The sequence below is a fragment of the Gopherus flavomarginatus genome, chromosome 1, assembly GCF_025201925.1.
Source record: "Gopherus flavomarginatus isolate rGopFla2 chromosome 1, rGopFla2.mat.asm, whole genome shotgun sequence".
NCBI lineage: Eukaryota > Metazoa > Chordata > Testudines > Testudinidae > Gopherus > Gopherus flavomarginatus.
The window spans coordinates 100,333,113-100,475,963 of NC_066617.1; the positions used below are offsets into that span (position 1 = coordinate 100,333,113).

Below are 142,851 nucleotides of genomic sequence, written 5' to 3' on the forward strand. Positions count from 1 at the left end.
CTTCAAAAGGGCCTGTGGTAAGCCTGCTCCGGTGCTGTACTAGAAAGAAAAGGGCTCCTCAAAGCATACAAAGGGATCCAAGAACATTTTTTTAAGCACAAAAAAAGCCAGCTTCAGGGGACACTGGCAACTTGAAATGTGATCAGTGTTAAAGAACTATCCCTGTCCCTGAGTTAGGGTTTTACAATCCCGTTTTATTGGGAACAATCTAATGGGAAAGTTTTTGTGGAATTTTTTCACTGTTCTCTGTGGCAACATTTTGAGACGAGCTTTTCTGACCAGCTCTATTAGATGTTTGTCTCTCACCTGCTGCTGTGAGAAACTCACCCAAAGAGGTGAAACTGACTAAGGCCCCAGGCCTGCAATTGACTTAGCAGAACCCCATTGACTGGAGTGGGGGCTCCTTGTTGCACAATTCACATGATCAGGGCCTAACTGACTATCCACAAAGGGTGAAATCCTGGTTCTACTGACAGCAATGGGAGTTTTGCCTCTGAATTCACAGGTGCCAAGATTTCGAAATGGTGAAACTAACTATGCACAGAGCACCATTGAATACACAAAGGAAACAAGATGGAAAAACTAGTGACAACTGTTTATTCCCCCACTTTATTCTTTCAGGTACTATCATCCGGGGTGTCACTTGTGACAATAGCAGGTAAAATAAACTCAGAGGGGCCTGTGGTGACTAAGCTGATGGGGCCCCTTAACTGCTGTACCTTGAATTTTCTGCCTGGTGCAATTTGATGTAGCTTGAAATCCAAGAAAGCTAAAAACTCATTTCTTCCACTGTTTAAAATGTGTATGATTAATATGGACCCCAAGATGGGGTGATTTGCCTATGTCTGATGTTAAATTGCTTCCCAGGATTTACTGAGCCCAAGTTAGTTATTCAGACATCTTGTCTGAATGCACCTCATTACAGCACCCATTGCTTTCCATTTCTGGAGCCAGAATTTATCAGTGAGCTTTGAGAAAAATTAAATAGGATGCTTTGTGCTTGGATTCTCTGAACCTGGCCTGTCTCCTGCTGGAAATGTTAGCAACCTGCTGCAAACGGGACTGATCAGGGGCCTGTGGGGCGGGGAGAGACTGCTGTGACCCCCATGTAATCACAACCAGAGCTGGCAGAGAGAAGAGGATCTGCTGCTAAAGGCCCCTGGGGCAGAGTGTCCTTTGGGATTATGAAAAGAGGTAAGGGAGAGATTGAGAAAGGGTCTGGGAGTGAAAGCCAGAGTGGGGAAATTGGATAGTGCTGGGAAGGGCAGCAGGAGCAACCTTCTTCTCCTTCCCCTACCCAACGTTGGCTTCATTTGTGGGGCAGGCCGGTAAGATGGGGTGATAAAGAAACAGGGGCAAGGGGCTGCTGGCATAGGAGTGTAAGGGAGGGGAAGAGGAGACAGCCAGAATGAGGGACCAAGATAAGGCCAGATCCTCTGCTTGTGAAAATCAGTGTTGCCTCATTGACTTTAGTAGCTGCTGATTGATGCCAGCTGAGGATCTGTCCCACTGGGAAGGAACGAGGACACATGAGTGAGTGTGGGGCGGGAGATGCAGCCTGTGAAGGAAAAGGGTGAGAGGCTGGTCTCCCCCCGACAGTCAGGCCAATCCTGCAATTAAGAACAGTCTCCATCCCTCACCCAGGTCGGGCGATGCTTGAGTGATGAGGTGCTTCTCCTGCTCTGGGGAGCCATTCCCTCTGCCAGCGTTGTCATTATTTACACTCATTCTCTGCAGTGGCTGTGTGACTGGGGCGGGACAGCTGTGCTCTGCAAAGCACACATGCCTCTCGCTTTGTTGGCACCCGGCAGTGCAGGCTGGAGAGTCACAACAATCTTGCTCCGGGATAGATCACCACAGCTCCGATGCCAGCCCAGCCCTGCTGCAGCTAGGAGGGTAACACTGAAACCCAGGAGCTGCCTCTCCTTCCCCTTGCCACTGGTTGGAGGGTGGGGGGAGACTTTTGCTATTGGAGATCTGCTTCTCCAGTGGGAGACATATTAGAGTTATTAGAGCTGGTGTCAAGTGTTGAAAGGCTCCTTGGCCCATAGTTCTCAATCCCCTTAGGCCCAGATCTACAAAGGTATTTAGGCACCTAACTCCAATTGATTGTAATGGTGGTTAGGTGCCTAAATCCCTTTGAGGATCCGGGCCAATGTAATTAGCTGAGTTGGAATTTGATGGGGAGAATGAGACGAACATTCTTACAAAAAGTGCCTGGGCTCTTTAATGGCCAACAGAGGGGTTAGGATCTTATGTCTCAGCCAAAAGCCAAGACTTCCCCCATCCCAGGGGTCATAATTCCACGCTGGACTGTACGGGGCTCACCAAGGAGACCACCTGCACAAAGTTTGTGCAGTACCTGCCTGGTCCTTGGAGGTGAAGCAGTGACCTGGCTCAACCGTAATTAGCTCAGAAGAGCTGACGAGCTCCCAGCGCTAGGCGGGCTGGCTGTTCAGTTTGCAGTTGGATTGTATGCTAGGGTTGATGTGTGTTTACTGATTGTACGGCACTTGTGCCTATAGTCCCCATTGTGCTAGTACTTTGCAAGCACGCGGGCCAGCCCTGCACAAGGAGTGCTTTGATGGTCTGCTACAGTAGCAAAGGGCTCCCAGGGTGGGCAAAACTGCACTTTTGGTGATACAACTTATTAGCATCATTGAGTTTAAAGCTAGAAGACATCACCTGATTATCCAGTCTGACCTCCTGTGTATCACACGCCCCCAGCACCCACACACGAAACCTAACAGCCAGACTTCGACCAAAGTGTTACAGCCCACGGGAGACTTGATATGTGCTGCAGGCAGAGCAGCAGAGGAACTGAGGTGCACCAATTCCTGAGGTCCCTGCAGTGATGAAATGGATCAGAGAGAACCAGATCAGACACCTACACCCACCCACTGTAGAGGAAGGTGAAAGACCTGCAAGGGACCTGGGGCGGGGGAAGAGTCCTTCTCGACCACATGTGTGGGTAGAGCCTGAGCACGTGAGCAAGAAGCAGCCAGTCGAGCACCTGAGAGAGAGAAGACATTCGGTGCCCCCTCAGGGCCCTGGCCTGGCCTCGTTATTCCAGGCCTCCTCTCCCAGTGGCAAAATAAGCTAGGGCTGCAAAAATGGAGCTTTGCTGGTGAAATGGTGTCTACGCTAGGGGCTTGTGCTGTCACAGCTGCATTGGTCAGAGATTACCCCGACCAGCATAGCTATACCAGCAACGGTATGCAGTATAGCCTTGTCCCAAGCCAGAGACCATCCCTACCAACCAAGAGCTTACAGGTAAATAGACTAGATGGGAAGGTAGGGGGGAACAATGGCACGGATTGCTGAAACGCTGTGCCAAGGTCACACAGCTGAGCCCGGGATTGAATGCTGGGGTCCTGCCCACCTGTCGCTGTGTGAAACACAGCTCAGTTTCTTTTTGGAAGGAGCGAGCACAGTCCCCAGGAACACTCATGTCCGGGGAGAGGGCCTTAAAGTCAGTCTCCTATCACTGGAATCCCTGCAGCAGAGGCTGGCCAAACTCATTTCATTTATGACTGTGCTCTGCTGCCGCCGCTTGGGAAACTGCAATAGACTTATTTTACCAGGGGCTTGGTGTGGGCCAGAGGTGCGAGAGGGAAGATGCCCCTGTGCAACTGATGAGGGGAGAGTCGAGCCCCTCTCCCAATCCCTGCAGTGCTCGGTTCAGCGTTATACAGGGTCTGTTTTTAGAAACAGTGGCAGATTCGCGAGCCGAGCTGAGTTTCCGAAGGGACCTATAAAACAAACAGCCTGCCATCTGCTCTATTGTCCTGGAATAGCAGCTGGGTCTGGGGGAGAGGGAGCCCGAGCCACGGGAATGGAGGGAATGAGAAAAATGGAGGAGATAATGAAAGCAAACCGGGGGTGGGGGGAGCAGAGGAAAAATGGGATAAGCGAGAGAGAAAGAGGGAGGGTGAAAACATGAGCTAGAGAGGAGGAGAGGAAAGAAAGGATGAAAGAAAGAGTCTGAGGGGAGAGCACAGGAACAAGAGGGAAGAGTGAATGAGAGTCAGTGAAGGAAGCTGGGAAGAGCAGAGCGAGCGAGGCGGGAAGGCTGGAAGGGGATGTGGGTAATTGAGAGAGGAGCAAAGTGGGAACATGCAGAGTATGATCCAGGAACAGCCCCTGCTGCCCTCCACTCAGGCAGCCAGGGCAGCTAGTTTCTGTCCCTTCTGCAGGCCAGCCCCCAGCCCTGCAAGGTCTCTCGCTCTCTCACCCAGCGTGCCCTACTGAGACGAGCAGCTCTGGAATATCTGGCCCCAGGACCAAGCTGGCATGAAATCCTGATTGCAAAAGAAACAAACGAGACAGCGTGGCCTGTGTCGCCACTCCTACGCAAGGCTCCCGCCCTGCCTTGGCTTTTAGTGAGTGCCGCAGGGCAGAGATGGAACGCCAGGCTTGGCAGCAGAGTAAATAGCAGCAACATTGATCTCTCCAGCCCAGGAGGGAGGAGGGCTGGTTTTAATCAAAGGTAAATAACAGCCAGTATTCTCTGACCCTTAATCCCACTGGAGGGGAACAGCAGCGACTGTGATGGAGCTTGGCTTTGGCCAGCAGCAGCTGCTCTGCACAGATCGAACCAGAGGGAGCAGTGATGGGAAAGACCTGGTGGGGTAGTTAGTCTGTCCTGCCCGGCTAGTACAGGGTTGTTCTGGACAGTGTGTTCTCTGAGGCTTTCCCAGGTCTAGTGTTAATTGTCCCATGCAGTGGGACAGCCACCACATCCATATGGAGAGCATGCTGTAGGCAAACAGACCTCACTGCCTACTACCCAGCCTGCATTCCCCTGCTGGGCTCCATTCCATCCATTGTGGAGATGGGGCCAAGCTGAAGCCTTGCACCCAAACCTCTCTGAATGTTGAGCTGGTTCTGAGTCAGAGCAGCGGTCAAGACTAGCCTCTGGATCTGAAATGGGCTGCTCCAAGCACCCAGGCCCCAAACCCCACTAAACCCTGGGGCAGTTAGCATCTGGGTGTAAATTCAATTGCAGGGAAAGACTGAGCCAATCCTCACTACGGTGTGTGCCTGATACCTACCCAATGGCAGAGGCACCCATATGGGCTATATCAGTCATGACCTCCATCAGGTCTTTATGGGTCTCTTCCTTGCTCCCCACCCCACCCTCCCTTTCTTGTTGCAAGGCACTTTTCAGGCTTTCGTAGTGATATGGTGAGCACAGAACCTGTGGCTGCCAGAGCATCACTAGCCCTCCCTTATCACGGCTAGAAAACATACTGTTATGGTTAGAGTTGCCAGGTGGCCCAATTACACACAATCTTCCAAGCTGTTTTTCCTCTTAGTGCGTAAGCAAGTTTTTAGTCTTGGCAGAAATGCAGGTGTGTTGTGTTGTTGTTGGGGTTACACAAGGTTCTGGGTAGAGGGAGCTGTGAGATTGGCAGGCGAGTCAGATCTCTGCCATGCTCTTTGATCAGAGTTCATTCTTGAGGCTGAGTTACTCCCTGGGAACTAGACATTGGTGTTGGATAGATCCTTGAAAGAAGGGATTGTCCTGCCTCTATTCCAGGACTGGTGTATGTGTGTAAATATACCAAGTTACACTTTGAGTATACCACATGCCACATGGGAAAGCTGATCTGCAAGACCCCGATATCTGCAGCTGCTCAGTAGAGGAATGATGGGGATACTGAGATCGAAAGAAGGGGCAACAATACCATATGTGCCCAGATGCAGATGGACACTGCTGTCTTTGAGACTCAATCCTGCAAGATTCAGAGCTACTCCTGGAGGTGCTGAGGGCCCTCGTCTCCTAATGACTTCAGTGTTCAGCAGCTCTGGCAATTTGTCAGCCCCTGGCAGGATGCTGCTTCTCATGAGAACCCCAGCTGGCACTCTAAGGAACAATCATGCACTGGCTGGTGAGGTGCGAATGTGAGAGAAAAGGTCACTTAGGAGGTCTTTTTCCAGATCTATTGCTGAGATTCTATGCTCGTCCCATCCGGAGAGCCCTAGCCCCACCGTGTGCCTGCACAATGCACAAACACACATCTCCCTAGTGCAACACTGATTACCCAGTGCAAGAGGCGAGCTAAGGCCAAGAATCTCTAGCATATTAAAGCACCTAACTACCATTGATTTCAATGGAAGTTAGGAACCTAAATATGTTTGAGGATCTGGGCCATGTGTTCAAATTCATTCCATCATGAAAGTCCCTTCTCCACATGTATGTGTGAGCACACACATACACACCTCTCCCCCAGTGGGAGATCGTAGACACGCTGTTCACCAGTTGGGACCTCCAACTGTGTCTCTAGATAGATCCTGCTCCAGTGTTAAAAAGGGAAAGGAATTCATTCTTCATGTCCTTCCATTCCTGGGTGTCTTCTCCCCCAGTCCTCCCCTACCCCTTGAATCCTATGTTGTTTCTCCGTGCTGTGAAATGGAATCCTTCCAGGTATAAATCAGGATGTCAGGACCCTGGCTACAAGGGTGTGGGTAGAGGCTGCGGCCTGGGTTGGAGAGGACTTAAGAACATGGCCTGAATTCAGTCAAGAGGGTCAAGGCCAGAAGCAGCTATCCATGCCATGCCATCAGGAGTGGCGCCAGGGTTTCTGATGCCCTAGGCAGACGGCCATTTCGCCGCCCCCCGTGGGTCCGGTGGACCTACCGCAGTCATGCCGGCAGATGGTTCGCTGCTGGAAAGGCTCCGGTGGAGCTGCTGCAGTGATGCCGGCGGGCGGTCCGCTTGTCTAAAGGCTCCGGTAGACCTGCCGCAGGCATGACTGCGGTAGGTCCACCGGACCCGCGTTCCGCCCCCCTGGCAAAATAGCGCCCCCTAAAAATTCTGGCGCCCTAGGCCATTGCCTAGGTAGCCTAAATGGTAGCGCTGGCCCTGCATGCCATAACATCAGGTCAGAGTCAAGGTCAATGAACCACACCAGCCTGGAGCCAAGTGAATCAGTCAAAGTAGGGTTAGCGGAACAAAGGTAGGGTGAGGTGTAAGGAGCTGAGCTGAGGACTAGGAACTGAGGCAGAGTGAAGCATGAGCAAGGAGCAGGGAACTAGGACTAGGTATAAGGTCAGGTATCAAGAACAAGGTTGGGGCCAGGAATCAGGAGCAAGGCAATGCATCAGGAATCCGTAGCAGGGTCTGTTTGCAACAGAAAGCCAGGGATTCACCTAGTTGCACAGACAGCCTCCAGATGTTTATTGAATAGCATGCTTGGGCCAATCAGAGATCATGGTAGTCTCTAACAGAGCAGCAAAGAGTCCTGTGGCACCTTATAGACTAACAGATGTTTTGGAGCATGAGCTTTCATGGGTGAATACCCACTTTGTATTGACATGCATCTGACGAAGTGCGTATTCACCCACGAAAGCTCAAGCTCCAAAACATCTGTTAGTCTATAAGGTGCCACAGGACACTTTGCTGCTTTTACAGATCCAGACTAACATGGCTACCCCTCTGATACTCTGCCAGTTAGGACCTCTCTGGGCAGGACATCCAGTGGTGCTTGACCCCACAGGGCTCTCAGAGTGCTGTTCCCCACTACACCAGAGCTGTTGGGGGTGATGTGGACATGGCAGCCACCCAGGAGCCAGCAGACCTGGGTTCCAGACCCCTGGATCCTCACACAGAAGCTGTTAGAAGCATCACAGGACTCACTCTTGCTTCCCAGGCAATCTTTGCCTCTGTCCAAGATGATACATGTGTGGTGGGTTTGGTCATAGAGACCCCCCTGGGAACTGTCACCTGATGTGCTGAAGTTACCTCTGAGCCCATTTTCTCTGCCAGCTTGGGACTCCAGAACCCTGCCTTGTTAATCCAGATATGCTAGCCTGCTGCAACCCAGACCCAGGTCTGGTCCATGCCCCCAAAGCTGCAGACTTTAACCAAAAACAGCTCAGCAGGTCACCTCTCCAGCAACCAGACTCCCAGCTCCCAATGGGCTCCAAACCCCAAATAAATCCATTTTACTCTGTATAAAGCTTATACAGGATAAACTCATAAATTGTCCACCCTCTAAACCCTGATAGAGATGCACAGTTGTTTGCTCCCCCAGGTATTAATCACTTTCTCTGGGTTCATTAATAAACAAAAATGATTTTATTAAGTATAAAAAGTAGGATTTAAGTGGTTTCAAGTAATAACAGCCAGAACAAAGTAAGTCACCACACAAAATAAAGCAAAAACATGCAAGTCTGAGCCTAATTAATTAAGAAACTGAATACAGGTAAATATCACCCTCACAGATGTTCCAATAAGCTTCTTTCACAGACTAGACTCCTTCTTAGTCTGGGCCCAATCCTTTCCCCTGGTACAGTCCTTGTTAGTTCCAGCAGACATCTTAGGTGGAAAGCAGGGGTGTTCTCATGACTGGCAGCCCACTTTTATAGCTTTGGCACAAGGCAGGAATCCTTTGTCTCTCTGGTTCCCCACCTCTCCTACTAAATGATTTAGATGGATTCCAGTATCCAGTGACATGTTCACATGTCCTGTGAGACCCCAGCCTCCATTCTTCCAGGGCTGACCCACACATACCCAGCAAGGTTTGCAAGGAAACAGAGCCATTTACATATCATTGATTCTGAAGCACCCTTAATGGTTTCCACTTAATGGGCTTAAATCAGTAATACAAGTTTATATCTTATTTTCCTAACTTCAAACATAGAAATAATACGTGTAAACAAATAGGATTATCACACTCAGTAGATCATAAGCTTTGTAATGATACCTGACAAGAGACCTTTTGCATGAAGCATATTCCAGTTACATTATATTCACACTCATAAGCATGTTTCCATAAAACATTATGGAGTGCAACGTCACAGATGTGTGAGCCTCTTCTCAGTGCATTGCACCCTCTAACTGGTGCCTCTTACTCTGAGTGAAGAGTGGGGGGATGTGAGTGGAGGGGTGTACAGGGGGAGGGAGTGTGGTCAGTTACATTCTTGGCCAGTCCAGACTGAGGAGCCAACCCCCTTCAGCACCATGGACAGCACAGCCAAGTCCTGCTAACCCCACTCACCTGGCCGATCCCCTCCCAGCCTGTGTCATTATTAGATCATTCTGGAGGTTCATTCAGCCTAACTGGGGCTCATAGACTTTAAGGTCAGAAGGGATCATCATACTGATCCCTGCTTGCTCTGTTTTGCTTCCTAAACAGCAACGATTTTCATTGTGCAGCCCTTTGGCTCCTCTTTATGAACCGATATGAAGAGTCGATGGCGCTAAATATGCAGCTGCTCTGAAGCTGCGGCTTAGATTTGGGTTATTTTTTGCAGACAAATCCTCTTTTCTATCAGATTTGACATCAGACAATCCCTCCAATGCCCTCTCTTTCTCGCTCCCTGTGTCTTTCACTATCTCATTCTCTCTGTCAGCCTCTGCATTTTTCTTTCCCTCACCCCATCTTCTCTTCTCTGCATCTCTTTCCTTCTCCCCTCATTTTTGATTCCTGTCTATTTTCCTATCACCATCTCTCCACATACACAGTTTTCTCTTCTCTCCTTAACCCTTGCAGTGCCTCTCTTCTTTCCTTTTTCCATATTTATCTCCTTCTGATCTGTTCCCCTTCCCTCTTTCCTCCTTTCCCCACCCTCCCTTCTGAGCTGCTCATTTCCAAGGAGCTATGAATTTATCAAAGAGCCGCCTCTTTGCTCTGGAGTCCTGAAGACAGAGATCATCAGGCACAAACACCCAGTGGTGGCCGATCTGGCATGGCCCTCCTACAGCGGATGAAGCCTGGAATACTTAGCAGAAGCATTAACCATTTTGCAGGCCAAGCCCTTGCATCCCAGTCAGTCTGGTGTCACACCTTGTGGGTAATACAGGCCAATAGCAGCACAAAGAAGGAATCGAGGGAGTAGACACAGGCACCCTGAGACTTTGGTGGTAGGCGCTATAGAAAATCCATAGATAGGCAGATTAGATTAGATCAACTGCATTCGTCTAGAACAGTGGTTCTCAAGCTGTGGTCCATGGACCACTAGTGGTCTGCGAGCTCCATTCAGGTGGTCCGTGGATAGTTCCCTCTAAAGTGCGCACCTGGGTGGCCACACATGAGAGAACGAAGGACCACTCACCTAATTAGTGGAGCCCCGCAGGTGTGACTCCATTAATTAGGTGCCTGGACCCTGGAGAAGACGCACATGTAAAGTGAGGTGGTGGCCTTGGGGGAAATAGGGGATAGGTGGGAGGGGCCAGGGGGTGAGAAGAGGGGGTAAGGAGAATTTGCGATGTGCAGGGCTGCAGCGGCCAGAGAAAGAGGCCACTTTTCCCAGCCCCATGTCAGGGGCTGCCAGGGAGAGACCCCCCCTCCTTCCCAGCCCCAGCTTGGGGGCAGCTGCGGCAGGGGAGAGACGGAGAGACCCCCCTCCTTCCCAGCCCCAGCTCAGGGACTGCTGTGGCGGGGGGAGAGAGGGCATATCCATCACGTTAGAAAGGTAAGACTACTGATATATATTTTTAAATACGAGTTGTGTACTTTTATTTGTAGAACAAAAAAAATTTTTTTTTATATAGCGTTTTTATCTAAAGCACTTTACAATAGTTAGCTAATGGTATAAACAACATTTGGAAAGCTCATTAAGTGGTCTGCCGAGACCCTCAGCAATTTTCAAGTGGGCTGCGAAAAAAAAAGTTTGAGAACCACTGGCCTTGGGTTCCAACACCAGCTCTATTCCTCGCTGGACAGCATTATAGTACATGCCTGCACACAAGTAGCATGGGAATGGGGTAGGAAACCGCACAGACACTTACAGGAGTGGAGGGGGTGAAAAAGCACCCAAGGGACTTGTACCCAATGTCCATTCCAGCCAAGGAGCCACAGAAATCCCCTCCTGAGTCCCCTCTCACCAGGGTTCTGCACCCAGAGGCCATTCCAGAGGGACACAGGGATCCAGTTCAGATTCTTATCCAGTTCCTCCTCTCACAGTCCATTCCAGGCTGTTCAGGAATACAGTTCAGGCATTCCCTCCAAGGCTATACAAATCCAGATTCACCCCAGAGTGGGTCCAGATCACTCCCTGGGAGGATACCTGTAACTCTTATTGACTTCAGTGGTAGTTACTGGTATCCTGTAGGGGAAGAATTGGGTCTGAGGCTTTATGTGGACTCCTGGAGAAAATTGTAATTGGGGCTAACAAATCACTTTGCCTGTGTTTCTGGACATTTGCCAGCATACCAGGGGTATTTACAAAAGCCCCTACAACCCCTATCCTCTGTCAGTCACCCTTTCCCTGGTGTTCAGCAGACTGTAGCACATGAATGCTGAGCTCAGCATGGGATCCAGACTATGCGTCCCTTTTCCTAACAAATCCAGAAGGGGGGCTCTTCTCTGGCTTTCCTTCCTCCTGGAATGGTTTCGGGGCCTGATATTCTGCTTTCTTTAAAGATGGGCCTGTCCGTGTTGTGATGCAGATGACAAGTCCCTCCTTAGGGTGACCAGACAGCAAGTGTGAAAAATCGGGATGGGGTGGGGGGGGGGGGTAACAGGAGCCTATATAAGAAAAAGAGCCCAAAATCAGGACTCTCCCTATAAAATCGGGATATCTGGTCACCCTATCCCTCCTCAGCCCTCTGGCGCTGCAGGGTAGTCAGCATTAGGATGCTGCAGCAGGACCGAGGAGGAGGGGTGAGTGGCTGGGTCTGGCAAGACAGCACAGCCAGGCTATTCAACACCAGTATCTCAGCAAGACAGACTGCTTCCTCAGGAGCAGCCCAGAAGTCACTTGTGAAAGTGATGGGCTTTCCCCAGGGGAAGCTGCTTTTTAAGGGAGCACTGTAAAGGTGGCATTGCCATATTTTTACCAAGCAGATTTCCGAACCTGTGGTACTCCTAACACCTTCGGTTACTAAAACAAGAGGTGAGCTCAGCTTGGGGATCGCTCCACAGTTTCTCATTGTCAGGTGTGTCTATACAAGAGGTTTTGGTTAGGGCCTATCCCTAGTTAAAAATGAATAAAAAATCCCATTTACTTTCCACCCTTGCTGCTGTTCGTTTATTTTTTGCATTTCTTTTAGCTGGGAGGATGAAGCCAGAGCAGTCAGTTTCACTTCTGATTCTAGGTGCCTGCCTGCCTCCTGCAAGGCAATTAAGCACATGGGGAATTCTAAACAGGTGAGTAGTCCCACTCCAGTGAACTAAACTACTGTTTGTGAGCCATCTTAAGTACTTTGCTGGATTGGAGGCCTGGTCAGTGTCACTCTCCAGTTCTCCTAGGATCCTCTACTGTTTGGCTTGCAGACACAGCAGGAAAACAGTATCCTTTGGAAAGCAAACTGTGTTCATTGAACCTGGGTTTGTTTATTGACAAAAGAAAATCCCTGAAAACATTTCCACTGATGTTTAGGGAATCACCAAACCTAAACTGTAGACTGAATTGACCTGATTACATCCTTTCAAATGCCAGCTGATAATGCTGCTTCAGGGGCTGATCCTAGCTGATACTTAGCTCCTTCAGTTGGCATTGGAATTAAGAGGAGCCAAGGTTGCTCAGCATCTGGCAGGAACCATCTCTGAGTCTCTCTAAGCCCCACACTTTCCTCTGAGGCCAAGGAATCCCCAGTGTGAGGAGCCAGGAGGCAGGCAGATTCTCTGTCTCTGCTTTCTATTTACCCACCGTAGCACCTTTGTTCATAATAATTAATGCTGTTATTTCGGATGATGGACTCATTTGCATAACTGATCCAGCAGTGACTGTAATGGTAGCAATGGATGGGGGTGGGGGTGGGGGTGGGGAGGCAAATTGAGGCCAGACTATCTGCAGGGAGTCACCAACCGTGTGTGTGTGTGTGTGTGTGTGTAGGAGAGTGTGTAGGAGAGTGTGCAGGGTTTGGAGGACTGTGAAGGAGCTGGCAGTCCAGAGAGAGTGCCAGCAGGGGGCAGTCCAACACCACCAACACACACACACACACACACACACACACACACACACACACACACACACACACACACACACACACACACACACACACACACACTGAGCTCTTGGTTGTGAGAGCAGGCAGATTCCCGAAGCTGACTACCTCTTCCCTGTTCCTTAGCTTGTTTGTGTGGTTTGGATCTCCGGTGTGGGGTGTGTCTTCTTGGGTGAGGGGGTGGTGAACAGGGATCTTCCCAGTCAAGGCAGGGGGACTGCAAACCCACTTGACTTTCTGCACGATGAAGTAATAGACAACACGAGTGGTATGAAAGAAATGTCTAGGAGACAGGCTGTCGCTCAGGCACACCCGCACGCAGTCTCGGTTCACATAAATATTCAATCACACTTCCCTGGCATGGCAAATCAAGGCACTGCGTTCAAAACCACACACACATGCACAGACACACACGCTCTGAGGATGGGTATGGTAAATATGGAATCTTAGGGACAGCCTTTCACCTTAGGGTTACCCACTCTAGTCTGGGAAACGGAACAGCCTGAGGGCATTGTGGAATGGGTTGCTGAGCCTTTCACTCCTAGGTTGGGATGCAAAGCACTTCATCTCTGGTATTAGTTCTGGGGCACCACAGAGGTGGATACATGCAAATATTGTGGGCTGGATTCTGCTCCCCTTACTCACACTGCATAGGCCCTTACTTCACATATGGGTCCATTGGTTTCAGTGGAGCTCTTCATGGAGTAAGATGCTACTCAGTGAGAAAGGGGGGCAGAATCTGGCACCAATGATTCAAGCCTCACAACATCCCCATGAGGTAGTTCATGGATAGAGAGAACTCCCTTTACTTATCACTGGGGGGAAAACAGCACCAGCTTAATAGTACATTGAAATACTGCGCAGCCAGATAGGCCAGGAAGTGAAAAATACTGTAGCTGCCTGAAAGTGGAGAGGGAATTTAATAATTCTCTGGCACCTTTATACCTAGCATCTGAAAGCACTGGACAATTAAAGAAGTACTGCCTCGCAGCACCGATCTTATTGCTAGACTCGTCTTACACAACTGAGTTACAACCTAGCTTGACCAGCTTGAATGTGCTAATGCACCACCTTAGTCGTGACTAGACCAGTAAAGGTACTAGTTAGATTGAGTTAGCTACCATGATCCACCAGCTCACCTGGTCTAGACAAACAACAATACCTAGCTCTTTTGAAATGCTTTTCAGTGGTAGATCTCAAAGTGCTTCACCACCTTTAACACACTTCTCCTCCCAACACCCCCGGGCGGTAGGGCAGGGCTATTTTACAGATGGCAATCTGAGGCTAAGTGACTTATAGAAATTGACACAGGCAGTCTGTGGCAGAGCAGGGAACTGAACCAGAGTCTCCCAAGTCCTAATCACTGGACCACAGCCGTGATGATTTCTCAAGGTCCAGGCCAGCCCTACACTGCCATGATTCCTTCTCTCTCTTAAAACCCAAATGACTGCAAGTGATCAGGACGTCAGTTTTAGATACCCTCCAAGAGCAGGGCGAGAGGGGATCACCAGTGCCACCGCTGGCACAATGTCGGTGTTCCTTAGAAGTCTGGACGAGTCCAGCCCTTCTTAGTTTGTGACAGCTCCATGTTGCAACACAGGATGGACATTTAACAGCATGTGCAAAATGAAAAAAGGATAGTCTTGTAGGTGAAGGCACTAGGCTCAGGCTCAGGCAAGATGAGTTGAATTTCCAGCTGTGTCATAGACTTCCTTGGGCAAGTCACTTCATCTCTTAGCGCCTCAGCTCCCCATCGGTAAAATGAGGATGATAATATATCTTTGTCTGTCTTGCCTATTTGGAGGATCAAAACTTCAGGGCAGAGATTGTCTTTTCCTAGGTGTTTGCACAGGGCCTAGCACAATGAAGCCCCAATCTCAGTAGGGTGCCATAGATCCCAAGGCCAGAATGGACCATTGTCATCATCTAGCCTGACTTCCTACATAACCCAGGCCAGAGAAAGTCCCCAGACTAATTTCTAGAGCAGATCTTTTAGACAAACAGCCAATCCAGATTGAAAACTTGCCAGTGATGGAGAATCCACCACAGCCCTTGGTAAGTTGTTCCAATGGTTAATTACTCTCACTGTTAATTATGCTTGCAGTCTTTCCAGTCTGAATTTGTCTAGCTTCTGCTTCCAGCCATTGGATCATATTACACCTTTCTCTTCTAGAGTGAAGAGCCCATTGTTAACTGTTTGTTCCTCATGTAGATACTAATAGGCTGTCATCAAGACACTCCTTAGCCTTCTCTTTGTTAAGTGAAATAGATTGAGCTCTCTGAGTCTGTCACTACAAGGCATGTTATTGAATCCTTTAATCATTCTCGTGGCTCTTCTCCGACCCCTCTCCAATTATTACCACCTTCGAATTGTGGTCTCCAGAACTGGACACAGTATTCCAGCAGCAGTCACACCGCTGCTAAATGCAGAGGTAAAATAACCTCTCTACTCCTACTGAGGGTGCTACTATAATACAAATAAAAACTTGATTTGTGAGGAGGCAGGGGCTCTTTTTAGTAGACAGGTGTTCCCTATTGCGTATGATGTTAATTGACTCTTCTCTTGGCTGCCTCAGCAGAAGCCAAGTATAGAATGGCCATAGAGACTGAACGATTCTCTTCTTCATTGCCCGCAAGATGCAGCTGGAATCCATTCCTGGTGGGCCCTGACATCCATTTCAGGTTCTCCTAGTCTTAGAGGCTGCATCCAGAAAGCATTCTATTTCCCCTCCTCTTCTGGGGGGCTGCATCCTGTTCAGTAATGCGTTCATGGTGCCAGATTCTGATCATGGTTTCACTGGTGTAAAAGTGGCTGGAGCTGCTCTAGGTTTGTAACAGTGCAATATAGAGCAGAATCTGGCCCAAAGTATTTTGGAAACCTCTAGTGATGGTTCTAATTGTAACACTTAGTACAGGAAATTGCCTCTTGGACTACACTACCCAGAATCCTTAACAGGAAGCTGCTGGGCGTATCCTTTTGGGGTGTATTGGAGGAAATAAAAGATAGTGTAGTTGCAAGCATCTAGAGCCCTGTCTTTTCTTACCAAACCCTAGCTCTGTCTGATATTGATAAACTGTTGGAATTCTTCTGCAGTAAACTGTGGCCTGTTAGCGGACACAACTTCCTCAGCTAATCAGTAAAATGCTAACAAATTCAGTGAGCACTGAAATGCAGTTTTGGTTCGCCCCCCTCTCCCACAGGCTGCCTCCAGAACCCAGTAAAGATGAGTCCTAGAAATCCAGTTCAGGAAAGATTGAAAGGAGGAAACAACAGGCGCAATGCACAGTATTTAAAATGATAAAAAAAAACAGATATATTTTTTGTCTTTGGAGTTTGGCTAATTTATAATCTGTAAAAGTCTCTGCATAATTGTGTCTTGATTAAAATGATATAATTAGGCGCTCTGGATCTCTCTCTCCTCTCCCTAAGATTATTTCTGTCTAATTGCTTTAATCTGTGTTTTCATGCACCCACTAGAAAATCAAAGCATGCTCCCGTGAGGACAAGAGTGAGAGGGAATAAAGCCTGCGACTCATTAAGCACGGTGGAGAGAGGAAACTGCATCTAAATCACAAATGTGTTAACAAGGTGAAATAAATGTAAAAAAAAAAAAGAAGATTTAAAATTAAAACTCAACACCTGCCTTAGATTTGAATATTAATTAAGGACCTACTGAATAGCAAATTGTTCCTCATTAAAGCCATCTTCCTGCCTTATCGATGGGGCGGAGATGGGGTTGGTTGGGAGATTAGAGTCTCTTTATCCATTGGCATTCTGGAAGTGAAGGCAAAAGTGTGGTCCTCAGGGAGTAAAGGGTAGGGGACTCTGCTGGCTGGAGATTGCAAGGCAGGTGGACGGACTGGAGAGGGGAATTATGTGAAAAGGACTAGGAGGCCCAATCCAATTCCCATTAAAGGCAATGGCAAGGCTCCCTTTGACTTCAGTGGGAGTTGGATGAGACACCAGGTGAGAGCACTGCATAGTACCAGTGACAGGCGCCTGATGGATGGATGGATGGATAGATAGATAGTAATAGGCATCAGACTGATATATAAATAGTAACAGGCATGAGATGGATAGGATGTAAGGAACCATTGTAACAAACAACAGAAGATGAGCTTTGGACTAAGAAGTAAGAGCAACCTTTAATAAGTTCCTGGCCATATTTCCAGCTTGACTCCTTCTGTTAAATTCTGGAATCTTGAAAGCAGCGGTGAGCAACTAATTGTTAAGAATAATTCATTCAACCAATTGAACCTCTTTTTTCCGCTTGCAGATCACAATTTATATGTTATTTCAATTTTTTTGCATTTGTTAGGTTGACTGCCACTATCCCACATTCAAAACACATTGATGAGTTGTGATTGGTCAGACAAGTCACACGCTTTTTTTCCTGCTATCTGATTGAGTGAAGATGCAAGAAGCAGACTTGTGTGTGAACAGATATTTCGGTCTCCATGGTATTCAAAACTTGTTGCAACTTTGAAATTCATATTCTGCCAACATTTTTGTGAGCAAAACGTTATTGCTCAAACTCTTATGGAAAGTGAATATGAAAGGGGCATGGATATGGCCAAGGGGTCCACAGAAAGCACTGACTGAATAGCTGCCTAAAGGTGTTTGCATTATTCACCCAGCACCAGGGGAAACCCCCTTTAGACTGCATTCACTTGGCATGAGGGGTTGAGCCAGACACTGAGGGCTCCATCCTCAAAGAACTGAGCATTCTGGTCCCAACCCAACAGTGCTCACAAACAGTCCTATTGACTTCAGTGGAACTGTTTCTGTGCAGGCTTGAGTGCTTTGCTGGAGCACAGTCCCTGTCAATGCCAAAACTCCCATCTGCATCAGCGGGGCTGGGATCTCACCCCAAGTGCTCAGCACCATTCAGGATCAAGCACCAAGAGGGAAGCAGCTGTCACCTCAGTGCAGCAGCTGAAGGGCTAATTTGTTAACTGAGAGAAAGGGAGGAACTACCCATGGTGGATGACCCTGCTTTAATTAAGTGGAGCCTGTCGTCAAGTTACTATTTTATAATGTATCAATTTTAGTTTCTTTAGAATATTTATGATCCATGGGTCAGAAAGTGATATTCTATAGGCTAGGACTGTATATAAGGGAGATAGATACGTAAAATATACATAATGTCATTTGTTTTGATAATTTATGACAGTGAAATCTGTAGCCGTGGATATTTTTGTATAAATCTAATAATAATAATAAATGCATTATTACGCGCTGAGCACTTTCCATGCGTATAGGAAGATTCTCTCTGTCTCTCTCTGGTTTTTTTGACTGCATCTATTACTGTGCTATAGAAGTCTGTACAATTTTCCCTCTGGGATCTATATTTTTGTTAAACAAATGTCTCATTTAATATCTTAGCTTTCTCTCACTAAACACAGGTCAATCAATAGCCTAGAAAGGGCACTGAAGAAATAAACGAGAGTCCAATCCTACTGCCTTTGAAACGGATGGGAGTTTTGCTGTTGATTTCAATGGGAGCAGGACTGGATCCTTTGCCATTAGCTATGGGAGAAGGTAGGGAGTGGCCATGACTTTTTCATATCATAATCTCTATCTCCCAGCCCTGCCCTGGGAATTGATGATGCCCCCACTCTCCTCCCCTCCATGGGCCACCCTGGCTGGGATTATTTCCCTGTGATTCACTGGGCCCATTTGTTATTCTCTCCCTTAGCTCATGAGACGGTTGAAATCCTACAAAGAACATCTACTGCTCACACATCTACTGCTTCTCACCTCCCACAGCCCTTCAAAAAGTTGGGGAAACTGAGGCACAGAGTGGTGTGGGGACTTACCCAACACCACACAGTGAGTCAATGATATTGCCATGATCTCAGGTGTCCTGGCTGCCAGTAAGGAGCTCGATCCAGCAAACCACACTGCCTCGAGTCAAGTTTCTGCTTGACAGTGGAGAAAGGGAGGGAAGGAGAGAGAAGGCCTGGAAAGGACACACTGTCTGTCTTTCTGGCCCCTCCTTCACCCATTCCAGCAATGGGGTTTTCTTTTTTAATATTTATTTTATCTCATTCCTGACGTGAAAGATTAAAACAGAAGAGATTAAAAGATTACCAAAGTGGATGAGATGGAATGTGCTGTCTGTCTCTTCTTCTCACTGGGGTAGAAAACTAGGAAACCTCACTCTCTCTCTTTGTCTCCCCCTGCCACCTCTTTCCCCACCCTCCTCTGTCTCATCTCCCATTGATCTTTGAAGATCAAAAGGACTTTTGATTTTGAATATGCAAGTCTATCCGTCTGTCCTGAAGGCCACTTTCTCATCCCTGTCCCGCTGTCCCCTAAGGAGGTGATTGAAACATAGAGTGCAGGTCAACAGGCAGTTGCAGAGGGGGGAAGATATGGGGGTGGGGGTGGGAAGGGGGAAGAGGGGAATGGGATTGATGTGGAAAGCTGCCTGCCTGGGATTGGTGGAGCCACCATAATGATATCATAGCTCCCTTTGCATAGCTGCCCCCTGTGACACCAGCTCCACCTCTTTTCCTCTCTTCCGCAGGACGCCCTCATTCCTCCCTGTAAGTCCAGGAACCTATCCCCTCCATGGAGGCTCTGGGGCATGGAGGGGGGGGGGGCAGAAGGAGCCTGTGTCTCACCCAGGGCTCCATCCCCATTCAGAGAGAGCCGGATATGAAGGAGAAGACTGGGATAGACTGAACATTGGGGCCAAGCTCCTCTTTCACCCCGGCAGGAGGAATGGCTGGGTCCGACTGGGGGAGCCATGAGTGGGAAGAAGGCTGGAATGGAATGCACAAACGGCACCTGCCTCCCATTAGGCATACGTCACCCACAGCCCCTCGTCCTGCACAAATTTATGGCTCCGGGCAGGGTCCTGATCACTCCCTCCCAATGCTGGAGGTACACAGTGCTCCTGGGTACACTTCTGAAAACCTGCCCCCATCCTGCCCCTTCAGACTGGGTGTAATAACCTTAGTCCCAGATTTGGACCTTAGCGTCCAAAATATGGGGGTTAGCATGAAAACCTCCAAGCTTAGTTACCAGCTTGGACCTGGTACCTGCTGCCACCACCCAAAAAATTAGAGTGTTTTGGGGCACTCTGGTCCCTCTGAAAAACCTTCCCTGGGGACCCCAAGACCCAAGTCCCTTGAGTCTCACAACAAAGGGAAATAATCCTTTTTCCCTTCCCCCCTCCAGATGCTTCTGGAGAGATACACAGACACAAGCTCTGTGAAACTACACAGAGTGACTCCCCCTCTCTGCTTCCAGTCCTGGAAACAAAAGTACTTTCCTCTTCACCCAGAGGGAATGCAAAATCAGGCTAGCCACTTCAACACACACAGATCTCCCCTGATTTCTTCCTCCCACCAATTCCCTGGTGAGTACAGACTCAATTTCCCTGCAGTAAAGAAAAACTCCAACAGGTCTTAAAAGAAAGCTTTATATAAAAAAGAAAGAAAAAATACAAATAGTCTCTCTGTATTAAGATGACACAATACAGGGCAATTTCTTAAAAGAATATTGAATAAACAGCCTTATTCCAAAAGAATACAAATCAAAGCACTCCAGCACTTATATTCATGCAAATACCAAAGAAAAGAAACCATAGAACTTACTATCTGATCTCTTGGTCCTTACACTTAGAAACAGAAGATTAGAAAACAGAACTACTTCTCCAAAGCTCAGAGAAAGCAGGCAGACAACAAAGACCTTAGACACTCAATTCCCTCCACCCAAAGTTGAAAAAATCCGGTTTCCTGATTGGTCCTCTGGTCAGGTGCTTCAGGTGAAAGAGACATTAACCCTTAGCTATCTGTTTATGACACGCCCCCCAAATTGCAGACAGTGGGGAAGCTGACTGGCGGCGATTTCCTTCTAGAACTTGAAAATAAACAGATTAATACAACACATGCACCGTTACATATACCCCTAAGTATGGGCCCTTCCCATGATGCTTCCATCTTATGGGCCTGTTGCGCCTTCAAGACCATAACCTGGTCTCCTACCTTGAAGGACCGATGTCTGGCATGTCTGTCATACCAGGCCTTTTGCTCTTCCTGAGCATCCTTTAGATTCTCTTTAGCAAGGGCTAAAGATTGTCGGAGGGTGCTTTGTAGGTTGCTTACAAAGTCCAGAATGTTTGTTCCTGGAGAAGGCGTAAACCCCTCCCATTGCTGCTTCACCAACTGTAATGGCCCCTTAACCTCGTGACCATACACAAGTTCAAATGGTGAAAACCCTAAACTGGGATGTGGTACAGCCCTGTAGGCAAACAGCAACTGCTGCAACACTAGGTCCCAATTATTGGAGAATTCGTTGATGAATTTACGTATCATGGCCCCCAAAGTTCCATTGAACCTTTCCACCAGGCCATTGGTTTGATGGTGGTACGGGGTGGCAACCAAGTGATTCACCCCATGAGTTTCCCACAGTTTTTCCATGGTCCCTGCCAGGAAATTAGACCCTGAATCTGTAAGGATGTCAGAGGGCCAACCTACCCTGGCAAAGATGTCTGTTAGGGCCAGGCACATAGTGTTAGCCCTGGTGTTGCCTAGAGCGACTGCTTCTGGCCATCGGGTAGCAAAGTCCACTAAAGTCAGTACGTACTGCTTTCCTCTGGTCGTCTTTTTTGGGAAAGGGCCCAGAATATCCACAGCTACTTGCTGAAATGGGACCTCAATTATGGGGAGTGGCTGGAGAGGGGCCTTGACCTGGTCTTGAGGCTTTCCCACTCTTTGGCATACCTCACAAGACCGGACATACTTGGCAACATCCTTGCCCATCCCCTCCCAGTGGAAGGACTTCCCCAACCGGTCTTTGGTTCTGTTCACCCCAGCATGGCCACTGGGATGATCATGGGCTAAGCTTAAGAGCTTCCCTCGGTACTTAGTTGGAACCACCAACTGTTTTTTGCGGCTGCCATTCTTCCCGGTGTCCACCAGAAAGAATTTCCTTGTATAAAAGTCCTTGGGCTATAACAAACCGGGATCGATTAGAAGAGCTGAGAGGCGGTGGGGTGCTCCGTGCCGCCGCCCAAGCTTTCTGAAGGCTGTCATCCGCTTCCTGCTCAGTCTGGAACTGTTCCCTTGAGGCTGGGGTCACCAGTTCTTCCTCAGACTGTGGACTTGGGCTTGGTCCCTCTGGAAGCGATGTAGGTGATGGGGTTGTTTCCGTTGCTGGTGAACCGCTCTCCGCTGGTGCACCTGAGGGTATTTCAGGCTCTGGCTGAGCCTTTTGGGTATGGCTGTCTGTGGCTTCTGCCAGTTTTGGCTCGCTGGCGCCCTCTGGCGTTGAGTTTGAAGATGTAGTTGCACTTGTTGGTGCTGGTTGCTGTTCCAGTTCCGGGCCTGGGACTGGAGATGCTGTGGCTGTTTCAGTGGTAGGCATGGAATCCGGGTCCACTACCTCTGTCTGGGTCTCTGGTAACACAGACGGGGCCTCTGTGGACGGTTCAGGAACAGGAATGGGTCTGGAAGCTTGCCTGGTTTGGCTACGTGTAACCATTCCCACTCTCTTGGCCCGCCTCACCTGGTTGGCCAAGTCTTCCCCCAGTAGCATGGGGATAGGATAATTGTCATAGACTGCAAAAGTCCACATTCCTGACCAGCCTTTGTACTGGACAGGCAGTTGAGCTGTAGGCAAGTCTACAGCTTGTGACATGAAGGGGTAAATTGTAACTTTGGCCTTTGGGTTGATGAATTTGGGGTCAACGAAGGATTGGTGGATAGCTGACACTTGTGCCCCCGTGTCTCTCCACGCAGTAACCTTCTTTCCGCCCACTCTCAAATTTTCCCTTCGCTCCAAGGGTATTTGAGAGGCATCCGGGCCTGGGGATCTTTGGTGTGATGGTGGTGTAATGAATTGCACTCGCATGGTGTTCTTGGGACACTTGGCCTTGATATGTCCCAGTTCATTACACTTAAAGCATCTTCCATCTGATGGGTCACTGGGCCGAGGTGAGTTACTGGAGACTGGTGAGGTTGAAGGGTAGGGTATCTGTGGCTTTACTTGGGTGGTATGTGGGTCTTTGGCTGTCCTCGGTTGTAGGGTTTATGGTCTGTGTGCCCCCTGGGGTAATCGTTCCCCTTGACAGTAGCTTTCTTGCTTTCTGCCAGTTCCATCCATTTGGCTCCAATCTCCCCCGCCTCAGCGATATTCTTGGGGTTTTCATCTTGTATGTACCGTGTGATGTCTTCAGGAACACCATCCAAGAACTGCTCCATTTGTATGAGGAGGTTCAGTTCTTCCAAGGTTTGAATGTTGTTTCCTGTTAGCCAGGCCTCATAGTTTTTTGCAATGTAGTAGGCGTGTTGGGAAATGACTCCTCTGGTTTCCACTTTTGGTTTCTGAAACGCCGACGGGCATGATCTGGGGTTATCCCCATCCTGTATCTGGCCTTGGTTAGAAAAAGTTTATAGTCATTCATTTGGTGCTTAGGCATTTCAGCTGCCACCTCTGCTAAAGGTCCACTGAGCTGTGACCTCAATTCTACCATGTACTGGTCTTCGGGGATCTTGTACCCAAGACAGGCTCTTTCAAAATTTTCCAAGAAGGCCTCGGTGTCATCACCTGCCTTGTAGGTGGGAAATTTCCTGTGCTGTGGAGCAATATTTGGCGCCGGGTTGTTAGGGTTGGCTGGCACATGCAGCCCAGCTTTTGCCAACTCCAGTTCATGTTTTCTCTGTTTTTCCTTCTCTTCATGTTGTTTTTCCATTTCTTTTTGTTGTTTTTCCATTTCTTTTTGGTGTTTTTTCCATGTCTCGGCGGTGGGCCGCCTCCTCTTCTTCTTGCTTCCTTCTGTGGGCCAACTCATCTTCTGCTTGTTTCCTTCGGTAGGCCATCTCTTCTTCTTCTAGTTTTCTTTTGTGTGCTGCCTCTTTGATCTGTTCTTCTCTTTCTTTCATCTCCATCTGTCGCCTGTGTTCAGCTTCTTTGATTTGTTCTTCGGCCGCAATTTTTGCCTTAGAAGTCATGATTCCTGTTTTCTTGTGTTGGGGTGCCCTCCGGTGTTTATCTTCTGAACTGCAGGTTCTCTGTTGCCTCCTGAAGTCTGCCTAGCAACAGTGCTTTTTTCCTTTTCTCTCTCTAGCTAATCTTCAATGTCAAGTAAACCTGAAAAACCACTTTATTTGCATTCATATAGTGCTGGTATGACTCTCAATGGGAGTGCTATTGTGTGACAAAAGACTGTTAATAGTCCTTAACGACTTCTGCTTAACATGCAAGCCACAAACTGCCAGAGAGAGCAGAAAAAAAAAATTCTCTCTGGTTCCCTTTTAAAACCAACTGTTTCTCTCTGCTAAAAAGCCCTTAGCAGAGAAAAGAAAAATACAATATTTCTACTAGCTTCTGGATTCTGTCTATCTCCCACCGCTGCCACTCATGTAATAACCTTAGTCCCAGATTTGGACCTTAGCGTCCAAAATATGGGGGTTAGCATGAAAACCTCCAAGCTTAGTTACCAGCTTGGACCTGGTACCTGCTGCCACCACCCAAAAAATTAGAGTGTTTTGGGGCACTCTGGTCCCTCTGAAAAACCTTCCCTGGGGACCCCAAGACCCAAGTCCCTTGAGTCTCACAACAAAGGGAAATAATCCTTTTTCCCTTCCCCCCTCCAGATGCTTCTGGAGAGATACACAGACACAAGCTCTGTGAAACTACACAGAGTGACTCCCCCTCTCTGCTTCCAGTCCTGGAAACAAAAGTACTTTCCTCTTCACCCAGAGGGAATGCAAAATCAGGCTAGCCACTTCAACACACACAGATCTCCCCTGATTTCTTCCTCCCACCAATTCCCTGGTGAGTACAGACTCAATTTCCCTGCAGTAAAGAAAAACTCCAACAGGTCTTAAAAGAAAGCTTTATATAAAAAAGAAAGAAAAAAATACAAATAGTCTCTCTGTATTAAGATGACACAATACAGGGCAATTTCTTAAAAGAATATTGAATAAACAGCCTTATTCCAAAAGAATACAAATCAAAGCACTCCAGCACTTATATTCATGCAAATACCAAAGAAAAGAAACCATAGAACTTACTATCTGATCTCTTGGTCCTTACACTTAGAAACAGAAGATTAGAAAACAGAACTACTTCTCCAAAGCTCAGAGAAAGCAGGCAGACAACAAAGACCTTAGACACTCAATTCCCTCCACCCAAAGTTGAAAAAATCCGGTTTCCTGATTGGTCCTCTGGTCAGGTGCTTCAGGTGAAAGAGACATTAACCCTTAGCTATCTGTTTATGACACTGGGTAGTGGGATTTATTACTCTCCTCCTGAGTGGGGTTTGCAATGGACTGAGTGGTGAGTCCGGCTGGCTCAGATTGCTGAGGGTAGTTTGCCCAATGCCAGTAGTGCCATGCCCACCCCTGGGAGCTGATTGCTAAGGCAGAGAACTCTCCAACTCAACTCCTCTGTGAGCGCCTGCTAGTCAGCAATCCTGCACACATGCCAAGGGGACGACATTCAGCCTGCCAGCGCCGGCAACATGTCATTGGAACTGGCCTCTATGTACAACGCTGTTAGGGCAGCAATTGATGCTGGCACTATGTCAAATCTCCATGTTGCAGACCCAGTACTGGTATCATTAAAATAGACCCAGGCTCCATTCAGTGCAGAATAAGGCTCTGGTACAATCATCATCATCATGAATACTACTTAGCCCTATGTAGTGCTTTCCATCTCCCAAACAGTGTACACGGAGCAACTACTGTAGTTAACCATGTAAAATGGACGTGGCTTCTCTGAACAGGGCAGCTGGTGCAGAACAAGGTACCAGTGTAATGGACAACAGGCCCTTCCTTTCCCCCTCCCTCTTCTTTCCCACCTTCTGGAGTCCCTGCCCCAAGCTGTGAGGGTGGGAACGGGACAAAAAAAAAACCTTCTGCCAACTTTGTGTTTCTCCCTCTCTCTTTCTCTCCAGCTGCCTGCGAGGGAGGTTCAGCGAAAATAATGAACTAAAAGCCAAGGCCCAGAGAAAGCTGATTCATCCCCCGCCCAGGGCCAGCGGCCGGCTCCAAGCAGAGCTGTAAAATCAATCTGTCACTGCTCACCGCATTATAGATCAGCGGAGAGATTCTGACTGCAGCGAGAGGCTGAGCCTGGCCTCCTCATGGGTCCCTCCTTCTTTCCCAGGCAGAGCAGGAACTGCGAATGCAGCCCCGACCGAGGGACAGAGACAGATGGACAGACAAAGGGAGGGAGGGAGGGAGAGAAAGATGAGAAAGCTCAGCTGGAATGGTGATCAGAATCCCTTCCAATGTGACTCCTTCCCCTGCCACCATTCACCAGGCTCCAAAGGCAGATTAATTACCCTGTGCATACAGCCACTTTCCTACCCTCCAAGGCTCTTCCCACTCATGGGGTCACACCTGGATCAAGAAGTGTGTGTGCGTGTGTGTGTGTGTGAGGGGAGGGAGATAGGGTGAATGATTTCCTCCCCTCATGCTCCTTTGGGAATGGCTGCCCCCTTCCTCCCCAAACATCCTGAGGGGGCTCTATGTACTTCAATCCCCCTTCTCCAGAGTGTCATACAGATGCCTTAATGAGGCCCAGACCCTACCCCCTTGTCTGCTTACTGATCTTGGTGGAGGGCATGTTTACAAAACTGAGTGCTGAGGGCTGTCTGGAGGGCTAGGCTACTAATGGTGACAGTGGATACGGAAGAGGAGAAGGCCTTGCTTATTGGGTGATGAACTGGGAGAGGGACTGTCTCTACAACTGACTTGGGCAGAAAGTGTGGAAAACATTCGTAACTTGTGTAGTCTATTCAGCCATGGGATAATCCCCTAGAGACATTTACAAATGGAGCGGACAAAGCCGTGAAGAACATATTGCATGGAAGAATTCTGCATTGGACCAGGGGTGGCTTAATATATCTTGTCCATTCATAGTCCCTTGGATTCTCAAGTCTGTGTGTGTGCACAGCTGGTAGTTTTCCTACAGTTGCTGTGGATGGGCAAGATAAAGTAGTTTTCCTGAAGCTGGAGAGAGAGAGAGACAATCATTCCTTGAGGCTATTGCCAATACAATATGTGTGTGGAGCGCAGGTAGTTGGTTTCCCTAGTGCTGGTGCACTTGTGTGTTTTGTGTATAGGAGAAAGAATAGCTTTTCTGCAGCTGTTGCATATGTGTGGGTGAGGGCTGGGGCTACTTTTCCTGCAGCTTTGAATCTGAGAGTAAAGGAAGGAGCTATTTTCTCTACACTTGTTGCCTGTGTTTGTGTATGTCTGAGAAGGAGCGGCTGGGTCAAATTTCAGTAGTGTTGCAACCACGCAGCAGTGGCTCTGATTTAGTATTGGACCACTTCTTAAAAGTGGTTGGGCCCTGGCCCCCCCTGGCTCTACCGCCTGTGGAACGCTGAGCAAATGTAAAAACCTTGCCCCCCAGCCCTCCGTAATTAGTGCCACTGGGAGGGATGTGGGTAGTTATGTTCAGAAGTGCTGTGCCGAGTCTTCATTTATTCACTCTAATTTAAGGTTTTGCATGCCAGTCATACCGTTTAATGTTTTTAGGTCTCTTTCTATAAGTCTATAATACATAGCTAAACTATTGTTGTATGTAAAGTAAATAAGGTTTTTAAAATGTTTAAAAAGCTTCATTTAAAATTAAATTAAAATGCAGAGCCCCTCGGACCGGTGGCCAGGACCCGGACAGTGTGCGTGCCACTGAAAATCAGCTTGTGTGCCGCCTTCGGCACCCATGCCATAAGTTGCCTACCCCTGAGTTATACTGTCTTATTGTTCTGTTTGGATAGGCCTAGCACAATGGGCTCCTAGTCCATGACGGGGGTTCCTAGGTAATATTACAATACAAATAATAATAATTAAACATAACATTGCTTGTGTGGATATGTTTGATCAACAGGGTAGTTTCTCTACAGTTGCTGCATTTTTGTGTGCGATGTCAGTTGTTTCCCATCAGCTTCTGTGTGTGTGTGTGAGAGAGAGACAGAGAGATGAGTAGGCTGCCAGAAGCTGTTGTACGTGTGTTTATATTTGTGCATAGCTGCTGGTTTCACTCCAGCTGTTGTTTGTGTGCATGTGTGTGATGGGAGAAGATGTGAACAGTTTCTCTGCAGCTGCGTTTAAGGGACTTGGACCATTTCCCTTCCATTGTTGCATGTGTGTGTTTGGGTGAAGGACATGAGGAGTTTTTTTGCAGCTGTTGTGTCTGTCTGTGTGTGTTTGTGTCTCAGAGAGTGGACAGTTTTTCTACACTGTGGTGTTTGTGAATGCGAGAAACAGAACTATCTTCCTTTCTTCTGTTGCATATATCTAGGTGTGGAAGGGCAGGGGGTTGGAGGCAGGCATTATTTCTCTACACCACTTGTGTGTCTGTTTCTGTGACAGAGATATGATGATTTCCCTGCAGCTGTTGGCTTGTGTGTATGGGGAATGATAGTGTCTCAGCAGCTATGTATGTGCATGTGTGTGATTGTGTGAGGGGAGGGATGTGAGGGGAGCTGTTGCACGTGTGCAAGGGGAGGGGATAGTTTCCTAGCAGCTGTTGCATGTGTGTGATTGTCTGAGGGGAGGGGTGTAGCTCCCCAGCAACTGTTGCATGTTGTGATGCTATGTATATGTGGGTAGCTCCCTAGCAGCTGTTGCATGTGTGCGATCGTGTGAGGGGAGAGGTGTAGCTCCCCAGCGGCTGTTGCATGTGTGTGTTTTAACATCGCTAAGGGAGGCCCACCCCCTTACCTGTGTGCACCGGAGCCGTGGCTGGGAAGGCGGTGGAGCCTGGGCGCTAGCTCCATGGGAGACAGAGCTTCACTTGTCACAGCCTCCCCAGCTGGGAGCAGCAGCATCGCCTCTCGCCCCAGAGCCCGGGCCGAATTAATCACTGGCGGTTTAAATGCCACTACAGCCCCTTCTGCCTGGTGCTCCCGGTGATGCAGCTGCAGCGGCGGCGAATCCTCCGCCTGTCTCTGCCCGCCCCGGCTTCAGCCTCCGTCTCCGCCCGGCCGGGGGGCCGTGAGCCCGGCCGCTGGGCCTCGGGGCAATGAAGCAGCTGGGGGAGAGGGGAACCCACCGTGCAACGGGGTGAGGCCGGGGGAGGGGGCCCCCGCGCGCATACACACACACACACACACACACACACGAGACGCGCGCGCGCGGCGGGAGCGCCAGCCCTTGCACTAGCGATCATCGGAGCCAAGAGGGGGCTGAGAGTCTCCCCGCGGGATCGGCAGGTATGTGTCTCGCTCGGCGGCGGCTGTGCATGCCCCGTGGGGCTGGCTCCCGCCCCGGCTCTTCTTGTCGCCCCTTGTCTTCCAGCCAGGTTAGAGAGAGAAGGATCAAACCCGCCTCTGCATCTCTCCCTCCCCCCTCCAATCTCCCCGGTCTCTCTCCAGGGCTGTAGCTGCTTTGGGGCCAGGTGGAAGCAGGGCAGAGGCTCCGAGGGGCTGGCCGGCCGGATGAAGCACATGTGACGAGGGGAGGGAGCGTTGCCTTGCATGCCAGTGGTCTCTCTGTGCCGGGGGGTCGTGAATAGCTGCGGAGCCGGCGGCGTGCAGTTGGGGTCGGCTGGATTGCTCCGTTGCAACCCCTGCAGGAGCAGGAGGGGTAGGTTTATTTTTTTGCTGGCAACTATAGTGGCAAAAGGGAGATTGTGTGTCGTCCCCCCTTCCTCCAGCCTCTGTGGCTTTGCAAACTTTGGCGGGGGTTCTTTGCAGAGGCAGGAGTGCGTGGGTAGCGGGGGTATGTTTTGCGTGGGTGGGTGGGTGGGCAAAGTCAGACTCCTGCTCTCCCTGCCTCCCCCGTGCTCTGCTGGCAGGCTCCCCGGGAATGTGTGGTGTGTGCCTGCAGCTGGCCAGCGCTACAAGGGGCCAGTCCAGAGAGCCGGGTGCCTGCGTGTGCGCTGGGAACAGATTTATCGCACCCGAGAAAGTGTGCCCACATTTGTATGCGTCAGCAGCCCCCTGCTTTGGAGCACAGGGTGCAGGGAGGAGAATCTGAACAAGGGGGACCAGACGCATCCCATTGTCATCCCAGGACAGACAGTGGAGCGGCTGGAGAGCAGCAGAGATCTGCTGGTGCTGCAGCAGCCGACATGCTTGAGAGGTGCTGTCTGTGCGTCTGCTTCTGTGTGCGCGTGTGGCCGCCGTGCACATGCGTGTCAGCATGCATGCAGGCATGCGCGCCCCGGGATGTGTATGCGTTCTCCTGTGTGTGCACGTGTGTGTGTGTGAGTGCACATGGGTGCCTGCTGCAGGTCGGAGAGCGTGCACATGCATGCACGTGCGGGTGGGACTTGGAAGCGCTGAATGGTTCATTCAGTATTCACTCCTTCCCCCGCGAGGCCAGGGTGCTGAGCGGGGCTCTGGGGCGGTCGGACCCATACCCGGGGGGCTCGCCTGCGCCGCGCTGTGTCACGCCCGGGGCGGGGGTGGGATCGCAGGGGAGCGGAGCCCCCACCGCCTGGGCGTGCTGCTGCCACCGAGGCGCTCTGTGCTGAGCAGCCCCCGCCCTTATGGGTCCGGGGGAGGTGCAGCCTCCCAGCAGTGCTAATGCAACAGCCCGGGAAAGCTTTATTTGCATGAAACATGCGTTGTTAATCTATTTAAATACCGCCGCCCCCAACCTCCCTCCGCCGCCCCCTCCCTGTTTGCACAGCAGGAAGGCACAGGCAGGAGACGGCGAAGGCAGCGATGCGGGAGGGGTGAGCCCCGCATCAAACAGATTGCCCGCTATGTGCCTCCGCATGCAAGGCAGCAGCTCTACAAGGGTGCAAACCTGGGGACTGGGGGCCCTGCCCAACAGCTAAGGCTCCATAGGCAGGGCTGTGTTTGTGGCCCTCACCCCATGGTGGCAGGAGGGGGTGGGTGAGAAGACCTCTTCAGGCACTCTGGGCATGGGATCCACCTGCCAAAGAGCAAGGCTGATTCTGGGTTGGTTATTGGAATCCAGTTTGTGTCATGCAGCGTGGATTGTGGGATGGGATTAAAACAAGAAGACTTAATTTCACATACATAAACTGATCAAATGAGGATAGAAATTAGAGGGGCGAAAAGTGGCTTAAATTCCTCTCTCCCGCTTGCTGTTTGCTCCATTAATGGATGCAGCCTGGAGCATGCCATGGAAGATCTTAGAGGCCATGCCAAAGCCCGTTCAAGCAGGCGAGATCTTAGCAGTCTCATCAAAACTAGTTTAGGCTCAAAAGACCTTAATGGCCATATCAGAGCCTTTTCAGCCATGAAAAATCATAGCAGCTGCACAGAGGCCTGTTTAGATCCTCGAAAGCTCCAGTAGATCCTAGCAGCTGGGTCAGAGCCAGGTTAACTCAGGGAAGCACATCACACCATCATCTGACAAAAGACATACCACAGCAGTGCCTCATTTTAGACAAGAACCTGGCCCATTGTAGACCACGTGGCTGTGTGGGGTTGGGGTGCTACAGCAATCGCATATGGAAAGGTGTTGGTGCCATTTGCCCAGGGAGCAGTCCCCATTGCATTCAGTGTGAGTGGTTTTGTTTCCTTTTTCAAAAGAACAAAAGCACTCGCCAGGATGACAGGATGTCCTCAGTGCTGGCAGAAAACCAGGGGAGTGCTATCCCTCAGACATATCCTTCAGTTTCTACAGCTGAGATAAAATCTCCCTGGCCAGCCCCAGCCAGGGTCTCCGCTGTTTTGAAATTCTCTGGATGGTCATGGTTTTCTTGGGTTTGGCCTGCAGTCTTACAGCCAATCAGGGAATCTCAGTTTCACATGAGGCTTTGCAACTAAGTGACATAGCCTCAATTGGTGATGATGTTGAGTCAGGTCAGAAAGACAGGAATTCTAGCACCACGTTGACTGATGGGGTGTCAAGGAACAAAATATTCTGGGCAGCACATTTCTAGAAAGAAGGTGTTTATAGAATGGCTTGTGTTGGGCTGAAAGGCAAGAGTTCAAAGGTGGGGGACCAGGTTGAAGGTCAGTGACCCTCCTCCTTCCAGAGGTGATCTGGTGGGAGAGCTTTCCTACTTTCATGAAACAGGATTAATGCTGTACATACTGACAAAGAAGAGCCAGGTGTGCTACTTTGGCAGCATTGGTGTCACAGGAATGACATCAACGGTAGGATAGTGAGTTGGGAGCTTCAGGAGAAGGATGGTCTTGTGGTTATGGGCATTGCACTAGGCTTCAGAAGACCTGAGCTTAATTCTCACTTCTACCACATACTCCTTGGGTGATGGTAGGCATGTCATTTACAGTAGAGCCTCAGAGTTACGAACACTCAGGGAAGGAAGGTTGTTTATAACTCCGAATTGTTCATAACACAGAACAAAATGTTATGATTGTTCTTTCAAAAGTTTACAATTGAACATTGACTTAATACAGCTTGGAAACTTTACTATGCAGAAGAAAAATTCTGCTTTTAACCATCTTAAAATGAAACAAGCATAGAAATAGTTTCCCTACCTTGTCAAATCCTTTTTTTAAATTTTTCCTTTTTTTTTTTTGGGTAGCTTATATTTAACACACTATTGTCCTTTTGTTTTCATTGTTTGTTTGTTTTTTTGGTCTCTGCTGCCTGATTGCCTACTTCCAGTTCCAAATGAGGAGTGTGGTTGACTTCTCAGTTCATAACTCTGGTGTTTGTAACTCTGAGGTTCTACTGTAGTTTATCTGTGCCTCGGTTCCTTGTTTGTAAGATGAAAATTAGCATTCTTGCCTACCTCATGAGTCACGGGGTTTAGGAGTTGCCCACATCCTAGAGTGAGGAGAACTATAAAAATACACGGGACATGGAATCCATAAAATAATTTTCTAATACTGAGGAGATTGGCTTTATGTGCTCCACACATACCAGTCAACAGAAACTCAAAGACAATGAGATCTCTACCTGGCTGATGTATGGAGGAGGGATGGCTACTTTGGGGTGCCTTGGGCCCAAGGTATTTTAGGGGGAAACAAGTTGATCAACCATTAGGCTGAGGTTAATGACCTTAGGGTTTACACTGGGGTCATCAGTACTCACACAGGTAACTAATACTCACAGGTGGCCCTGGGTTGGGAAGGTATTGTTGCTAAATAGCACTCTCTATATAGAATGGTATCCGATACCGTGGTGGTGAATACGGTGTGAAAACCCAGATTTATCTATTTAGCCACACCTTGCATAATCTAATATGTTGATAAACTGAGTCCAAAGACCCCTCCATCCCAGTCTCCAGCTAGTGATGGGGAATGTATCTCCTACTGTTGGGCTCTGCCTCAGGCCCAGTGAGTCTTGTCCGGCCATGCTGAAATCTGAAGGATCTCAGGTATTCTGAGAACTTAGGTCAAGAAGAATCTTTGTTGAACCTATAGAAAAGCACAAGCTTCCCAGGGTTGAGAAGAATAGTTGTTTTGAGGTCAGGGTTCTGATAGGAGAGATTTTGTCCAGAGGGGAGTGGATGGGTTCATCTTAGGAAAGCACTTGGTGAGCTTTGAGTTAATGCGTCTATATAAATGCAAGTTACCGTTATCGGCATTATTATGTCTCTGCTGTTGGGTACCAATGCAGAAGCGGAGCAGTGACCATTCACTGCACATACATATATTGTCTCGTTCTCTGGCACGTCTGTGGGCATTTGCTTTTGGTGGGTGGCTCGTCCTGTGGGTGAGATTTGAGGGCTGGGAGTAAGAATACCTGGGTCCTATTCCTGGCTTTACCCCTGCTGTCCTTTGTGAGCTTTGGCAAGTCACATCATCGCTCCGTGCCTCAGTTTCCATAGCTGTAATATAGGCCTAACGTTCACATATTGTACTTCATTAACCACTATTGGTACAAGCTAATGTTTATGAAGTGCTTTGAGATCATTGGATGGAAGATGCTCTAGACATACAAACTCTTACCCTGATTGTGTCCGCTTGGCTAACTGGGATATGTCAGGGCTCACCTCAGCTCTTTCTATGGCTTGTGTGCTGGGACTCTGTTAGTCTTTGGGGTATCTGAGGTCCTCTCTCCTGGATGAACTAAGTGAGCTACTCTTTGTGCTGGGACATGTGTGTGAACCACTGCTCCCTCCTAGACTTGATCGGCCTTGCCCAGGTATATATCAACTCCCTTTCCTGTCAGAGCTCCTGTTCTGCTTCTTTAACTCCCTGGGCAGAGTGTTTGTGCTTCAAAAGATAAAGCTCTTGAATTCTATTCCCTAGTGCCAGCTGTATGTAATGAGCTAGCTCTCATGGTGTCTGTATATGACAACATCCACAGACGACATGCCCTGGAGCAAGCGGCTAATAGTTCCTCTCTGCACTGCTCTAGTGAGACCTGCCTAGAAAACAGCGCTCAGTCCTGGGTGCTTAGCTAGCAGAAGGATGTTGACAAATTGGAGTGAATTCAGAGAAGATCCAGAAAAATGATGAAGGGGCTGGAGGGACTAATTTATGAGTAAAGATTAAATATGTAGAGCTTGGCTAACCGATGGCACAATAACAGGCTGCACACAGTGAAGAGGTGGAAACACCAAGGAGGGAGAGGAATTGTTTAAGGTGGCACAAGACGGTATAAATTGGAATAATGAGATGAAACTGAGCAAAGGGAAAAATTTCAGCTGGCTGTCAGGAAACACTTCCTGCCGTGAGGCTCGATTAGGCTATGGAAGGGTCGTCTCCTAAGGGGAGTGTTGGAGACGTGATCGCTTAGGGCAATTAAAGATAGGCAGGTGAAAAATACTGCGAGGAACAATCCTGCCTTGGCTGGGAGTCAGGAGGATGTGACTTAAGAGGCCTTTTCTGTCTCTAATTTCTGCATAATCTTGTGCTTTAGCTGACTGCGTTTTTCATTTTATTGCGTTTCTGTCTCACTGCTGGGGAAAACTGCAGACATGGTTGAAAAAGCCAAGGGAGCCCAGAGGAGAGGGGACCTGTCCCATTTTAGACTGAGCCTGCAAGGGGGGGTAAGGTCCCCACTCCCAGGTGTTCTAGAAACATGGTATGGGAAGTGGCCTCATAGGGAGGGGAGGGATGGTCTGTGGTCAGATGGGAACTCTGTCATAAAAAACTTGCTAGAATAATCTAGGTTTGAAGGACAATTTCAGGGGGACCAGCCCCCCTCCCTGTCACAGACAGTCCATCACCAGGACAGCGGGGTCAAGGAGATCAGCTCCCCAGTTACAGAGCAGGACAATGGGGTCAGATATCAAAAGGATTAGCTGTGAGATGCTAATAGTGTAGCAGTGGGTTAGAAGTCCAGGAAGGTTGAAGGGACTTCAGAGGGATTAGCTCTGTCACAGACAATCTAGCAAGGGGACAACATGTTCAGTGAGTGGGAATGAGGATTTGAGGGGGATTAGGTTTTAGTCACAGACAGACAGGCACCAGGACAGCGCCCTTGGGGATGGGAGGTAAGGTGTCGGGGAAATTAACTCCATCCCACAGACACTCTCCCTAAGAGGGTTCTGGGGCAGGGAAGGTGTGACGTGGACATCCATTTGTGGTTCAGTACAGTGTGTCAGCAACTCTTGTCAGGCCTGACATACTCATTACACCTCATACACTGGAGTCATACTACTTATTTAAAAGGTGACTTGTAATATATTGTGTAAAATATAATAACACACTGGTCATTAATGTCACTGTGCAATGTTTGTAACACCTCAGTAGGTGTAATTATGGATACTCGCTGCTATTCTGTCCTGGAGACTGCAAACAGACAAAGGTGATAACACAGATTTCTTCTATATAAAAGGCAAAGGAAATATGGTGGCAGATGCCCTCTCTAGGAAAGACCTTCTGCATGTGGTCAACCAGTGGCTAACCCTCCTGCAGCTTTGTATGGGGGGAGGTGTGACCTTAAGAGCATCCCAATGCCATAGGGCAAGGGGCTCACTGGTATCAAGTGATAGGTTTCAGATGGCCTGACCATTTCAGTGTACTCCAACTCACTGTGGTTATAATCTGTATCTAAAGGATGTCAGGCAAGATATCACTGGAAAACTAACAACTCACTGATCGTTAATATTCTTGCATGATGTATACACGAGGTGTGTACAAAAAGTTATGAATAGGCCCTAGATTTATATTCTTAAAAGATGTTTGGCAAGCAGTGAGTAAGCACATTAAACAAAGTGATGTGCAGTTGGTTCTCTGACCAGCCGGAACTTCAGGCAAAGACAGTGAAGGTCTATTTTTTACATATTAGGTAAACAAAGCTATCAAGTCAACAAGTCAGGGAGGAGACGGCATGGCATCTGTGTCCCAGTAGGAGAGAGAAACTTGGCCTGAGTTTTGCTTTTCAGAGACTACGTTACAAAGGTTTACTGATCAGTAAAAACAGGGGGGTTACATCTCAAGTGATGCTGATTGTATACAATATTACTGTATTATAAAAGTGTATAGAGTGAGGTCTTTTTTGAAAGCTAATATCACACTGGTGATTAATATAATTTTGAAATGTGTATGTTAACGCTATCTGAGGAAATATGGATACTTAATGATATTATGCTTTAAAGTCAGTGACCCAAAGGGAGAAATAGATCTCTCAGAGACAGGAGGGATTGAATGTCACAGCTATCTACTCGTCTTCAAAGAAATTAAGCAAGGTGTGGCCAAAAACAATGGAAGAGAATTTAGCAGGGGGATGGGAAGACTGCTTCAGGATGACCTCATACTGTTCTTCCCTTCCTGCGAAGTCAATGAACTTTGAGAGAGATGCTTTCAAAGGTTTACTGGACTATAAAGGGAGGGGTAGAGAACCCCTAGGTTATCCATCACTAGGCAGACACAAGGGAAGAGAGCTCTTCTTACAAGCTGAGAAAGATGGGTCCTTCAGCCAATGGGAGGTTGAAGTTTCTGTAAACTGAATATAGATGAGAAACATGCTTAGGCGAAGCTCTTTCACCTGAGAAGACAAGGGAAACCAGCCTCTTGTTCTTCTGTGGAAGATCCCAACAGAGGGAAAGTCAGCCATGGCTGGGAAAAACAGTGACTGGTGAGAGAAACCATCTTGAACAAAGCCTGTATCTAGCTAGATTAAGTTTTAGACTTTTAGAAGCATGTTTTGTTTTGTTTTACTTGTAACACTTTCTGTCATTCCTTGTGCATGAACTCAGTTAATCCTCTGCCTTTTTTGTTAATATTTTTTTTTATTTTTCTTATAAACCAACTCCCTTGCTGTGTTTAAAGGGAAGGGTGTATTTACCCCAGTTAATAAGCTGTGATGTGCTTTTGTGTCTTCAGAAGAACAAAAGAACCATATTATTTCTCTGAACTGTGCAGGACAGGGCTGGACATTGTAGAGCACATGGTTTTGGGAAGATTCAGGACTGGTAAGGTGTTGGGATTACCTTGCAGGTGGGTAGAGACCAGGGAGCATGAGTGGTTTGTTGCTGGCAGGCTGCTGGATCAGGGCTGCAGCTAGACAGAGACACTCAGGGTGTGACATGCATGTGAATTGCTGACTGTGAACATCCCAGGCAGGGAGTTACAGGGTAAGGGGTGACACAACACCTCACTGGTCTGGACTGCATCCTGAACTCCGTGACAGAAGGTCATCTTTGATAGCAGTTAGTCCTGAGTCACAGTCCAGCTCCAAGATTGCAGGAAGGGATGCCCCTACGGACGCCCCCCATGTGAATTGCTTGTCTTGCCACACCTTGCTGTTCTGGCTGGACCTTTTGTGACATTTATTGTACACAATCAGTTGATCTGACTTCTTATGCTTTTGGGTTCAACCCTCCTGCTCTCCCCTTGGGGAATCTGGAGCCTGAGTTTCACATCTGTCTCTGTCCTGTCCCTGTCATGGGGTCATGTGGAAGATCTCAGACAATTTTGCTTTCTTTGCCCCTTCTGGAATTTGATTCCATTCCTGTGTTAATCTGGTTGTAAAAACCAACTTGTTTCTGCAGTTTCAACTGTTCCTTTCTTGCTCTATTCTGAGTCTGTGATTTCTGCTCTTCTCATTGCTCACTACAAAAGCACGGCATTGTACACTGTCTTTTATTCATGCCAGACCCCAATATGCCAGAGCAGAATTAAATAATAAATAATGGCAGAGAGACATAGGCCTGGGAGAGAAGGAGTGTTTCCAGCTGAGATTTGTTATGATATGGCAGTGAGAAATGGTGAACAGGAGATGCAGAGAAGGCTGTCACGCCAACAGTGCTGGGATTGTGTGAAAGGACAAAGAGGAGGCTGGTATGAGATGAGTGGAAGAAGCAGGGACGGGGCTTTGTGGTCAGTGGAGAGAGTCAAGGTCCATGAGGTGGGATAGAGCAAGACCACAGAGGGCTTTCCAAACAAGGAAGGTGCTTGTGAACTTCATTCTGCGATATACGGGGACCCGAGGGAGTCTCAGACTGTTGTTTCTGCTCCTTTACATGGGTGAGAAGTCCAGCAGTGTGATTCTGCACGTGCAGGAGCCTCGAGAGCGGGACCTGGGGAAGCTAGAGAGAAGAGAGGTCAAAGCCAAGGCCAGAGGCGATGAGGACCTGGATGGCGATTTTAAGGTAGCAACGGACTCACAGGCAAGGCTGTGGAAGTGATGCTAGGCAAATCTGCAGACACGGGAAACAGGAACTTCAGAAGGACACTAATGATTGGAGACAGGAATCAAGGAGGGAGCTAGAGGAGCTGGAGTTGTGTCTGAGAAGGCTCTGAGAGGAGCATGTCTGTCTGTGAGGCACTGAGCATATGGCCCATCTGTGTTTGCTATTAGCAAGTATCTCCAACGACTGGAGATGGGACACTAGATGGGGAGGACACAGAATTACTTCAGAGAATTCTCTCCCAGGTGTCTGGCTGGTGGGTGTTGCTCACATGTTCAGAGTCTAACTGATCGCCATATTTGGGTTAGGAAGGAATTTCCCCCCAGACTTCCGCAGAGACGGGCCTGTAGGCAGAGAGGAGTGCCCTTTGGGAGAGAGCAGATTGCTAAGGAGGGGCAGAACCTGGACGGGAGGAAACCAGGGCTCCAGAGGGGGTCTGGGGGGAATGGAGTGGTCCATGGTGATGGAGGTGAAGGGGTGGGAAGAAGGAGCCAGCAACAGCCTACAGAAGGAAGTCAGCTCTAAGAAGTGAAAGTGGTGTCCAAGCCGTCCAGATTAAGGGCTGAGGATGCTGCTGCATGAGGTGGCTAGAGAGAGAACTACTCTCCCTGGCACTTTGCTGAGAAAGGGAGAATTAGAGATGGGTTACAGAGTGTGTCAGGGTCTAGGGAGAGCTGTGTGGAGAGTCGGGGAAGGGACCAGTTGCAAGCGGGATGCAGAAGGTGGTTGTAATGTAGAGAGCAAGAGAGGGGAGAGGGGACTTAATAATGAGAGAGGGAAGGAGCGGCCCAGGGTGAGGGAGGAGGGGAAGGAGGAAGTAGCAGAGGTGAGCAGCATGGAGAGGTCTGGGGCACAGAAGAGAGCTGCTCTGTCTGTAGCACCTAGTTATATCACAAGACTTTGGAATCACCGCCTTGTGGGGCCTCTGGTTTTTCATTCCCATAATCTCCCCCCTTGTCCTCAGCCCTTGCTCCTCTGGCTGCTCCCCTGGCCCTCTGCCCAGTTTTTGGAGGCCCCATCTGGAGTGCAGCGCCCACCAAGATGGCATGCAGCTGTAGTCTACCCACAACCAACTAGGAGAGTCTCCTGGGTTGTATCCCATCACCTCTCCCAGCAGCCTCCCACTGAGTCAGGGTCACGCTAAGGGCAAACTGGGGGCTGCTCTGCATCATCTCCAGTCTCAGAGACCTCCTGGCTGGGCAGTCTGGTGGGTGGGGGTTTTCCCTTTCCCAGATCCTCTTTGTAGCTGTGTCACGGAGTGTGGGGGAGTCCGGCCCTGCACCCCTCTTCCTGGGACCCACAGTGACTCTCGGCCAGCCAGTACAACAGAAGGTTTATTGGACAACAGGAACACAGGTTACAGCAGAGCTTGCAGGCACAGTCAGGACCCCTCCACCGAGTCCTTCTGGGCTTTCAGGGTGCTTGGATCCTAGCTAGGATACCCTGAATTCCGCCCACACAGCCCCAAGCCCCAAACTCCAACTGCTTCCCTCCTGCCACTCCCTTCCTTTTTCCCCTTCCCGGGCAAAGGTGTTGACCTTTCCCCTCCCTTACCTAGCTCAGGTTACAGGCTCTGGCATCGTCCATCTCCTAAAGTCCTCCCCTGCTCTCCCACTCCCCACACAGACAGTCCCTACTGCATCACATCTCTCCCCCCTTCGAGACTGAACTGAGCGGGGTCACTCTGCCCAGTGACCTGGGGAAGTTCAGGGTCCCCTCTCCGGGACAACGCATCCGCTGTCAGGTTGGCACTTCCCTTCACATGGACCACGTCCATGTCATAGTCCTGCAGGAGCAGGCTCCACCTCAGGAGCTTGGCGTTGGCTCCTTTCATCTGGTGCAGCCAGGTCAGGGGAGAGTGGTCGGTGTACACGGTGAAGTGTCGCCCAAAGAGATATGGCTCTAGCTTCTTAAGGGCCCACACCATGGCCAGGCATTCCTTCTCGATGGCCGCGTAGCTTTGTTCCCGGGGTAGCAGCTTCTTACTCAGGTACACGATAGGGTGTCTCTCCCCCTTTTCATCCTCCTGCATTAACACCGCCCCCAGTCCCGTGTCTGAGGCATCGGTGAACACCATAAAGGGTTTGTCAAAATCTGGGTTTGCCAGAACTGGGTCGCTAACCAGAGCCTCCTTCAGCGCCCGGAAAGCCTCCTGGCACTGCTCAGTCCAGATCACCTTGTCTGGCTTCCCCTTTTTGCACAGTTCAGTGATGGGGCCGGCTATGGCACTGAAGTGGGGCACGAACCTTCGATAGTACCCCGCCATCCCAATAAAGGCCTGGACCTGTTTTTTGGTTTGGGGAGCAGGCCAGTCTCTGATCACCTCCACCTTGGCTGGTTCCGGCTTCAGGCAGCCGCTCCCCACCCGATGGCCCAGGTAAGATACTTCAGCCATCCCCACCTTGCACTTCTCAGCCTTTACTGTTAACCCAGCCTTCCGGAGTCGGTCCAGGACTTGTTTAACCTGGGACACGTGGTCCTCCCAGGTCTGGCTGAAGACGCAGATGTCGTCAATATACGCCACGGCAAAACTCTCCATCCCCCTCAGTAGCTGATCCACCAGGCGCTGGAAGGTGGCCGGCGCTCCCTTGAGGCCGAAGGGCAGGGTCAAAAACTCATAGAGCCCCAGAGGGGTGATAAAGGCCGATTTCAGCCTGGCATCTGCGTCCAGCGGCACTTGCCAGTAGCCTTTGGTAAGATCCATAGTGGTGAGGTACCGTGCACCTCCCAGCTTGTCTAGGAGCTCGTCAGGCCTGGGCATAGGGTAGGCATCAGATACGGTGATGGCATTGAGCTTTCGATAGTCCACACAGAACCGGATTGACCCATCCTTCTTGGGAACCAGCACTACTGGCGAGGCCCAAGGGCTGGAAGACGGCTGGATCACCCCCAAAGCCAGCATGTCCCTGACCTCTCTTTCAAGATCCTGGGCAGTTTTACCAGTGACCCGAAAAGGGGAGCATCTTATAGGGGGGTGTGACCCCGTCTCCACCCGGTGGACAGTCAAATTAGTGCGTCCAGGCTGGTTGGAAAACAGCTGTCGGTATAGATGCAGCACCCCTCTGATCTCAGCGTGCTGGCCCGGGGTCAGTTGCTCAGAGAGGGGAATCGCCTCCAGGGGGGAACCAGCTTTTGTCCCAGGGAATAGATCCACTAAGGGGTCATCTCCCTGCCCCTCCCAATGTCCACACACGGCCAACACCACATTCCCCCTGTCATAGTATGGTTTCATCATGTTCACATGGTACACCCGACGGTGATGTGCCCGGTTTGACAGCTCCACCACATAGTTTACCTCATTCAGTTGCTTGATAACCTTGAAGGGCCCTTCCCAGGCGGCCTGGAGTTTGTTTCTCCTCACGGGGATAAGAACCATCACCTGATCCCCGGTGGCGAAGGCACGGGCTCGTGCTGTGCGGTCATACCAGACCTTCTGCCTCCTCTGGGCTCGGGCCAGATTCTCCCTGGCCAGGCCCATGAGCTCAGCCAGTCTTTCCCGGAAGGTCAGGACATACTCCACCACTGACTCTCCCTCGGGAGAGGCCTTCCCCTCCCATTCGTCCCTCATCAGGTCTAGGGGCCCCCTCACCCGCCTTCCATACAACAGTTCGAAAGGTGAAAACCCGGTAGATTCCTGGGGTACCTCCTGTACGCAAACAGCAGGTGAGGTAAGTACTTGTCCCAATCTTGCGGATGCTGGTTCATAAATGTTTTTAGCATCATCTTCAGCGTCCCGTTGAACCTTTCTACCAGCCCGTTGGACTGGGGGTGATACGCTGAGGCCCAGTTGTGCTGGACCCCACATTTCTGCCATAAGGACCGGAGCAGGGCCGACATGAAGTTGGACCCCTGGTCCGTTAAGACCTCCTTGGGGAACCCCACCCGGCTGAAAATTGTCAGCAGCGCATCTGCCACTGTGTCTGCTTCGATAGAGGACAAGGCCACCGCCTCGGGGTAGCGAGTGGCAAAATCCACCACCACCAGGATGTATTTCTTCCCTGACCGGGTCATCTTGCTGAGAGGTCCCACTATGTCCATGGCCACCTTCTGGAAAGGTTCTTCTATGATGGGTAAAGGCCTCAAAGCCGCTTTCCCCTTGTCCCGGGCCTTCCCCACCCTCTGGCAGGGGTCACAGGATTGGCAGTACTGTCGGACATGGGTAAAGACCCCAGGCCAGTAAAAGTTCTGTAGCAGCCTCTGCCTGGTGCGCCGGATTCCCTGGTGCCCTGCGAGAGGGATGTCATGGGCCAGGTACAACAGCTTGTGACGGAACTTCTGGGGAACCACCAGCTGCCTCCTGATCCCCCATGACTCTACTTCCCCTGGGGGAGCCCATTCTCGGTACAGGAACCCCTTCTCCCACAGGAACCTCTCCTTGCAACCTCTCCTCATGGTCTGTACCGCACTAAGGTCAGCCCGGTCCCTGTGCTTCCGCAAGGAGGGATCTTTCTGCAACTCGGCCTGGAACTCAGCAGCTGGGACAGGAATGGGGACCGGCTCTCTCTTGCTGGCTGGGTCTGAGGCCGCAGCCTCTCTGCACCGTGCCCCTGGGCGTTCCCCGCTCCCTGAGTTAGGGTCCTGCACCTCAGGTCGAGTACCTTCCCCGTTTTCGGGGTGCAGTGCCATTTGCCGACTCTGACTACGAGTCACGACCAGGGCACTCTGGGTGTTACTAGGCCAGTCCTCAAGGTCCCCTCCCATTAACACGTCAGTGGGCAAATATTGGTGTACCCCCACATCTTTGGGGCCCTCCTTGGCCCCCCATTTCAGGTGTACCCTTGCCACGGGTACCTTGAATGGGGTCCCGCCCACACCCATCAGGGTCAGGTAGGTGTCGGGCACCATCCGATCTGAGGCCACCACCTCGGGCCGGGCCAGCGTCACCTCTGCGCCCGTGTCCCAGTACCCAGTGACCTTCCTCCCATCCACTTCCAGGGAAACAATGCACTCTTTCCGGAGGGGCAGCCCCGCGCCCACCCGGTAAACCAAAAACCCGGAACCGGGAGCATCCATAGGTGGTATGTTGCCAACCCCCCTTTCCTGGGAATGTAGCCCCTCCTCCGATTGGGTTTTTACCCAGTCCACCCTCTGCGGGTTGGGTCTGCTTGGTCTGTCCCTGAGCTTGGGGCACTGGGCCCGTATGTGACCTCGTTGGCCACAGCGATAGCAGCCCATATCTCGTGGGTCCCCTTGAGTGGGTCGGAGGGACCTGCCGCTGGATGTTCCCCTTTTGGGGGGGTTCTCCATAGGCCCCCTTTGGGAGGTCCCATGTTGACTCTCTCTCTGCGTTGAGGCAGGCCTGCTCCTTCGAGACTCCTCCCTGCCATCCCCTGCCCGACTGTCCACAAATTGGTCAGCCAGCTGGCCTGCATGCTGCGGGTTCTCCGGCTTCTGGTCCATCAACCACAGCCTCAGGTCGGACGGGCACTGCTCGTACAGGTGCTCCAGTATGAATAGGTCAAGCAGGTCCTCTTTAGTTTGGGCCCCAGCTGTCCACTTGCGGGCATACCCCTGCGCCCGGTTGACCAGTTGTAGGTATGTGACCTCACGGGTTTTACGCTGGCTCCGGAACTTTTTCCGGTACATCTCAGGAGTCAGCCCAAACTCGCGGAGCAGGGCCTGTTTGAACAGTTCATAGTCCCCTGCCTCCGCCCCTTTCAGTCGGCTGTACACCTCCACGGCTGTGGAGTCCAGTAAGGGGGTGAGAACTGCAATCCTGTCTGCAGGGTCAACCCTGTGCAGCTCGCAGGCATTCTCAAAGGCCGTCAGGAAGGTATCTATGTCCTCCCCCTCCTTACGCCGGGGCAGCAAGTGCTTATCAAAGCTCTTTGTAGGCTTGGGTCCCCCCTCACTCACCGCAGCCGGGGCCTCACTGCTCCTCAGCCGGGCCAGGTCCAGCTCATGTTTACGCTGTTTCTCCTTCTCCTCCCACTCACGCTGGCGCTGGTTCTCCTCATGTTTACGCTGGTTCTCCTCATGTTTACGCTGGTTCTCCTCATGTTCACGCTGTTTCGCCTTCTCCTCCAGCTCTCGCCTCTTTAACTCGAGCTCCTCCCGTCTCAGCTCCCTTTCATATTCCAGCCGCATCCGCTCCACGGATGCCGAGCGTTGCCGGGAGGATCCCCTGCTGGGGGTGGGCTTCGCCGGGCAGATCCCCTGCTGGCCGGGGGTGTCACGGTGCCCTCGGTATACACTGGGCTCCTCCCCGCCCTTCCTCTACGCCTAGGAAGGGGGGGTCTCGGGAAGCCCTCGTCCGCCGGCTGACCACTCCCAGCGGGGACAGACACTGGTGCCTGCGCTGCATCTGCTCGGCTGCTTCCCTCAGAGACAGGGCTCCGTTCATTCATGCGGTCTCCCTGCTCCAGCTGTGCAATCAGCTGGTCCTTGCTGAGCCTCCCTGGGTGCAGCCCCCTCTGCTTGCATAGCTCCACCAGGTCACACTTGCGCCGCTTGGCATACATCTTCCTGCTGACCACTCACAGGCCGGGGTGCTCGCCGCTCCCCACGGTTTCCAGGGGGACCCCTAGTGCACCAGCCCTTCTTGAGGTCACCACCTCTCTGCCAGGGTCGAGCTGCAGACTCCTCCGCCCCTGGGACCGCTCGCTGCAATCCCCCGGGGGACCCTGTTACTGCAAAGTCCTTCTCACTGGGCACACACTCCCAGGGGTTAACCACCCCTTCGTTTTACTGCTCCCCAGTCACTTACTGCAGGAAGCGCCGTCCACGGGGTGCAGTATCTCCCGCCGCTGCCACCAGTTGTCACGGAGTGTGGGGGAGTCCGGCCCTGCACCCCTCTTCCTGGGACCCACAGTGACTCTCGGCCAGCCAGTACAACAGAAGGTTTATTGGACAACAGGAACACAGGTTACAGCAGAGCTTGCAGGCACAGTCAGGACCCCTCCACCGAGTCCTTCTGGGCTTTCAGGGTGCTTGGATCCTAGCTAGGATACCCTGAATTCCGCCCACACAGCCCCAAGCCCCAAACTCCAACTGCTTCCCTCCTGCCACTCCCTTCCTTTTTCCCCTTCCCGGGCAAAGGTGTTGACCTTTCCCCTCCCTTACCTAGCTCAGGTTACAGGCTCTGGCATCGTCCATCTCCTAAAGTCCTCCCCTGCTCTCCCACTCCCCACACAGACAGTCCCTACTGCATCACAAGCTGTCAGGATAAAAGGCAACTTTTCAGGTAGACTCAAGCAAGGAGGAGGGTGGTGAGGACAGTCACCTGCAGCATGTGCTTGTCGTGTAGGTGAGGGGCACGAGGGAAGGAGAGGGAGTTTGGTGTGAAAAACTAGGTCCCTGAAATTTTCCACAGCCCTACCATTGGTACTATTATGTCTGCTGGAGATACCTAGGGTGGGAGAGGCTGGACAGGAGATAATCCCCGCAGTACACTCCGTGTATCTCAGTCCCTCCTTCCCCGCTTCTGTCTCTTTTTCTCCTACGCCTCACTCGCTCTCCACTCTCCTTTTCCCTCTCTCTTCTGTGCTCTCTCCCCTCCCTCTGTCTTCTCCACCCCCACTCTCTCACCTAAAGCCAGCGGAGCCATGTGTCTCTGTTTGTTTTCCTTAATCCCTATTATGGACTATTGACAGATCCCACTGTAATGTTTGAAATCAAAGCCTTTATCTTGAGTTGCACCAGGTCAGGAAAACATCTTAGGGCAGGAGTGGCTTTTCCATCTCCACCTCAAAGGAACTTAAAAATGGCTCAACAGGATTAGAGAAGAAAGATTGCAAGAAATGGCTTTGGCTGGCTGGCCTGAGGGGTGAGTGCTCTGCACTGCCTTGTGGGAGAGCTAGGTCCATGTCGTGGCTTCGTCAGCCCCGGGACCATCCGGGGCCTGGGAATGCTGCAGGGAGCAGACCTGTGCTAAATATCACTGCCGTATGTGAGAGGGACTATAACTAGCTTCCACCACGGCAAGGCACGTAGTGCAGACTGTTGCTTCAGGGCCTGATCCAAAGCCCATTGGGAACCTTTCTATTCAAGTGAGCGTTGGATTAGGCTCCAAGTCTCTGTCTCTGCATTTATGGGTGCTAGCGGTCAGGGAAAGAAGAATGGGGGTGACTTCAGCCCATTGGGACATGCCCTCCTCCAGAGCATGGTGATGTTAGTTGTGTGATGTCCTAGGGATCCAACGGTGTGCACCCGTGAGCATGCCAGGCTGCCCCCTCATGTGCCTTGGCACCTCCACAAAGTCTCCCCGTCTGTTTCTGGGAGCAGCGGCGCTCAGCAGACGCTGAGGGAGGGGCAAGGCCGCGCTGTGGGGGTGCCAGCGACATGCTCCCAGCAGCGCTCTCTGTGCAGACATCTCCCCCCTTTGCTGGCTCCTTAGTTTTTTTCTCTGCCCATTTTGAGAGTGATTTTTCCTGCCCATAAAAATAAAAGACTGAAATCACTGTCTAGAGGCAGCATAGCGCAGGCAGGCGCTGCGTGAACTTCCCACCCCCAGCTCTGCTGAGGCATTCCAGTCCAGACCCGCTTCACTGCCTGCTGCGCCAGTCTTCAGCTCCCACCTCCAGCTCTGCCAATGCACCTTACCCTGGCTTTCAGCACCCACCACTAGTCCAGCTCCCACCCACAGCTCTGGCTGTGCAGGCCTGTCCTGACCTGCAGCTTCCCCTCTGCTATTCCACTGCAGCAGATCTCTTGGCCGGAGCCAGTCAGTCCTGGCTGGAAGTAACAGAGCAGCTCGGTTCTGGCTTGTGGGTTTGAGGCGTGCACAAACAGCAGACGAGGCTCAGACCCACTGAACTCATTTAACTTGTGATCTTAAGCCATGGGTAGAGCCCCAGCCTCAAGCAACCACCCACTGCCCTGCCAAGCCTGCCCCCGTTACACTGTCTCTCTGTACACTAACGTAGCACCCCAGTCCATTCTGTACCTGGTCAAGAAATGCACGTGTGAATTGCATCCCTCTAGATCAGTGGTTCTCAAACTATTGTTCTGGTGACCCCCTTTCACATAGCAAGTCTCTGAGCATGACCCCCCTGATAAATTAAAAACACTTGTTTTTATATTTAACACCATTATAAATGCTGGAGGCAAAGTGGAGTTTGGAGTGGAGGCTGACAGCTCATAACCCCCTGTGGAATAATCTCATGACCCCTTGTTTGAGAACCCCTGCTCTAGATCTCCCCAGAGATCACTTGTCTGCCTCCTTTCAGCTCCTTTCCCTGTCAGCCCCACATGCCTCTGAGCAGTCTCCACTGGTGTCGCCATGGCATTTTGAGATCTTTTCTTGCTGGCCCTCCTCTCTTACTGAGGGTGAGTTGGAAGGCTGGAGGGATTAGTGTGGGCTGAGCAATCTGGGTGCCCTGAAGCACCTGTTGTACTGGAGGTAGAATCTGGTCAGGATCAGCTGTGGTTCTGCTTCCAAGGCCAGTGATCTGGGACTCACCCCTGGGGCTGGGGCTGGGGCTGGGGCTGGATGTTGGCAGAGAGGAATGACACTCCCTGGTGCATTGATTTGCCCGTGTGTCCCGTCACTCGTTCTAGCCCAGAGCACCCCTTCCATCAGCATGGGTTATCATTAGGGGAATCTCACATCACCTCAATCCCAAAGGAGATTTGCATGTGCAGCAGGGGGAAGGGCAGACTGTTTATTTTTAACGTTATGCATTATCTCCATTAGTAATGCCACCTCTGCCTCACATGCTAATTAAAACTCAATAATATTAATTTAATCAAGAATTCAGGCAGAGACCACACAAGATTGGCTGGATTAAGTTAACTTTATGGGCTATTAATGTATCTTCTGGAGGAAAAGTCTTCGTAATCAGAATCTCGCCAGAATGGCAATCAGGGACTTGGTCTCTCTTTCTGCCTAAGGGGGCCCTAGAAATGGAGCAGCAGGTTATGCTACAGGGCAGGATGATTGAACTGCATTGGCAGGGCTGTGGGGTGTGTGTGCGTGTGTGTGTGTGTGTGTCCAGGGCTGGAATAGTTGGGAGGAGAGGGCAGGCTGCAGGTGAGGGTTGAAACACCTTGGCAGAGTTGTGTGTGGAGCTTAAGATTGTCATGGGGGAAGGGGTGCCACAGATCAGGAGTGAGGTACATCAGCAGACCCCAAGAGTGGAATACCAGGTGGTGCTGGGGGCCAGGCTCAGAGGGATACTTGCTGAGCTGTGTGTTTAAATATTAACAGGGAGGTTTTCCTGGTTGGAGCGTCACCAGTGAAATGTTCACTAAATTTCCACTGTTGTCAGACTGGGAGAGGGGCTCCTTTTAGCCTCTTCTGCCATGTGGGGACAAAACTGGGAAGAGCTTCCTGAGCCCCATGGGATGGGCTCTGGATGCAGCCCCCCAGGAGCAGCAGAAGAACCCAACCAGGATTTTCCCATAAGGCTTTGTTGTACGAGGTGGGAGACACTGGTGTGAGGGAGGGTTCCAAGGTTGAACTCTCCCACCTGCAAAAGATTAATTGATCTTCAATTTACGGGGCTGTGTGAAGATTCAGGATTTTCTCCATGAGGTTTGGGATTTTTTCCATAAGATTTGGGATTGGATCTGGATGAATGGGGGAAGATTCTGGGCTTGAAGTTCAATTTGAAGGACGTGGGGCGAAGGTTTGGGGTCAAGGCTTGAACTATAGGCTTGGGTGAGAGTTTGGGACTTGCCTCCAGGTGGGTGGGTGTTCGGGACTCTGTTCAGGGCATTTAAGGGAAGGTTCCCATTGGGGGCTTGGTTCAGGTGCTAGAATTTTGTTTCAGTGGCTCAGTTCAGAGGGTTTGGGTGAAGATCCAGGGTTCAGAGCAAAGACAAAGACTGAGGTGTTGGACAAACATTTGGGGCTCAGGATTTTGGTTCAGAGCACTGAGGTGGTTTGAGTCAGGTAAGGGGCTCAGGTCACAACATTTGGAAGAAGGCTCCTGGGCTGCTTGATTCTGAAGTTTGGCCAAGTGATTGTGGGGAAAGGTTCAGGGTTTGATATTTGGGTAAAGGCTCAGTATCCCTGCTGTTCCTGCCCTCCTTCAGATCAGAGGGGTTAGGCAAAGGCTCGGGCTTTAGTGCACAGGGGTTAGGTGAAGGTTCAGGGTTGTGGTTGGGTTCAGGAGAGTTGGCTGAAGACTCATGGTCATGATTGGGTTCAGGGATTTGGGTGAAAGTTCAGGGTCATGGTTGAGTTCATGAGGGTTGGGTGAAGGTTTATGGCCATGGTTGGATTCAGGGATTTAGATGAAAGTTCAGGGTCGTGGTTGGGTTTTAGGAGGTTGAATGTTGATGCAATCAAGTGGCTGAAGGTTCAACTCATGTTGGGATGAAGATTCTGGTCAGATCTTCTTTCTTCTGGTCTGGTTTGTGGCTCCTGCTTCATCAATGGGAGTCGTGCGTTCTGGGAGTGGATAGTGCTGGGTAGCCCATGGAGGTCTCTTTCTTGCATCCTCCAGGTGACCAGTATTGTTCTCTAACACCTGCCCCTGTCCTCCAAGCCTGCCTCCGCCCATTCCAGCCTCCTCAGTCTAAGTATAAAGAGCGGGGACTAGCTTCTGTGTTCCTGTTGACTCTGTCAGCAGGGTCTGTGTTGTGCTCCCAGGCCAGGGGGAGAGTAGGGTTCCAGGCATGTACTGGGGATTGTGGGGATGGGAACTCCCTGGTCTACCTAGCTCTGAGGAATGATTTTTAGGGCTGAGCACACTGCTGTCGCTGAACTAGCGAGTGAGGGAGGGTGAGGAAGGAGAAGCAGAGACTGGGAGGAGAGCCAGACTGTCTGCTTCACTTTAGAAAGGAACACCCTATGAATGACCACACGTGCCTGCATGCAGTAAAGACACACGTGACCTACATTGTACACAGATACCCTAACAGTGGCAGCCATGCAGATGCTATGCACACAGAACACATGCACAAAACACACACAACACAAACAAGTTATTCACAGATCTCACAGTTGCCAGGCATACAAGTGCTATACACACAGAATGCATTTGCACACACCACACGAACACAAAAGTTACACGCAAATCACCTCACTTATACAGGTGTTATGCAAACTGAACATACTCACATGCGCACAGAACAACCCCCCCCAACATACACACAAGTTACACCCACATCACCATACTCACACTGGCGCTATGCATACAGAACATATTCATGTGCACACAGAACACACCTCACAAATTACACACACATCACCACACTCGCACAGGTTCTATGCGTACAGAACGTATTCACATGTCATGGACATGCAGAGGCTACACACATGCAGAAAACATTCACAAATGCACACGCCACACACCAGTTATCCACAGTGATCCTACACAGATACTCATGCATAACGTTGGTACGTATACATGTGTGTGCATGTGCATGTCAGACACCACACAGAAGTGCATACACACAAGACAGCATACCTCACTTGCAGCCCCACAAACATACCATTCAGACACACATGAGCCTTCTCTCTCTCTCTCTCATTCTTTGTTTAACAAGCTAAGGTGATTTTGCCATGTCATACAGCCCAACAGCAGATGGCAAGAAAGGCAGGGTTACGGTGACAGCTCCCAGCTCCACTGGTGACTCTTGTCAGTGCTTAGCTCAGCTGAAGATCCACCTTGCTGCCTGTATGAGAAAGGCCTTCCTCCTGCTACTGCAAGAAACATGGACTACAGAGCCCTTTTAAAGTGCCCTTCCCTCAGTGCTTTCACTGGAATAGCTGTCAGCTCTGTGTGGCTATAATGGGGGTCAGCAACAGCCACCAGTGTGAGTAGCATGTGTCGGCTTTGTTCTGGTATCATGGTGTGCTATCCTCTGTCCAGGGTACTGTCTCTCCTCTCCCCTTGCAGCCTGCATTATTTATCACCTATAATGCAAAAGAAATGTTAGCGGAGAACGTGAGGAGGGGAAGGCACGCAGGTGCAATCGGGGAGGAAAGGATACCCATCGCAAGACAGATCCTCAGTACTATGGGTCCCCTGCAGGTCAGAGGGCAAGTAGAGGATTCCTCCAGAGAGCTGGCATCACACGAGGAGGAGTAGTTCATTTTGGTACTTCTAGGGAGGCGGGGAAATGTGGGGGTCCCCCAGCCCTCTCTCTGTTACCTTTTGTGGGGCTGCGTGAGCAGGATCAGAACCTGTGTGTGTGTTTGGTATGTGTGTAGGAGGAGGAAGGAGGAGTGTTTGCGCTAAGGAACGTTGTGTTTGTGTGTGTGTGTGTGTTTAGGAGTGTGAGGAGGTGTGGGAGTGTGGTTCAGGGGTGTTTGTGTTGTCTAGGCAGTTTTGTGAGGGAGAGTGTTTGTGTGTCTCAGTAACTGTCTTGATGATTGTGTGTGTGTCGGTTGCATCTGTTTGTACTTACCAGAGCAGACACACAGAGACACACGGACAGACAGACAGGACCGTATCTTGATGTCCTTCCTCCATTTTCCCTGAGACTTCGCTCAGGGAGATCACTCACTGATGTCACTGGGAAGTCCCCCTTGGTAGGGAGTCGTTGAAACTAGGGCTGGCTTGTGTCCAGCTCTGCAAAGGCCTGCGCTCTCCTAGTCCAGGGACGACTCCTCCGGTCTACGGAGCTGGAGTTGGGGGAGTGCAGGATCCGCTCCTCCCTTGCACCAGCAGACAGGGTCAGGTGTAGGCCACACTTCACCTTTCCAACGGGTGGTGCAGCGTGTGCTGTAGGGTGAGCTCCTGGGGCCATTCTTGTGCCTGAGCCAGCATGAGCCCTCCCCGAACTGCTGCGGTGGGGGGAAGCTGCACCTCTAGCCTCCCCCTCATTGACTGCCAGGAGTTGGCCCATTGCCTTCAATGAGAGCTTTGCGTGTGCAAAGGCTTCAGGATTTGTCTGCTCTGCCCATGCCTCCTCCCACAAAATCCCAGGTGCACACAGGGCGGGATTCCAGATTGGGGCAGGCAGGCGTGATAACACTGACCTCATCTCCTGCTTACACCAGGGCTGTGCTGGGCTCCTGGGCTATCTGCGCATACCTACACATGCTGCGCATTGCGTTTTTGCTAACGCAGACGCATACTCACCAGGACACACACATCTCCCAGACCGACACAAACCCATTCACACCCATACAGACACAAACTCAAGTAGCGTATGTGCGCACGCACAGCCGGCCACATACCCAAACCCATACACTGTACATGCTCCTTCATCCTCCCCCCGTGAACCAATCTATGCACAGCCCCATCCACACCCAACCTGACACCCCCGTACCTCATCCGTGCACATTCACATACGTGCACGCAGACAGGTACTCTCCTCTCTAACAAGGCACTAACACACTCACTTGACCTTACACGGGGCCCTGCTCACGCGCAGTCATGAACTCTGAACCTCACGCATTTTCATTACCATGCCTGTTAGCAAGCCTTACAGAACTCTATTCTCCATGTTCCTGGTGTCCGGCCTGCCTGCATCTCTCTGCCACCCATTCCCTCCCACCCATTCCCTTGTCTCCTTGTCCCTATTTGGACCTAGAAGAAACTGTCACTTTCCCCTCCAGCCCCTCACCTTCCATTAGGGATCACGCATTACTTCACTGTGTTTAGACTTTGCAGTCACATCCCTGATGCTGCTATTAGCCAGTTTCACAGCACTCTGGGCTGGTGGGACCTCGCACTCTTCTATGCATGCAAATTATATCCATCCAATGCCAATGGAAAAGAGGAAGGAGGGAGGAGTGTGAATGTATGTAGGATGCTTTTTCTCTAGATGCTCAGTCACTGAACTGTAGTGTGTATGGGTGGACAGAGAGATGGACAGTGCTGGGAGACTGGAGAAATGGACAGAGCCAGAATAAAAGGATAAAAGAGAGGGGCAGAGTCAAAGCTGACTAGGTGCAATTGTGTGTGTGTGTGTGTGTGAGTGAGCAATACACTGATTTCCAAATGAAGTTCCTGTTTACCAGCTATTTGGAGAACGTCACTTTTTTGCATGCAGTGGGATGTGTTGAGGTTGTGTGTGTAGTCTTTGTTTGTCTCCTGGTGTATGTTTGTGTGGTGGTGTGTTTGTGTGTAGTATGTTTGATGAAAAATATTTGTCCACGTGTGTTAATGTATCAGAGGGGTAGTCGTGTTAGTCTGGATCTGTAAAAGCAGCAAAGAATCCTGTGGCACCTTATAGACTAACAGACGTTTTGGAGCATGAGCTTTCGTGGGTAAATACCCACTTCCTCAGATGTGTTAATTTGTATTTGTGCTTGTGTGGTGTATATTTGTGCCTGTGTGGTGGTGTACGTTTGTGTAATGGTGTTTGGTGTATATTTCTGGTGTAAGTTTGTGTGTTATGTGTGGTTTGTATTTATAGTATATTTGTGTGATAAGCATGTCTGAATGATGGTGCTTGTACATGTATCCATATATCTGTGTGTGGGTGTTTGTGTTTGTTTAACGGGGTGTTTTTGTGTGGTGTATGCGTTCAAGTGGTTGGTGTATGTTGTGTAATGGTGAATGTTTATGTTGTGATGTGTTTGTGTTTGGCATGTGTTTGTGTAATGGTGTATGTTGTGTATTGATTGCATGAGCATTTGTGTGATGAGTATCTGAAAGACAGCATATGTTTGGCTGTGTGTGTTTTGTGGTGGGGTGGGCATGTTGTGTGTGATTGAGAGAAATGGTGAGACTCTCATTCGGTGGGTGGAGGTTTGGGTTTGTATGTGTGTGTATGAACAGGTTGGTGTGTGAGGCTGTGGGGTGGGGCTGCATATGTCTAGAGGTGGAGTATATGTATGAGAAAATTGGTGTATGGGATGTGTGTAGGGTGATGTGTGTAGAAGTAGGTTGGTGTGTGTAAATATGGGTGTCAGAGTAAATTGGTGTGTGAGGCTGTGGGGTGTATGTGTATGGGTCTGGTGTGTGTGTATTGGTAAATTGGTGACACTGCGGGGGGTTGTATGTGTATGGGGTTGAGGTGTGCGTGTGTATAAGCAAGTTGGTGTGAGGCTGCATGTATGGAGTGTGTGTAGGATGGTGTGTGTGTGTGCACAGTAAATTGGTGTGTGGGATTACAAGCGTGCCTGTGTGTATGGGGGTATAGTTATACTTTGTCCCTCTGAGGATCAGTCAGACAACAGGCCCTCCCTGTTCTCACCATGCCAGGTGCTGGCTCACTCCTATCTCTGGTGGGACTGCTCAGGCCTTAGGATAGAGGCAACGTTCCCTTCCATGCTTCAAGGCTCTTTCCCTCAGACCGTCTGTCTGCCCCTCTGTCTATGTCCGCTTGTCTCTTCCCATGAGGGCTGACATGCCCCTGCAATGTTACACCCTGCACTGCCTGTGGACTCGGCAGCTGTGCACCTCACTCCTCTCCCTCTGTCTTATGCGCGCGCGCGCACACTCTCTCTCTGGATATTCATCTGTGGTATATTCGGTTGCCATTGGAAACCTAAGAAAGAAGTGTATATCCCCTCCAAGTCTTAGACTGTTTTTCCTCCTCCCCATTCCTTGAAGAAGGCGAAGACTTTTGCAATGAAACTGTGGCAGCTTTGGTCCATCAAAGAGCTGGAGCGATGAACCACCGCCTGCTCTTTTGTGTGATTGAAAGAGTCCGTTATATAGCTCTGAGGGGAGGGGCGGGTGCGGATGTACCTGCCCCTATTTCCACGCACCCTGGCATTCAAAGCACAGCATCCCGAGGTAAGAAAACCTAATTGTGTGTCTCTCTCTCTGTGTCACTCAATCCCCCGAGGTGAGGGTGGGAAGGCTGAGTTTCTGCAACATTGTTGATTGAGTCTATGCTTAAACTGATACCCATGTTTAGGGGCTGATGCCATCCCCGATCGCAACGCTGCATGCATGGCACGGCACGGGAGGGCCCTTTTGCATATCTTTAGGAGGAAGCTGTGCAGGTTTATTGCATGTAATCTGGAGCTTTCTCTCTCTCCCCTCCTCCCCATATATACCTCTCTCTCTCTTCCTCTGTCTCCCCCCAGCTCCCCTCTCCCTTCATTTCTCGGTGGAAGGGACAGAGATTTTTACATTGCTCAGCAAAGAGGTAGGGTGCAGTCTATGGTGCAGCCACCTTCTGTCCCTGTGCACCCTCGCGTGATGTTAGAGATGCACCTGGTTACTGGAGAAGCATCTCACAGCAGTGTACTGAGGGGTGTTGTACTGCAGGAGGCGCTGTCCCAGCATGCCATTGGGCACTGGGAGAGAGCGGGCTTTGGAGATCACTGTCCATCTAAACTCCAATGTTCTGTTGCTCTCTGTATCCCAGCATGGCATTAGGGCTCACTTATGAATGGAGGCGCTGTCGTCCATCATGTCTGGGCGCTCCATCTCTTAGAACACCACATGGGTCCTGGGAGGCCTCCTGAAGCTGAGGGTAGAGCCCAGGAGTTCTGACTCTGAGCCCCGCCTGCTTTAACTCATTAGACCTCACTCCCCTCTCAGTGCTAGGGATGGGACCTAGGAGTCCTGGGCTCTCAGCCTCTCACCCCACTTTAACTCAGCTTGGGCACATTCCATCTCTGAGCAGCCCAGCATAGCTTTTGCAGGTGGTGTAGTGCGGACAGTGCTGTCTGTTACTACCTAGACCGCTCTCCTTCTCCCTGCACCCCAGCACAGGGATGAGGGATCTTGTGCTGTGCTTCATATCTGAACCTGCTCCAGTGCCTCAGCACAGAATGGGGAGTAGCACTGTCTTCCTGCAGGGGTTGACCTTCATCACCAGACCCTGACCTATTCCCCATGGAACTATGGTGTGCTACGCTCCTGGGAGTCATGCCCTCATTAGCTCTATGGGCTCCCATCTCCCAGGGCAGATGCCAGGGGCTGCTGTGTTGCTGGGAGATCTGTCCTTCGTATCCCATCCCACGGCCCATCCTGCTTGGAGTTGTGGGACCCAGAGATACTAGTGGCACTGTTTCCAGTGTGGCAATGGGTTGTGCTATGCTGAGGGAGCGGTTGTCCCTAGTGTGGCACTGTGGTCGGAAGGGGGTTTTGAGTTGTTATCTTTCATGGCTTCCGACTCCCAGCAGGCTCTTGCAGAATGAGGGGGAACTGTGTGTCTAGACCCACAGCCCTTAGAATAGGAGCAGGGAGCGGTGTGATGCTGAAAGTGCTGTTCCTACTCTGGTGGTAGGAAGTGCTCTCCCGTAGCGCTAGGGGGTACCCTGTGGCTGTAGAGACTGTCCCTGTGGTGCTAGGGGGTGCCCTGTGGCTGAAAGGACTGTCCCCGTGGCGCTAGGGGGCGCCCTGCGGCTGTAGGGACTGTCCCCGTGGCGCTGGGGGGCTCCCTGGGGCTGACGGGATTGTCCCCGTGGCGCTAGGGGGCTCCCTGCGGCTGATGGGACTGTCCCCGTGGCACTGGAGGGCACCCTGTGGCTGTAGGGACTGTCCTCGTGGTGCTGGGGGGCTCCCTGTGGCTGACGGGACTGTCGCCGTGGCGCTAGGGGGATCCCTGTGGCTGACGGGACTGTCCCCGTGGTGCTAGGGGGCTCCCTGCGGCTGTTGGGACTGTCCCTGTGGCGCTAGGGGGCTCCTTGCGGCTGTTGGGACTGTCCCCGTGATGCATGGAGGTGCCCTGTGGCTGAATGAAGGGACTGTCCCCGTGGTGCTATGGTCCCAGCTGGATCAGAGCAATGTGCTGCTGGAGGTGATATCCCGAGCATGGCTCTTGGGGGCGTCATGCTGCAGGAGGGCTGTCCCTATGTGACACCAGGGGCTGCTATGCTGTTGGAGGTAATATCCCCAGCATGGCACTAGTGGGCACTGTGCTGCATGAGGGGCTGTCCATATCTTAAACCCATTTCATCTCCCAGCTGCTGATGGATGAGCCTTTCGTTATGGGTCACTATATTTCCTCTGTGTATGTGTGTGTGGGTTTATGTGCTACATGAGTCCAGTCCCTCTCTATACTCCTCTTATCATAGACAGCCTCTCAGCACCCCCCATCCCCATCCAAACCCAGCCTCACCCTAGCTACACAGTGCTCAGCCTTCAATGTGTATTCAAAGGGTATGTTCTCCTTTCATAGATCATGAGCACCTTCCACTCTGGCTTTTATCTTCAGTAGATCCCATCCCCATCAGCATTCACCTTCCCCGCTTCAAGCCCCCTTGGTTCATGTGGAATGGGAGGGGCTTTCATTAATGCGTGGGATGTCTGTGAATTTTCTCACAGGCTGACAATATTTCCAGGCGATCTTTCCCCCAGATCCTTCTGGTTCACACTTTTCTAGAGGGTGATGACTCTGTTGCTGATATGTTGTTGTTCTCTGTCTGAGGCGTGAGCAGGCCTTTGGGGTGTGATGTAGGAGTGAGCAGAGAGCTCTCTGCTATGGATATTATTTCTTTTGGTCACAAAAAGCCAGCTCCCTGTGAGGTGGAAAATCAGAAGCCATTCAGTGCTGGTCAAATGACACAGCCTCCTGGGGCACTGTTTTGGCAGTGATTCAGCGAGAAGAGCGCCTCATCCTGAGTCATGCAGACCTGCCTGTAGCACCACCCACCCCAGGGCTATGTGGGCTGTCAGAACGGCTGTGTCCTGCTGGACTGTGGACACCACCTTTGGTAGCTCTACATCCTCTAGTACTCAGCTGGGGTATTGGGGTCAGCGCTGAGCAGGGGGGCAGTTTCCCCTGCCTTTCTACAGCTTGGCTTAGCTGTGTTGGAAACGGAGCAAAACATGTGCAGTGAAGGGTTAAATGCCGAGCAGCTGTATTTAAGCTAGCAGGTTATGTCTGGTGCGTGGGAGGCAAGTGGGAAGTTGGGAGGTAGAAGGGCTGGAACACACAGGTCCTGGGAATTGTAGGATAGCATTGGTGGACTGTCCAGACTTGAGTCTGGCATCACATGCTTTAGCTATGTCCCAAAAGTGGGCAGGCTGAGACATTCACTGCAGCAGACCATGGGCTTGCACTGTGCCCCCAGCTGAGTCAGCAAGCCTGTGTTCTGAGGGTCCATGTCCCAAGGCTTTATGTGTGGATGGTAGGAGCATCTTGACTTAAACATGTGTTAGAGCACACGTCAGGCCTTCACCTTAGAGAGGAGAGCATCTCCTGCTGGATTACAGAAATACTTCCCCTTGGGCTTTCCCCGAAGGACCGGTTGGCGAGAGAGAGTTGTGCTGCCCCAATGAGAGACCCCAAATCCTGCTGACAGGTGGGGGTCAGGGATGTCTCTTCCAGTTCAGCTGAGGGGAGTCCCCTTGGCAATTGCTACTGAGAAGGGAAAGCAATGCAAGTGTTGACTGTAGGGGTACGTCATCAATCTTCCTTTATTTCCCAAGGCCAGAAGGTTGGAGATAGTGTTTCCAGTGTGCGTCCACCACGTAGGTAGGGGCCTGGAATCAGTTCCCTCAGTGAAGTCAGGAGACAGCATGAAGTACTGGAAGGAATGAGGGTCTGGGAGCCAGACACTTCTGAGTTCTGTTCTCTGCTCTGGGAAGTCCCTTACCTGGGGGGAGGGGAAAAAACCCCCCAAACCTCTCTATGCCTCAGTTTCCCCATCTGTGACATAGGGATGGCAATGACTGGCTTACATGTGACGCTTTGGTAATGTCTGCAAAGTATGAGTGCTGTGGGAGAGGGGATGATGAACAGGAGAAGTGGCTGCTTCCCCCTCCAGGAAACTGAATTGGGTAGCACCATCCTGGGTAAGGGGATGCAGCCGGGGTGTGGAGGAGAATCCCTAATGGAAAGACTGCTGTGTGTCAGGGCTGTAGCAGCGAGACTCTCAAGCCACTCTTTGTTTGCAGAGAGAAAGGGAGTTTGTGGCCTTGCACTTTGGAAACAGAATGAGAATTCACCGGCAATGGACAGACGCCTTAACTGGGTTTCACGGAGCGGGCATGTGGTGTGTGCACCTGGGGAGCACGGTGAAGGGCACGACTGGAGCTGTGCCCTCCCTGTCCCACATGTGCTGCTGGGAATGCAGAACATGGGACCGCGATACACCCGGGGACAGAGTCTCACGTAACAGAGAGAGAAAGTACCACCCAGGGAGAAGGACACGGTGGGAAAGAAAGATACAGGGAGAGGAATGTGGGGAAAGGGGGAGAGAAAGGAGAAAGGCCTAGTGATGGGGGAAAAAGAGAGACAGAAAAATACACAGCAGAGAGAGGGGGAGTGAAACAGAGAAGGAAGCAGAGAGCTACGCGGCAGAGGGAAGGGGAGTGAAAAGAAGAGGCAGATATCTAGTGAAGAGGCAGCAGTATAACAGAGGGAGGGAAGGACCGAGAGTAAGGGAGAAAGAACAAGAGAAAAGGAAGGAAGAGAGAGAAAGAGAGAACCATGTTGCCTCAGGGAGTTGAGGCCTTGGACCGCCTTGGTGAGAGGTCCAGTGTGGAGATCAGTTATCCATTTCTCCCCGCATTGCACAGAGATTACAGTTGGGAGGCAGACACGGAAGAGATGGCGGCCCAGTAGTTTTACCCAACAGCCTTTGTACTGGAGACACCAGCTTATGTGATCAGGAAAGTGCCCTATAGTTCAAGAATGCAACTAGTAGTGAGCAGGATGAGACTCTGAATCTGCAACATTGGCCTCTCCGTGGCATCCCCAGCTCGGAGAGTTAATGGGAATCTCCTGAGACTCTAGGCAGCTGGTTCTAATTCTGCTTCTTCTATTCACCTCCTTGTCCTGTGCTCTGAGTATGGAGGTCGGAGGCATTGCTGGCAGACCCCTCCCTAATGTCCTCTGCCAGCTGGTTGTCTCAAAAGAAATGGCAGCAAATATTCAACAAGCAGAGTAAACTAGTTAATGATACTCAGAGGAGAAACACACTCCCCCCCCCCCGCATTTGATATTGCAATGAAGTAGCTAGGGTGTGTGTTCAAGCTGCCCCTTACTGGATGGAATCAGAACTGTCCAATTGTGTGTCAAAGACCATAACAGCTAGTGGAGATTCTCCTTTAGCGCATGTGGCAAGGGCCTGGGATTTTGGAGCAAGACCAAGTCCTGTCTCTCCCGGTGCCTTGAAATCCTGCCTTACTGTGATGTGTAGCATAGTGACAACTGTGAAGTGAGTGGCTCCGGCTTGGTGTCCACAGACTTGCCTCAATATGTGTGAACAGCTGCTTCTGTGCTTCCAGACAGCTTCCAGATAATAGATAGGGCCACAGTCCCAGGCTGGCTGGCCCTTTGAGGCAAGCTGGGCTCAGCCGTCAGCCTCACTGGTAAGCTATGGGCTAATTAGTGACCCCAGCAGGGGGTAATGGGGTTTAATGAGACAGACTGACCCTCACTATGGCGATGAAGCAGGGAGAACACAGTGCAGGAAGGAAGAACAAGGCGAGTTCCCCTGAGGAAGTCAAGCTGAGGCACCCACAGGGAGCAGGATAGGCTCCTGGCAGGGTGAGGGGGTGCCCTGAATTAAGCCCTGGAGACACCCACAGAAGCAGGGTAGGTGTCTGTGGGGGAGCCATGAGATAGGGCCTACAAAGAACAGGGAGATTCTCAGGCGTAATCTGCTGGAGTCCCCAGCCACGGGAAGCAGTGGGGGAATCCTGGGGAAGAAGTGGTTCAAGGGAACCTGTGCCAGTGCCAGGAAGCAGAGGATTTCAGCCGAACCTGAGAGGGGCAGAACTGTAAATGCGGACATTGTGAACTTTAAGTTGGACCTCTCAGTTACCCCTGAAGGAGAGCAAACTGCTCTGTGACTAGGCCTGAGGGCTGAGCCACAGAAGGAGTTGGGAGAAGACCCTGGCTGAGACTTGCCATTGTGAGGCCAAGGGGGTCAGACAAAAGTCCCCTGCAATACCACATTCAGGGACAAGGGGTCGTCGTGAGGTGCAGACTCATGTGTACAGCCACATTAACACACATCAGGGTCTACAGCGGATGGTTGATCGTGCAAGCACATGGTCACAAATACTCACAGCTATGTGTGTGTGTGTGGTTCGCTCCCTGCAGGAGCAGGTGGTAATCAGACATGCAGACCCAGGTGTTCTGGTGGCTTGCACCCTGGGGATTATCTTACACATGTGTGCTTTAGCATGTGTGTGTCAGCTTGATCTGATCCCCAGGACCCTTTGAAGTTAGTCTGAGCAATGAGAAGGCAGTGAGCAGTGCTGGCATTGAGAGAGGGATACTTGGATAATGGGGCTTCTTATTTGAGTTCCCAGCATTTCCCATCCTATTTTCTGTCTCTTGGCTGATTCAGAGCTGAAAGGCAATCAGTGGAGCTAACAGCTCTGCATTGTTCATCTCCCTCTCTGATTTACTCCTTTTCATCCTCTCTGGGTTTCATCTCCTCCCAGGTTCACACAGCCCTCAGCATTCAGGTCAGTTTCTTTTCACTGAGCCCTGAGCTGTAGATAGCTCTACAGCCCTGAAACCTCCAGCGAGGGGGCCAGGGTCAGGCTGGAGCTCACTAGGAGGCAACAGACCCAAGCAGGTAAAGAGAACGAGGCAAGTTTGGGATGGAGGTTGTGCAGGGAAATCCATACTGGTCACCCTCAAATGCTTTGTGCATTTAAAGTGACTCAGTGTCCCAGTCCCAAGGATGTCGCTGAGAAGCTAAAGGATTCCTCGTGTCACTCTTCATAGCTGGGAATATTTGGGAGATTTCTACCGCAGACCTGTTCTTGCCCGGTAACAAAGCTGAGGAACTTTCAGATACGGAGGTGTGAGGAGAAGATGTGCTGGAACAAACTGATCACTTAAAAATCAGTGTCGCCAGGCCCAGATGGTGCATCCAAGAGTTCAGAAGGAGCTTAGATATGAAGCTGCTGAGCTGCTAACAAAAACATGCAGTCTCTCATTAATGACAGCCATGGTAGCAGAGGGTAGCCAATATTGTACCTATATTTAAAGAAGGCTTTAGTGGTGATCCGGGGAATTATAGACCAGTGAGCTTTAGAGCTGTACCTGGCAAATTGGTCGAAACAACAATAAAAAGCTCTGTTGATGATATCTGGAAGATGTTGATCTGATAGGGTCTAACCAGAACAATTTCTGCAAAGCAAAACTGAGTCTCCCTAATCTCTTAGAATTCAAGTGTGTCAATAAAGTAGAGGATAAAGGAGAACAGGTTGACAATTTATTTAGATTTTCAAAAGGCCTTTGACACACAAGCCTACTAAAGAAGCATGGGATGAGAGGCCAAATATTGGCCTGGTCATTAACTGGCTGGGGGACTAAATCAAGGAATAGGATTAAATGATCAGTTTTCATCATGGCAGAAGGTTAAGAGTGGGGGAACCTCATGGTTCCATCCTACATCCTGCATTGTTTTAATATGTTAATGATCTGGGAAGAGGTAGTGAGGTAGAAAACATTTGCAGGTGGCACAAAGTTATTTAGGTTAGTCTGGACCAGAGAGGGCTGTGAGGAACTTCAGAGAGACCTAACCAAGCTAGGTGAATGGGCAACGCAGTGGCAAATGAAATTCAGTGTTGATGAATGCAAAGTAATCCACAATGGAGTGGAAGATCTAAACTACTCATGCACCTCATAAGGTTCTAAATTAATTGTGTCAACCCACAAAAGGGACCATGGCTTCATTGTAGACAGTTAAAGGAAAACCTCCACTCAATATGCAGATATGTTCAAAAAATCAAACAGGAAGTTAGGCAGCATACGGAATGAAATAGAGAATAATACAGAAAACATTATGCTTTATATAAGTCAGTGGTGCAGCCTCCTCTGGAATACATATGCAATGTTGGTCACCCCGTCTCACAAAGGACCATATAGAATTAGAGGGGGTTCAGAGGATGATCCAGGGTCTGGAAGCTCTTTCATAGGAAGAAAGATTGAGATTGTTCCCCTATAAAAGGGAGATTAATAAAGGGGGATATGATTAAACTCTATAAAGCAGTGGCTGGTCTAGAGATGGTAGCTTGGGAGCTTCTGTTCTCCCTGTCCCATCCCACAAGAGCAAGGGGCCATGCAATGAAACTGAAGGGTGGCAAATTCAAAACCGATAAAGGAAATACTTTTTCACACATTGCACCATTAGACTGTTGCTCTTCTTGGGGCATGCAAGGCTGTGAGCCACCTTGTTGCCAGCAGCCTCCAGCTTAAGGGCGTCTTGCCTGTGCCAGCTGGGTGTTAGCTCCTAACACAGTCAGTCTGGCAGCCACTCAGGCGCTCTCCTCTGGGCTGTATGGGCCCTGCCTTTGACCTGCAGGTTGACTATAAATGCTCCCCAGCCTCTAGCCTTCAAAGTGTTCTCCTGTGGTGTCCAGCCCCTTATCACTGGATACCCCCAGAAATCCCAGGCTCTCCATTCCCAAGGGAAGAGTGTACCCTAGTTTAACAGTTTTACCTTAACTCACTGCTCCCGTAGGTGACTGGGTAGCAAACTGGCAGATGAAATTCAGTGTGATAAATGCAAAGTAATGCACACTGGAAAACATTAATCCCAACTACACACATAAAATGATGACGTCTAAATTGGCTATTACCACTCAAGGAAGAGCTCTTGAAGTCATTGTGGATAGTTCTCTGAAAACATCCACTCAGTGTGCAGCGGCAGTCAAAATAGCTAACAGAATGTTGGGCATCATTAAGAAAGGGATAGATAATAAGACAGAAAATATCATACTAACTCAATAGAAATCCATGGTACACCCACATCTTGAATACTGTGTGCAGATGTGGTCGCCCCATTTCAAAAAAGATACATTGGAATTGAGAAAGGTTCAGAAAAGGGCAGCAAAACGGATCAGGGGTATGGCTGCTCAGCGCCCTCTAGCCAAAGGGAAATAGTTCTTGGGAGCCTCTTGTACTCCTCTCTCTTTACTCCTCGTTTGGATTCCATACACTGAAGTACCTTACTCTGTAGGAGCTCCCTGATTTCTTTGATGACTCACTCAGAGTTGCTTCCATTGGAAGTGTAAAGGGATCAGACCTAAGTGTCAATATCTCACCTTTTCAAGAGGTTAAAGGCGCTGATACCACTGGAGGTAACTTTGGAATGCTTAGAAATGTCCATTATAGCACCCTGAATCTCTGGGGCTGAGACACGACTGCATCACCTCTGTATTATAGCACCCAGGAACCCCTGGGATTGAGACCAGGTGTTTTCACCTCTGCTGTATTCCAGCACCCAGCATGTTCAGGGGCCAAGGGATAAAGTTGGCCACCTTGGTATATTTCAGCGCCTAGATACCTCCATTAGCAAGTCCCGGCTCCTGCTCCTCTTCTCTTTATCGCAGTGTCCAGGAGCCTCCTGCACTGAGACATAAGTGGATGATCTCTGCTCTACTACAGTACTGGGAATCTGCAGCATTGTGACAGGACTGCATCATCTTTGCCTTGTTGGGAACTTCAAGCACTGTGATGCAGTTGCCTCCCCTCCTCTGTATAAAAGCAGCAAGAAACCCCTGGCACTAAGAGATATCTGCATCACTTCCACTATTTTACAGCGTCTGGGAACCTCCAATACCAAGCTGCTGTGACAGCATGTCTGCTCTTGTATATTAGTGCATCTGGGAACCTCTAGCACTGAGCCATAGCTGCAGGAATACAGCACAGCACCTGGGAGTAGCTTCTACCTGGACACCACAGTGGCTGGAGCTTACAGTCAGAAGAGGGATATCTAAATCGTCCCATTGTGATCCTGGCATTTAGAATGTACAAATTAATTTCTAAAACGCCCCAGAGAAGAAGAGTTTGTCATGTTACAAACCTGACTTGTAGATTCCGGGGAAAATCCTAAAAGCTTTTGGTAATAGAGGTTTTAGTGAGTTTAATGCCGATGGAATTAAAAGTCTCTAGGCACTCACAGCGAATGGATTTACATCAGGGAGATTAGGAAAGGGAAAATGTTATTGGTGTGCAGGAAACTCAGGGGAGCAGCTGTCAGCTGGTTTAGATGGAAAGTTCCCCAGCAGACAGGCATGCTGTCGTTCACTGGGTTTGCACTCAGTTTCATGCATACACACTCACATATGCACACACATGCACACTCTTGCACATGTGTGCCCGATCCCCAGCTGGACACTGGTTTACATTGTTCTACGTGTACGTATGCAGGCATGTTGATATCCATACGTGCCTATGCACACTCACAGGATAATACATTTTCTGCTGTGTGCGTGCACACAAGCTCACAGGTGATGCTTGTCATGCGGATAAACTCTGATGGATCTGAATTGACACACCTCTGTGTGTGTACTCACATACTAGTCTCTGCACTGACATGCTTATATGGACATGGGCTCACTCAAGCTCACACAGGCACCCACCAAAATAAGCAATCACACTCGTGCACAAGTGCTCACACACCTTCCATGCCTTGCACCAACTGGGGCAGACACATGCTCACACATATGCTAATACACTCTCCCACACACGTACATGAATATTCCCTCTGATGCACCAGCTCTGAGAGCAAGAGTGTAGGTAGGTGCCCTTACAATCTCCAATGCACTTGAAGGCACTCCTGGGGGCCCGTGGCCTCCAAAATACGCACATACATGCTGCACAGATGTATGCACTACACAAGTGCACACAGCACAGTCCCCTCCCATAGGGACCTGCATTCTCACCTCGCCCTGGAAAATGCATCTGCCAAATGGGCAGGCAGATGCAAACAGTAGCACCTGCCCATTTCCCAGCCGTGTTTCTAGGGGGACGTTGGAGATTTGGGCCTTGCATTCCTTTCCGGAGCTGGGTGTTGGGAGAGCCATGACAGCATTGTCAGTCAGGAGAACAAGGGTAACATAGATTATGGAAGGAGGCAGGGAAGGGGGGTGACTGAGAGGCTCAAGGTTCCATCGAAGAGTTTTTGGCCTTGGCTGCAGAAGCAGGGAGAATGTGGCGCTGGTTTCTCTCCCTCCCCTTCCATTGTCGTTTCTCTCCTGACTCCTCACTGTCTGTTGTGTGCAGAGATGCAAGTTAATGCTGGGTGGCTTTTCCTTAAGTGAGGGGTTCTCAAGTGGAGGAGTAGCTTCAATCCCACTTCAAAGATCTTTGTCTCCTCTCCAGTCTGGGAGAGCTGGCTGGGAGATCAAGGAGGATTTGCTGATACAGAGAGCTCCCCTCACTAGGCAGAGGCAGGGAAAGAGAGAAGATTCCTAACCAGGCAGAGTCCAGGGAGCAGAGAATGGGGTGCTGCTAGCTGGTAGGCCCACCCAGGTCAGAGGGGTGTCTGTGTTTCCTGTTGGGGCAGTGGCAGGAGCTCTATCTCACTGGTGCTGTCCCTTGGGTCAGTGCGGTGTGTACTGCGAGGAATAGGTTAGGATGCTTTGCACCCCTGCGGGGATGCGTGGAGGTGCCCTGTCCCCGGGTAGTCCCCTCCTAGCTCAGCACGGTGTTCCCTCTGAGAGCACCTGGGGTCTCCATGAGGCACTGCTGGGAGAGCCCATCTCCTGTAACATCACCACTCATGGCAAAGAGGGAACTTCACCTGTCCCAATACACTGAACAGACATGCAACATAACACCCCTGTGGGCCAGGGGAGGTGACATAGAGAGGCAAAAGGACTTGCCCAAGTCACACAGTGAGACGGTAACACAAATGGGAATAGAACCCAGAGGTCCTGACTCCTAGACCCCCTGCCTCCCAGTGACTCTGGGGCTGTTGCTACAGGGATACCATTTGCTGGGGCAGTAGGTAGCGCCCTCTGAGGGAAGCATTGGGATGCCAAGCATCTTGTGGGAGGCAAGGCTGCCCTGTCCATGATACAGTCCTGCCCCATCGTAGGTCGATGCTTTGGGGTGCTCTCTGTGGAAGGAGAGAGAGAAAGAGGTGGAGGAGGAGAGAAAGCAAGGGACATGGAGAGACTGGCTAATCCTGGGGTCTCCCCAAAAAGCGGGCACTCCTTGTAGGGGCTGCTGGAGCCAGGGCGTGGATAAAGCGTTGTGCGTGAAGGAGAGAATGGGCCTACTAATGGTGCAGTGCGGAGTGATGGGGAGGTGGGGCAGGTAGACATTTTCCTAGTACACTGAGGCTTCCTCACCAGCTCAGACTCATTAGCTGGGAGATTTGGCTGTAAGAAAACACCATGCTTTTTAAATAAAGCCGAGATTTGAATTTGCAAATGTTACAAAGGAAATTGGGGGTGGCCACAGCAGCGAGTGGCCATGTCTGGGAAGGGACGGCTGGTGCACCAGGGCTAGCCCGATGGCATGGGCCATATCCTCTGCTGGTGTAAATTACATTGGCTCTAATGCAGCGATGCCCTCTGACACCCAGAGAGGGTCCAGCCTGGCATCCCTAGAAGGTGGCTGCAGGAGGTGGCTGGGCTGGCTTACCCACATTCAAGGTCCTGGCCTCCACTGGAGTCAACGAGAGCTGCTTGTGGGGAGCCTCTAGGCTAGCCAGGCCGGTTGGGGTTTCTGTCCCCCCCTGTGGCCCGTTCGGTAGCAGCACTTTGCACGTTGCTGTTCAGCACGAGTCCAACTGCACCTCTCAGTCTCTGTCTCTCTGAGTAAGTTCTCATCCCTTTCGGTTTCTCTCTTGCTCATCTCCCCTTCTCTTTCTCTCCTTCTCCGCCTCTTCTTTCCCTTGCTCTCTCTCTGGGCCTGATCCAAAGCCCATGGAGGAGAGTGGAAAGTTACACTTTTTTCCTCTCATCTCTCATTGTCTCTCCCCCTCATTCTTTCTCCTTCTCCATGAATCGCCTTCTGTCCCTAGTGTTCTCTGTCTGTTCTTCTCCTGTCTCTAGCTCTGTGCCTGTTTAATAGCACTGTGATACTTCATGGAGGTTTCCTAGGCTAGGAATGATGGTCTAGTGGCTAGGGCCCTGGACCAGTCATCAAGAGTTCTGGGTACAATTTGCAATTCAGCCACAAACTCCCTGTGTAGCCTTGGGTGAGTCACTTAATCCACCCCATATCTCACTTCTCTGTCTGTAAAACTGGAATCCTAGTGCTTCTCCTCCTCCCGGGATGCTGTGTAGTGCTCAGATGCTCTGATGACGAGGGCCAGATGGGTGCCTGGATAGACAGACTGATGTGCCCACGAGCTGGGCTTGCTCTGATTTGTGTGGTTGTGGAACTCATTAGTCATCAGTATTTGGATGAGTGCCAGGCGTCTGTGAAAATGCCTGCGAGTCTCTGAAGTTGCACAGATGATTGTGCGGCAAGCACTTGATCCGTTACTTGCCATCGTCCCATTGAAAATGTGTCAGCCATCCAGTCGGTGAGCAGAAATAACGCGATGTGATGTAGGCAACCAACTAATCACACAGCCCTGCCAGTGAAGAGTCAGAACGCGCAGCTTGCAGACGACTCAGAGGCTAAGAGCACTTTGCCCAAACGCTCTGGAGAATGAGGAAAGCAGAATCAGGTGGTTATTTACTCTCCAAAATACAGGGCTGGTTTCGAAACCAAGCTTAGCGTGACCAGCTCCAGTTGGCATGAGTAGAGCATTGTCTCTGCCTGTTCTCTTTGTCTCTCTGGGTGTCTCCTCTTGTCTCTGTTTTCCTCTCTTGTGGTCTGTCTCATCTTCCATCTCTCTCTCTGTCCTCACTCCTTCAAGCTCTCTCTCCTCCTTTTCATTCTCTGTCTCCTTCTCTCTTTGTCCTCTGTCTTCCCATCTCTCTAAGAGCAGTGGGGACCTATCTTCTGTAACTTATCCCCTGGCATCATATGCCTGGGGCCAAACTCTGCTGGGCTGTAGGATGACCTGACAGCAAGTGTGAAAAATCGGGATGGGGGTAGGGGGTAATAGGAGCCTATATAAGAAAAAGACCCCAAAATCGGGACTGTCCCTATAAAATCGGGACATCTGGTCACCCTACGGGGCTGGCTGGGGGCTGCACACATCAGAGGCCTGCAACTTGCTTGCTACCATGTTAGAGTTGCCATGGGAGATGGGGGAACAGGGAGGGAGGAAGAGCCTTCCCAGCAGCCGCAGCCATAGCAGCCAGAACTCCTCCTTTGAGCAGAGAACACCCACTCTTGTCTCCTTCCCCCTGCCCCCGTTTAGAGAGCACACCGCAGAACGCTGCCTTGGAAGCCCCCTAGTTAGTGTCCCGCGTGTCCTGAACGGAGCCCTTCGTTACCACTGACGTGATTGCGGAAGGCACAGATTAGCATGTGTTTCAGGGTGGGATCAGTGCCAGAAATCCACTCCGGTCCCCTCCCCTCCCCTAAACCCATCCTCCCCACTCCCCCTACCCCAGGGATCCTGCAAGGAGGGGCGTTGCCCCAGAATCCCATTTTCTCGGTTAACTGGGGGGCACAGGGAGGGATGGAGGGAAAGAGAGCGCACAAAAGTAGATTCAAACCAACAGCAAACAAGGCCTCCCCGCTCCTGACCAGACGCTGTTTGGAGGGATTGGAAACGCCCTTCCCTCTCCCTCCTCTCCCTACATATGTGTGCGCAGGTCGGGGGTCATTACCAGCCCCATGGTGTCTCAGGAAACCTGTGCCTGAGCTCAGAGGGTGCTAATTAGTGAGAGGACTGATGAGATTAGAAATTAAGTGTTTGTTTTTCTCCTTTCCTGTTTTTTTTTTTTTTTAAATTGAGCAGATGGAGAGTTTGGAGTCACAGAATGGGAGGCAGCCAGGAGCCTAATTGGGAGGCAAAAGTCCTGTGGGTGTGGGGTGGACAGGAGGCAGCGCCTCCTGACACACACACATACACAATGCTATGCCAGACACAACAAACCCTGGTTCTGCCATGCAAAGGCCTCTTGCCCTCCACCGGCTTGAGTGGGGCATTCCCACTCTACTTTCTGGCCCTCCCCATGCAGTGCTCCCCTAAGGCCTGACCCCCCTCACCCCCAGGCCCTTGCTCTGCTGGCCTGAGGGGAATTCAGTCTCCAGCTTCGCTCAGGCCTTGCCTCCTTCTCTACCACATGGGAATCCCAATCCTGCCCCTGGCAGTGTCCCCCTCTGGGGAGGTGGGGGCTGATTTCCCCATCACATGAAGGCCCCTTAATATCACTCTGGCAGCCTGGAAGTGAGTGGAGCCAGTCTCCCCTCTGGCTGGAGCAGATTTGGCATTCGGGGTCTGGGCTAGCCCTGCCTCCAGCTCCCAGCGTTGGGATCCGTTGAGGGCAGGGAGGAGGCATGCCCACATGGCACTGTACCACGTCTGTCCTCTGCTCCCAGGGCTCAGAGGGGGCCATGGGAAAGGAAGTGTAAGTGGGAGCAGCCCAAAGGCTGAATGGGAATGCAGGACGGGGATTCAAGTCACTGCTCCGCTTGCTCCCCCAGAGCCGGCTGGGAAGGGTGCTCGGAGGGTTACTGCTTTTGCCTGTCCCGTGGGAGACCAAGCTCTTTCACCCAGCATGGCCTAGGCTGAGAGAACTGTGGCGACAGGGAGCCAAGAAACAAAGCAGCACTTAACTTTGGTCTACAGTATCTTCCTTTGGCGTTGTGTAGGTGGGCTCCTGAGAGTCGCCCGTTCCATTCCCAGTGGTCAGGAGGCTATGTCTGTGACAGGCCAGCCTGGAGAAGTGGAGGGAAATTGATGTGATTATGAGGGCCCTCAGTGGTCCAGCAGGGCTGGGATGGAGTCAGGGGATGCAGCTGAGGGCTGTAATAGGGGAGGCAGCTCCTGGCTGGGACAGTTGGCTTTGACTCCCAGATGTGGAACATCTTAGGGGACAGCCTGTCACTAGTCCAAGCCAGAGCCCTAGTTTCAGCTGCGGAAAGGTGTAAATGGGAGCGGGGTGATGCCAGCTGCCTAGCAGACGGGGAGGGGCTGAGCAGGCACCTGCCACGAACTGCTTGGCATCTCCTGGGAGAGTGAATAGGCTGCAGGCAAACCACAGCCGCCTTTTGGCACAGGTTAGGGATGGGAAATCCCTCTGCTGGCTAAGCTAGCTGGGATAGCCCTCTGGTATTCCTTGTGCTTCAGAGCCCTGAGTTTGAAGCCTGGGACACTGTGTCTAAGTGCGTGAAACGAGCTACAGTAGTCCAGGAGGGTAGGGGGTGCAAGTTAATGGCAAGAATAAAAAGTCAAGGGTGTATCTGTGTGTTCATGTGAATATGCCTGCGAGTTTGTGCCTGTTGTATATCTGTTTATGTCTCTGCATGCCGGCGGGTGTGTGGTTGCGTTTCTCAGTGTAGAGACTGTGTGTCTGTGTTTGTGTTGTTGGTGTGTGGGGGGCCTGTGTGTGTGTCTGTGTAGGAGTCCATCCCCGCTCCCCTTGTCACCTCGGTGCTCTTCACCACTTTGCCGTGCTCCCCTCCAAACAAATAAGCAGGTGGGACCCAGCCCCTGTCCCATTGCCACCACGCTGCAGCTGGATTCCTGGTTCGGATTGGTTGTTCGTGTTGTCAAGGCAACAGAAAGCCAGGGAGTAAATGAAAGTATCCTCCCCTGTGCTTAACACCCCCATGCCACAATGTAATAATGTCAGAATAGAAATCTGGTTCACACCCCACCCTCCTGCTCCAATTCAACAGAGACTACTCTGGATACCAATAAAGTGCCTGCCAGAGCCTTCAGTTGATTGAAAGCAGAGAATTAGGTTGTGGGGTGGGGAAAGCATCTTCACTGTTAAAGTGATTAACGGTTTCACTGCTGTTCTCTGCCTTTGCTGCACGAGAAGGGGCCGTGCCCATAAGGATCAATGTTGAACATCAGTGGAATCGTGGTCTTAGCTGAGTTGGTTTCTAAGAAGGTTTGGCTGGCCAGCAACTTTGGGAACCAACTTGTGTCGAAACCAGGCTTAAAACCTGTGTTCTTGCTTAACAAAAGTCATCATAGCGTCAGTAAGGATGGGGCCTTAGAGACGTGCAGGGAAAGTCAGGACATAATTAGGCCAAGACTGAGACTCCCCTCCAGCTGAGCACAGAAAATCACGTGCTGGGATACCTGCTGAGCTCAAAGAGGATCTGTCAGATACACTCTGTGCTGGAGTCAGGCAGAAAAGGGTCTCTCCAACTTTGCTAGCTGCCTGGGAATAATATATGCCTGCCTGCAATGGGAATACCAGGATTCACCTAGGCGGGGAAGAACCTGAACTGGGCTGCTGTGGTCCCTGGAATGGACTCTGGGGGTAGCCCCTGGGAGGAGGGGAAGAACCTGAACTGAATTTATTGAATGCTTGCTCCAGATCTGGAGCCCCTTAACACCCAGGGGATGATCCTTCCTCTATCACCAGCATGAGAATATGCTGTAGTCCAAACACTGGTTACTTTTCCCAGCTGTGGCCGTCAGTCGTTTCATTAGGAGTCTCAGTGAGTCTTTGGCTGGATTTCCCCCGGGAATCCGATTTCAAGGCTCCCTAGTGACTGCTAATGTGTAAATACAGTGTGCCTCAGCATGGCAATGTGATAGCAGGAGTGGTTTGGAGCTGTTAACTCTTCATCTGTCAGAGACCATCCCCAGTGAAAGCCCCTTCCATCCCTGCGTGACAATTGGTGCAAACTGGAAAGATGATTGGCACGAGTCTCCTGCTTCTGGGTATGCTTAGTTTACAATGTGGTTTAGTAGACCCTGGGTCACCTCTCACCCAAGTGAATGGGGAGGCAACAGAAGTGGCTTATGGAAAAAGGCATAGGGATCATTTGATGATTTACTTTAGCAGTGTACAACAGCAGCTGTGTAGAAAAAATAAATAAATAAAAAAACCAAAAAACCAAGAACCTATTTCACAAGCATTAATTAACACAAGCAAAGGGGGAAAAACACAACTTTTTAAAGGTTTCACAGAGACTATAAACTGGCAGCACGGGGTAATACATGCAAATTCCTGGCATAAATTTTGGGTTACTTTACTTCACAAATGTTAACAAGCTCATAAAAAATATTCTTTCCCAGTTTTCTGTCAATGCGTATTTAATTCTTTCCCTTTTTTCGTTGTTGAAAAGGTTGTTTTCAGTATATCACTCCTAAATTAATTTGGACTCTTTTCTTTTCTTTCTAATTTCTAATGTGCCCATCATCATAATATCTAGGCATGGATGTTGTAATATCTAATCTCTCTCTCTCTCTCTCTCTCTCTCTCTCTCCTCTCTCTCTCTCTAGCAGTCAGTGGGCCTTCAGCCTGGGAATTCTATACAGAACACTGCCAATTTCTAAACATACATTTTCCCCTACTACAGGTAGACTAATGAGGCAAGGAGCAAATTAATGGGACAGCTGAACAGCCTCACTGGTTTACCAACGACTCAAATTGGTATTTGATGTGACAGAGCATAGAGACAGAGATAAATATATGGGTAGATAGCTGGACTATCCCATGGATTCACTTCCAAACAGCCATCTCCATCCCTCATGCTGTAACCCCTCTTTCCATTTCTCTGTTTCCATAGAACTGGAGATAATGAGAGGATTCCAGCTCCTTACTGAGACCGGGATACTGTGAGTATTTGCTCCATCTCTTAGGTGTCTCTGCTCCTGAGTGCTTTCTGCTTTGCTTACAGTTAAAACCAAGGGCGTAGAAAACACTTTAGTGAGCTCTGCAGTAGCCGCTCTTGCTGTCCTGCCTCTATCCAAGCCAGCAGGACCACCCCAGCCTGTATTGTCAATGTGAATTATAAATTTCAGACCTCAGGCCCATGCTGGTGGCTCAGCAGAGGGAAGTAGAATCTCATTTTGACCTGGAAAACCGAGCTGAGTTGATTGTGGAAATGGCGGGGAAATGGAGCAGGGAGGTGTATTTAATGGTAATTCATAGTTTTGGCCACAGTCCTGCTCTTTCACACCCCTGGAGACCTTGTCGCCAGTGCTCTGTTTCAGCACCATGGACAGCAGTGCCCTGACCTAGCTTCCCTCTTTAAGGGAGCATCAGGTGTTTTTGGAACACCAGAAGGGAAAGGGAAAGAAGGGTGAAATGACAGGCTGGGGTGTCCAGTCAACAGTAAACGGGAGACTATATTTTTAGAAGCAAGGAGAAGAGGAGAAGAGAGAGAAATAAGATGTTGGTGGGTGGATCACTCAAAGGCAAGAGAGAGCACCCAGGCAGGAAGAATCTGTTGTGTTTGGGAGATGTGGGTAGGATCAGTACGGATGCTCGGAATAATTTGGGCCCTGGAATGGGACTATGCATGTGCTTAAAGTTGGGCATATGCTTCAGTGGTTTGCTGATTCAAGGCCCGAAAGTATAAGCAGAGGTTGCGGGAATGAGGACTGGATGATGAGCACGGGGCATAGTAAGGAATGGATGTGGGCCTTTTATGAGGGCTTTGTGAGAGGAAAGATGGAGTGTGACTGAGGGGATTTAGGTTAAATTCCCTGCTCCACCACAGACATCCTATGGGGCTTTAGGTGAGTCACTTACTTTCTTTGGGCCTCAGCTCCCCATCTGTAACATGGGAATAACAATCCTTTATGAATATAAACAAATAACTCAAGTATGGAGGGACAAAATTAGAAAAACCAAGGCACAAAATGAGACAAAACTAGCTAGAGGCTTAAGGGTAACAAGAAAACATTCTACAAATACATGGGAAACAAGAGGAAGACCAAGGACAAGGTAGGCCTGTTACTCAATGACGGGGGAAAACAATAACAAAATGTGGAAATAGCAGAAGTTAGTAGTGAGTGGACATCTAACATAGCCAATGCCACTGAAAATGAGGTAAGATCAAAGGGTTAAATAGGGAAAGTACAAGTTAAAAATTACTTAGACAAGTTAGATGCCTTGTAATCATCAGGGCCTGATGAAATGCGTCCTAGAATACTCAAGGAGCTGACTGAGGAGATATCTGAGCCATTAGCGATTATCTTTAAAGAGTCATGGAAGATGGGAGACATTCCAGAAGACTAGAAAAGGGCAAATATAGTGCCCACTTATAAAAAGAGGAATAAGGACAACTTGGGGAATTACAGACCAGTTAGCTTAACAATGGAGTAAATAATTAAGCAATCAATTTGCAGGCACCTAGAAGATAATAAGGTGCTAAGTAACAGTCAAATAGATTTGTCAAGGACATATCATGTCAAACCAACCTAATAGCTTTACTTGACAGGGTTACAAGCCTTGTGGATAGGGAGGAAGTGGTGGATGTGGTATATCTTAACTTTAGTAAGGCTTTTGATACTGTCTCGCATGACCGTCTCATAAACAAACTAGGGAAATTCAACCTACTGTAAGGTGGAAGCATAACTAGTTGAAAAACTGTTCCCAGGGAGCAGTTATCAGTGGTTCACAGTCAAGCTAGAAGGGCATATCAAGTGGGGTCCCACAGGGATTGGTCCTGGGTCCGGTTCTGTTCAATGTCTTCATCAGTTATTTAGATAATGGCATAGAGAGCACACTTACAAAATTTGCAGACGATACCAGGCTGGGAGGGGTTGCATGTGCGTTGGAGGGTAGGATTGATCTTCAAAATGATCTAGACAAACTGGAGAAATGGTCTGAAATAGGATGAAATTCAGTAAGGACAGATGCAAAGTACTGCACTTAGGAAGGAACAATCAGTTGCACACATACAAAATGGGAAATGACTGCATAGGAAGGAGTACTGCGGAAAGGGATCTGGGGGTCATCGTGGATCCCAAGCTAAATATAATTCAACAGTGTAACACAGTTACAAAAAAAAGCAAACATCATTCTGAGGTGTATTAGCAAGAGTATTGTAAGCAAGACACAAGAAGTAATTCTTCTGCTCTATTCCACGCTGATTAGGCCTCAACTGGAGTATTATGCCCAGTTCTGGGTGCCACATTTCAGGAAAGATGTGGACAAATTGGAGAAAGTTTGGAGAAGAGCAACAAAAATGATTAAAGGTCTAGAAAACATGGTCTATGAGGGAAGATTGAAAACACTGGGTTTGTTTAATCTGGAGAAGAGAAGACTGAGGGAGGATGTAACAGTTTTCAAGTACATGAAATGTTGTTACAGGGAGAAGGGAGAAAAATTGTTCTCCTTTATCTCTGAGGATAGGACAAGAAGCAATGGCCTTAAATTGCAGCAAGAGAGTTCAGATAGAGGGGTGAGTGAGTTTGGGCTGTATGGATCAGCGGTTGTATGAGTGAGTGCGTTGGGGCTGTACTGAGTTCAGATGGAGGGGTGAGTGAGTTTGGGCTGTATGGAGCAGCGGTTATATGAGTGAGTGCGTTGGGGCTGTACTGAGTTCAAATGGAGGGATGAGTGAGTTTGGGCTGTATGGAGCAGCAGTTATATGAGTGAGTGCGTTGGGTCTGTACTGGGTTCAGATGGAGGGATCAGTGAGTTTGGGCTGTATGGAGCAGCGGTTATATGAGTGAGTGCATTGGGGCTGTACTGAACAAGGCAGGGAAATATAACCCCGTGCAGTAGCTCATTTTTGAAGAGGAAAGAGCCGTCGTTCCGTTCAGTGATAAATGTTGAGTCAGTCCTGCATGTGGTTTTAGTGAATGGTGTAGCTAGGTAGAGGATTTTGAATGGGTTCAAGGCAATTATAGAGTGAGCTGATGTAGCTCGTAGAGAAACCGCTGTAGGTGGATAATGGTTGAAGCAGGTGTTAAGTGAGAGCCATTCGCTTGGTGAGAGGAGCCCTAGGATTTTTTGGTGGAAGTACCCACTCTGAGAGGGATAGGGTCACTCAATGCAAGTGCTGATTCAGTGGGTGGGTGGCACAGCTGGGATGGGATAGATACAGACTGATCACTGAAGCAGTTTGATGTACCTAGGGGACAGTAGGATTGAGTTGCCAAAGCTATCGTGTCTGTATATATGGTGCAAATACAATTCCATTGGCTTCCTTTCCTGGGCTTTCCTATGTGCCGATCACCCTAATAGATGAGTGGGCTGCCTGTATCTGGCTGCCACTTGTGCTTCTGTTTCCGCCATGTTTACATTCCTGTTTGCAACCCCAGTCTCCTCTGGAAGGACGATAGTAGAAGAAAAAAGATTGAAAGAAGCTGGCAGAGGGAGAGAGCACCCAGAAAACCCACCTAAGCCCAGAGAAATAACTCCGATGAGCAGGGAGAGTGAGAGAGGGAAGGAAAAAATGATGGGAGAGGGAAAGAGAGAGAGAAATAGAAATATTCTGGAGACTAAAAGAAATTACCATACGCTGGGATCCTTTTATTCAACCTAGTTTTCAAAGGACTGCAGCTGTCGCGCTGAGATAATCTGTTAATTATAACAGTCATTGTGTTTTGGCAATGGAAGAAAAAACCCAGGCTCTAAAGCAAGTGGAAGTGAGGAGGGAGAGAGGCAAGGCTGTGTCAAAATGCATGTCAGGTGTTAGCTCTCTGGTGGGTGGGGGAGAGTCCTCCCAAACAGTGCCTAGCTGCTGCTGCTGCCCAGTGTTGAGGATGCAGAGAGGAGGGCTGCATCCCTTTGCTTGGGAGAGGGTGAGTTCAAAGCAAAGGTGCAGCCGTAAGTGTAACCCACTGGCCAAGTGAGCACATGACCCCTTCTGTGGCAGAGCCACAGAGTGTAGATGCTTGGCACTGCTCCTGACGAATCAGAGGTTTGTGCTTTGGAGCCAGAGATCGTGGATTCACTCTGATTTTGGAGCCAGAGCAAAATGTATGTATCTAGCAGCCATGATGGGCAGCACATGTACAGAGTTATACCAAGTTTGGGAGTAATGCCTCTTTCCATGGGGGGCTGTGCCTGAGTTCAAGATGGATGGGCTATGCAGTTTGCATGCTGCTCTGGAAGGGAGTAGGTCTCCTGGAGGTTGGCCTCTCACAGGGAACAGCAAAGAAGAAACATGAGAGAGGAGTGGGAATATCTAGGTCAGGGATTTGCTAGACCTCAGAGCATGAAGTGGAGTATTGAGGGGGAAATAGTGGAGGAACCTGGGCAAGATTCACATATTTGTATCCCACAGACGAGCTGTGCTGCAGAAGGAATTGTTTTCAGGGGATGCCGAATTGCAGATAGGCCTTCTCCAACATGGAGCCACCCTACCACAGACAGGGCTCCCTGGTCATTCCCTGCTGCAACTCCCCCTCCCCACACCTGCAGCCAGCGCTCCTGATCCATTCCCTAAAGTGGCTCCCCCATCTCAGCCAGCACTCCCACCCTGTCCCCCACAGTGACTCCCCCACAGCCAGCACTCCTGCCCCGTTCCCTCCAGTGACTCCCCCACAGCCAGCGCTCCTGCCCTGTTCCCTACAGCAACCCGCCCACAGCCAGCACTCCTGCCCCGTACCTTACAGTGACCCCCCACACAGCCAGTGCTCCTACCTTGTTCCCTACAGCGACCTGCCCACAGCCAGCGTTCCCATCGCGTTCCACACATCGACCCCGTCAAAGCCAGCACTCCTGCCCCATTTCCTCCAGTGAATTCTGCACATCCAGCACTCCCATCTTGTTCCCTCCAGCAACTCCCCCCACCATCAGCACTCCCACTCCATTCCCTACAGCGATCCACCCACAGCCAGCGCTCCCACCCCATTTCCTCCAGCGACCTCCCGCACAGCCAGCGCTCCCGTCCCATTCCTCACAGCAACCCCCCCGACAATCAGTGCTCCCACCTCGTTCCCTCCAGCAATCCCCCACAGCGCTCTCATCCCATTCCTCACAGCAACCCCCACAGCCAGTGCCCCCGCCCCGTTCCCTACAGCAACTCTCCCCACACCCAGCGCTCGTGCCTCCTTCCAGCAACGCCTGCACAGCCAGTGCTCCAGTCCTGTTCCCCACAGCAACTCCCCCCACAGCCAGTCTTCCCGACCCGTTCTCTACAGTGACCCCCGCCCCCAGAGCCATGGCTCCTGCCCTGTTCCCCAGAGTGACTCCCCCACAGCCAGCGCTCCCACCTCATTCCCTCCAGCAACGCCTCCCACAACCAGCACTCCTGCACCGTTCCCTACAGTGACTCTTTTTGAAGCCAGCACTCTCTGCTTTCTTTTCCACATTTCCTCCTCCTGTGCAGTCCAGGGAAAGCAGTGGAGGAGAGACATTGAAGCCCGCCCTCCCCTTGTCAGGCAGAGTGATGCAGAGAGCTCTGTCGCTAATAACTGTTTACAGAACCTGTCATCTCTTGTTGCCCTGTCCCTCGCCTTCTTTTGCTCACCTTCCCCCTCCCTGCTGGAAGCTGCTGTGGGTTCTCCAGGTGGACTCGGGTTAATGCAAATTCCCCATAACCTTTAATAGTGCTATGATTATAAAAAGTGACTAGGTCACTTGGGAAAACAAAGGGTGCTCTCTCTGGCCTGCCAGGGAAGTGGCTCCTGCATGGAAGACAATTTCCCCAGCACTCAGGACTCCTAAATGAGATTTCCTCATTGAAAGCCCCCTCATCTGTGTGGTGCTCTTGCCCTCCTGAGCTGCTCTAACTATCTCTCCGGAGCTTTCCCTTTCCTCCTGTCCTGCAGACGAGGGATGTAATCGCTGCAAAGGGCTTATTTACATCATTGCTTTCCTTACTGTGTGGTTTTACCTTTTCCTTAAAGGTGTTAGGCTCAATGGATATGTGTTCTTTTGCCTCAGGCTAGGTGTGTGGAGAAGAGGGTGGCTCTGGGTTGTCAGCTAAGCTCAGCCCCTTCCATATTAGCACTGGGGAGGACTTGTGCTGAAAGCTTCCTTGGAGCAGTGCCAAGCTCTGCCCTTCAGCCATGCCAACTCCCTCACAGAAGTGCCCGTCAGCGCCAGTTGGGGTGCAGACACCGTGAGCTTCCTCACAGCGGTGCTGCATCAGTGCCAGCTGGGTTGCAGACACCGTGAGCTTCCTCACAGCGGTGCCACATCAGTGCCAGCCAGAGTGCCGGCTCTGTGAGCTTCCTTACAGCGGTGCCCTGTCAGTGCCAGCCAGGGTGCAGGCTCTGTGAGCTTCCTTACAGCAGTGTTCCTCCAGTATCAACCAGAGCTTCAGAGGAGTTAGTTTTCCCACAGTGGTGCCATGCAGGACTCCCGTAGTGTGAACTTCCTCACAGCGGTGCCTGCTGGGATTCAGGTGGTGAGACTTCCTTTGTCACAGTGCCCTGCCAATACCAGCTAGGAGTCCAACACCATGAGGCTGCCTCTCAGCTGTACCCTGTTAGAACCAGCCCACACTCCTGTACTGCGAGATTCCTGACCCAGTGTGTCCCTTCCAGGACCAGTGACGTGAGCGTCTATGTAGCAGTAGCCTATCTTTGTGCTCCCAGACTTTTGCAATGGAAGCTTCTGCATAGCAGTGCCCTGTTGGCTGAGATGCAGGTAGTGGGAACTTCCCCATTCAGTTCTAGCAGGGGCTCTAGCACTATGAGCTGCCTTCTGCCCAGCAATCCACAGCCAATATTCCAACTTCCATGCAGCTGGGCCCTGTTGGTGTGCCTCTTGGGGAAGCCCTGCATCACTGAGTCCTGGCACTCAGCCAGTGGGAGCCTCCTCAGCTTATTGCTCAGCCAGTACCCGTGGGGACTCTAGCACTGTGAGCTTCCTCATAGCAGTGCCCTGTCAGTGCTAGCTAGGGCTAGAGCTGTGTGAGCTGGGGCTATGACAGTGGGAGCCTTTCTGCAGCCCGCAGTGCCCCTGGGGCGGGAGACAGCTATCATTTCAACCAGCCGTATATGGAACCAGCTGTATCTGCCAGCACAGAAGGGCAGAGGGTGCTCTGAAGCCACCCAGAAAGCAGAGCCCTGGCGGGGGTTAGGCGGCACATGTCACTGACTCAGGGTGGTTGGAATTCAAATAACAAGCCATGAGGCAAACGCTGAATAAATCTCCCCTTCTCTGAGCAATATTGTGGGGCATAAGTGCCTGGTTCATACAGGGGAGAGTCCGCACAGGGATTAGGGGAGAGCAAAAGAGAGAGGAGGGAAATAAGTGTGGAAGTTGAGAACAGAGCAGGCCCCATGCACAGGGGAGATAGGCAGGCAGGTATGTGGAGGTGAGTAACCATCTGGACAGGGCGAGGAGAGGCAGGGAGGGAGGCCGCTCGGCCTATCTCTGGATTTCCAGTCCCGGAGGGAGCAAGGAGTGTTCAGTGGGTTTTTAAAGCATAAATTTCTAATGTGGAGGCTCTTAGCGCCGTTTATGTGACGGTAGAATAAGCGCCGGCTTCCTAATGCGCTGGGCCTCACTGGGAGGGGATGCGAACGGCATGTTAGTAACACAGGCCCCAACTCCCAGAATTTCCCTTCGTGACTTGTGCTTTCATTGACACACGGAGCCCACGCTTTGGCCCCTGAAACTTCCAGGCACACTGAACCCACCCCATTCCCTGGTTCCTCCTGATACCACCTTGACTGGCAGCTCAATCCCACAGCATTGCCCCTCTCACTGCCCCGATCCCCCCAACTCACTGACCTCCAAACCCCCCAATACTGCTGACTCCCTGACCCCCCAGTCCCTCAGCACCACCCTGACTCACAGCTCCCCGATCCCTCCATCTCAGTGACCTCTAAAACCCCCAATACTGCTGACTCCTTGACCACCCAATCCCTCAGCACCACCTTGACTCACTGCCCCCCGATCCCCCCATCTCAGTGACCTCTAAAACCCCCAATACTGCTGACTCCTTGACCACCCAATCCCCCAGCACCACCCTGACTCACTGCCCCCCGATCCCCCCATCTCAGTGACCTCTAAAACCCCCAATACTGCTGACTCCCTGACCCCCCAATCCCTCAGCACCACCCTGACTCACTGCCCCCCGACCCCCCATCTCACTGACCTCTAAAACCCGATATTCCTGACTCACTGACCCCCCAATCCCTTGGCACTGCCCTGACTCACTGCCTCTGATGCCCTCAATTCACTGACCTCTAAAAACCCCAATACCCCTGAGACACTGACTCTCCCTCCTCCCCCCCCGAGTCCCCTCATATTGCCCTGGCTCACTGAGCCCCACCCACACATCTGTTCACCTCAGACTCACTGACCCTTCCAATCTCCCAAGGCTCACTGACACCCCCCCAATTCCTCCATACCACCCTGGCTCACTAACCCCCCAGTCCTCTGATCTCCTTTCACGGATCCACAGGATCAGTGCTATGCCCCCAGCTTTTGAACAGTCTGGTAGAGGAACCGCTTAGATGTGCCAGACCCTCCAAGGGTCTCACTCTTCCTTCAGGGCAGCCCACGCAGTGTCAGAGCTTACAGGGTCTTCAGCACCCCTACTTCACTCTGTGAGCTCTGCTCAGTGAGTCGGACTGACAGACTCCTGGTGGAGACTTGTGCACTTGTCAGGGACTCATGCACCTCAGCCAGCATTTGCAGTGACGCTCACGCAGCGTTGTCAAAACAGTGGGGTTTATTAGTCAGCTGGAACGCAGCATAGGAAGTGCTTAGGTTAGCACAGTGCACTGAAGGTTAAAACAAAGTCCTCTCTGGTCAGCCCCGAGCAATTCACCAGCCAAGCTGTAGTGAGCTCCGTTTTCAGGCTCTGGGTTTCTCTCTGACTTCTTTAGTCAGTTCCCAAGTGAGAGAGCCCCCAGCTTCCTCCATAACTTACATCTCCCGCCTTTCCAGCCTTTGTTCTCAAGCTGCTCAGCTTCCCTGCTGAGAGGCGGGGAAATCTTCCTCTGGGTGGTTGATTGCTAGGTGTCAGCAGCCCGGTGTTTGGGTTTTCCAGTGATATGGGTCAGCCTAGGCCAGTCCTTTTTCAGAATCATTCCGTCTGCTCAGCCAGCTCGGCAACACATACACACCCATGTCTGTTAGCTGCCCTGAGAGCAAATTTAATCCTTTCCCTCCACTCCCCATGGGGTAACAATGCAAAGTATAGGGGAAACTGAGGCACACAGGCGTCATAAAAATATTACCAAAAATTCCTACTTTGTCACAAAGGAAATTATCTGGGGGCTGCAACCCCCTGCTCTGGGAGGTGTGTCATCTTTTCCTGAGGTTCCCTCCACACCAGCCCCATGGGCCTGCCCTTCTTACCTGCATTTCCTTAGCACACCCCTTCCCGCCACCCTAGTCTGCAGCTGCTTCCTCCAACCTCCCCCTCCCCCCGCACCATGCATATCAATTTCTCCATTGCTGGGGCTTTGGAGAAACAAGAGAGAGGATCGTGGCCAAGTGTGGTGTCAGCACCTTCCCAGCCAATACTGAGGACACTGCTGTTTCCTGGGATTGTTGGACTCATCTGCTGGCTGATTTATAGCAGGGCTTGGCTGCAGGACAGTATGGTCAGCCTCCCCTCCCCTGAGTGGTGGATGCTTTTGCTGTGATGACAGAGGCAGGAACGGACAGAGGAAGAAGAGGCATCATGGGATGCTCACCTGGAGGACAATGCAGGGGGTCACTCCAGGGGGAGATAGGAGTCTGGTGAAACTTGCTGCAGGAATGTGAGGACTGGCCAGTTTATTGGCTAGGAACTCTGCATACGGGTGAGCCAGGAGCCAAAGCACAGGGATGGGAGAGTTGGGATTGGGGAAACCTCTCCCACCCTGTGCCCTTTACCCTTGGAAGTGCGAAGCTGCTGTCCCTTTGCATGGGAGGGGGTCTGCATAGGGATCCAGCATGCGTACAGGCCAAGCACAGGGGGAGCAACAGCTACAGCCACAGGGGACTAGTGTGCCATGGTGCCCACCGGCCCTTACAGGCAAACCTCCTCCTCGTCCCCCGTCCCCTGCACCAGCCACCAGCCAGATCTGACTTGCATGGGAAGGGGCTCCTCTGCACAAGTCACATTGGTGAGCCAGGCCTGCCTCTGGAAGAGAGGAACCTTGGGCCTGTCCTGACTGCTGCCTCTCCTTCAGCTGTGAAGGTGCCACCCTGCACCAGCGCTCGGGTAGCTCCGCACCCCAGAGCTGGCCTGGTGACTCGAGCCTGGGAGCTCGCAGCAGTTCCTGCTTTGCCGGCGGTTCCAGCCAGCATAATTAAATGGGCTGAAGGCAGTAGCAGCACGCCAGGGCTAAACAAAGTCTGGGCACTGCGTCCATGGTGAAGAGGGGTGGGGGTTGGCATTGGGAGACAACTAGCTGAGGGGAGGTTGCCAAGCCAAACAGTAGCAAAGGTGGAGGAACTTGTGTGTGAGAGGTTCTTCCCCTCCCCGCAAGGGGCTGCTCCCACAATCCACTCGAGGGTGTGTTGGGAGTATTGCTCGCAGGGCTCTCTCTGGAAACAATAAGTTTGTTTATCTGCTTATCCTGTTCCCTTGTGTTTGTGGAGTTGGCTGACTGGGAAAGGGCACCTGTGAGCAGGGAACTCAGAGGGAGAGGGAGGGCCAAAGAGAACAGCCTAGGGGTGCAGGACAGCAAAAACTGCTCAGCCAGACCTAGGTAGGGAGATACCCTAGAAAAGGGCAAGAGAAGGCCAGCTCCAGTGGGAATGGGGGAAGAGAACTAGGAAGCAACAGGAGCAAATCAACAGTGACCTGGCTGGGGCCAGCTGAGCCTCCTTCCCTCAACTCACTGGGGGATGTGGAGTCAGGGTATTATTTATCATTACATTAAGACTTGAAGATAGGAGGAGCCAGACCTTGGAAACCAGCACCACTTGCTACAGCACAGTTCCTGGCCAAAGCAAATCTGTGCTTCAGCCAGGGGCCGTTACGTGATGGTCACAGGTGGTACAAGTGTGAAGGCCTCAGCCAGTCAGCGGTGGGGAAGGGGTCTTTTCCTCCATCTTGTCGGTTGGATCTCACTCGTCCTTTGCCCTTCCCCCACTCCTTCCTCCCCCTGCCCTCCCCTTTGGCTCTTGGCTTTCCTTTCTAGGTTATTGAATATGCAAGTGTCTCTCTCTGACACCATCTCTGATCCCTTAATCCAGCTGCCCTGGTAATTCTGCAGCCCTAGATCAGCTCAGATCTCTCCACAGACGTAAGCCTCCTTCTTCAAGGGTTTGCTTTTCTTCCCTGCTCACCCCCACCCCACCCCGCCCTGCCGCTTCTTCATTCTATTTATGCCCTTCGGGTCTCTGCGTTGGAAATTGGTTGGGGTTTAGCAGCAAAGGGTTTAGCAATATCTTTAGTGACTGTCTCTGGAAAAAAAAAGAAGAATGAAGAGAGAATCCTTAATCTTAAATAACTAAGATGCATTTTTTTCTCTTATTTCTTACAGCTCCCCCCACCTGTGCCCCAGTTGGAGAATGGGAATGTCTCCTTAGCCCTCAGTAGAGGGCACTCAGCTAAGGCTGGGAATGCACTGACAGCATAGTGGGAGAGGGGGTCAGTGTGAGAATGGGGATGTGTCAGCAGGGGGTGCTCCTGCATGGAACGGAGAAATGTAGATCTGGCCAGAGAAGGGAAACAGCAGATGGCTCCTTGGCACCAGCAGGGGATCTCTCACACAAGTGGGGTGTGTTGGCAGCCCTTGGGAAGAGGGGACTCCAGGATGGAGCAGAGAGGATGTTGGCTTGGTGTCAGTAGGGGATGCTATTCTCCAGGTCAGGATGAGTCTCCGAGCCTGGGGGTGGGGTGGGGGCGACGACAGGATAGCAGTGTTTCCCTGCTACCAGCAGGGGGTGCTCTCCCACGCTGGGGTAAAGCAGCTAATGATTCTTTCCCCTCATCCTGGTGAAGCTGGTTGGATTCTTTAACCAGCCTGGGCAGGAAATAGTGTGGTCTCCCTTCCTGGCAGTAGGCACCACGAGAGCACAAATAGATAAAATTAATAATACAGCATGTGCTGCCCATGTCACATGGATGCAGCTCTGTATACCTGTCCCATGCTAAGTACTGGAGCCAACCGTTGCTGGAGGGCTCTGCCTGACAGCCCCCATCTGCCCTGTGCCAACACACCCCTCTGCTCCGGCATGAGTCTCCGGCGCTCACAATCCCCTCTCCCTCGGTTCCAGACATCCCTCTCTGAGCCCTGCTCGCGAAGGCTGTGTTGTCTCCAACTCTTGCCTGCACTGAGACGAGGGAAGTATTTTCGGAACGAGAGTGGTTATACAAACAATTAATTATTTATCATTTTGCATCAAGGAAAAAAAACCCATTTAGTTGGGATTCTTATTTATTTATCGGCGGCGTGCGCACGTTTATGTACGGTGCGATTTCTGTTCTCTATGCCCGCAGCTGAAACTCCTTGGGGCTGGGTTGGCTTGGGTTGTGTTTTCTTTATGCTCTGGAGTTTTAAGCGGATCATAACACAGCCGTGTCCTTCCCTCTGTTCCATCCCACCTCCCCCCCCCCCCCCCGCCCCGCAACCAGGCTGTGATTCCATTACGTAACGAAACCCAAGTACCCTTCTGGCTATCACTGATACAAGATTATGTTGCAAGGGATCCCTTTGCCAAGGCTTATCAGCGTAGCAGGCAATACCACCTCCCCCCACCCACAACGCTCTCTTCCTGCTCCTCGCTGTCCCCAAGAAACTAACAACCCTAGCTGTCTATTTCTGTATTTCAAAGCCCCCCTGACTGATGCCTCCTCTTGTCTCTCATGTGTTTTCTTTCCAGATTCTGGTGACAGATGGATCTCTTGCTCGCTCGCTCTCTAGCTCTCTATATTTTTGTTTTCAAGATGTTTGATCTGAAGTTCTGAAGCATCTCGGAGGGGACCCAGGCGAGGGGGAGGAGGAGCACCCTCCAGAGCCCAGCGACAGAAGAGGCAGCTCCTCCGGGTCACCTTTGTGGTGGTGGGGGAAGGTGGGGAGGGTGTGTGTGTGTGGGTGTTGTTCCTGAGCCTCCAAGAAGATCTGTTGTTTAATTTTTGTTTTGTTTTAAAGAGAAGCACAGATTTCCACTCTCCCCTGCCCCTTTCCTGGATTGGGAGCAGCAGGAAGGAGTGGATTTTGCCCCCTGCTGTTCTACACCCCGGGGTTGGCGCAGAGGGAAAGAAAAATGTCGGTGATGGCACTGGATAGAACTGAGGTGACTGTGCCCTCCTGCCGCTAACCAGCAAGAGAGCGTCGCCTCTTGTCCCCTCCCTTTGCTCTTCGGAGGCTTGTTTTCTTTTTTGCCTGTGGGGGAGGGGGAGGGGGGCGCCGCATCCGAACATGCTGCTCCTAGGCTTGTGGGCGGCCGCCCTGCTCTGTGTGTTGTCCCCCGGCACGGTGCGCAGCGACTGCTGGCTGATCGAGGGGGACAAGGGTTACGTGTGGCTGGCCATCTGCAGCCAGAACCAGCCTCCCTACGAGACCATCCCCCAGCACATCAACAGCACAGTGCACGATCTGCGCCTGAATGAAAACAAGCTCAAGGTGGTGCTGTACTCCTCCCTCAACCGCTTCAGCAACCTTACCGACCTGAACCTGACCAAGAATGAGATCTCCTACATTGAGGACGGGGCCTTCATGGGCCAGGCCAACTTGCAGGTCCTGCAGCTGGGCTACAACAAGCTCACCAACCTGACAGAGGGCATGCTGCGCGGCATGGCCAGGCTGCAGTTCCTCTTCGTGCAGCACAACCTGATTGAGGTGGTTACACCCACCGCTTTCTCCGAGTGCCCCAGCCTGATCAGCATCGACCTGTCCTCCAACCGGCTCAGCAGGCTGGAGGGGAACACCTTCACCAGCCTGAGCAACCTGATGGTGTGCGAGCTAGCTGGCAACCCCTTCAACTGTGACTGCAGCCTCTACAGCTTCCTTACCTGGCTGGTGGTCTTCAACAACGTCACCAAGAACTACGACCGGCTGCAGTGTGAGACCCCCCGGGAGTTCGCCGGCTACCCTCTCCTAATGCCTCGACCCCACCACAACCGCAACGCCATCACCATCTTCCAGTCCATGTGCCGGGGAGGCACCATCCCATCCCTCTCAAGGATCAACCCCACCCCCTACACGCCTGACTCCCAGAGAGACCTGGATGAGAACTCGGGGTTCAACCCCGGGGACTTCCTCTCCGTCGAGCCCCCGGCCTCCTCCACCACCGACTCCTCATTCAACCCCAGCATCAAGCTGCACCACGTGACCATCACCTCAGCCACCTTGGTGGTGACAATCCCTTCACCCTTCAGCAAGATGTACGTGCTGGTCCAGTACAACAACAGCTACGTCTCTGATGTCACGACCTTGAAGAACAAAAAGGAGTATGTCACTCTTAGCAAGCTGAAGGCCCACACAGACTACACCTTCTGTGTGGCCTCCATCCGCAACTCCAAGCGCTACAACCACACCTGCCTGTCCTTTGCCACCAGGAGCAAGGGGAGGGAGGACCCAGTGCCCAATACCTCCACCACCACTCACTACATTATGACCATCCTGGGCTGCCTCTTTGGGATGGTCATCGTCCTGGGGGTGGTGTACTACTGTCTGAGGAAGCGAAGGATGCAAGAAGAGAAGCAGAAATCCCTCAATGTTAAGAAGACCATCCTGGAGATGCGCTACGGCTCGGATATAGACACCAGCTCCATCGTCCACTCTTCGCAGAAGCTGGGCGAGCCGCCCGTCATCCCTGTCTCGCGGATGTCCTCCATCCCTTCCATGATCGGGGAGAAGCTGCCCCCGTCCAAGTCAATGGAGGCTGGGATGGAGACCCCCAAAGTTACTACAAAGGGCAACTACATTGAGGTGCGGACGGGTGGCGGGGATGCCCTGGAGAGAGCCCAGCGGGACGACGATCTGCGTGAGCTTGACAACGGCCAAGGCTCAGCAGCTGAGATCTCCACCATCGCCAAGGAGGTAGACAAGGTCAACCAGATCATCAACAACTGCATTGATGCCCTCAAGTTGGATACAGCCTCCTTCCTGGGAGGAGGGAGCGGCGTTGACTCGGAAATGGCGTTTGAGTGCCAGTCCATCCCCGCCGGCTCCTCGGGTGGTCTGGAGCGGCCTGGCTTCCTGTCACCACCCTACAAGGAGAGCTCCCACCACCCCCTGCAGCGCCAGCTGAGCGCGGATGCGGCTGTGGCCAGGAAGACCTGCAGCGTCTCATCCAGCGGCTCCATCAAGAGTGCCAAGGTCTTCAGCCTTGACGTGCCAGACCACCCGCCAATGAGTAAGTCGGATTCCAAGTATATCGAGAAAGGCAGCCCACTCAACAGCCCCCTGGATCGTCTTCCCCTGGTGTCCCCGGGCGCCATCCACCACCTAGAGGTCAAACCTTCTTACCATTGCAGCGAGCACCGACATTCCTTCCCGGCCCTGTACTACGAGGAGAGCGCCGACACCCTGAGCCAGCGGGTGTCGTTCCTTAAGCCGCTCTCCCGCTCCAAGCGGGACTCCACATACTCCCAGCTCTCCCCCAGACACTACTTCTCGGGCTACTCCTCCAGCCCTGAGTACTCATCTGAGAGCACCCACAAGATCTGGGAGCGCTTCCGGCCTTACAAGAAGCACCACCGGGAGGAGGTTTACATGGCGGCTGGCCACGCCCTGCGGAAGAAAGTCCAGTTTGCCAAGGACGAGGATCTGCACGACATCCTGGATTACTGGAAAGGCGTCTCCGCTCAGCAGAAGTTGTGACTTCTCTTTAAAAGGAAAGAAAAGAACCCAACAGCCACCAACAAAAGAACCAGTTGACTGTGAACAAAAACTGAACAGGCTCCTCCCTCATGACAAAAACGAACCAAGAACCATTTCTTACAAAGTTTACAAAAAAGAAAGAAAGAAAGAAAGAAAGAAAGAAAGAAAGAAAGAAAGCAAACAAAAAACAGACTCCCGCAGTGAATTGTCTCTCCTGTGTTATGGGGACCACTGTTCCTCATGCAGCTGGTTGGGAGGAGCCGCTTGCTTTGACACTGTGGTAATGACGCTGATGGGCTAACGGGAGGGAAGGATGAAGAGGGGGTTAGGCATGGGCAGGGGGCAGAGAAGGATGCTAACCAGGCCTAGACTAAACCACTAACCATTGCTTTTATGTTCCTGTTGTTATTTTGTTCCAGATTGTGGGGGGTTTTAAGGATGGGGGTGGGGCTCCTGCTTACTCCCTTGGGGGGCAGCCCCCACCAAGAGAAAATGGGGGATGTCACCAAACAAAGAGCCCCTCCCTGTCATTTTAAGGGTTTTGGGTCTTCAAGGCTTCCTCCCACCTCCCCAAGACTTGTGGGGTTTCTACAGACTCTAGCATGTAACTGGAGGCTCTCTCTCCTTTTCCTCCACCTCGGACTCCATTAGGGTTCCCTGAGCTTGGGGGGTTGGGTCCCCTGGCTCATGGCCACATCAGCTTCCCTCGTTCACTGAGGAAGGGCACATAGCACAGGGCTCTCCCTGCCTCCGGTGCATTTCAGAAGAGAGGTCACCGGCTTTCTAAGGCCCTGGGGAGCCCCCGGCCCCAGCCCCAGCCAAACAGTCCAGTTGTCTTCCAGGAAATGCTGGGGAGCATGTTCTCTGGCATGGCAAAGTGGGGTTTGCTAATGGCAGGGTGATGGGGGAGCAGGGAAGAAGACGGGAATTCCCAACTGCGCTGAGATCTGAAGGGTTCCCCTTCTCACCCCACCCCTGCCCCACCCCAGAGCTGGGAAGGGGCACACATCTCCCACCTCCTTCATTTGTGCTGCAGGTTCTGCACCCCCACCCTGTGCTTTGGGGGTGAGGGATCAGACCCTTGAGGAGGGCCTAGGGCAGTGGTCTCCAAATTTTTTGATCGCGTACCCCTATCAGTAAAAAAATTTTGAGCACGCACCCCCTGCTGCACTGCAGGGCCGACTCTACCATTTTTGCCACCTCGACCAAAAAACCCCAAAAAACTGCTCGGCCTCCCACCCAAACTGCCAAAGCAGGAAAAAAAAAAGGGGCTCAGACTCCCACCCAAACTGCCGAAGCGGTGCTCTCCAGCGGCGCTCCTCCTGCCGCGCACCCTGAATGATCCTCTTGCGCACCTCACTTTGGAGACCACTGGCCTAGGGAAGGAATAACAATCACAGGATGCTCCTATGCCTCCTCCCACCCAGCTAGACCAGAGCAGGGCCCCCTCTCCCTGGGGACCAGAGGGGTAGAATGAGTGTATGTGACCAGGAGCAGCTCTCTATTGCCCACTACACTGGATGTGTAAAAAGGTTGGATCTGGAGAGGACAGTGTGTGGGACCTGGATTCGACACAGATGGCGCACATGTGCCTCCTACGGATAGGCGAGAGCTTGGAGAAGGGTAAAATGTGGGAGGGAGGAAGAGAGAGTGGGGAATGGCCAGGGGAAAGGGGGTACAGCCCAGGAGATTGGTTCCAGGGCAAGGGGACGAGGGGGGGTACAGCCTTGGGGGATGATTTCCTGGGCCTTCCCTTTGTGGGCTCTGCCATGGAGGTGGTATTGGGATGGGAGAGTTATCAGCCCCTGGGCTGAGCTCTCTCACTGCCCTCTGCAAAACTCCAACAGACCTCCTCCTCCTCTGTATTGGGCTGGTCCTCTGTGCCACTCGCCACGGTGCCCACCCATCAGAGGGAAATCCTCAATGTGCCTGCAAACCCCACATGCCCAGCCCGCTCCCCTCCCAGCACTGCTCCCTGGCACTTGAGCCCTAGCTCCCTGCCAACTGGGGAGAGGTGTGGGAGGGGGGGCTACAGCCCACTGCCCTCCCTTCCCCCTCTGAACAAACCAACAAAGCACAATCTTTGGCACCCACTACATCCCCGCCCGTGTCCTTTGTGGGGGAGCCTGCTTGTGGGGAGGGGGTTGTTTCAAGTGCAACTGGCTGCCCCTCTCCCCAACCTTTGACAATCTTTCCCCTTTTTCAGATGGGAGCAAGGCAGAGGCCAAGCTCTCCCCTTCCTCCCGCCCAACACTGTCTGAGCTTGTCTCTCCAAGGGGAGGCCGCATTGCGACTGGCTCCAGCCTCTGTCCCCAGGCCACGCACAGAGCCTGGGAGGCGGGTGTTCCCTCTGAGGAGCTGCTCAGAGCCCAGGGGATGGTCAGAGGCGCTGGCTGGGGTGTAGCCAGGTGGAGAGAACAGGGGGAGCGAAAAAAAAAAGCGGCCACTTGCTGTGGCGCTTTTACTGATGGGGTGGCGCTCCGGGTCTTCGGCAGTTCTTCGGCGGCGGGACCTTCACTCGCTCCGCAGGTCTTCGGCGGCATTTCGGCGATGAAGCTTCAGTGCTGCTGAAGACACCTGGAGCGAGTGAAGGGCCCGCCACTGAAGTGCCGCTGAAGACCCAGAGTGCTGCCCCATCAGTAAAAGTGCCGCAGCGGGTGGTGCCTTTTTTTTCCCCGCTCTCGGGTGAGTAAGATTAAAAAGGCAGCACTTGTGCTCAGTGGGGGAGTGGCCGCTGCCCTGCTGTCCCCCTAGCTACGCTACTGGCTGTGTTGCAGGGTGAGGGCTAGGGGAGACAAGAGTACAGGGCACAGGTATCTCTCCACAGCAGCCACTGGGCACAGGTACCAGTATCTGTCGCACAGCTTGGATCCTATTAATAGGAGCTAGTTAGTATAAACAGATTCTCATATGCGGTGGTGGTGTAGCCCTGTTGGTCCTGGGATAGGAGAGAGACAAGGTGGGTGAGGTAATAGCTTTAATTGGACCAACTTCTGTTGATGAGAAAGACCACCTCTCCAGCCATTGACCTCACCCACCTAGTCTGTCAAACAGATTCTCGGCTATTAGTGGGCAATAGCACCATCCAGTGGCGGGTGTGGTATATCCCAGGGGATTATTTCATGTGGAGATTGCAAAGTGTATTCCCTATGGAGCTCCTAGGGAAGGGATCTTGGGGCATAGTCCTTATGACAATTCCAATGTTAAATACCCTAATGCAACCCCAGACCTCTCTGCTTATCAGCATGCATCATGGGCTGTTTTGCCAAGCATTGACCCCGGTCATAACTCAGCCCCTCTGCCCCCCGAGATTGAGTAGTGAGAGAGGGTGCATGGGGATTGGAGGTTCAGAACAACTCCAGGGGGCTCATGAAACAAGGGAGCCTGCAGAGGAAGGGAAGGGGTTAGATGACGCTGACTCCCATCATTTCAGGAAAGGGTGAGAACCTGCTGGGGGGTTGACTGGGGACCAAGTCCTGTGAATTCCCTGTCCTGTTATCTTTCTCTCCCCTCTGCTTTCCCTCAGTGGTACTGCCAGTGCCTGGGAAGTCCCATAAGCTATTCCACGTGGCCACATGGTGTGGGGTGAGCTGGGGGGCTATACTTTGCCAGGATCTCAGCTCCCATTCCATCCCCAAGGGGAAGAAAGGAGATGGAGAATAAGGGGGGGTGGGTGAAGGAGTGGGGGGCTGCGGCTGATCTCCTGGAAGGAGAAACTCCTCCTGTTGCCTGGGGTGAGTTCAAAGGGGTGTGCAACGCAAGCTCCTTCTGCCCCATAGTGACCCCCAGCCTTGGGGTCGGGGAGGGAAGGTTTGCACAAGAGGACTGTTCTGAGGGGATGGGAGGGGGAACAGCCCACCCCTCCTCCCCACCGCTGGCTGGCGAATGGGAAGGACAGCCAGCGAAGTACACACACACTATGGCTGAAATGAGCAGATCTAACCTTTCTTTGCATGATGATTTGACTGTATTTTTCTGAGCAAACACCTGTTGTGTATGTGCCAGTTCGTTGAGATTTAACCCCTTCCCTCTCCCTAGTCCCTCCCCTCTCCACCCTCACCCCATTGTGATTGGATGAGAGAATTAAGATCTTTGGAGGGAGCGGATGCGAATGAAAACCCAAGCCGGATGCCCCACTGAACGATGCCCCAGCCCTTCATTCTGCTCCTATCCAGCCCCCTCACCCCATCCCCTGCATATTTCCTAGCTCCTGGTTAGGGTAGTGGCTACATCACGATCAGGTGTGATGGGGCTGGCCCTGCAGCCCTTGCTCACTCTTGTGGTTGTTAGCCCCTCCTCCTCCGTCCCCCACTGTTGTCAGTAGAGCCACTTGCATGAGCAGAGCTCCCCACATCTGCTCCAGCCTGAACCCACAAGTGAGGCCTGTCAGGGGAGAGACAGAGCCTTGGTTTGGGGTGGCAGGGAGTGCCCCAGCTTTGAGGACCCCTCTGATGTCTTCAGGCCTGATCTCTGAAGTCAATGGAAATACTCCTGCTGACTTAAGTGGGCTTTGGAGACAACCCTTTCCATCCCCCCCCCTCCAGATAGCTGTCAGGGTGGAGCTTGGCCAGGGTGCACCGTGGTGGAACTGCTAATGCCTTTGGGATGGAGGGATGTGTTAAGGGGGCTGCCCTGAGTCTCCTGCCCTGTCTGCAGTTCCTGCGCCTCCCACTGTCAAGCTGTGAAACCACTCAGAGGAAAGGGTTTCCTTGGGGCAGACTCAGAGCCTGAAGCTTATGGCTAGTTTCTTGCTTTGTTTCTGTGCTGGTGGAGAGAACCCAGGATTCATTCCAGGGGGGACAGGAATCTCTGCTCAATTGGAAGGAGCAGAACTGGATTCCTGTGCCTCTGGGATGGACTGTGGGTGCAGCCCCCCCGGAAGAAGGGGAAGAACTGGATTCCTGTGCCCCTGCAATGGACTCTGAACCCTAAGTGGATTGCTGTTCCCCTTGCAAGAGATGCTAAGTTCAGCCCCCACTTGTTCTGTAGTGCTCACTCCTTGCTGCCCTGCGTCCTATGTCGTACAATTCCTCCCGAGGCAGGTGTGAAATATTCATGAATAACAAATGAAAATTAATGTCAAGAAATGCTGGCTGAGGCGGTGTCCATGTGTTTGCAATGCTAATCAGTGCCCCTGCCCGCCAGAGTCTCTCTGAGGCAGCTCACAAGGAGAAGGGGCACAGGGGAGCGGGAATGGGCAGCAGAAAGCAAGAGGAGGGATGGATGGAAGGGGTCAGATGGATGGGATGGATGGATGGGAGGGGTCAGAGAGGAGGGAGGGAAGGGACGAGACAGGAGGGAAAGACATGAGAGGGGAAGGTGGGGGAGTTGGAGCAATGGAAGGGAGGTGGAAGAGCGGGAGGGGACAGTGGAAAGGAGAGAAAAGGGTGGGGATGCTGGAGAGGAGAAAGTGGGTGGGGCAGGGAAGACGGGTGAGGTTGACAGAGAGGAGGAGGAGCTGGGATGATGGAAGGGAAGGGGTGACAGTATACGAAGGGAGGATAAACGAGGCATGGCAAAGATGTAGAGATGGGACTGGGGAGGGGTGTCAGGTGAGGAGAGGAAGTGACAGGGCTGGGATGGACTGGTGGAGAAAACAAAGAGGGAAGAGAGGATGGAGGAGACCAAAGTGATTGAATGGAGGAGCAGATAGGATATCTGAGAGGCAGTAGTGGAGAATCAGATGACAGAGTAGTATCTAGGAGGCTGGGTTGATGGGGTAGCTCTGGCCCCTCTTTGTGGGTACCATGCCACTTTTTAGTAGGGCTGGACGCAGGCAGCAGCGTGGCAGGGAGCTGGCACTTAGAGCAAGGGGCCAAGTGGGGACATTCACAGCACCGCACTAGAAGGCTAGCCCAGTCGAACTGTGACTAGACGCATATCTTGGAACGCTCCCCCTCCGTGGATGCCTCTGTTGGTGAAGATCCTCCCAGACCCTCCAATCTGGAACCTGCCCACTGCAACTCCCATGCCTCAGCCTGGGATGTAGGGGGTTCCCCCGCATAGCTCAGCATGGGGAATGCATAGCAAGTTCTGCTATCCAACGGGAGGCACCTTGGGGTGGCCAACCAGTGCCTGGCACACATCAAGTTGCCCAGATTTGTAGGGCATCCCTTCCTGGCCAATGGCATTCCAAGGACTATGGGAACACGTATTTGATAACAGGCTCCTCACTCTAGCACAGGAAGGTGTAACACGATCCAATGGCTGGAAGTGGAAGCTCAACAAATTCAGGCTGGAAATAAGGTGGACATTTTTGACAGTGAGGGTATTTGACTATTAGGACAACTTACCGAGGGTCGTGGTGGAGTCTCCATCACTGGCAATTTTTCAATCAGGATTGGCTGTTTTTCTAAAAAATCTGTTCTAGGAATTAGTTTAGTGAAGTTCTCTGGTCAATGTTATAAGGAGGGCAGGCTAGATGATCACCATGGTCACTTCTGGCCTTGGGATCTGTGTCTCTCTGAACAAGGCAAGCTATTGGTGGTGGTGGGTGGGTTGTTCTTAACTCATTTCCCCATGGGGAACTGCTGTGTTGGAGAATCCTGTCCCTTCCCTTCCCTCCCCCGGAGGTTTCTGATGTTTTACCCCAGAAGGGAAGAGTAGAGTCTGTGACACATTGAAATCTCTTGTGGCACTGGCCTGTCTCTGTACCTCACCCCCACCAGACTTCGTGCCCCCACACTGCCAGGGGCTGTCTCTGTGCTGCTCCTCCCAACCCTCTCTGGGTGGGATGCCTCCATCTTCTCTCCTTTTCCTGGAAGGGATGGATTTCCCCTTGTCCTCTGCTCCCTCCTTCCTCCCATTAGGCCACACCATCATAGGGACACTTGGCCTTTGCCTCCACTTCCCCACCCACATGAGGCCTTGCTCTTAGGTGACCCCTGCTCTAGAAATCTAATTTCCTCTGCCCCTGGGTATACTGGGGAGAAGGCTGGTTGTGAGGGGTGGGGTCAGCTCAGCTCTCCCACCCACATGGCTTTGTCACAAGAACAACACAAGAGGGCCAGAGAAGGGCAGAGATCCAGCAGATCCCTCTCCAGTGCCCACCCCATGCACCCCTTGAATGTAATTCAGATCCAGAGGCAGCTGCCCGGATTGGTTCCTCGCCAGCTGCTCCTGTCCCTTCTCCTGTAATGACCCTGTGACCCTTGGTTGTGTACGAACACATTTTATTTTTATCTTTTTATTTGTATCCCCTCCCCCCTTGTTTTAAACTGAATGGCACGAAATCATTTTTCCTCAACTCGGAGATTCCTGTATGGAGAAAATCAATTTCTATATTTGCAATAAATTTCTTATTAAAAAAAAAGCAAACAAAAAAACAAACAAAACAAAATGAGCAAGTCTGTGTGTGAGTCTGCTTGTCTCTTGCAGCCCGGGGTGGGATGGAGTTGGGGAGGGACCATAGGATGCACTGCTGAGAAAGTCGAGGTGGGGGTGGGGAGTGACAGAAATGAGCTTGGGAAGGGAAAGAGCAAGATGAATGGCTGAATTTGCAGTGGTGTTTAGCACCCAGCAGATTCCACTGAGAACAAAGGCATGCCCATGTCGCCTGCATCTCTGCTCTTGCCCCGCATCTGGTCCATTTATCCACTGCCTCTCTCCAAGTCTACCCCATTTCCCTCCTATGTCCCACCTCTTCCCATGTCTTGTTGGCACCGTCCTTCACCCTGCATCCTGGTCCTTTCTGTTCCCTCCATCCCACACCCAGTTCACTCCCCACTTCGTTGCCCTGCCCCCTGTAACTTTGCACCCCTGGGTTCCAGGTCCCCTCCTGCTGTTTCCATGTCCAATTTCTCCAAGGTCTGTGTGTTCTCCAGGGCTTCTCATACTATTTTTGTGCGTGTAGATTCGATTGAACGCATCTAATTACAGCTTTTGAGCAGCCTCTACTTCCTATCTGTATCAGCAAAAGCAAATGAGCCAGCCCTCAGATGTACAGATTTTGCAATCTGGACTGGGGAGGGAAGGTGGCCCGAACACACTTTCTGTTCCACCCTGATCTCAGGACTGCTGGGGACTGACCCTGCTCCAGCCTAATGCAGAGCGGCCTTGGAGATGCTCTAAGTTATGCCTTCTTCAGCCAGCCACTACACTGACAGTGTTATGTGCGATTCTCCATCCTCTTCCTCTCCAGATATGTTCCTTTCCTGTCCTGACCACTTTCCAGGGAGTGGGGTATTATGGTTACAGCAGCTGTGCCTCACCCAGGGATTCCTCTGTGTTAGGAGGAGTCCCTGGGTGCCCTTCTAAGGTACCTGGCTGGCTGTTGTTCTGAGAATTCAACTCACTACATCTAGATTACATGTAGAGATACAAAGGACAGGCCTGGGGAGCCCCACTGAGCATGGGAAGGACTAGGAGGACTCGAGGAGGTGAGCATGATCTCGTAAGAAAGAAGAGTAGGCCTGGATGTAATCAAGGCCCTGTGTACACCACAGAAAGGTGTTACAAGCTCTCTGGATTCTGCATCACAAGGGAGCCTGAGGGATCTATGGCTGTTAAATACACATCTGGGAGGGTTTAATGAATTAAATATAACCATTAACAATCCAGTCAGGACAGTAGCCTCTGGCATTTATTTTGAGATTAGATTTTGTTCATGTTGGCCCCACGTTCTCTGTGTCTGATATAGCAGAGGTTTGGGTCAGCATGTCACAGGGTGGCTGGCCCTTAGTTTAAGGCAAGATGGGTCTGAGCCGGCCTGTGTTGCCAACAATTCTCCCCAGGTGGGGAAAATGAAGGTAGTCAGGTGACTCAGTCAGGCCTCTGGGGTGGATAAAAAAGACAGCTGGAGAGAGTACTGGCTGAAGTTGAGGGCTATAGTAGTGGTGATGCAAAGAGCAAGAAGGCTCCTTCAGAAGACCTTGAGCTAGCTGGGGAAGGTTGTTTTGCCTGTTGCCCTGCCCTGTGATCTGGCCTCCGAGCCATGGCAGCAGGTAGGCAGAATGCAGTGCATTGCAGTGTTGCTATTTCTCTTGTTTTTTTTTCTTTTTCTCCTTCCCACCAGTGACAGGATCTGGGCAGGGACTGACCAGTCTGGGATGGTATAAGAAGCTCCAGCCCTGTAGGGAATTTGAGCCCTTTGAATATCTGCTGGCCACCTGGGACTGGGCAATGGATCAGAATTGCTACAGGCAGAGCTCTCTGTCTCTCCCCATCCCCTCAGCACCCTGGTGCTCTCCTGGCAGGAGGGGAGGCAAAGCAGAAAGAGTAAGAGTTCTGCAGCACAGGGGGGGCTTGGTTCCTACCCCTCCCCTCCCCTCCTGTGACCAGTGGGGACAGGACAGTGTCCCCCTTTTCCTCTCTCTCCCTGCATAGCCCCCAGCCTAGGAAGGGGTGGAGGAATGAACAATCCCTGCATCTTCCCCCTTGCTTGGTAGGGGGAGAGGGAACCCTGCAGCAGACCCACCAGGCCTGGGAAAGGAGGGTAAAGAATTCCAGGAGGAGCAGAGGTGAGGTGGGGGCTGAACTGGAGGAGGCAGGAGCTGAGGGGGGCACAACTGGGGGTGCAGGAGACTGATGGAGGTGCTGAAACTAGGTGGATGGAGGCAGAATTAATTTCTGGGCAGATATGGGGTGAGAGCTCCTGCAGCAGGGGCTGAAATCCTGTTACCTGGTAACACTGGGAGTGAGCAGCGCTGTCACACACACGATGAGCAAGGGGAGTTTAGAAATCAGAGATGGCCCAGAAACCAACCCCACAATTTAATCTAAACTCCCCTCCCCACCAACTTGAGAATTTTTGGTGGGGGTCCAACTCCTGACTTTGGCTCTCTTGAGCCTGGTGTTACCGCTGCACCCCAGCAGATGCTGCAGAGGAGGGGCTGTTGGCTTTGAGTTCTGTCTGTTCTGACAGACTCTGTTGCAAGTCCAGATGGAGCTAGAGGAGAGTAACTGGAAACTGTGTAAGGGCTTAATAAACTGGACCCCAGAAGAGGAGTTTTGTTTTTGAATGCCTTGGACTGTCGTGTTTTTAAGGAGCCCTGAAGAGGGGAAATTCAGGCAGAGGTGCTGCAGGGCCATCCCAGGCCATGAGGGTGTGCGCTGGAGGCAGTGAGGCTTACAAGGGAGACTGGATAAACAGCATGGTAAAAGCTATCAGGTGGTTTTGGTAACTGAGTGAGGGGCAGTCATGGCTTGTGGTACCCAGGAAGGCGCTGGAGTCACTTTGGGATTGTGGGGTGAGCACATTACCCAAGTGCTTCTGCTAAATATTCAGCAGTGAAAGTTACCAGTGCTAAATTGCCACTGTTCGGTTTCAGGGTGGATGCATAATCTGGTTGACTTGGGTTGTCTCAGCTATTGTTTCAGGCTGTCTGCAGACTCAGGAAGTCAGTGTTGCATCGGGCTGAACTTAGTTCCTGTTTTCAAGGTTATTTTCACAGCCATGAGAGCTAGAAACTTACCATACACCAGAATTTGTGTCTCTTTTTTGATAAAGGGTGGAATCAATAGCAAGTTGCATGGCTGCAGATTGCACACTACATTACAGCCAAGGGCCTGGGCAATGTGCTGGTATGTGGGCAGTGTTGCCCTCTACTGGAGGGCATGTGTCAGGCCTGGCAGTGTGCCCATGTCCGTCTGGTTTCTAAAGCCCCAGGAGATAGGTCATACTCATTGGAAGGCTGCAGAATCTGCAGTGTGCGTTTCATTTGAACGGCAATAAGACATGGGGCCAGTTATCTGTTCCACCTCCATGCTAGGAAAGCAGCAGTGACCAGGGCTAGCCCTGTGTATTGGCCAGGCTGGAAAATGTTTTTGGCACCCTCCCAAATGGCTGAGTAAAAACTAAAACACCCTCCCTGCCACGACCACACATACAATTTGGTGCCCCTGGAAGTTGGCCCCTGCTGTGATTACATGACCTTGAGGCTGGCCCTGCCAGGTACCCTCAGCTGGTTGTTTAGAGGCCTACAGGAAATGAGTGGGTATTTCAGCTTCTTGGGAACTCGCAGCCACCCCACCAACAGCACTAACTGAGACCCCGGCCAGCAGGTATGGAAGCCAAAGATTAAACTGCTCAGGGAGACAGAACTGCCCACTGAAGGGGTTGAGACACATCGGAGCAGAGGGACACTTGCCATGTTGTGCTAGTTCTGGGGATAGAGAGAAGGCTGCTGGGCAGCCTTTGTAAAATATAAGGGACTAGAGGGGGAGGGATATTTCTGGTCTTGGGCTCTGCTGTAGGAAGAGGTCTTGGTATAGCCTTGGTTCCCTGCCCCCTAGAGGGGATTGGAGGTGTACACGAAAAGCAAATGCACACACTAGGACTGAGGAGTGATCCTGCCAAATAACCACCTGTATTCATCTAACTTCTATCCCCATGCAGCAAATATTGCCGGGGGGTGGTGGGGGAGAGAAATCCCTAAATATCTAAAGGGAATGGGGACTGGCTGATGAGAGGAAGGATGGTCTGGTGGTTGGAGACCAAGCTTGAGCTGGGGCAAATCTGGGTGCAAATCTGGGTTCAATTCCCTGCTCTGCAGTAAACCTCCTGTACGATCCTGGGCAAGTCACTTAGGCCACGACTTTGAAGGTATCGTGCCTTAGTTCCCTACCTGCCCAACAGGGAAGTGCTGTTATTCCCCATCTCCCAGGGAACTGTGAAGAGAAATACTCCTTCTGCGAGATGCTTAGATACTCCAGTGATGGGGTACCTAGAAGAGGCATCAAGGTGCCACAGATGGATGGCCTGGTTTTGTGGTCGAGGTACTGGCCTGGGATGCAGGAGATCTATGCTCAGTGCCTGGCTCTGCGACAGATCAGCTTGTCTAATTCTGGCCAAGTCACATGACCTGTCTGTGCCTTAGTTCCTTGTGTTTAAAACAGATACCGACACTGCTGTTGCCTTGCCCTTTGTCATATCCTCTCTCACTGTGTGTTTGTACAGCTCCTAGCACAAAGGGGCCCTGGTACCGGTTGTGGCCATAATGCAAATAGTGAAGGTGGGGAAGGACGAGGGTAACAGAGGATGGTGTGTGGGATTGTGAGTTTAGTCCATGAAGACAGTGACTCCCCCTTGCTAATAGATCCTTCTTGAATCCTCTGTGGAAGCATTAGTGTGGCATCTGGCCTACAGGCAGCGGCAGGCTGGGAGCATGACTGAGCCTGGTCAGTGTTGCCTTGGGAAATGAGTGAAAAGCATCCTCGCTTTTTAAATAACGAAGCTAAAGAAAACTCTAAAAAACACAACAACAAAATAACGCATTCCAAGACGTATCTCCATATAGATAGCCCAGAAGGGCTGCATTAAGAATTCATTACAGCTCCTGCACCCAATTTTCCAGCCCAGTGCCTTGTCCCGCTCGTCTCGCTCCGGCTTCCGAAGTGAGAGGAGACAGAAATGCTGCCCTGAGCGCAGGGGAAGGATGTCTTGATAACGCGTCTGAGTGAGAGCTGGGGATGTCTCTCTCAAGGAGACCAGGAATTGTGGAGAAGAGTAGGGCTGGTTCTAGGGTTTCTCTGCTGCCCTTGGCAAAGATCCTCCCCACCAGCCTGGAGTCACCCACACAAAGAGTTACTGAGCATTTTCCTGTGCCTTCTATTTTGCTGCCCTAGGCTTCTGGCTGTTTGGATATGTCTGGGGAGGGAAGAGAGAGAGAGAGGGCAAGGGACTCTTATAATCATGGGTATGTAATGATGCTGCCCTTGTTGGGACACTTCTGAGAGTCTTAATTCAGGACAAATTGCTTAGAGCAGGGCAGATAGAGCTAAAGGCTGGGGTTCCTTTGCACACCAAGGCAAACCAAACCAGCCAAACAGAGAGGACTTCAGTTTTACCCCACTGGCTAACCATAAGACACACAAGCAATTCCCTTAGACATTCCAGTTTCCCAGTATCACCGCCAGTACCACTTGTTATGGGGATGAATGGTTATGAAAACCAATACCCCAGTAAAAGAAAAAAGGTTCTCCCAATCCCAAAGGACCAAGCCCCAGACCCAGGTCAATATGCAAGTGAGATGTTACTCACAAATCACGCTGTTGCCGATCCTTTAGAATCTAAAGGTTTGTTCATAAAAGGAAAAATCTAGATGAGAGCTAGAACTGGTTAAATGGAATCAATTACATACAGTAATGGCAAAGTTCTTGGTTCAGGCTTGTAGCAGTGATGGAATAAGCTGCAGGTTCAAATCAAGTCTCTGGAGTACATCCCCCGCTGGGATGGGTCATTCAGTCCTTTGTTCAGAACTTCAGTTTGTAGTAAAATCCCTCCAGAGGTATGAAGCAGGATTGAAGATAAGATGGAGATGAGGCATCAGCCTTTTATAGTCTCTTGCTATGTGGTCTTTGCTTTCTGTGTCCCAAGGACACACTATCCAGCACATGACAAAAACCTTAGAGTTCTGTCCATAGGCAGGTCCTTGCATACCTTGCGGAGTCACAAGGTGTGTCTGCCTTCTCTCAGTGGGTCAATTGTATAGCTGATGGTCCTTAATGGGCTATCAAGCAGGCTAGGAAGCCCGCTAGGCAGAGCTAACACCAACTTTTCTGGGGTATCACCCAGAAGCATGGCGTAAGTTTGAAATACAGACAAAGTGTAGAGCCAATATTCATAACTTCAACTTCAAAAATGATACACATATATAGATAGCACAATTATAACCAGGAAATCATATCCTGCCCATAGACATCTCACACGACAACCTTTGTGCAATATTTGCAGCAAATACTTAGCAGTGGTTGCAACAATGATCTATAAGATTACAGATTCTGTCAAGAACGTCACAGGATACGAGTCTCAACCTGCATGGTACCAAGTGGGGAACCAGATCCACAGCTGGTGTAAGGGGGCTGGGTGCTCAATGGAGTTATGTCTAGGAGGTAAGGATCACTGCAGTATTTATTATAGACCTGGGAACCCAAGACATCTATTCACCAGGGCAGTAAAGGATTGGGGTGGACTCAGAGGATGGATGCAGGAGACAAGAAGGCTGTAGAGGCTACATCAGTGTCCTGTGTTGTACTTCCCAGCAGGTGGCGGGCGGGAAGCTGGTGAGATGCTTGGAGAGTTCATAGTTTTGCACATCTCTAGCACCTTCCGCCAAAGGAGCTCAAAGTGCTCTACAAGCACTGGGCCAAATTCAGATCCAGCATTAGCAAGTCCAGCTCCATTAAAGTCTCTGAGCTGCTCCTACTTACACCAGTCTGAATAAGGCCCATTAACTGCTTAAACCCCACAGTGCCCTTTGAGGTAGGGAAACACCATTTCAGATGGGGAAACTGAGGTACAGAGTAGTGAAGTGACTTGCCCGAGGTCACCCAGTGGGGTTAGTAGTGGAGAGAGTTGGAGTCCTCTGTTCTAACCATTACCTCATTCCAGTGCTGCCCAGAGGATTCAGGGGGCCTGGGGCAAAGCAATTTGGGGGCCCCCTTCCATAAAAAAAAATTCAATACTCTAGAATACTATATTCTTGAGGGGGCCTTTGTGGGGCCTGGGGGAAATTGCCCAACTTGCCTCCTCCCCACCCGGGCGGCCTTGCCTCATCCAGAAAAGTGGTGTCTGTGCTGTGGGGATTCTAGTCAAGCTGCTATACAGGACCCATCATGGTAGTATCTGGACACCGTCTAGCTAAACATGACTAGAGCCTGTTGTGTGTGGTTCCTTCTAATTCCACTCCAGCCCTTTCCTAGGGGGGAAGGATCATGAAGGGGCACCACATCCTCTCAGCAAGGAGGCAGGGGATATCGGTCACAGCCAATGCTGCCTGGAGAAAAGGCGAGTTACTGCCTCAGTTTACCACAGCCTCACTTCCTCGTTATGTCCCTGCTGTCTTTCTGCCTGTGTCCCCCATCTCTCTCGTGCTCTGGAGTGGCAGCCAGGGAGCTAACTGGTATTTGTGATGCCGTCTGCTGAGCACTCTGTGACAGGCGCTGCCAGAACGAAGCTGTGATTTAGATAATTAGGGCTAATTACAGACTTCTGGGGGCTCTGTTTCCACACAGGCTCTGTAAGGATAATACCACCCCCCTTTCAGGATCATCTGGTGGAATGGGGCTTGAGGAAGGGGGGCATTTAAGAACTGAAGCTGATGGCACCAAAGTGGTAACTGGGAAAAGGGTGCTCTTTCCCTCTCCAGAGGGGTGGAAGAAGTGGGGATGGGACAAACTGCTGTTAGCCACAGGACAGGCCACCTCATGGCCATCAGAGAGGCCTTGGCATGTGCAATTGGGCACAATGTTACCTGCACTGGGCATGCAGGTCAGATCAGGCATGGACATGAGGAGTCCAAGGATGGTTCCCCCAGCAGGGGCATCTCTGGCTGATGGAAGTTCTAACAAGGGGCTTCAGGAGGCTACAGGGCCAGAGAGACATAGGGCTCAGTAGCTATCCTGCTACAGGGAAGTCACTGAAATCCTCCCAAGAAAGTATGTAGGTGTTGACAGATAGGTGACTAGCGAATGCTGAACAGCACCTCACTCCCCAAAGCATGTGAGGTAGCAAGCTGGGCCCCCTCGTGTGTGTTTGTGTGTGTGTGGGGGGGTGTCCTTCGGCCCCTTCTGCACAAGCTTAGGCAGAAAAAGACTGTGTGCCCCAGGAATTTGGAAAGGGGATTGGAGACACAAATAGCCATGCCCCTGGCAGTGGGCATCCTCTTTCCCCTGGGAGTCCTCTATCACATGCATCTCCACTGTGGGCACCAGCGGATGGCACAAGCCTCCTAAAAGTGGGGGGGGGCCCTGGCATCTGAACCAAGGCCCCTGCCCTTGCTCTGTCCCTTCCCCTGATGGCTCCTCTCTGTGCCTCCCCTGCCATCGCTTGCCCTTATGGATGGTAAAAAGTGGAAGGGCTATGGCCCCCTGGGCCCCCGTTCCAGCGCCCCTGGTGGGCACTGCTCTTCCTCCGCCACCTTTGCAGTAAAGACACTCGCTGAAGAGGGGGGCCATGTCTCCCAGCACGCACCTGCCAGACAGTAGCAGTGGCTCTGCAGAATGTTAATGTCAGGTTGGCAGAGGAAGGGGGTGGGGTGAGGAAGGTAAAGGGGGGAGGGGATGTTCCACCTGGCCATGGTCACGCGTAGCACTGACGTATGGCTCTGACCTTGGAAAGGAGGCTGCGGACAGCTCAGTCTCTGCCACCTTGGGGAGCTGAGCTGGGCATGGAGTTGCAGCACAGAAGTGCTTGAATAAGGGGAAACAGAGCTTGACTCGTCAGCCCCCTTGGGAACTGCTGAAACATTCAGGTGCCCACTGAGAGGTTCCGAGGCCTGCACTTCTACCGTAACCTCCATCAGTCTGTGACCAGACGCTCTGGGAGTGGGTGGGGGCTGATCTCCCTGACCCAGCTAGCCTGCTGCTGGACTGTCTGTAAGACTGAGTGAGGACTGAGATGCCTGAAGCTACTAGCCTGCTGTGTGCTGGACTGATGGAGGCCTAGCTGTCTTCCTCGTGCTCCGTTTCTTCTCTCTGAACTACTCCTGCTACTAAAGAGCTGGGAAGCTGTAGAGAAGACGTAACCCTGTTCAAATCATCCAGTTTGCATTCAGGGGACTGGAGAATGGGGCAGCAAAATGAAGATTCTTGGTGCTCATGCAGTGACATTGTCTCAGAACAGGGGTCGAATAGTCTCTCTCCGTAATGCTCTGGAGCGGCCTCTCCTGGGATTTTGTCACCAGTCCTGGGCCCAGAAAGATCTCGGCACATTGAAAGGAGCTCTGAGAAGAGCACCCAAACTGACTCAGAAACTAGAAGGACTGATGCAGGAGGGATAGCTCAGCCTAGCAACAACTAAGGGGCAGGAAATGAAAACAGCCACAAGTATGTCAAGGGCACACGCTCTGAGGAGCCACAGGAGCTATTTAGGTTGGTGAAACCTCCCTGGGTTTGAACTAGATGTACTGGGACAAAATGAAGAAAGGGACTATTAAGGCTGAGTAGCAGAAAAATCTTCCTAATGGGGAAATGTATTAGGCTGTGGACTAGATTTCCCCAAAGGAGGGTGGAGGTGGAAACATTATCACTTGGGATGTTTAAAACTAGTGGGATGGAAACGCACACATTCCCCTGCACTGGAGACCGGGACATAGACTGGATGATCTCTTAGGTCTTTTCTGATATATCTGGGGGCATCCAGTGACTTCTGGGATACAGCTGGAGGGCTCATGGGTAGAGCCCTACCTAATTCACAGCCGTGGAAAACGTGTCATGGACCGTGAAATCTGGTCTCCCTCCGTAAAATCCCAAAAGGGAGTTGCAGAAGGGTCAGAAAGGCTTATTTTTATTTATTTATTTTTTTAAGGGGCCTCCCTTACTTCTGTGCTGCCTTCAGAGCTGGGCGGCTGGAGGGCGGCGCTGGAGGGCGGCGGCTGGGTGCCCAGCTCTGAAGGTGGCGTCCTGCCAGTAGCAGTGCAGAAGTAAGGGTGGCAATACCAGACCAAGCCATCCTTACTTCTGTGCTGCTGCCTTCAGAGCTGGGCGCCAGAGAATGGCGGCTGCTGACTGAAGGCCCAGCTCTGCAGACAACAGCGCAGAAGTAAGGGTGTCAATACCACACCAGGCCATTCTTACTTCTGCACTGCTGCTAGCGGTGGCGCTGCCTTCAGAGCTGGTCAGCCAGCCAGCAGCTGCTGCTCTCCAGATGTGCAGCTCTGAAGGCAGTGCCACCAGCAGAAGCAAGGATAGCAGTACTGCAACCCCCCATACAATAACCTCGTGACCCCCCCACACACACACACACACAACTCCTTTTTGGGTCAGGACCCCTACAATTACAACACTGTGAAATTTCAGATTTAAATAGCTGAAATCATGAAATTCACAATTTTTAAAATCCATATGACCGTGAAATTGACCAAAATGGACCATGAATTTGGTAGGGTCCTACTCATGGGATTTTCCTCTTCTCCCACAGTAACTCCAGCCTCCAGGACATGCTTCCCAATCAGCTGTGAAAATTGCTCAGAATACTGCAACTGCTGGCAGCAATGAAGGGTGACCTGGGCTCCCACCTCACAGTGAGATGCACTTCAGTTGACGCAGTGCTGTTGTGCAGACACATGGCTTCACAGGCAATGTAGTTTGCACTGTGCGTGAACACACGTGCTAGGTTTAGTTGCACCAGTTTAACTGCGGTGATGTAAGCTATGCCAGTGCAACTGCTGTGTATAGATAGGCCCTGAGATTTCTATGAGCCCTCTCATCAATATCCCTTCTGCTCTGGAACATGCCAAGTTTCCAGCCTATGTTTGGGGTCTTTTTGCACCGATGCTATGCTAATGCAACCCCCAGTTTAGATGCACTGCACTGGCATAAGATGGCACTTGCACCAGTAACACATGCCTATGCAGTGTGGTGCTCTGTACCCCTCTAGTGGTTGGGCCACACACACCAGCTGATGCCTGGAAGCTAGCAAAGCTGGCCCTTCTAGCTCAAGCAACAGAGGCTCGTACTTTTAGAAGTCCTGGGTTCAACACCCACTGCTGACAGCTGGCCAGGGCATCGTGTTACACATCAGTGTGCTTTCCTCTGTAAAGCTACTGGGCTCAATTATGCCTAGGTGGTTTCTCCAGTTGGGGTTATACTTCATTAATGTAGTTACTCTGGTACACCCGTCCCTACCCCGGACAGAGATGTAAATCCTTGTGGCTCTGGGCTCGAGGTGGGTTTTGTTTGGGTAGGTCACTGGGTCACCTCCCTTCACCTTCACTTCTGATCAGATGCTGTCCAGTGCCTGCCTTTAGAGAAGGGGCGGGGACTTCCCTCCTCCCCCCGGCACTGAGTATAACTGCAGCTCCCCACGGCCCACATTCAGAATAAAACAGTGGGAAATATTCATGACCCAGATCATTAATTCCCCAAAAGCCTCTCAAGCTCTAAATCAGTTGAGCCTAATGAGGCAGGGACTTTGCATGAGGAAGAGTGAGAGAGAGTGTGTGTGTGGGGGGGTGGGGGTGGCGGGGAGGGGTGGCATTCAGGGTAGGGTATGACTGAGTCCTCTCCCTCCCTCCAGTTCTCACCCTTCCCAGGTGCACTTTAGTGGTAGTTAGATGTTGCTGGTGATTATTAGAACTGGGAGCACTGGCTGTTGGGAGTCTGAAAAGGACAGGAAACAGGAAGGATGGGGAGGAGTTGAGGAGGCAGAGTGAGAGTTACAGAGGGTGCAGCAGCAGCTTGGTAAAGAGATTTCCACTTTAAAAATAAAGTCCTGTTGAAGTTTGTTAGTACCTTGCCTGATTGATACAACAATTTTCTACAGCACCAGGCCTGTCCTGCATGGCAAATGCAACCTGCATCAGCCACCTGGATGAAGGCAATTTGATGCACTAGGCAGATCTCCATATGGGGGTCTCTGTGGCCATGTGCCATAGACTGAAGGACAATTGCCACTTACAGTAGTAAGGCCCTGATTTTCCTGGATGTGATAGCTGACAGATTTCTTCACCAAATAGTCACTGAATCAACAAGAGGTGAGGACATTTTAGATTTGGTATTGGTGAGTAGTGAGGACTTCATAGAAGAGCTGGTTGTAGAGGACAACCTTGGTTCGAGTGATCAAGAGCTAACAAGGGTCCTTGATTTCAAAAGAGTTAACTTACTAACAATTAAGGGAATTAGTTAGGGAAGTGGACTGGGCTGAAGAACTCAAGGATCTGAAGGTGGAGGAGGCTTGGAATTACTTTAAGTCAAAGTTACAGAAGCAGTCTGAAGCCTGCACTGCAAGCCAGGGACAAAAAATTGTAGGGAAGGGTTGCAGACCAAGCTGGATGAGCAAGCATCTCAAACTGGTGACTAAGAGAAAGCAGAAAGCCTACAAGGAATGGAAGATTTTGGGGGGGAGGGGGTGTGTCAGCAAGGAAAGCTATCACTTGGAGGTCAGAAAGTGTAGGGACAAAGTGAGGCCTGCCAAAAGCCAAGCAGAGTTGGACCTTGTGAAGGGAATTAAAACCAATAGTACAAGGTTCTATAGCCGTGTAAACAAGAAAACCAAGAAAGAAGTGGGACTGCTAAGCACTGAGGATCGCATGGAGGTAAAACAAATACTTTGTCTTAGCTTTTAATGAGGCTAATGAAGACCTTAGGGGTAGTGATAGGGTGGCTAATGGCAACAAGGATATGGAGGTAGAAGTTATCACGTCCGAGGGGGAACCCAGCTTCAGACAGGGACTAAATCAAGAGGCTCAGATAATCTCCATCCAAGAATATTAAAGGAACTGGCACATGAAATTGCAAGCCCAAGAGCAAGGATTTGTAATGACTCTGTAAACTCAGGGGCCATACCTTCTGACTAGAGACTTGTGTGATGGAGTAGGAACTGTCTGCACAGTGAATGGGAGGGCAGGGGATGACTTTAGGTGATGGACCGTACCTGAGCCAGGCAGCGGGGAGGGGTGTCAGCACCTTTGCCCGGGAAGCTGGAAGAAGGAAGGGGCCGGCTGGAGGGAGGGCGTTCAGTTTCGTTTTGGGGCTGGGTGGTGGAATTCAGGAAAATTCCAAGTGGGGATCCAAGCACCCTGAACTCCCAGAAGGACCTGATTGAGGGGTCTTGGTTGTGCCCACAAGCTCTGCTGTAGCCTGCATTCCTACTGTCTAATAAACCTTCTGCTTTACTGGCTGGCTGGCTGAGAGTCACTGTGAGTCCCAAGAAGAGGGGTGCAGGGCCCTGACTCCCCCACACTCTATGACAACTTGCTAATATAGTTCCTATTTTTTTAAGAAAAGGGAAAAAGTGATCCAGGAAACTACAGGCCTGTTAGCTTGATCTCAATTGTATGCAAGGTCTTGGAACAAATTTTGAAAGAGAATATAGTTTAAGAATATAGAGGTGAACAGTAACTAGCATAAAATACAACATGATTTTACAAAAGGTAGATCATACCAGACCAACCTGATCTTCTTTGAGAAGATAACTGATTTCTTTTAGACAAAGGAAATGCAGTAGATCTAATCTACCTGGATTTCACTAAGGCATTTGATACAGTTTCACTTGGGAAATTATTAGTTAAATTGGAGAAGGTGGGGATTAATATGAGAACTGAAAGCAGGATAAGGAACTGGTTAAAGGGGAGACTACAACAGGTTATACTGAAAGGTGAACTCTCAGGATGGAGGGAGGTTACTAGTGGAATTCCTCAGGGATTGGTTATGAAACCAATCGTATTTAACATTTTTATTACTGACCTTCACATAAAAAAGTGAGTGTGCTAATAAAATTTGTGGATGATACAAAGTTTGGAGGTATTGCCAATATGGAGGAGGACTGGAATATCATGCAAGAAAATCTGGATGATCTTGTAAATTGGAGTAATAGAAATGGCAAGAAATTGAATAGTGCAAAGTGAAAGATCATATTTTTTAGAGATAGACTAACAAGAATTTTTGCTATACACTGGGGACTTATCATTTGGAAGCGATAGAGGAGAAAGATCTGGGTGTATTGGTTGATCACAGGATGACTTTGAGCTGGCAAGATGATGCAGCTGTGAAAAAGGCTAATAAAGTCCTAGGATGCATCAGGTGAGGTATTTCTAGTAGAGACAGGGAAGTGTTAGTATGGTTATACAAGGCATTGGTGAGACCTCATCTGGAATAGTGTGTGCAGTTCTGGTCTCCTGTGTTTAAGAAAGATGAATTCAAACTGGAACAGATGCAGAGAAGGGCTACTAGGGTGATCAGAGGAATGGAAAACTTGTCTTATGAGAGGAGACTCAAAGAGCTCGACTTGTTTAGCCTGACCAAATGAAAGCTGAACGGAGATATGATTGCTCTCTATAAATACATGAGAGGGATAAATACCAGGGAGGAAGAGAAGTTATTTAAGTTAAATGCCAATGTGGACACAAGAACAAATAGATATAAACTGACCATCAACAAGTTTAGGCCAAAAATTAGAAGATTTCTAATCCTCAGAGGAGTGATGTTCTGGAACAGCCTTCCAAGGGGAGCAGTGGTGGCAAAAAACCTAACCAGTTTCATGACTGAGCTTGATAAGTTTAAGGAGGGGATGGTATGATGGGACTGCTTACAATGGCATGTGGCCCATCGGCAATTGCCGGTAGCAAAAATTGGCAGTGGCCAGAGATGGGACACTAGATGGGGAAGGCTCTGGGTACTACAGAGAACTCTTTCCCAGATATCTGCTCACATGCTCAGGGTCCAACTGATCACATTTGGGGTCAGAAAGGAATTTTCCTCTGGAGCAAATTGGCTGAGACTTTGGGCACTTTTGGCCTTGCCCTGCAGCATGGGGCATGGGTCACTTGCATGTTTAAACTAGTTTAAATGGTGAATTCTCTGTAACTTGACGTCTTGTATTATAGTTTAAATTATTACTCAAAGATCTATTTGTCCAAAAAAAGAAAAATCCCTGGATCTTTTTTGTTTGTTTTTGTTAAACATACTTGCTAACAGATATTTTGAAATAAATTTCCAAAATAATGGAAACTGGTGTGATTATCTTATTTATCAAAATAATATAACACAGAATTTTGAAATGTGTGCAGAAGTTTTAATTTTTTTGGCGCAGAATTCCCCCAGGAGTATCTTCCCTCTGAGATGTGACTGGGAGTGGCCTTCAGCCAAGAATACTGCCTAACAGCATGTGAGAACCCACTAACCTGAAGATGTGCAGGGACAATGTGTTCCCTGGCTGAGTGAGCATCTGGCTGCTTGCAGTTCTGGTCTAAAACATACAGTGGTGCAGTTGAAGTCTCCCTCCACACCTCAGGACAATAATGCTATCAGGATCACAGTCTAGCAGGGCCAAGTGTCTGCAAAAATATGATATCTGTGTAGAGGCAGAGAGTGTAAAATACAATCAACAACACCAATGTGTGCCTCTCTGTGCAAGGCTGTCTCCTCCAATCTCCTTTGTAGAGAGGAGCTGTGTCCCGGCTCCCCCAGGAAAACAGATCAGCTACCCCAGCACTGACATTCTGAGCTGTGGCTCAAGAACACTTCTCCTTTCCACTCTGTCATGGCATAATTCCCCACTCTGAACCTTAGCGTCCAAAAGATGGGGTACCAGCATGAATTCCTCTAAGCTCAATTACCAGCTTAGAACCTGTAGCACTGCCACCAACCAGGAATTTCAGTGCCTGGTACACTCTGGTCCCCCCAAAACCTTGCCCGGAGAACCCCAAGACCCAGACCCTCTGGATCTTAACACAAGGAAAGTAAACCCTTTCCCTCACCGTTGCCTCTCCCAGGCTTCCCCTCCCTGGGTTACCCTGGAAGATCACTGTGATTCAAACTCCTTGAATCTTTAAACAGAGAGGAAAATCCACCTTCCCCCCCCTCCTTCTCTCGCCCCCTCCCAGACTCTCCCTGAGAGAGAAAGTAATCCTAACACAGAGAGAAATTAACCTCTTTCTCCCCACTAGTTCCCTGGTGGATCCAGACTCAGTCCCCTGGGGTCTCACCAGATGAAAAACAATCGGGTTCTTAAACAAGAAAAGCTTTTAATTAAAGAAAAACAGTATAAATTAGCTTTGTAAATTTAAGATGGAACATGTTACAGGGTCTTTCAGCTATAGACACTGGGAATACCCTCCCAGCCTAAGTATACAAGTACAAATTAAAATCCTTTCAGCAAAATACAAATTTGAACTCCTTCCAGCCAAATACACATTTGCAAATAAAGAAAACAAACATAAGCCTAACTCGCCTTATCTACCTAGTACTTACTATTCTGAATTTATAAGAGCCTGTATCGGAGAGATTGGAGAGAAACGTGGTTGCACGTCTGGTCCCTCTGAGCCCCCAGAGTGAACAACAACCAAAAACTAACAGCACACACACAAACTTCCCTCCCTCAAGATTTGAAAGTATCCTGTCCCCTGATTGGTCCTCTGGTCAGGTGACAGCCTGGCTCACTGATCTTGTTAACCCTTTAAAGGCAAAAGAGAGATGAAGTACTTCTGTTCTATTAACTCTTACTTATCTGTTTATGACACACTCTATCAAGCAATCCCTCTGGTTAGCGGGATTGGGATGTCTCTTCCAAAGAAAAAGAGAGCCCGTTTTTGTCTGAGAATTGAAAAAGCTGTGCCTTTTAGGGCTAGCCTGGCACCCGTGAACATCTAAAGAGCCAGCATGAGCAGTGCCATGGAAGCTAGAAGGGGCAGGCCAAAGAGCAGAGAGAAACAATGGGAAGTGTGGCCACCTGGGAGATGCGAGCCTGGGGAGTCTGAGTGCCCTGAACAGTGCATGTGTGCTTCCTAGCCTTGCACAGCTGCTTCTTGAGATGGGAACATTTTCTGGTAATGAAATGAGGCATCCCGCGGAATCCAGGAGGACAAAGGATTACAAACTGGGGGAATAGGCCTGCACCTTGACTCCCCATTTCCTCTTAGTGCTATCTCAAAAAGTCACAGATCTGCATGTTGCCTTCGCCCTTCAGGTCCAGCTTACTGGCCAGGACATCGAGACCAGCAAAGAGTCAAAGGGTTGTCATCCTCCTTTGAATCTGAAGGAGAGAAGGACATTGGGCTGTGGCTGCAGTATCCACATTGCTCAGGAGGGGGACTGGCCCAGCAGGCCTGGCTGGCATGCGAATCACATCTGTCCTCTCAGGATTGAGGGGCAGGGTAGCACTGGGCTGGACTCAGCATCATCACCGCAGCAGGCAAGGTGCAGAGCAAGAGGTCTGGGCCTCCTTCAGGTGTGGCAAGCCAGGGATACACAATCCTGTTCCCTAGAGACTGGTGGCTCACAGGCCTCCAAAGCCTCAACCCTTTCAATAGCAAACCTAGGTGGATCTGCCTCATCACCAACACACTCCTGCATCTCCAGCATCTGTCTCTGCTCTGCTCAAAAAGAGGTGTTCTTCTGACTCCAGGACTCACTTCTGTCCAAGCAGAGGCAATGGGATCATAATGGTGGGCTCCTCCAGGGCAGCTGACCCCTGAACAACAGACCTTGTCGAGTGACGTGGGGAACACACATCCCACTGGCATAGGCTCTGGCTCCATGATGTCCCAGCTCCCTCCCCTGGGATTCCATGTTCTCACCCAGAGTCAGCACTGAGCAGACAAGACCCTCTCAGTCGACCCAGCTCACCACAAAAGAGCTGCTTCAGGTGCGGAGTGATGGCAAACACCATATAATCCATCTCAATCATGTGGTGCTTCAGAACCAGCTGCAGGGGCTGCTCGGCATTACTTACTGCCTAAGGCTGACATTGGAGGGACATGACGTGCCTCACATCTAGGCTCTCACAGCTCAGCGGGATCATCTGAATGGCAGAACCCACCTTCCCAATACGGGAGAAAGCAGATGGTAGGGTCTTATTGTGGGGGAAGGGGAGACACTGGGAAAAAATGAATTCACCAGCGGGGTGAAACCTGGAACAAAGGCTCTTTGAGCCAGACCTCTTTCTGAACTAGATTTGCTGGTTTTGAGAGGCACATTTTAGGCTAACACAGGCAATAACCTCACCTATGTTCAGCAACGCATCCTCCACAGAGCAGGAGCCAGCAGGCATGCACCGAACACCATGCAACCAGGGCTGAGTGCTGACCCCATCTGAAGTGGTCCCCTTTCAGCCCCCAAGGAAAAGGGAGGAAGGGAAAAGACACCCCCCCACCCCACCCCATGACAATGAAACTTACAAGGAACCAAGCAAACTGAACGTAGACCAGTAGAGAGATAGTTAATGCACATCGCACCTTCCAAAGACGGCCTCGCTCTCAAAAGCACCCACAATCCCTGGAGAGGGAGAGACCTTGTCTGTGCATGTGTGTGCAAGAGACAGACTGAAGGAGGTGCGTGGTGTTGAGCAGAACCTGTTGCATGAATTCTTGCCCGTGTTCTGGCCTCCAAGGATACCTCGGGGCTGAGGGCAGCAGTGGGTGATTGGCGTTCGCGGGGGATCTGGTGGCCCAAGGGACAGGCACTCACTCTTTGTGAGCCCAGTTAGTTATGTCAGCAGCGGCTGGAGCAAAGCAGCAGCCTCATTTTCATATAGATGCTGCCCTGCGCTGGTGCTTGCCCTGTGCTGGTGCCAAAGCTGCATCAGAAAAAGCCGGGCAGTGAAGGCTGGGGCAGGAGGAGGGAGGTGGCAGGCTGACAGCACCCATCCCTCCCTCAAGAGGGCAAGGGAATCGAAGGTGCGCGTCCTCTGCAGAGAGCAGCTGCTTTGCTGCTTGTATTGCCTGTCCAGCTGCCTGGGTGTGTGATTTGTGCACTTCCTTGGGGACTGGAGAAAGTGAAAGGTTCTGCCTTACCCCAGCCAGCAGGGGCACCAAATGCAGTCAATATGGGTCCTGCCCTTAGCAAAATCAGCTTGGAAAAAGCCATGGTGGCCCAGGGTTAGAAAGCAGGGACATCTTGTCCTTTCCCGACACCTGCGTGGCCATAACCTATCACACAGCCAGCTCCCGCTGCCTCTCCAGAGGGAACAGAGAGCAGGAGAGGCTGCCTGCTGTCAGCACAGAGTTGCTCTCACTAAGTCAAGTTGCACTTGTAATCCACCAGGTGCAGACACAGCTACTAATTGTCATGCAGGAGCTGGGGATGACGGGCCTTGTCTTTGAGCTCCAGAAGCAGGAGTCTGCACCACTTGAGCTGAAGGAATTCGCTAGCAGTAGTAGCGGGTTCCTTATCTTCTCTATGGGCCAGCTGCTAGCATGAGATCTCACACGCATTCTGGGAGTGGGGTGTGTGTAGGTGTGTGTGGTCCCTCGAGACTCAGAGCTTGGGGAATGAAGGTGTCTCCTGGGTACTAGCTGGGATACACTCACTGGCTCAGAGTGCACTGCCAGCACCAGGGGAAAGGAGCCCTAGGGGGAGAGCACTGAGATAGGTGGTAGAAGCATGCCGCAGCTGGCAGAGAAGCGCATTTGCTGTGTGCTGGCAGCTGGCTTCACCTTTCCTGGCCCTGTGCTCACCCGGTTTGTTTGATTTGGGGATGGAAGCTCCCGAGGCCTCAGAGAGAACCGAGATAAAGCTGCTGATGGACAGAGGTTATATTCCAGGTGCTGATCTGTCTGCCTGTGCCTGTACCAGTGCTGACAGCTCGTGGGAGGTTAGGGACTCAAGGCTGGTGTGCGAAGGCTCATTAGTCTTGGTCAGGGCTTCGAGATGGATTCTCACCAAGCCACGGAAGACTGAGAAAACAGACAGCTCTAGCTATAGTCTCTCAGCCACCGTGCTGTGAAATAGGCCCCCGGAGCAGCCTGAAGTGACCCTGAGTGACAGCGTCAGTGCAAGCCTAAAGATCTGAATGACACTATCGAAATGGGAGAAAGTACCAGCGTGTAACATCATCAGCATGAGACTTTAAAGAGGCAGGATGATGTCATCCGTACAAACCTTTATAGACAGTGACCTTATCTTTGCAGGCCCCTAAGAAACCAGAAGGGTAATCGCTGTAAATGGATTAGTCACATCATCAGCATTGAGCTTTTGAAGAAATGTGGGACTGGAAGGGACCTCGAGGAATCACCTGGTGCACCTCCCCATGCTGAGGCAGGACCAGGTACTGGCCCTTGATAATTACTCTCTGAGTACAGTTTCTACGTTTTCCAAGACAGAAAAAGACATTGTCAGTGTCAAACTTTAAAAGCACCTAGTGCTACCACCAGTGCAAGTCTTTAAAAAACACCAAGTGACATCACCAATGTGAGCCACTAGACAAGACCCCAAATGACACCCTCAATTTGCATGGAAACCCACTGTGCCCTAAGATCCAGAGGGCCAATGTCAGAGCACCCAATGTGACACCCTGTAACTATCGTGTAACTATCCGTGTAACTATCCAAATCACTAGCTTGCACAAGAGAAATACCCAGGGATGATGTCATTGGTGAATGCAGACATGATGATGAATGAGATGGTCAAAACTGGGTGGAGGATTTAGACACCTGCCTGCTAATTTTAATGGGAGATCTTTAGGCTTGCACTGACGCTGTCATTCAGGGTCACTGCAGGCTGCTCTGGGGGCCTATTTCACAGCACAGTGGCTGTGAGACTAGAGCAGTCTTTGTTTTCTCAGTCTTCCGTGGCTTGGTGAGAATCCATCTCAAAGCCCTGACCAAGTGACCAGTGCCATAGAATGGATTTAACATTCTCAGCTTACTATTACCCATTTGTATTCCAGTGGTGCTCACGGTGTGCTGCCCTAATCTGGAAGAAGATAGGGTTCCTGCCCTAAAGGGCTTACCAAACAAAGGCCAGATGCAAAGTCCATTGAAGTTAACTGAAAGATACACATTGACTTCGACAGTCTTTGGATCAGGTCCCAAAAGCCAGGTGTTCCTGAGTGTGATGGGGCTGTACAAACCCTGCACCAGACAGGAAGGGGTTAAGGGATGCTCTGGGCTCAAGTAGCCCTGCCCTGCCACACCTGCAAGGGAGCCGCCCAGCTCAGTAGGAGGCAGTGCTAGGAGGTGTCCCCTAGCTCCAATGGAGAGCCTGCTCCTGTGCCTACATACTGTCTGAGCTCCCTGAGAGAGAGGTGGGCTGGGCTCTAAAGGAGGAAAGTGATCAGGAACTCTCAGCATGGATTCGCCAAGGGCAAGTCATGCCTGACTAACCTAATTGCCTTCTGTGAGGAGATAACTGGCTCTGTGGATGAGGGGAAAGCAGTGAACGTGTTATTCCTTGACTTTAGCAAAGCTTTTGATACAGTCTCCCACAGTATTCTTGCCAGCAAGTTTAAAGAAGTATGGTCTGGATGAATGGACTGTAAGGTGGACTGAAAGCTGGCTAGATCATCAGGCTCAACGGGTAGTGATCAATGGCTCCATGTCTAGTCGGCACCCAGTATCAAGCGGAGTGCCCCAAGGGTCAGTCCTGGGGCTGGTTTTGTTCAATATCTTCATTATGATCTGGAGGATGGCAAACTTGCGGATGACACTAAACTAGGAGGAGTGGTAGATAGGATACAGAGGGACCTAGACAAATTAAAGGATTGGTCCAAAAGAAATCTGAAGTTCAACAAGGAGAAGTGCAGAGTCCTGCACTTAGGATGGAAGAATCCCATGCACTGCTACAGACTAGGAATCGAGTGGCTAGGCAGCAATTCTGCAGAAAAGGACCTGGGGATTACAGTGGACAAGAAGCTGGATATGAGGCAACAGTGTGCTCTTGTTGACAAGAAGACTAATGGCATTTTGGGCTGTATAAGTAGGAGCATTGCCAGAAGATCGAGGGATGTGATCATTCCCCTCTATTTGGCATTGGTGAGGTGGCATCTGGAGTAGTGTGTCCAGTTTTGGGTCCCACACTACAAGAAGGATGTGGGAAAAATTGGAAAGAGTCCAGCGGAAAGCAACAAAAATGTTTGGGGGGGGGAGGGAGCGCATGATTTACAAGGAGAGGCTGAGGGAACTGGGATTATTTAGTCTGCAGAAGAGAAGAATGAGGGGGGGAATTTGATAGCTGCTTTCAACTACCTGAAAGGGGGTTCCAAAGAGGATGGATCTAGAATGTTCTCAGTGGTACCAGATGACAGAACAAGGAGTAATGGTCTCAAGTAGCAGTGGAGGAGGTTTAGGTTGGATAGTAGGAAAAAGCTTGCTTGCTAGCATATATATACCTGCCCCTGGAAATTTCCACTACATGCATCTGAGGAAGTGGGTATTCACCCACGAAAGCTCATGCTCCAAAATGTCTGTTAGTCTGTAAGGTGCCACAGGATTCTTTGCTGCTTTTAGGAAAAAAATGTTCACTAGGAGGGTGGTGAAGCACTGGAATGGGTCATCTAGGGAGGTGATGGAATCTCATTCCTTTAAGAGGTTTTTAAGGTTGGGCTTGACAAAGCCCTGGCTGGGATGATTTAGTTGGGGATTGGCCTTGCTTTGAGCAGGGGGTTGGACTAGATGACCTCCTGAGGTCCCTTCCAACCCTGATATTCTATGATTACCGAGGCACTCTCTAGTGGTTGCCTGGAGGATGTTGAGCTGGGCTGCGACTTGCTCAAAGCCCACCTGAAGGAAGAGAAGCCAGTGGCTTCTCAGGGACTTATTTGTTTCTTTTGCACCTCTCTTTTTGTTTCCTTGGAACCTCAGCAAGGATAAGCTCCAGAAGGGTGCAGATGGAGGGCTGAGTCCCTGCCCATGGACCCATCATGCTAGTTGCCCCAATGTGGATGGGTGAGAGCCTGAGTAAGCACATGCTCCCATCACACCCCAAGGGGTGCTGCAGAAGGACTAGACCCTTGACACTGAGATACAGCCCTGGAAGCACATGCTTATATCACCCTGTTTCCATTGTTGCCCAGGAGTGGAAGAGCAGGGAGCATGGATCAGAGTTCATGTCGCGCTCCCTGTCCGTTCCTCATCTGGGCCAGGGAAGCTAATGATCCAAATGGAGGCTCAAATTCAGAAAATTCTGGTCACCTGAGGTATGTTGCACATACACTAAGAAGAAGTGCAAGAGCTCCTCATTTCTGGCCCAGCAGAAGCGGAGTGGGGGAACAAGCACAGAACCTATCCCACATCCACCCCATGCTGGGCTTTGGACTGATCCAACCAACCAGAGACTTGTATAAAACCCCCCAGGAGCCAACACACACCTTGTGGATGCTGAACATTCCCATGATCATGCAAGAGCCACTTATGGCTGGCTAGCACTGGGGGGCTGCTGTCACAGCCAAAGTCCACCTGCAGTGGCCCAGACTCACTGCACAGTCACTGGGGAGTTGACTGCCTCACATTTTTCTGCCCTAGACCACTGCCCAGGCTGTCTGCTCAGAGCCAGGTCTGAGGCCACCCTTGGAATGTCTCCCTCTGATTCCCACTTGTGTCACTCCAGCCAGCACAATGCCCCTTGCTCCCTGGTCACGTTTCTGTGCCCATGACTTCTGTTGGTATTATCCATCCATTCTGCTCAGCCACTGTGGCAAGGGAACAAACTGACAGGCACAAGAGGCCCCCTGCAGAAGTGAAACAAGCCACATCTCTCTCACCAGGAGGCTCCTTTGAACCTTCCTAATGAGATCTTCCTTGGGGCCCTTGTCAGCTCTGTCTCTGCTTGCAGACTCTGCTAACAGATGGATGTCAGTTCAGGAAGGGCTCTTTGCTGTTCTTCACCTTAATGAAACTGATCCTTTGGCAGGCTCTCTCTCCTCAAGCCCCCGGGCTCCCGGGGTCTAGTATTGTCAGGCTGTGCTCCTAATTAGGGTCCTGCTCTTGCTCCTATCGAAGTAGGTACAGCAAAACTCTTTGACTTCAATGGGGAGCAATTGGGAGTCAGGAGCGATTTTTCTTGTCATCCTTCTCTGCACTTGCCCACCTCCTCTACCCAGCAAGAGAGGTGGGTGGGCAGCTCAGGTTCTCTGATGGCTACTTGTGGCTAATCCTTTCCGGTCACACACAGGTTGATGGCACCGAGGGGAGAGAGGGCTGGCGATTTTAGAAGAGAGGGACTAGTGTCTGGCTTAGTCATATGTTGTCTCACTTGAGACTAGCTAAGTGAGAGGAATAAATGAAAGGATGGGCTAGACAACAAGACAGAAGTGGTGAATACGGGGAGGAGAGAGCTGCATATGATAAGCATAACTGGGGTCTAAATGAGAGCCCAAGATAAGTACTTCAACTGACATCTTGTGGGACTTTGCTCCTTAGATGAACAAACCAGTAATCCGAGCCCTACAGCAATCATTAAATACCTCTACAGTCACTATCACACTGCTCTTCACAATGGAGCCTACCCTTGCCCTGCCAGTGTAGTTGTGTGTTGGGTCAGTGCGTGTGTGTAGTGCTGCTGCCTAGTGTTTGTGTGTGTATGATTATGCTATGCTAGAATGTGTTGTAATTAGCTGTCGTGGTTTGGGTTGTAGCGTGCATGAGCTTGTTTACTTTTTATGTTTGTTTGCTAATCGTGTGTCTGTGTTTGTTTTGCTTGTGTGTGAGACGTTTTTATTCTGTGATGGCATGGTGAGTATCGGGATTTGTCTGAGTTTGTTCTGGGTGTTAGCATGGGGTGTTTGCATTGGGTTTCAGAGTATGTGTGCTCTGAGTGTTGTGTTGTTGTGTGTACTTGCATTCTGTCTGTGCTGAGTCTCTGTGTGTATCTGGACTGAGAGTTAGTTGTGTTCATCTTTGTGCCGGGTTTCAGTATGTATGTTTGCTGCATGACATGCTGATAAGTGTTTTTTGCATGGTGTTTGTGTTGTGTAGATGTGCGATGTATTGTGCATTTGTGTGCATGCTCTATGGTTGGGTCTGAGTGTGTGTGCTGGTATGTGTTTTTCCATGAGTGTGGTGTTAGTATCTGTGTGTTGCATCCTGCTGGGATGCAATTGAAGCTGTTGAGGTTACACAGTGATTGAGCAATGCAGTGGACCTGATTGTTGGACTCTGGCTGGCCCCAGGCTAGGTGAGAGGAAAAGCAAGCCCTGGCTCTCGGGATTTTCCTTGAGCAATCATCTCCCTGCGCTGCTTTCCCAGTCTCCTCAGCTGCTTGCAGTGGGACTGGGACCTCCACCACCCCGACACATGAGTCAGCACAGCCTCCACTACAGTATGCGCTCTTGCCTGGAGTGGGGGAGGCATCTCCTCCATCACCCTCCCCCTTGTCCCACTCCCCTCCTCCATCCAGGCTGGCACTTCCATTTAGGTGACCTAGGCAGTTGCCATGGGCGCTAGGATTTTGGAGGGCCGCCCTCGGCGTCAATTTGGCGGCGGGGGGGTCCTTCCGCGCTCTGGGTCATTGGCGGCAATTCTGCAGCGGGTCCTTCACTCGCTCTGGGACCCGCCGCCGACGTGCCCCGAAGACCAGGAGCGCGGAAGGACCCCCGCCTAGGGAGCCAAAAACCCTGGCGCCGCTCCTGCCTCTCACTCTCCTCTTTTCCTCCCCAGCCCTTTCTCTGTTTGGCTCCCTGTCACAGGCCCTGATACTGGTTTGCTCCATCCCAGACATGCCAAACCTGCAGGGGAAAAAAAACGCAGAAATTGGGCTTGTTTTTGGCTTAACTGGCTTGTGAGCTGCTTGTTGGCTAGTTTTGGGCTTGTTGCTGCTTTTTTTTTTTTTTATCGGCTTCTGGCAAGGGGGAGGGGAGAGTCAGGGGTGCACAGCAGGCCCACCACAGTCCCAGACTGCACACTGGGGGGATCTAGTCACATACAGCAGTGTTTTTCAACCGCGGGTCATAACCCAGTCCTGGGTTGCAGCATGTAAGGGACTGGGTTACCTTGCTCTGGTCAGCACCACCATCCAGGCCGTTAAAAGTCCCATTGGCGCTGCTGCCCAGCTAAGGCAGGTTAGTGCCTACCTTTTCTGTGCACCAGAAGTGGCCAGCAGCAGGTCCAGCTTCTAGGCGGGGAGGGGGCCCATGTGGCTCTTTGCGCTGCCCCTGCCCCGAGCACTGGCTCAGCACTCCCATTGGCCAATTGCTGGCCAGTAGGTGAGAAGGGGCGGTGACTGCAGGCAAGAGTCACAGGAAGCCGCTTGTGTGCCTCCACCTAGGAGCTGGACCTGCTGCTGGTCACTTCTGGGGCGCAACGCGGTCTGTGATGCCGGGACAGGCGGGAAGCCTGCCTTAGTACCCCTGCTGCACTGCTTCCTGGGATCTGCTGGAGGTAAGTCTATCTCCCAAACCTGGAACCCTTCCCTGCATCCCAAACCCCTCATCCCCAGCCCACCCCAGAGCCTGCACCCCCAACACAGAGCCCTGACCCTCTCCTGCACCCCAACCCTGTCCCAGCCCAGAGCCTTCTTATTCCCGGCACCACCCCACAGCCCTCACCTCAACCCTCTGCCCCATCTCTGAGCCCCTCACAAATCCCTCATCCCCCCAGCTCTGTTGGGTCGCAGGCATCCACAATTTTCTTCAGTGGGGCCCCCAGGAAAAAAGGTTGAAAACCACAGACATAGAGTGTTGGAGTTCCTGGGGACTGGCTTGTTTCAGCCTTGTTTTGAAAGGGGGTGAGCTTGATATTTATTTTATGTTTTTTTGGCTTATTGTGAAAGTCGAGGTGCTTCTTTACCATGTGAAAGTTGGCAACTGTGCTCTATCCCTGTGCATGGAGCAGGAATGGGGGATTGTATTGGGGGCAGAACAGCTTGAAGTATGCCATGGAGCAGTGTGTAGCGAGCAGATCTCAAGAGGCCTACGGTGATACCAGAGGCAGTATTACCAACCCTACATGCTCAAAATTCATGAGTCATTTCCCCCCTCCTCCCGCAAGGGGAAAAAAAAGGGATTTGCTTAAAATCATGATCTTGTAAAAAGTAATAATATATCTCGGGTTCTTTATTTCCCTTCCTGGTCTCTAAGCCTCTGCACTACACATTGATTACATTTTTAAGCTTTTCTCTGCAAATCAAAGGGCTAGCAAAGATACTTTTATTCTTTACTGAAAGCTGAGACTCTCACCTAATCATCTGACTCTGGATGCTGGGGCTTGGAGGAGAACAACAAAGATTGCGAATGTGCTACAATCTCCCGAATTGACAACGCTGTGGATGGCAAATTAGACAGGAGTGCGAGAGGCAGGAGGGTGGTCCAATTATTCGGCTGCCGCTTTGGGGCTGCCTGTGCAGAGGTGCTGTGGTCCTGGTGCAGGGAAGCTGACAGCCCCTCTCTAGAGGGCTCTGTATGGCTGGGCAACTTATTAACTGAACTGGAGAGAAACTGAAGAACATTCAGGGAAGAGCAACAAAATTTGGGGCGGGGGAAGGGGGGCTGATTTGCGAGGGAAGATCAGAGCTAAATATGTTTAGCTCAGCGAAGTGCTGACTAAGAACACGTGTGATAACCATCTACACATCTGATGGATGAGAACAAGGAGGGAGGGGGATTATTTAGGGCAGTGCATAGGGTAGGGGCTGTATCATGGGCTGGGCAGGGGAAGAGAAGCCATCTAGGCTGAAGGGCAGTAAGCACCACCTGCCAGAGTGAGCAGTTAGCCTGCAGAACAACTGTCAGGGGAGGGATGGGGCATTTAAAACCAGATGAGGCAAATGCTGACAAATATGCTGCAGGGACCAATCCTGAGCTGGGCCAGGAGAGGGGCTGGGCCAGGTGGGAGAAGAGGGAAGGGAAAGGACCTGACGACTGACTCAGTCTGCTTCATCTTAAAACATTATGATCTGTCTTCTCTCTAGCCTTTTTTCTATTTATCTAGTCCACTTTTCACTATATTCCTCTTCTTTGCTCTCCATTTGTCTCCATTTCAATCTTTTATGCTTTTCCCCATCTGTCCCTGTATCATTTCTTTTCTGTCTGTTCCATTCTCTTCTCTTTGCTCTCTCTCTTTCTTGCCTTCTTCTCCTTGCTCTTTCCTCTCTACCCCTTTTCTCCCTCCTTCCCCCCACCTCACTGTGTCTCAGCTGGTTGATCAGTGTTTCTGTGATTAAAGGTTCATTTTCCTTTCACTGTGTGGGTGACAAATTCTGACTCTCATAATCACTTGTGAAAAATCAAGAGAGAAACAAACAGCTCCAGAGTCACTGAAATCTGTTTGGAGCTGCTGCGGAGAGGCCGCCGGCAGGGCTGGGGAGGTGTTTCTGGAGCGATAAATCCGGCTTCAGTTCCTAGGGCTTGCTTGGGCCATCGGTTCTGCTACCCGGGGCAGACCACAGTTCTTGTCCTAGGGGCAAAGCTTCTGCCAAAGTGGGCAAACTGGGATTTGGGTCCTGACTGATCTACTTCACTGAAGAGACTGGGATTTGAGCTCTAGGTCATGGGCAGAGATTTAATAGCACTGAAGAGACTGTGGGGCCTGATTCCTAGGGACTGTAGTACAGATGCTACTGCACTGGGGAGACAGGGGTTCAATCCCTGCACACCAGGGAGAGTGGAGAGCATTAGAGAGAGTGGAGTTAAATTTACAGGCACCTGGATATTGATCCTACTGCACTTGGGAGATTGGGGCTTGAATGCCTGGGTGTGACGATGCGGTTCTGGTGGGACCCAACTGAGAGTGCCAATTCAAGACCACTTGCTCAAACAGGGCAGTCACAGCCTAAGGCTGGGGTTTTTCCACCTCTAAGGCAAACCAAACCAGCCAGACAAAAATGACTTTGGTTTCACCCCACTGGCCATCCACAAGTCACACAAGCAATTTCCTTAGACACTCCAGTCTCTCAGTATCACCACCAGTCCCACTCGTCCTGGGGAAGAATGGTTATGAAAATCAACACTCCAATGAAAGAAAAGGGTTCTCTCGATCCCAAAGAATCAAGCCCCAGACCCAGGTCAATATACACATCAGATCTTACCCACAAATGATGCTGTTGCCAGTCCTTTACAATCTAAAATCTAAAGGTTTATTCATAAAGGGAAAAAGGTAGAGATGAGATCTAGAATTGGTTAAATGAAATCAATTACATACAGTAATGGCAAAGTTCTTAGTTCAGGCTTGCAGCAGTGATGGAGTAAACTGCAGGTTCAAATCAAGTCTCTGGAGTACATCCTCAGCTGGGATGGGTCATCAGCCCCTTGTGTAGAGCTTCAGCTTGTAGCAAAGTCCCTCCAGAGGTAAGAAGCAGGATTGAAGACAAGATGGAGATGAGGCATCAGCCTTATATAGGCTCTTCCAGGTGTAAGAACACTTCTTTGTTCTTACTGTGGAAAATTACAGCAAAATTGGGTCTGCAGTCACATGGGCAAGTTCCTGCACACCCTGCTGAGTTACAAGGCTATCTGCCCCCTGTCAGTGGGTCAATTGTGTAGCTGATGGTCCTTAATGGGCCATCAAGCAGGCTAGGCAGAGCTAACACCAACTTGTCTGGGATTTTTCCCAGAACTACAGCACCAATTTGAAATACAGACAGTATACAGCCAATACTCATAACTTCAACTACAAAATGATACAGACATACAGACAGCATAATCATAACCAGCAACCCATAACTGGGTCTTAGACACCTTATATAACCCTCTTTACATAAGATTTGGTGCCACTACAGGACCTTGGTTGCAAACCATGTTCTATATGGTCCCAGTTTATATCAATAACATCACACTGGGGCAGTATAGTACTTGCACAGCCACCTAAAATGAATCCCCCCAGATCCCTCTCTCTTTGACCAGCCTTTGCTCCCTCAGCATGGCACTGCATCCACGTCCCTGGCTGGGGAAGCCCACTCTGTCTAACAGTGCTCAAGGGAAACTGCCCCATTATCTCCCTTGTGGCTGTGGAATTGGTGCTATTGGGCTGAAGTGGCACAGGGAGAGAATCCTCCAGGTCTCGCTCCACAGGGCATCTCATGGAGGCTGTGCCATTGTGATGACACACAGGTTGCCTCACGCTCACTGATGTGGCCTCGCTTTGATGTAAACCTTCTGCCAGGTGGTAATGGCAGCAATCGGAGCCAGGTTCAATCCTAGGCCGAGGGGGTCCTTTTGCCAATAAAGCATATGTCTCTCTGCTAAAGCCATGTCCTCTTCCATGCCCTGTGGAATGATGGATAAGCAACATTTTCATTTACGGAAATAAAACCTGCCAGGAGCTAGACTCCCCCCTTTCTCTTCTGTGGGGAAGCAGAGACTCCCATCCCTCTCAGCATTCCAGCTCTGGGACTGACACTGCCTGTAGCCTAGGTGCAAATTTGCTGCAGCCAAGGGAAAAGGTGACAGTGGCTAATATGGTGAGACCCATTTCCCTAATGCCACAGTGATTGCTTTCCTACAGCCATGCCGCTCTCCCCTTGGATGGCACCTATAGGAATGAGCAGCTAATGAAGCTAGGGCGTGTGAGAGACAAGGGCATATGACCATCGCACCCTGTTCCATGCAATAAACTCCTGCTTCAGCATCATCAGTTGCAGGCAGGAGCTGGGAGAAGATGGAAGGTAGGGAGCTAGAGAAAATGAAGGATTGGCGAAGTGAGGCTAAAGGAGATGAGGGGAGGCCTAGAGGTGACCCTGGAAGTGGGGATTGGGCTGAGTGGAAAGGAAAGAGCTGGAAGGCCTAGAGGAGATGGGAGGGTTAAAGGTGATTTTGAGGATGGGACCAGAGGAGATGAAAAGCCCAGAGGAGGCTGAACAGGGAGTGAAGCTAGAAGAGAGTGGAATGCTGGGGATTGGGCAAGAGTAGATGGAGGGGGAAAGAGAGCTAGAGGAGAGAAGAAGAAAAGTCATGATCAAGTTTCAAGGTCAGGTGGTGAATGTGCTGCAGGTTTCGAGGCTCCAGATCACCTGGGGACCATGGTCCTCTAGACCAGTGGTTCTCAACCAGGGATATTTGTACCCCTGGGGGTATGTAGAGGTCTTCCAGGGGCTAGGTCAACTCATCAAGACCATAAGGGATCTTCTCCTCATCCACCCCACTATACGTACACAACCAGTCCTACTGATTACAGCCCCTCTCCAGGCACTGCCTGGTCTTTAGATAGCAACATATTCTGAGTGTCATGAGCTATGATTGAGCCCAGCTTCTCCATCTTCACTGGGACCTGTTGGGGAAGGACTAATTCTATTACTGAGGGATAATAATTAGTGGCTACGGCTCCAGGGGCCATTAGTGTATTTGATGGGCCCCCACGGGGCCTGTCATAAACAGATAGTTAAGGGTTAATGCCTCTTTTACCTGTAAAGGGTTAAGAAGCTCAGTAAACCTGTCTGACTCCTGACCAGAGGACCAATAAGGGGACAAGATACTTTCAGATCTTGGTGGGAGAAGTCTTTTGTTTGTGCTCTTTGTTTTGGGGGTTGTTCGCTCTTGGGACTAAGAGGGACCAGACGTCAATCCAGGCTCTCCAAATCTTTCTGAACCAGTCTCTCATGTTTCCAACTTGTAAGTAACAGCCAGGCAAGGCGTGTTAGTTTTATTTTTGTTTTCTCAACTTGTAAATGTTCCTTTTTGCTGAGAGGATTTTACCTCTGTTTGCTGGAACTTTGAACCTAAGGCTAGAGGGGTTCCTCTGGGCTATATGAATCTGATTACCCTGTAAAGTATTTTCCATCCTGATTTTACAGAGATGATTTTTACCTTTCTTTCTTTAATTAAAAGTTTTCTTTTTAAGAACCTGATTGATTTTTCCTTGTTTTAAGATCCAAGGGGATTGGATCTGGACTCACCAGGAATTGGTGGGGAAAAGGAGGGGGATGGTTAAATTCTCCTTGTGTTAAGATCCAAGCGGTTGGATCGGTGTTCACCAGGAATTTGGTGAAAAAGTCTCTCAAGGCTACCCAGGGAGGGGAAGGTTTTGGGGGGAAAGGGGGTGTTCCAGACACAGAGGAATCTGGATGGTGGCAGTGAACCCAGATCTAAACTGGTAGTTAAGCTTAGAAGTGTTTATGCAGGTCCCCACATCTGTACCCTAAAGTTCAGAGTGGGGGAGGAACCTTGACAGGGCCCTTTAGAAATGCCAACACAGCATAACAGACTCTGTGGAAGGTAGGGGAGGGGCAGCAGCTGAGGTGGGGAGGGGTAAAGCCTGGCAGGATTGTCATAGTTACCAGAGCTGGCCTGCCACTGACCAGAGAAAGAGGGGGAGAGGGAAAGGAGAAAGGGAGAGGGAGCCCAGTAGATGGATGTACTGATCTACCCATAAGGAGAGCAAGGGAGACAATGATCTGCCCCTCCTTGAGATGATCTGCAAGCAGTGTCTCACCCTCTGACAGCACCGACTCAGCCAGGCGGGCTACACTAATTGAATGGGGCAAAGCTATCTGAGGGGTCTTGGGAAGGGATTAGCTAGGCTGCCCTGGCTGTCTTGTTTTTGTTTGTTTCTACTGCCTCCTTGTTTCATTTGCCAATGCTGCATTGATTCCGCTTGGAGAGAATTTCCATTTATATTGCAACCTAACAGAGTCCTCGCCAATGACATCAGCCCTCGCTAACTGCCTCTGCTCTCTGCGTTTCTCCCTCCAGCTTTTTCCCTCTTCATTTCTCCCCTATTCTCTGCTTAGCTCACTTACTCCATCTCCCTCTGCCTCTCTGTCACTCCATCCCCCAGCATGTCCTTCCATCCGTCTCTCCATCCCTCTGTCTGCATCCCTCTGTCTCTCTCTCCCTCACGATTATTCTGTCTCTGCCTCTCTCTCCTTGTGCTCCCAATTAGCACAGCTCCTGTAGGTGCGCTCTCACGAGGTTCAGCTGTGCAGCTGCTGCTGCCTTGAGTGCTGCATGAGTGAAAGAACCAGGTTTCTTTTTGGACAGGTGCTCACTGCTGGTCTGACGCACCTTGATGCTACTCCCGTGAATGCCGTGCCTCAGGCTTCCCCGCTGGCTCTCAGAACCTAGCTTCGCCCAGATTCTTTGGGGACACCTCTGGCAACGGTGACCCCATCGTCTCCTAACGGGTGATCCATACACTGAATCATGTCTCCTGGCCCCTCTCTTCTAGAGGCTTGAGGTGCTCTGGCCTGCAGTATGGCCTCATCAAAACATGGTCTGGGACTAGGGGCATGGTTCTCCCTCAGTGGGGACAGATGGATGAGGTAGGTGGAGGAGATGCAGAATGTCCCCTAAGGATGGCACAAGATGTGCAGATATGATGTTCATCCTGAATCTGCCTCCCATAAACTGAGTGGGTTCTAAGCCTGGCCCTGTGTGTTATAAGGAGGCATTGCCCTCTGCACAACAGCCTGGGGTGGGATAGCACGGTGAGTGGGGAGCATGGTGGGTTATATATTACTAGGCACATGATTATACTGGACACAGGAGGCTGGGGGCAGTGGAACTCTTAGAGCTTTGCATCCAGGTGGTTGAGCCCTTCATATCCAGTCCCGTAGCAACTTAACCCCAGGTTCCATCTCCACCCATGAGACTCCTTTGTGGACCCCTTTTGGGGCTCACCACTGCCCTCACTCTGAACCGCCTCTTATTCCTAGTCTGAGGTACCCTACAGATTTGGCCAGCTCATTGTTATTCCTTCAGTCCCGCCTTGGTGCTGTTTGCCCCACCTTTGTCCAACCACCCCCAATTCCCCCACCTCTCTCATTCCCCAGGAAGCTAATTACAGAACTTCCCTTTCTCTCTTTCCCTTTCCCTATTTCCTCCACGTGCTGGAGTTCATTGCAGGCTTCTCCAGACCAGGCTGCAGGGTGGGGGGAATGAAAAGGGGCATTGGATGTGCGCATGCATGGGGGACCTGAGATGCTGTGGTGTCCTGCAGACTGTGGTAGCTTCTGCCCTGTTCTAATTGCGATGTTTCACGTGCATGGGGGAAGGTTTCTGGGGTATTGAAATGTGGTTGGGAAGCAGGTGTTGCCCTCATTAGAAGAGAAAATATAGCACGGGGTGAGGGGGGGGAGGGAGAGACAGAAGCCTTATGTTCTTGCCATTGACTGGGGGAAATGAGTTGAGCTTTGCGGGAGGGGTAGAGGGGAGGTACTTCTGGCTCTCTCTTCATCAAAATGATATTAGAGGAGATGGACCAGGCAGCCTGAACCATGACATAAAGAGGAGCGAGTCAGCCTCCACTGTCTGTGTGCGGTGCTGATTGCACATGGCCAAAGGAGAAGGGGAGCACCCACTTGGAATGATATGGAGATTTTGCACACTGCAGCGCACAAGGCAGGATTGCGGTGGGGCCTCTGACAGCTGGGGGAAGTGTGAGGTATGAGAGTGAGGGCCATATGTGGAGCTTCCATGTTGTGAACTATAATGACTTCCCCTCCAGCCAGTGCTCCCACCCCACTGTCTACATCAGTGATTCTCAAACTTTCGTAAGGGTGACCCCTTTCACACAGCAAACCTCTGAATGCAACCCCCCCTATAAATAAAAACCCCATTTTAATATATTTAACAACATTATAAATGCCGGATGCAAAGCAGGGTTGGGGGTGGGGGCTGACAGCTCATGACCCCCCACGTAATAATCTCATGACCCCCTGAGGGGTCCTGACTCCAGATTGAGAACCTTGGGTCTACAATAACCCCCCACAGCCAGCACTCCTGCTCCATTCCCTCCAGTGACTCCCCCTACAGCCAGCGTTCCTGCCCCGTTCCCTCCAGTGATTCCCTCCACAGCCAGCGCTCTCGCCCTTTTCTGTACAGCGACCCCCCCACAGCCAGCGCTCCCACCCCATTCCCTCCAGCGACTCCCCCCACAGCCAGCGCTCTTGCCCCATTCTCTCCAGTGACTGCTGCCACAACTGGTGCGCCTGCCCCGTTCCCTACAATAAGCCTCCCCAGCCAGTGCTCCCAGCCCATTCCCACTAGTGACTCCCCCCACAGCCGCCCCTTCCCCTCTGTTCCCTCCAGTGACTCCCCTACAGCCAGTTCTTGTGTCCTGTTCCCTACAGGGACTCCCCTCAAAGCCAATGCTCCCACCCTGTTCCCCGCAGTGACGTCCCCATCCAGCATTCCCACCCTGTTCCCTCCATTGACTCCCCCCACAGCCAGTGCTCCAGCCCCGTTTCCAACAGCGATCCACACCCACAGCCAGTGCTCCCACTCCATTCTCGCCAGTGATTCCCCCACAGCCAGTGCTTCCTCCCCCTTACCTACAGCAACCCCCACAGCCAACACTCCCACTCCATTCCCTACAGGATCCTCTTCCCACAGCCAGTGCTCCCGCGAGTCCCGCCCCGTTCCCTACAACAACCCCCACAAACAGCGCTCTACCGGGTTGGTTAAAGAACGCTGAACGTTCAGCAGAGAGAAGCTGAAGAAGATCAGGGCTTGGGCCACTGAACGCCTGTCCCACCATTGAGTAAATGTGAGGTTCCTGAAAACAAAGGAGAAGGGAAGATTAAAGAGCAGGGCTGAAGTTTTGGATTCTCAGACACCTCCAGAAAGCCAGGACTCCTGGAGTCTTTCTAAGCAGCCAGAAGTAGAGCAGGGAGTGGCTGCAGGCACCTCTGGGAGCCTGTTTGACCCCAGAGCATGGCATAGGGGTATGCAGAGATGTGCGGGACAGAAAGGGAGCTTTATTGCTTTCCTGGCTCTCTGGCAAGGAGTATCCACATATGGGGTTATGGCCACATCAACATGGGGACTGTCATCCCAGCTTGAGGAGACATATCCACAGTTGCTCCGATTGAGCTAGCATGCTAAAAATAGCAGTGTGGCTGCAACAGCATGAGCGTTGGGAGGGCTAGCCGCCCGAGTATGTACCCCATAGGTTTGTATGGGATCCTACACGGGGTCCTAGCCCCTTCTTCCACTTGTGCTACCATGGCTGCACTGCTATTTTTAGCATGCTAGCTGGATCAGAGCTCACACCAGGCTGTCTGCTGGAGTGGGCAATTATACCTCCCAGCTCCTGTGTAGATGTAACCTGAGTGGCTTTGTTTTGGCTCTGCGTTCAGGCGCATCCTACCATTCTGCACCCAGAATCTAGGCAGAGCGAACAGGAGGCAGCAGCTGTTTGAAGCCACAGCTCCCCTGGCAGTCCCTCTCTCAGCTTTTCCCCTCTCCTCCTTCCTTGCACTGTCTCCCGAGGCGACAAACCCAACCTGGTGGCCCCACTCATCAGTGCTGCCAGTGTTTAGAAATGCCACAGCCCCACACAGCCCATCGGAGCCTGTCACTGGAGTCCATTGCGGGAGAGATGATATGGCTAGCCATGCCTCCCGAGGATCATCTGACTTCCTCATCTTTCCTGTCTAGCTGCTTGCCTACCTATCTGCTCTGTTTAGCCTGCCCATCCATTGGATATATCGGATCAATCCCAGCTAGCTAAAGACATGTGGCGCTAGGAATCCTCCATATCCCTGACCTCACCCACCACCTCCAGTTCCATCAGAAACCTCAGTGAGAATCCCTTGAAGCACCAAAAAGGTATGAAGTATCAGAGGGGTAGCCGTGTTAGTCTGGATCTGTAAAAGCAGCAAAGAATCCTGTGGCGCCTTATAGACTAACAGACATTTTGGAGCATGGGCTTTCGTGGGTGAATACCCACTTCATCATATTCACCCATGAAAGCTCATGCTCCAAAACGTCTGTTAGTCAAGAAGGTATGTTGATTCCTGTATTTATTGATCCCCACTCCCACTCCCTGATATTCTGGTTTTCCCTGCAGGATTCCCAGATTTCTCCCCTTGTTCTAAGGCACAAAGAGCATGGGTGTCAGTCAGGAGTAATACTGAAACACACTCTTCTCTCTCTCTCCCACCATACTTCCCCAGGGGAGGCAGCAAGTCACTAGTGAATTGTGGTCTGCCGGCCCTGAGCAGTTCTGGCAAATTGGGCAAGGTTTTTCAGTGGCATTGACTTTCAGTGGGAACTGAGTGCCTGAATCCTGTAGGCCCCTTTGAACAGCCCAGCCAGAGCATCTCCTAGACACTCTTGAGCACGTTGGGTTCACACACCTCTCCAACATTCCTCTTTTTGAAGGCGGTGGCTCGTTTTAGACACAAAGTACCCCAGGTCATGCACAGATTTGGTTTCCCCCTCCCTATTGATGTAGGAAATGATTTACACCAGAAATGGACACTCCCGGAATGGAAGCTGTAGAGTGTCGCTAACATGAAAGGAATGGGCCTCATCATATGATACATTTCCTGCCTGGGCGACAATGGTGTGTCCCTCAGGCTAGGCCTTCGGCATACGCTGTGTCCCACATGTGGGCTGTGACAGGTGGAGAATCAGGAGGAGAGGTGAGTGGCAGTGGGTGACACTCCCCAGGGTTGTGAGGCACCTCACCACTACCTGCCCGTAGTGTGAGGCAGTCCTGTCTGCACCTGCAATAGCTCCACTGCCTTCCTGGTCCCTGCAGACCTCACTGGCTCAGGTGATAGGCACAACCCAGGCCTGGAGTCCTCCGAGGGGTCCCTGCAGTGTCCAGACCCCTTCACCAGACACTCACAGAATTACCAGGCGTGCTGTCCCCAGAGGGAGAACACACCCACCGCCTAGATGGATTTCAATCCAGCAGCAACGTTTCACTTAATCCACTGCACTGAAATATATTTGTAGTGAAAAGAAAAATAAGTTTAGTAACAAAGAGTAGAGACTCGAAGATTCAAGAGAGCAGTGAGTCAGGATAATGGAAACAGAATGGTTCCATATAAAACAAAAGCTTAATGTGCTTCCAGTCTAAACTTAAGAGGCTCAACCATTGTCCAAAGTAGTTTATCTCACCTAAAGCAATCTCCCAGCATCTCCAGCCAACATGGTGGGGATCCCTCTTTCCTGAGTGCAAAAATGCTGTCCTTTTTGCTTCCTCGGTCCAGGATAAAAGGGGGCCTTTTTGCCTTTCCCTTAGGGACTCCAAAATTCATTCTTTGACCAGGGTCAGGATGACTCCAGGGATTCATTTTTTGATGTGCTGACCCCATATTGATTTCCCAGCTTCATGTTGACTTCAGGGCATCCATTGAGTCAGCTTGCAATGCGTAATTTACATGCGAACCGAAGTTGACAGGTGAATACACAGCCTCTATTTGGCAGACATTTTTTGGTCAGCCCTGCCTTGATTCAGACTTGAAAACACATTTCCCAGCATAGCTACACGTGACTTCTTACAGCATGTCAGTACCTACGTTTCAGAGCGCTATTAATTACCATTGCGATCCTGGCTTCTGTTCAAGATCTCATACAGCATTCTTTATGGATAAGTGCTGGGAAAGGGGGGTGACAGGTGTAGTGAGTTTGTCAGGCCTGACAGAAGTTGCTGTTATAGAACGATTTCCCCCTTGCCAGTTGACATTGTGGGATCCTTAAGGTCAGGGCCGGCGCTACCATTTAGGCAGCCTAGGCAATTGCCTAGGGCACCAGAATAAATGGTGGGCGCCGTTTTGCCGGAGGGGGCAGCAGGCGGCTCCGGTGGAGCTGCCGCAGTGGTGCCTGTGGAGGGTCTGGTGCTCCGCGGCTCCGGTGGAGCTGCCGCAGTTATGCCTGCGGACTGTCAGCTGCTCGCGCGGCTCCAGTGGACCTCCCACAGGCATCACTGCGGCAGCTCCACTGGAGCCATGGAGCACTGAACCCTCCGCAGGCACCACTGTGGCAGCTCCAGCGGAGCCGCGAGACCAGCGCGTGGGGCTGCGAAATTGCCGTCCGCCTAGGGCTCTCAAACCCCTAGTGCCAGTCCTGCTTAGGGTCACAACCAGCCTTTGTGAACCTTTGTTAAACCAGGAGACACCTGGCTACCAGGTGGGACTTCTTGGCCACTAGACTAAACATCCTGGCCTGGATTCTCCAGTGTGTTAAGGCTACTCTGGTGGCACACAGAAATCTTAAACCAATCAGTAGAGGAGACCCCCAAAGTAGTGGGGTGTGACCAGTCAAAAGGGGGCAAACCCGGACCCCTGCTGCCTGAACAGCCCTTGGGGTAAGTTAGAGCAGCCTTGGGGACTGGGCCTGCCTCTAATTTAAAGCCTCTTTCCTCACCCCACCCCATTGGCCTCTGGTTCTGGGGCAGCTCAGCTGGCCCAGAGAGTCTGGTGCCGGGAGCCCAGCGCATCTTGTGCTTGGGATGTGGGAGCTAGGTCTCCTGGGGAATGTGTGTGGCAGCTGCCGCATGAAGCTCAGGCCTGTGACCCCCGTATGCCCAGCGGAGACGAGATGGGAAATGTGACTAGTGATCTTTGTTACCAATCAGCTCTGCACCCATGAGAACAATGATGTAAGGGCCGGGGAGGATTTTGCAATGGGGACGTTAACAGGGAAGAGGTGGCAGAAACTTACATTGACAAACATACTACACAGAAGCCTGGAAGTGAGTAAGGGGGGTGCGGACTGCTTCAGGTGAGGATTGAGGGGCACTGGCAGAGCAAGAATTTGGGTGCAGGGATAGAAGGTGGTGCTGCTTGGTTGGGAGGGAGATGAACTGGCAGGGAGGTGGTGGAGGGAGGCAGTGAGGAAGGAGGAGAGAAGGCCTGGAATACCAGAGGATACTGCAGCTTGCCGATTTCAACCTTCTCCTTGGCCAGACCCAGGGAACAGGTAGAGTCTGAAAATGGCAGTGTCTGATCCCAGAGCAGAAGGAAATGGAAAACGGCATCTCACATTATCAGAGAGTGATACTGGAGTTTTGCCATTAGAAGTGAAAAAAAAAAAAAAAGAAATGAAATCTAATCAGGCAGAAATCCCTGAAATGTACCAAAGAGAGAAGGATCCAGAGAACCAGTGATGTGCTCTGACCGAGGGTTACCCACCTGGTCCTGCTGGCTGCAGTGGGGTCAAAACTGTTCCCTGGATGTCCCCCAACTCCACATACTTGGTATCCGTGATGGGAGCCCAACTCTGCCCTGCTGCGATGAACTGACCCCAATGCCCTCCGTGCTACAGCTGGTCGGGAACTTTTTGATGAAATGTTGGGGATTTTTTGGTCAGGCATTGCTGATTTGTTGAATCTGAAACCTGTTTTGAGGAAGAGTTTGTGTGTGTGTGTGTGTGCGCGCGCACATGTGTATGCACGTTGGTGAATTCCTCACTGAAAAACACTTTGTGTTTTGTGTTGACGTTTTACAGATGGAAAAATTGGGGTTTTCCGATTTGAAGCAACATTTTGTTTTAAATGTAAGCAAATTATAAGCAAAAAAGAATACATATAACCAGCAGTTGAAATAAAAATGAAATGCGGTGATGGACCTGAACTGAATATTTCCCCCCCAAATTTTTGGTTTGCAAAAATATTTGAGATTCTGACATTTTGGCCTCATTAAAAATGGGGAAAAATGTCACCACCTTGAAAATTTTCATGAGACAGGAAAACCGTCCCCCCCAAGCTGTGCTCCACACTGCTCTCACAAAGGGGTCTCAGTGCTGCCCTGGACAGACCCCACATCCCCTCCATGCTGAGAGTGTCCATACTGATATTCAAGCCTGTCTCAGTGTAAAACTTCCCTGGCACAATGACAGGGCATTGATTGCTGCCCAGAGAGGGAGGTGGCACAGAAATCCCTTCCCAGTGAGCCCTCGTACACTGTTTCTCCCTTTTCCCCCTCTTTATTGAACAGTTTTGAACATGAGCATAACTCCTTCCGGGTCTCCCAGAGGAAGGACTCTGACTATTCCAGGCACTAACCTGGACAGCGCTTACTCCTTATTTAAAGAGACAAGGCAGCGATGGCAAAGAGAGGAAGCAGAATAAGACTGAGGGAGGTACTCTGCCATTGGCAAGGACCAGTGGACTCCCCCATCGGAGCTTTCTGGACACCACCTCTCCTTGCCCCATTAATCAATTTAACCTGATAAAATGCAGAGGTTTTAAGTGACTCCAGCACTTAAAGCTCCAACAGGCATGAGATTTATGAGGTGATGGCTGGCAAAGCTGCTCTCCCAGCCAAGTCATGCTTTCCGCTGCTTTTCCTTTCTTTCTCAGTCTGCGGGACACTGGGGAGGAGAAATCAGGTGCCCTGCCAAGCTAGGAAATGTGGGATGAGAAAGCACCAGCAGTCACAGGGTTCGTTCATGGAGGGAAGAAAAGAGCGAGAGGGAGAGAGTGGGATGAGGGAGATGGCAGAGAGGAATGTGTGGGAGGGATGGAGACCTAAGGAGGGGGAATATTGGGTGAGAATGGAAGATGTCTACACTAAAAAAAATGGCTGACCTACCGTTCCTCCTACCCCTTCGCCTCCATCCCTCCTTTGCCTCTCCCATTTGCCTCCATCCCTCCTTTGCCTCTCCCCTTCCTTCCATCCCTCCTTCCCATCACTGACAAGGGTTGTTAGCAACAAGCCCCCTTGTATTCCTTCACCTGGTGTTGACACTACTTTGGCTGCTAGTGTAGACAGGACAAAAACATTTGCCACCCTCCTCCCCGCAGAAAGCATGTGAACAGTAGCCAGCCAGATCCTCAGCTGGGCTGAGCTTTGGCCACTTTTCCGCTTCCCTGACCCTGGGGCCACTAGGGGCCAAAATGGCCCTTGGTGTAACTTAAAGCTGTTATAGGAATAGTTCTATATTATGCTGGCTGCAATGGTCCTGCAGTGTTGCACTGACCAGTGGTCATCTGGAGTGCTGTATGATCTGGGCCAGTCCCATTCCTGTCCTTGATACCCTCTGAACACCCGTTGAGGCTCACCCCTTCTTGGGTTCTCCTCAACAGGCTCTGGCCCATCAACACTTGGGCTTTTCCTCCCCAGGGATACTTCCAGGAGCGGTGCCAGGGTTTTTGGCTCCCTAGCTGGAGGTCCTTCTGCGCTCCCGGTCTTCGGGGCACTTCAGCGGCGGGTCTTGGAGAAAGTGAAGGACCTGCCACAGAATTGCTGCCAAAGACTCGAAGCGCGAAAGGACCCCCTGCTGCCGAATTGCTGCCCCCCCAAATCCTGGTGCCCTAGGCGACCGCCTAGGTCGCCTAAATGGAAGTGCCGGCCCTGGATACTTCCGCCCACCTAGAATAACACCAGAGTGCAGGCAGAGCAGGGCAGGGCGTTGAAAATGGCAGGGACAGCTGGCAACCTGTTAATAGGACTCCCACTGTGGCTAGTGGTAGGGGGAGCTGAACTGGAACTGGCAAGAGTAGGAATTGTACGGGGCGGTGGTGGGTAAGCCTACTGTAGACACAGACCCCGTCGAACAGCAGTGAAGGGACAAGTCCCACTGATGCTACCAGCTCAGACGTTGTCAGTGTCAGGGCTGGGTGAGTAGAGGGGCTCTGGGAGAAGAAGCATCTCTGGGGTAGGAGGCAGAAAGAGGGAGAAGCGAAGGACAGAGAAATAAGCCAGGGAGCGGCCGTGTGCAAGGTGGCCAGTGACAGAGGGAGAGGTGGGATCAGTGGTGTTATGAGTGGGGAGCGTTTGGCTCTCTAATGCTTTGGCTTTCCTGATGGGCTTCCACTTAATTCACTCTGCACTTGTTCCCTCGGATCTGCCTGAGTCGGAGATGTCCCCGTTAGTCTGATGCTAGGTAATCAGTCTGTGGCGGAAACCAGACAAGCAGAAGCCCCCAACCACCCCTCGCAGAGCCCTGTCATAACCAATTGGCTTCCAGCCCCTGCCAGCTGCCCCCAGCGCTGGCTGTCTGTGTGAGTTAAGCGTCTCATCCTGAGTGGCTGAGAACTGCCCAAGCCGGCCTGTATCATTCACAGCATCTGTGAGTGTAGCGCTGCCGTCCAGACATCATCCACCCTGCAGCTCCAAGGGTGCTCAGCTGGTACAGGAGGGAGGCCCCACCCGACATCTGCCAACGTATAAGCACACATGTACCAGCCCCAATATACATACACCCCCCTACTACATGCTCACATAAATGTGCACATCCCCTTGCAAATAGGCACATGCCCATCTCACATGAGCACACCTGTAGCCCAGAACATACATACTCTCCAAAACATGCACACACAGATGTGTACACTCCCCAACATATGAGTGGATACACCCAAACACAAAGGCACACAGATGTTGTGCACACCACCTCTCCACCCCCTCCCCCATGGACACAGCTGTGTACACACCACCTAGTGCATGGACACAGATGTGTGTGATTTACAGGATCTGTGCTATATGCCCTGGCCTTTAAGCAGTCCCTTGGAAGGACCCCTGCAGTGTGCTGATCCCCAAGGCAGTCTCGTTTTTCTATAAGGGTAGGCCACGAAGCTTCAATGCCTCACAGACTAAGCCTCCAGGCTACAATGCTCCTGTTTCACATTGTGAGCATCTCCCAATGAGTCCCACTGAAGTAGTATCTGCAGCGATTCCAGGCAGAGTAGGGTTTATTAGTCAGCTGGAACACAGCAGCACGAAATCCTTAAGTTAGCAAAGTGCTGCAAAGGTTAAGACACATCCATAGTGGCTAAAGCCAATGGCTCCAATGAGGAACCACCTTGGTTGCCTTTCTCTGGGCGTGGCCCACACTACGGATGCAACAGTGGCCCAGCTACAGCACTGTAGCTATGTTGCTGTAGCGCCATAGTGCAGAAGTGTCCGACAGCGATCAAAGGGGCTTTTCTGTTGCTCTAGGTAACAGACCTGTGTCTCCATGAGCCCAGTTCTTATCACCACCTCTTGTCACCGCCACCCATTGTTCTGCTGGAAAGCCAAGCTCAGTTCACATGTTCATCCTGCTGGGAGCCTCCTGCTGATAAGTGCCAACTGGTCAGTCCAGGGCCGCCGGGGGGCGCAAGAGGGGCAATTTGCCCCAGGCCCCGGGCTCCGCAGGGGCCCCCACGAGAGTTTTTCGGGGCCCCTGGAGCGGGGTCCTTCACTTGCTCTGGGGGGCCTGGAAAACTCTTGTGGGGCCGGGCCCCAGAGCCTCTTCTGCTCCCGGTCTTTGCCGACGGGGGGGGACCTTCCGCTCCGGGGGGAAGGACCCCCCGCCAGCAAATTACCGCCGAAGCGGGACCTGCCGCCGAAGTGCAACCCAGTCTTCGGCAGTAATTCGGCGGTGGAGGGCCCTTCCGTTCCGGTACCCGCCTCTGAAGTGCCCCGAAGACCCACGGCAGGGGTCCCCCGCCACCGAATTACCGCCGAAGAGCAGGCTGCACTTCGGCGGCGGGTCCCGCTTCGGCGGTAATTCGCCGGCGGAGGGCCCCCGCCATGGGTCTTCAGGGTACTTCGGCGGTGGGTCCCAGAACGGAAGGGCCCCCCGCCTCCGAACAGGGCCGGCTCTAGAATTTCGCCGCACGGGGGGCGCCCTGCCGCTTGCCGGTCCCACGGCTCCGGTGGATCTCCCGCAGGCATGGCTGCGGATGCTCCACTGGAGCCACGGGACCAGCGGACCCTCCGCAGGCACACCTGCGGGAGGTCCACCGGAGCCGCCTGCCGCTGATGGCCCTAGGCCCCCGGAATCCTCTGGGCGGCCCTGGGTCAGTCACTGGGCTTTGCACTGTCTCTGTAGGGCCCCAGCCAGTCCTTAGTGACCCCGGCCCATTCATATCATGACATACATGACAAAACACCTCAGGTGGTCTCCTCCTGTCCCTAATGGGCAGCTTTTTAACCCTTCAGCAAGTTCTGAGGAGCAATACCAAGGTGATAGGTAGAGGGTCCTGCAGCTAGGCCATAAAACTATTACAGACACGTCCCACTTCTGTCACATCCATACACCCCAATGCATGGGCACACAGATGTGTGTATACGTCTCAACACGTACACGCACCCCAATGCATGGGCACACAGATGGCTGTCCTCACCCCAATGCGTGGGCACACACAATCAGATGTGTGTACCCACAACCCAGTGTTTGGATGCACAGATGGGCACACACCAATGTAACAGAGTGAGCTGTCACATGGGCAGAGGAAAAAATAACCTGACGAGCAGCTGATTCCAGTTAACCAGTCCTCTCAGAGGCTGCTGGGAGTGGGCATGGTCTGGAGTGTACATAGACCAGGGAGCCAGCCAGCTCATTCCAGCCACAGAGTGTGTGAGGGAGAGAAGATCGTGAGGCAGCACCCAGAAAGACTGGGAGGCTGAAGGAATTACTAAGGGAAAACCAGGCAATCACCTTGAGGGAAAAGGTACTGAGTTTGGAAAGAGCTGGGCACAGGCTGGGGCCTGCCACCTTAAGAAACTTTGGACTTGTCTGAGAAGTGAGAGGTTTAATGGGGGAAGTGGGACTAGTGACTTTGGGTATAGGTGATACTGAACTAAATACTGATCTACTCCTTTTCTAAGTACTCCTACATGATTTCTGACTTCTCTCCTTCTCCCCCCTGACCAGGGCCAGGATCTGTTGCCCCCACCCTCCTGCTTTTTCTGTAGTGGTCAGCTTACCATACAACCATAGAAGATTAGGGTTGGAAGAGACCTCAGGAGGTCATCTAGCCCAACCCCCTGCTCAAAGCAGGACCAACAGCAACTAAATCATCCCAGCCAGGGCGTTGTCAAGCTGGGCCTTAAAAACCTCCAAGGATGGAGATTTTACCGCTTCCATAGGTAACCCATTCCAGTGCTTCACCACCCTCCTAGTGAAATAGTGTTTCCTAATATCCCACCTAAACCTCCCTCACTGCAACTTGAGACCATTGCTCCTTGCTCTGTCATCTGCCACCACTGAGAACAGTCTAGATCCATCCTCTTTGGAATCCCCCGTTCAGGTAATTGAAGGCTGCTATCAAATCCTCATTCTTCTCTTCTGCAGACTAAACAACCCCAGTTCCCTCAGCCTCTCCTCAGAAGTCTTATTCTGGCCCTTGCTGGGGAATTTGGAACTTAGCTGGATGGAAAAGTCACCTTTGTGATTGTCTGCCGAACTCACTGGGGTTGGAGAGAATCCATTGGTTCATAACCCCACACTAGAGTGCACAGATGTCCACACACTTCCTTTACCTTCTGCCACGGATCCAAGGATCTATGCTATGGCCTGGATTTTTAACAATCCCTTGGGAGGGTCTCTCAGAGTGCAAGACCCCCAAGGGGGTCACACTCTTCCTTACAGGCAGGTCATAAAGCCTCAGCACCTCTGAGACTGAGCCTCTTGGATCCAGCACTCCAGTTTCACCCCATGAGTTCTGCCCAGTGAGTCCAGCTGAGGAGATCGACTCTTGGTCGGAGACTTTCCCCTTCTCCAGGGACCAGTGCACCTCAGCGAGTATTTGCAGTGACATCACACCAAGCAGCCTTTCAGAACAGAACAGGGTTTATGGGTCAACCAGAACGAGTATTGGGTTGTTCTTAGGTTAGCACAGAGAAGCAAAGGTTAAGACAGAGTTCCCACTGGCCAAAGCCTGGGCTCCCTTTTGCCAGACTGCTAGGAACCATCTTAGTTTCTTTCTTCCTGTCTGTTCCCTTGTCTTAGGTTATGTCTACACTACAAAATTAGATCAAATTTATAGAGGTTGATTTTTTAGAAATCAATTTTATACAGTCGATTGTGTGTGTACCCACTTAATACCATTAAGACCATTAACTCGGCAGATTTAACTCCACAGTACCGAGGCTAGCGTTGACTTTCCGAGCATTGCGCTGTGGGTAGCTATC

At 51.1% G+C, this 142,851-nt stretch overlaps 1 protein-coding gene across 5 annotated transcripts; it reads left to right on the forward strand.

Moving 5' to 3' along the window:
• Positions 1-28,962: 28,962 nt before the first annotated feature.
• ELFN2 (extracellular leucine rich repeat and fibronectin type III domain containing 2) lies at positions 28,963-89,421 on the forward strand. 5 transcript variants are annotated; one of them, XM_050926338.1, is made up of 4 exons: positions 28,963-29,082; positions 29,245-29,455; positions 73,410-73,458; positions 86,315-89,421. In XM_050926338.1, the coding sequence occupies exon 4, from the start codon at positions 86,854-86,856 to the stop codon at positions 89,257-89,259; it is 2,406 nt and encodes an 801-aa protein (XP_050782295.1). In that variant the 5' UTR covers positions 28,963-29,082; positions 29,245-29,455; positions 73,410-73,458; positions 86,315-86,853; the 3' UTR covers positions 89,260-89,421. The 5 variants fall into 5 exon arrangements, with proteins under 5 accessions (XP_050782295.1, XP_050782312.1, XP_050782285.1 ...); XM_050926355.1 differs by lacking the exon at positions 73,410-73,458; XM_050926328.1 differs by lacking the exon at positions 29,245-29,455.
• Positions 89,422-142,851: the final 53,430 nt, after the last annotated feature.

Coding starts and splice junctions, on each gene's coding strand:
- ELFN2 (XM_050926338.1), top strand. CDS start 86,854: ATGCTGCTCCTAGGCTTGTGGGCGGCCGCCCTGCTCTGTGTGTTGTCC.